The sequence below is a fragment of the Molothrus ater genome, chromosome 2, assembly GCF_012460135.2.
Source record: "Molothrus ater isolate BHLD 08-10-18 breed brown headed cowbird chromosome 2, BPBGC_Mater_1.1, whole genome shotgun sequence".
Classification (NCBI taxonomy): Eukaryota; Metazoa; Chordata; class Aves; order Passeriformes; family Icteridae; genus Molothrus; species Molothrus ater.
In genome coordinates, this window is record NC_050479.2 from 82370477 (window position 1) to 82513518 (window position 143042).

A 143042-nucleotide genomic window follows, 5' to 3' on the forward strand; every position below is an offset into this window, starting at 1 on the left:
GTAATAAATATCTCTCTGGGTAGCTGAAGATGACACAGATGTGCCAGAGTAAAATATATCTGGGTTTTGAGTACTCCGATCTCCCAAGACCCATGAAGATGTCATTTCAGAAGGTGAGCTGGTGGCATGTCAACTTGGGCACCAGTAAGAATCTAGCTGTGACAGCATGGGGTTTCCAAAGATTACAGAAATCTTCCTGGGGAAGCAGCAAGTCTTTAGCACCAGGAACACAAGGAAAAAAGGTGCTGTGGTCAGGCTTTTAGTAGTAGCCCACATAGTTAAAGTCAGTGTAAATAAAGATGTGCTTCACAATAAAGATGTACTGTCACATCTTTGGGTGCTATGTCCACATACCAAATACTGAGTTTGATAATACTGTACAAAATATTTCAGAGATCTTTTAATTGCCATGGTATTTAGTATAGATTGACAAAGACAGGAATACGTAGATTCAAGAGTTTCTTTCCTACCTCTCCTTAGTCTTTGATCTTGGCTCATTGCTGTTTGAGGTCTGTCTGCCTTCCTGTAAAGATGAACCCATCACACTGAAAATCTTACAGAGATTACAAGCTGCCAGGACTATCTTGCAGACCTTTGAAAGGCAATACAGGCTGGTACATTTGTCTAGACATACTAAACATATTTTTCACTATGTCTGTATTTGAATTTTTCCTAATTATCAGCCCAGCAAATGATCTTTTACTAAATATAGACGTCCTGAGGCTAACATATTAGCAAAGTTACACTACCCAGAATTTTGAAAGTAAAGAAAGGTGGTTCCTTCATCATGCATCTCCAACTCAGCTGTACTCACCAGAAAAGTAAACTGCAACTTTTTGTGCTTCCACAGATGTGTAATTCCAGCATTTCCTACATTTTGACCTTATGAACAAAACTAGGCTCTCCACATTCAGAACAACCCAGGTGCTTAGCTTTAAACAGGAGATAATCCAGTTAGAAAGAGCTTGTGGTTATTCAGATAGAGGTCACCAAGGTACAACTCTAAAGGTGAATAAAAGTGAGGGAGGCTGCCTGACACCTATGTAATCTGGACAAGGAGTAATCTGGCTGGCAGATGACAGGGATTTGGTTTATATTTAAAAGTTTTGCTGATTTAGCAATAGCAGGATGTAACAACCCTCACCAATCAATACAGCTTTGCCAGCAAAAACCCACAGGTGTGGTTTCAACAGCAAAACACCCTTTGCAGCTCTGGTATAAGCAAGAGCTAATTATTAAAGCAACTTAAATTGGATCCTGTCCCTTGGAGGGTTTACCAGGTCTTCTACTGCAGCTACATCGGCAAACTTTCTAGTCAAGGCTGTTCCAGGAATCAGCTGCTGGAGAGTGCGAGGCTGATGACAGCAGAGCTGCTCTGGAAGCTTGAGGAGAGTGTAAAGCTTTGCACCCCCAGGCTCTGGGAAGCCCACCGAGAAACACGAGGGATACGGCCTGCTTCCTTAAGAGATTCTCGGCTGGAGAACAAAGGACTTCAGCTTACACAGGGAGGGGTAATTTGCATCTCATTTAAGCAATATTTAAAAATCGACACTGTGTTTGTTCCTGTAGTGACTGTTTTCCTCTTCCAGACATGTCAAAAAGGATGCATTTTCAATTAGGTTGGTTTGTTTTTTTTTTCACTTTTCCAGAATGAAAAGCAGCAAGAACATTTCTGGATGCCTAGAGATCCTTCCCCTCCCACCCCACCCAATCCTTGCATAGCTATAAAACACTTAAAAGGAATTTTGTAAAACTTCCTAAGAAAATTTATCTCATAACATAAACACAAGCATGACTATTCTCAACTATAAATGTTTTGGAATGTAATACATTCTTAGAAGGTGTTTTACCTTGATATGTTTTTTTTATGTATTACAATAATTTCACGGCTATCCAGCAAACCTTCCTTAATCACCAACTGCTGGTGATTCTCAAGTCATGTGTGCTATATGTGGGTCTAGTTTAGAGGCTTTTTAGCAGGTTTTATGCCAGCAAAACCCATAGCTGCATCTATAAAAAACCCTCAAATGACCCAAATATCCAAACTTTATCTGACAGCTATGTCAACTCTGATAAGAAGCAATGGAATACAGCTGCACCAGAGGCATTTCTAGGTGATGCTTTCAGCAAAGCTCTGCTTTTGATAGGAGGTTCAAGAACACATGTATGAAGGTGCTTTTGTAGGCACAAAGAAACCCACACTGTGCACACACTGCTGGCACAACACAATTCCTGTAATTAACAACACAAATAACACAAATAACAAACAATTCCATAATAATGATCAACTTTTTTTCATTAAAGAGCCCGGGGATAGACTCAGTGGGTATTCCTGTGCCACTCATAATGAGCTGTTTCAGAAATTGCTTAGAGCACGGAGTGTTCCCACGATTCATCGGCACACGGGGGCCTCACGGGCTCTTCTCACCACCGACCTGGTGAGAAGTGGCTTCACGTGAAGACTGGTAAAGGCAACCTTTGTAATTATAAAAGGCAAACTAATATTACACTAAAGCATGAGATCTGCTCAGGCACGTTGGTACTCGCTCTCAGGAAAGCTCTGTGTTCTGGAGGCAGCAAACTGCTCCGCCTGACATCAGGCTCGGTCCTTTCCTCATTAGTGAGCAGCAAACCTGGTTTTCAGGGTGGCCTTGGACCACACGGTATCCTCATCAAGGCTGCTTTGTTTCTATTACTGGTTTTGCTCCTGTAATTAATAGGAGCGAGCATTCTAACTTACAAACACGGGCTTTGGAGGAGGAGCTAGATTTCCCCACCCCCATTTTTCCCCTAGCAGCAGAAGAGCGTGTTCCGGTTTTGCCAAATAAACTGGTATATATTATGGCTTGATTCCTGGTACATAATTAATATTCTTCATAGACAATGTGTCTTCAAACAGCTGGCTAATATTTACTCTGAGAAAAAGGTCTTGTGATCCCAGCTTTGGTCAGCCAGGGACGGAAACTTCAGTTTTATTCTCTTATCTTCTGGTGACACACTGTAAAGGCAAAGTGATGTGTTCAAAGTACAGCGTTTTGAGGCTTCCAGGAACAAACATGAACATGCAATTCAACAGGCAAATAGAAGATGCCGTTTCATTTCCTGTTCCCGCCTTCTCTGGTTTTCATAAAGGGCATACAAACATCATGAACACACAAACTAAATTTTTTTAGCCATATAAAACAACAAGCAGTTCTTGTTAGAAATGTACGAGGCTTATGTTCTTACTATCTTTCTACTATACTTGCAGAATATATTGATGTCTGTATGTATAAATATATACACAATTTGCACTTTAAACACGCTCTCACATGGTGTGTTTTATGCCGTGTATTTTAATGAAGCTTCACCCCTTGCCTGTTTTCACACGCTGTCAGCTCTCCAGTTACCAAGGAATAGGAAGTGTGGGGGGAAGGAATGGCTACATCTGAAAGTGCTTTGCAAACAACTTCACTTCCAAGAGGTACCTTTGGGCAAATCTAATGACCAAGGAAAGGCAGGTTTTGTTACTTTTCTCTCGCTCCCCCTATTCCCAGTTCTCTCCGGCGGCTCCCGGCTCTGTGAAGACCTGGGAACACTGGTGCGAGGGTTGACTGCTTAAAGGGATGGCATCGGAGAAGCACGGGGGGCAGGGCTCTTGCCGAGGCGAACGAGCCACAGAACCACGGGATTGGCAGGGAGCTCTGGAGATCGCCCATTCCAATCCCCGCACCCAGGCTGAGCCATTTGGAGCAGGTGACACAGGAACGCCTCCAGGTGGGTTTGTGGAATCTCCAGAGAAGGAGATTCCACAAACCTCCCAGGGCAGCCTGCCACCCTCAACGTAGAAAAAGTTCTTCCTCGTGCTGAGGTGGAACTTTTTGTGGTTTTATTGATGGCCACTGCTTCTCGCCCAGGCGCTTCCCATACGGCAGGGCAAACCCAGCGCCCAGGGAGCGGCCACTGCCGTGTGGGGGCTGTGGGGGCTGAGCCAACGGCGAGCGGGGCGGGCCGCGGAGGGAGGCGGGGCTGCGCCCAGCACCAATCAGCGCTCGGGGCAGCGCGGGAAGGCGGGAGGAAGCGGCGGGGCGGGACGGGACGGAAGACGTGGCCAATTGCGAGTCGGGACGCGAGTGCGAGAGCGGGACTCGGGCGCAGGAGCCTGTCAGCAGTGAGGAAGGGCGGTGCCAGCCAATCGGGGGCCGCTGTGGTGACGGAGGAGCCAATGGCGAGCCGCGCAGGCGGGGCGCCAGCCAATCAGGGCGCGTCCGGCGAACAAAAGGGCCTCTCCGAAACGCCGGCCCCTCTCCTGAGCACAATTTCACATGACGCAACGGCTGCAGGAAGCGGTTCGCGAGCCGTGCCCGCCGCCGCCATTTTGTGAGCGCGGAGACTGAGCCGGCGGCGGCCCGAGGAGCGGCGGCACCGGCAGCGCAGCCAGCGGGAGCCTCGGCGTAGAGGATGCGGTAGAGGAGCCCAGCGGCAGCGGCGGGGGGGCGGCATCGGCATCGCTCGGCGGCGGCGGCGGGGGATCGCGGGGAGGGGGCTGTCGGTCGGTGGGTCGGGTCCTGGTCGGAGCAGCATGTCGGCCCCGGAGAGCAGCGCTGGCAGCAGCGAGGCTCGGGAGGACGCGTGCCGCGACTACCAGTCGTCGCTGGAGGACCTGACGTTCAACAGCAAACCGCACATCAACATGCTGACCATCCTGGCCGAGGAGAACGTGCCCTTCGCCAAGGACATCGTCTCCCTGATCGAGGCGCAAATCGCCAAGGTTTTTATATTCCACCGACTACTACTCCTACCTATACTGCTGGGGGGACCGGCCGGGGCAGCGGGGTAGGGCGGCCTGGGGGCCCGCAGGACAGGCGCGGGGGGAGCCGAGCGGCGGAGGCGGTTCAGGGGGACACCGCAGGGCCGGGAGACGAGAGGGCCCGAGGGTCGGGAGATGGGGTGAGAGAGAGAGGGGGAGAGGCTCGGGCGGGTGGGCATGGCTGGGCTGGGCTGGGGCGGCGGGGGGGCCTAGGAAGTAGTGCCGGGGGGGGGGGGGGGGGCTCGGGTGTTGGTAGTGAGGGGGCGAACAGAGAGAGTGCGGCTTGGACGGAGTTGGGGGAGGACGGGGGTGTAGGAGGCCGGGGGTCGCCGTGCGGGATACAGGCGGAGGAGGGGAGCGTGTCTCCGGTGGGATCAGGGAGCAACGGGGCGAGGCGGCGGGCGGGGGCTCCTCCTTCCATCGCGAAGCTTAAGGGTGCTGCTGCTGCTTCTACTCCCCCGTGGCATAGGGAGCAGGGGACTCGAGGGAGGGGAGCAGCCCCCACACCAGCCTGTTGGGAGTAGGGAAGGCTTTGGGACTGGCCCCAGGAAGAGCTGAGGGAGGAGGGCAGCGTGGCTGTCGCTGGGAGCCCCGCGTAAATAGCAGGCACAACATGGCGGCCCGGCAGTGACTGGGCAGCTGCACTTCCTCGCCCTTGGAGCCGGGCTTTCCCCCGACACGCAGCCAGGATTCGGTCTCCGAATCTGGTGACTAAACCCTGGCGTTTTAGGGATTTTTACAGTAGGTGGACGCTGCAATTATTAGAGAGGACCTGAGTGGGGAGATCTCGTGGAGAGTTGGGTTTTTCTTTGGGGCGGGTGGTCTAAAGCGAAAATAAGGTTACGTTTTTAGAGCGCAAATTGTCCGCCACTGAAGGGCTAAGTGCAGTGACCTTTAAGTATAAGTTAAAGCTATTTCACCAGTGCGGTCCCTGTGAGAGATTAATTGAGGGGTGGAGGCTCCCTTATATCGTAAAAAAGTTTGTGGGTGAAAGGTGAACATCTCTTTCGGTTAGAGAAGCATGTGTGGTGGTGATGGGGGTTGTTTTGCTCTGCCTCGGTAGAGAAAATTCTGTGGGCTTGGGATAATCTGTTCGGATTTCAGGTGATCTGTGCCCCGAGTAGCACTAGCGTTGTGTGCGTATTTAGTTTATTTTGGCTAGAGAAGTTTATTAGTTGAGGATGTGGTAGAAGAAATACTCCCTGACTGTAGAAACTGCAGCAGCCTGTAGGATCCTAACATGGCGTCTGAAAGGCACATGATATAAAAAGGGAAAGAGGAGGCTCCCTCTGAGCCCAGCCCAGGCAGTTGCTGACATCAGTCAGCCACTGTACATGCATGGGGGTTTGCAGCACCTTTTTAGCGAGCATTTTAGAAGAAAAGGGTTCTTCTTTCAATCCCCCAACCCCCCGTATTCGTGCCAGCCACCCCTCCCCCGTTGTTTCCCTTGCTCCCTCTGATCTCAGGTGTTAAAAGGCTTTTTTTCTTTGGCTTTAATCGTGGTTTATAATGGTGAGAATTGTACTATCTAATGATGGGGGTGGGAAACATCTTTTAAGATACTTAATCTTATCTTTCTATCAATGCAGGATGTCTTTTTAGTGTGCCACAGACCTCTTCCAGTCTAGTTTTAAATGCTGCCAGTGGCTGAGCTTTGCCATTCCTTGGGGAGGTGACCTCATAATCTAATAGCTCTCACCATTATATCTCCTAAAGGGCAGTGGATGTATATAAAATGATTTGTGATGAAATAACAATGCTGTCAATTTTTTTTTCATTTCTGGGTGATTTAGAACCTGCCCTGAAGTGTGGGGGTTTTTTAAAGGATGTCTTAAAACCTGTATCAATGGTTAGTTTTGCCTAGTTACTGTTTATGACTGTAGTTTATTCAAGGCAAATTTTTAGTTGTTTCTGGGAAAGTGATCTCCTTTACTAAGCCACTTTTAAAAAGTGTTGCCTGGAGACAGTTTGTTTAGTGTAAAACTTGAGTGGTCTGCTTTACTATTTAATAAATGGTTCTGAAATGTGTGACTGGTATTATAAAGTTTGTAAATAAAAAGTCTGAAATATGTATTTGTCTTTTTATTTACCATTGTATAGTGCAGAATTTGTTTCCAAGACCTATTTTGTATACAAAGTTGCCTTTTTTTTTCTTTTTTTTTAACAAATTTTTTCACAAGTTTGTGACTTGGGGTTGAATTGCCAGATATATTTTAAACTTGAAATCTTTTAGGAAACTAATAAAAAAGAGCCACACATTTCCAACAATAGCTTTCCTACGTTATTTGAAGGAACAGTGGGAGTTTTGTAAAGAAGTCTTTAATGCTATGCTGAGCTCAGAGTTAGTGTTCTTCTGCGTTCTGGTGGTTATGCGGCGCCTCCCTGCCTTTGGTTAGTGTCGTGCGGGCATCTTTCTTGCTTGGGGGTGCTGCAGAGACCTCCTGGAAACAAAATGCATTCCGGTGTGGGATTCCCTCTTGTGGTTATTGAAATACCTGCTAGATACCTTGACATAATAAACACTTCCAGAAAAGAAGACTTAAATATTCCAGCTGTATTTAAGTCACGTTTTTTAAAATGCGACACCTGAATAGCTTATGTTTGAAGCAGGGTACGCTGCTGAGCTGCTAATTGCGCTCCGTAGGTGGAAGTCGGCTTCCTTACCTAGATGGTGGTGTTTCTGTGTGATTGCTGTAACAGGCTGATGCATGATGAAAGGGACAGTTACACTTCTTTAGTGCTTTTGCTACTAATGCTTCCCCAGCATCTCAAACTTCCAGCTTAGCTGAGTGTAGTGAGCTACTTTCCTGCATTGGTGAAATGGAAGAATTCAACTTGGGGAGTAGCTCTTGGGCATAGGTACTTCTGGGAGAGCTCTTTGTGTGTCTAACACACTGACTAAAAGTCAGAAGTGGTGCACTGTCGTTTTGTTATAAAAGAAGGCACTCAGAACTGGAGTGTTTTTAATGTGCCATTGTGCAGACTGCTTCCAAGAAGAAGCCAGTATTCCACAGACATTTTAAATAGCTGCAGATCCACAGTCTTCTATGTCTGAGACTTAAGTGATGCTTTTTTCTAACACTTGCACATTAGATTGTTTACAGTTCAGTATTACGTCACAGCGTGAAATTGGCTTCTAATGTGCTGCAATTAGTTTTAGCTAATGTAGCTGGTTTTTTGTCTTTTTCTGCACAAAATGCATCACCTGCCTGTTTCTACTTTTTTCCAGTATGTTTGAAGGCAGTGACACCCCCCTACCCTCCCACCCCAACTAACAAGGAGTTCTGCCCTCTTCAATAATAAGTTTCAGGTCATGGCAAATTAGTACGCTTCTAAGAGTGAGGAAGCCCGATTGCCCATGTAAAAATTACTGTTGAGTGAGTGCCCTTCTGTGAACCACCTCAAAGGGGAGGGAATTGCATTTAAAATGGTGAAGCATTAGCACTTCACACACATGTCTGGATAATGGGCCTGCCTGCAAAGTAAGGTGTCGTTAATTAATCTGGTAGCCTATTCTGTTTAAAATGAGCAGTGAGTGAAGTTGTTCTGCTTTTATCCAGAGCTTACCAGATGGTGAATGGAACTTAAAGTATTACAAGTGGATGCTCTTCCCAGGGGTTCATGGTCAACACACACTGCTTGTGTTGTCTTCCATGTCCTCTTCAACAAGTCTTTGTACTTGCTGATGTTTTTTGGAACTTTGCTGTGCCTTCTGCTTTGTGAAAGCTACTGGCAGGCATTAAAATCACTTTTACTAGTCCAGTACTGCTTTCTGTAAATTGGAAGTTGCTGTAGTGGTCCAGGGTCACCACACTTTTATCGCACAAACTTGGTATGAGTTTTGAAAAAGGATTTAAAAAAACCCCAACCAAAACCAAACTAAAAAGCCCCCAAGCCTCCTGTAGCAAAGCTGTCTACAGAGTTTGAAGACAACCTTCTATGAAAATGGTGGTTGCAGTTCCTGAGCTTGTCTGTGCGTTTACCCAGTCGACCAGATGACTTGAGTTTTGACTGGATTTTGAACTCTATTCTGACTGTTTTTGCATGCATTTTGGAAATCAGAACCATCGCCATCTGCAAGTGCCAAGAGAGAATGGGACTCTCGGCTATATCCAGCTGGATTACAGTGAAATAATTGCAACCTTTTCTGCGTGTAATTTATGAAAAACTGTGATAATCAACATATAATTTACAGCTACAGAAGTTCACAGACTTGGGCTGTTTGCCAGAAGTCTAATTTGTGTTCTGTGAAATCCAGAAAAACCCATCCAGGAGGTTTGAATTATAAACAATTTTTAGAAGTTCCTTGAAGTGCAGACGATGGTTTCCTGCTAAGTTGCTTCCTCAAGGGAAAGGTTACACTCAGTACACTAGTGGCAATACTGTCTCGTGGGCTTCGTTTTTCCTCTTTTTTTTTTCCCCCCTTTTTCCAAAGCTTTGATAAACAACAAATTAACCTAAGGTGTTCCCTTTTTTTTTTTTTTTGGTGATAGACCCACTGTATTATACTTTGAACTGAGTATCCATTTTTCAGATTAAGTTTTTGTATAAACAAAAATGCCAAACAAAATCCCGTGGTACTTATAGTGGCAACCAAAAAGAGAGGTCTGTATTTCTGGGATTGGTAATCCCTTTATTTGAAAAAGTTAAAGTATGTTTTTGTTGTACTAAACTTCTCAGTTTCTTCTTATTACTCCAGGCTCCTGCATCAGAGAAGCTACCCGTTATGTACCTAATGGATTCCATTGTCAAGAATGTGGGAAGAGAGTATCTCACAGCATTTACTAAAAACCTAGTTGCAACATTTATTTGTGTATTTGAAAAGGTATATACACTTTCAGAAAAGTACTGTATTCTAAGCAAAATTTGTTCCTGGTAAAATAAGTACGTGGTTTCAGGTTTGGGTTTTCTTGTGTGGTGAACTATACAAATGGATTGGTTTTTATAAATCTCAGTATCTATACTGTAAAAGATTATTCCTTCTGCTATCAAGTATGTTAGCTGAAAGATGTAAAGTATTACTTAATTTGGTGTGTAAACATCAGTAGCTTTCCTGTCCAGGCAAGATTTTACTAACAGGATTTTGACTGTTGATGGCTTAGCTGGATGGACTTTTTGTAATGTATAGACCAATTAATTACGAATCTTTGGTTTATTTTTAAGATATTTAATAGTCCTTATGCCAAGAATAGACTGAGAATTGGTTTTTTTTGTGCATTTCTCAAAGCCTCAGTCTCCTATAGTTAGATTTGTTTGATTTACATAATTCACATTGTGCAGAATGAGTGCTTAAACTCAAGAGGGAGTAGCACTGACACCTGGTTCTCTCTTGGTGGTCTGTCAGCTGAAAAAAGTGCTGTGACTGTGTGAGAGAAGGACCTTAAAATGTGTGACTGTATTATAAATAAGTTTTAATTTCATTCAACGTCAAAAGCTGCTGCCATATCTTTTAATTCTGGCTCTTAATTTTGAAGCCTAGTGAAGTAATTGTGCACACTCCTCTGAGAAAAGCATATCAAAGTCCAGGTTTTGAAAGGCCAGACTTGAATGGGTTTTAAGTTGGATCAGAAAAGAAGGGTTAACTTCTGTGGTTTCCTGTATGTTAGAAGAAAGTGGTGTTCCATAAGAATGAGATGAATTAAGCTTTTGCATATTTATCATTATATATCAGCGAGGATCTGAAATCCCAGTACGCTTTATATATGGTTTTCAGATGTAAAGTGTGTGATGAAGTAAGGAATAGGTTGTGATCATGACTGTAGAGGACTTAAAACTCCTATGTGTAGAGCAGATAGATAGATTTACTTGGTTTTTTGGTGTTAAATTGTGAATGCTCTTCTACTGAGTTGTGTTTAAAGTTGCAGCTGAATGAAGCTCTGGATAACAACTCATCTTCAGAGTTTTATATGTTAACTTGCTAGTAAGCTAACTAGAACTATTTATGTGTACTAGTTAGATGTGTAAGGTGGCAGTCATTTCTAATAGCTTAGTTTGTTAAAAGATGTGAGTAGAATTCCAGCACAGGCGTTGTTACAGATCTGGGTTTTATCAGTAAATGGTCACTAAGGTATCTTTAGACACTTGAAGTCAAACTGTTTGCTTAGTCATTCCTGCACATTTTTGCAGTGAACTTCAGTGAAGCCTCTCATGGAAAATTGTATAGAGGCATCATCCCCCAATTACTCAGTATGAATTACTTTTATTGAAGCTCCTGCTCTTACCCGAAAAGAACCTCCAAACTTTCCAGAATATTCTGTGTCTAGATGTAACATCTGAAAATGGCAGCAAAAATCATCTACATGGGCAATGCTTAATGATTGAATTGGGATTTTGAAATTTGACAGCTGCATATATTTTGTCCTTTAATGTTTTTTATTTATTGTTCAGTTGAGCCATTTAAGTTATGAGATGAACTAAATTTTGCTTTATTGTAAATTTCTAATTTAGCTGCCATGAGATAATCCAATTGTTTGTAAAGAGATAAAATGGGCCTCTGGTCCTACAAGTACATTTGATCTGTGACTCATACATAGATGGGTCTAATTCTGCAGCTGAACTGAAATAGTAATTGACATCATTTTAGCTAATACTCATTTTATTGCATTTGTTGGAAAAAATCCTTCAGTGACTAAACAGCTGAGCAAAACACCTTTTTTTCCATTCAGTTTGTTTTTTCTTGATCTGTTTGTCATTGTTATGCTCCGGCACAAACACTTGAATGATGTATTGTCTCAGAGGCGGTTGCCTTTCAATACCTTTGTTACTGTATTTTTTTCCACAGAAGTTGGGCCACTAAAATGAGAATTTTGCTAATGGAAAAGTTGAAAGAAAATTCTCAGAGCATGGTAATACAAAATAAAATCTTCAAATGGCCTTGAAACAACAATTGCACATTTGAGCTTCTGTTACTGATCCCATTGATAGAGATGTGTTGTCTGCACTGCTTATAAATTTTGTGTAGCAAGTTCAGTATGTTGAAATGGCAAGATAGAAATAGGAAATGAATGAAGTCTTAAGTTCTACAGAAAAGTTTAAGAAATTGTTCTATATTAACTTAACAAGCCATAGAATTGTTTTATTGTTTTAGGTGGATGAAAATACTAGGAAAAGTTTATTTAAATTACGCTCCACATGGGATGATATTTTTCCTTTGAAGAAACTATATGCACTTGATGTCAGAGTCAACTCATTAGATCCTGCCTGGCCAATTAAACCTCTGCCCCCAAATGTGAATACTTCTAGCATCCATGTGAATCCTAAGTTTTTAAATAAATCGGTAAGTTTTTCTGCCTTCTGGAAGAACAGATGGTAATACATGTAGTTTTCATTGTTTGTGTGCTGCTTTTTGACAATTTCAAATATTAAGAATGAATTATCTGACCTTTGTAAACAGGTAAGAGAAATTTATAAATTCAGAATATTTGAAGGGTTTGTTTTTTTTTTTTTTAATTTACTAATTGAGTTCTAGGCTTTGGAACATTGAGGAATTGATATTAAATTCCACACCCGTCAAAGCAGGCAAATCATAGTGGGGCAATTGCAGTTTATAACTGCTGTATGAACTAAGTCCCAGTACTGGATCATGATAACACTGAAAAGGAGATGGATTTAGTTCATTTTATTAGGATTTTAAATGTAACTTTTCTTTATTTTGTTTTTAGCCAGAGGAATCTAATGCACCTACCTCTGCTGTCACTTCTGGTGCCTCTACTCCTCCAGCTGTTCCTGAAATACAAAAGAATTTGACACAGGAGCAACTGATAAGGCAGCAGTTGCTTGCAAAGCAAAAACAGTTGTTAGAACTGCAGCAAAAAAAACTAGAGCTGGAGCTGGAACAGACTAAAGCACAGTTGGTGAGTAGGATAGTTGATAAAACTTGGGTAGTTGGGGTCTCTCTTTTGGAGAGTACTTGACTGTACTGGTAAGTATAGTTCATTGGTTTTCGCTCATGTTAGGCAAATGTAGCTGTTTTAGGACTACCACAGCAATGCAAGTGGAGCTGGGGTTCCTGAAGAGTTTTTGTTATCTTGAAACCTTAAGTATTAAACTGAAATGTAAACCAAAAAAAAAAAAAGTGGAATTCTTGTGGTTTGGTTTTAATCTCTCTTCAGAATGATACCTGACTGTGATCTTCCATCCTTCACCTCTTGCAGCTGACAGTGAGCTGAGCTATTTCAAATATGTTTGTTCCTAAAGAACAAGGGAGCCCGATCGTTTGTAAGCAAAGTCAGTTCTTTGGTTGGCAGTAGTTGGAAGTCTTGCTGTGTTGATAGTTGACAATACAAAATAAAGCATCTGTGAACTAAAGTGTGAAAATAGGATACTTGGCAGCTGAGTTGCCTAGAGCATGTGGAAAATATAGGAAAGCTAGCACTGTAATTGGAATGTGTGCCAAATTTACATCTTCTGCAGTATTTATGTTATATATTGATCTTGCACTGTGTTTGAATTTGATTTGTAATGGTACTGCATTATTATAGTGCTTATAATTAGCAATTAGTGGGTCAATTTCTGTTGAATGGCTGAAGCTCATAACTCTCAAGACATGGCTATTATAGTTTTGGTTTTGAGACAGAATATTAGCACCTCTGAGTAGGAGTTGTGGCATGCAGATTAATCCTGGATTTTTTTCCAATTTCAGGCTGTATCTCTTAGTGTTCAGCAGGGATCATCTAGTATAGCTTCAGTTCCAGCACCTTCCAAGCAACATATGTCTCCCACACCTCATATGACAGTTAAACCACCTCATCAAACTACTGTGCAATCTGAAAAAAACAAACCATCCCCAAGTCCTCCACTTCATGATATCAAAATAGTGAACAGGGATCCTCGGCTTAATAGAATGGGCCAACATTCTTCTCATACTAAAGATCAGTCTCACAGGAAAGAATTTTCACCGAGTGTGACCAGTCAGTCTGAGACCAAGGGAAACAAAACAGCACAGGCTGAAAAACAGAACTCAACGAAGTCAGAAAAATCAAAAGCAAGTGAAAAAACACAGAAAAAAGAACTTGAACAGTCCAAAGCAAAATCTAAATCACCATCCCCTTTGAAAAATAAGCTGCCCGATACTAAAGACAGCAAAAACCAGGAATGTGAAAGTGCTAAGGTTTCTGACATCAGTAAGCGGGATCCAAGACTGAAAAGACATCTTCAGGATAAGTCAGAGGGGAAGGAAGAGGAGATCAAAGAAAAGAGGAGAAGTACAGAGAAGAAGGAAAAAGAAGAGCATAAGACTTGTGAACATAGACCAGTAGGGAGCAGAAATAAAGTGATTAATGGTGCTGTTCAGAAACAAGATACAACTACAGAGGAGTCAGAAAAACAGGGTGGGAAACAAGGAAGATCAAGTAGTAGAAAACGGTCACGATCACGCTCTCCTAAGGCAAGATCACCATCTACACACTCTCCAAAAAGACGAGAGAGGAGATCACCTAAAAGAAGACTTCGGAGTTTATCTCCTACTTCATCAACTCCTAAAATTGGAAAGATACGTCAAATAGGCCCTAAGCAGTCTCACGTTGAAGAAGGTACACAAGCAGCAAGAGATGAAAGAAATTCTAATAAGAGAAATGTTAAACAAGAGGTGCGTGATCCAAGGAGATTGAAAAAAGCCCAAGAAGAAAGACCCCAAGAGACAGCCACCCAGCATTCTGCAAAAGCTTCTCCAGATCCAAAGGAGAATGCAGAAAACTGGCAGGGATCCAAATCAGGCAAGAGGTGGAAATCTGGTTGGGAAGAAAGTAAAAAGTAAGTTACTATCTCCTAAATAGCTTGTGTGTGAAGTCAGTGGAAATTCTCCTGTTGGCTTCAGTATAGCTGACTTTGAGAGGCAGTGTTTGGATTGTTAAAATTGATAGGTTTAATTTGTTTCTACTAGTGAAATACAGAGGTGATGCATAGTTAGATTATAAGGTGATAGCAATGTTTTGCCATGATCAGTTCTAGTAGGAACCATTACATCCTGAATAATGAATAATCTGTATTTTACATATATTTTTGTTTTCAGCTCACAGCAGAATGATGAACACCAAGCACTGGTTAAATCCCCTCACCAAAGACATCGGGAAAACTGGCCTGCTGGTAAAGGAATTCTATCACCCCGAGCACCAAAGCAGCAGCACCGGTTAAGTGTGGATGCCAATTTACAGATTCCCAAAGAATTGACATCTGCAAGTAAAAGAGAATTACTTAAGAAGGTAATACTAATAAATCTGTCTTCATAGAAATGTCCCAGGTGTGGGGTTTTTTTCTTGTCTTTTTGGAAGTCTAAATTTTAACTTTATCTTACAGGCTAATGACCGCTTGACATCTGGTGAAATAACACAAGATGAGTTTCTCATGGTAGCTCATCAGATCCGACAGCTGTTCCAGTATCAGGAAGGAAAGCACAGATGTAATGTCTGGGATAGCCCTACAGAGGAAAAATGTGGTTTGAAAAAGAAACCTCTTCTATCAGATGCAGAATTAACATATTACGAACATAAAGCTAAACTAAAAAGGACACAAGTTCAGCATTCATTGTCAAGGCTTGATCTGTTGGATCCTGATGATATTTTGGATTATCATATACCTGATGCACTGCTTTCTGGAATAGAATGTGAGCAGGCAAAAGCCAAGCGGGGGGTACAGTTTGACAGAAAAGAGCCATTTGCAGAAAGATCAAGGAGACACTCTCCTGTAAGTGGCACTACAAGACCATTTGCTGAAAACCTGTCACCACTTGAGAGTCGACGAAGACTTGAAGACCAGCGTGCTACTAAAGGAGCAAGAGGTTCTGATCCTTATGACAGCTGGGGAGAATCGGATGAATTTAGAGATGCTCTCAGACAACAAGGGAAAAGCACAGCAGAGTTCCAGAAAACAGATGGAGATGCACTCTGTAGGTTTGATAATCGTGAAGAAAGACAGCTTCTTGGGCAAGCTGGTATGTGATTTTACTTTATTTTGTATCTGTTAAGTAATTGACAGTGTATTAGCGAGTGGTTATATGATTTGTTCTGGTTTTTTTAGGTGTTCGAGAGGAACCAAGGTCACCGTTCACTGAACGTTTCAAAAGAGCTAGGTATGAAGATCCAGAGAAAGCACCATTTCCAGAAAGTCCAGGATCAAGATTTGGAGGTATTGAAGGAAAGCAGAGGATAAGTGCACTGATGGAAGACAGACCTCTGTTTGATGGCTCACCTAGACCAACTGCTGCAAGGGTTGGGGTAGATGGACAAGGCAGTCCTTTTGTTGATGGTCCTGCTGCTGGTTCAAGTTCCAGAATTGATGGGCCAGCTGGACAGGCTGCTATGAGATTTGAGGGGCCTTTGGTGGGGACAGGTGCATCTCAGTTTGATGGACCACTGGCAGGAGCAGGGGGAGCTGGAGCCTTAAGATTTGATGGGCCACCAGGGCAGCTGGCAGGGTCCCTGAGATTTGAAGGACCCTCAGGCCAGGTTGGCGGAGGAGGTCCGCTGCGGTTCGAGGGACCTCTTGGGCCTCTGCGGTTTGAGGGGCCTGCAGGGCAGCCTGTAGGTGGGGCTAGATTTGAAGGTCCTGGAGTTGGTCTCAGGTTTGAGGGTCCTCATGGTCAGCCTTCAGGTGGTCTCAGGTTTGAGGGACCTCATGGTCAACCTATGGGGCCTCGGGGTCAACCAGGGGGTGGTCTCAGGTTTGAGGGACCCCATGGTCAGCCCTTGGGGCCTCATGGTCAACCAGGGGGTAGCCTCAGGTTTGAGGGGCCACATTTACAGCCGTTGGGGCCCCATGGACAACTTGGAGGTGGCCTCAGATTTGAGGGGCCACATGGTCAGCCCATGGGGCCACATGGGCCATCAGGTGGTGGGCTCAGGTTTGAGGGACCACATGGACCATCAGGTGGTGGGCTGAGACTGGACGGACCACGTGGTCAGCCGGGTCTAGGTCCTAGGTTGATTGATGGACCAGTACACCAGGGAGCTGGTGGACTTAGATTTGATGGTCCTCTTGGTCGGGCTGGTCCAAGATTTGATGGCTGTCAGGGAGCTGGATTTGATGGTCAGCCTGGACAGCTGTCTCTCCTGCAAAGATTTGATGGAATTCATGGACAGCCTGGTCCAAGGTTGGCACCTGGCCAACAGACACAAGCAAGATTTGAAACAGCCATACCTCAAAGATTTGATGGACCTCACCAGCCAGCCTCTAGGTTCGACTTGCCCCTCGGCCTTCAGGGTTCACGTTTTGAAAATGTAGCTAACCATCCTGCCTCAAGACTAGAAATGTCACCGTATGGACAAGGTGGTCCGTTTGGTGAACATCCTGGCCAGGGCTACAATGGACCAGCTCATGGAATGCAGTTCCAGAGACCTGATATATTTGATGGTTCGCCCGGACCAAATTTCAATGGGCCAGCTGGCCCAGGAGCACAGAACTTCCCACTGAGAGCAGCTGGACATTACTTCGAAGAAAAAGGTCTCCAGGGTCCTCAATATGGAAATTTCAGTAATATGCCAATGGGAGGTAATCAGGTAAGAGCTGATTGCATCAAATACTTTGCTTGCAGAAGTGTTTCTGTTAGAGAATTAGCAGGATTTCTTCCTGTAAAACTGGATATTTTTCTAAAGCATTGACAGGCTAAGAGTCACTTTAAAAAAGTCACTAGATAACTTAAGAAGGACGTGCATTGCTATGTTTCAAGAATCTTTTTTTAAGTATTAGACAAAATATTAGATCTTTGCAATCACTTCATAGTTCAGAATATGTCTTTGAAATTATTTTCAGCATTAGAACAAAACCAGGTAATTGGAAGCCTTTGGTATTCTCATTAAATTTCAACAAAAGTGAACTCTATATGAAGCATAAAAGATAATGTAAGTGATTACATTATACTTGATTAGTTTTTATAAGAGGTGTGAAGTTAGACAGGACTAAAATAATAATTGTCTTTTTGCAGCTGTTAGTACTGGTTACAAGCCAGTTTTAGAGAGATATCCATAACTTTGGGGAATTGAGGAAGATAGGGCCATTGTTGAACTTTCTTTCTCAACTGCATTGTTGTCTTTTAAATTCTCTTGGCACTGTCTCGCTTTGTCAGTTCAGTTGTCGTTGCTGTTGCCTCTTGGAAATGCTCTCTTCAAAAGGAGTAAATGATACTTTACAGTGGTGAAACTGATGTAATTTCTTGCAGTAGTTTAGAGATTTCTAAATGCATTTTTAATTTTGGGGGTTAAAAAGTGAATGTGAAGAGTTTACTGATTGTACAAAAGCAGGTAATGTGTCCTACAGACCTCTAATGGGGTAAAATCTTAAACAGTGTGTAAATCCAGAAAACAGCCAGTTAGGGAAAAAACCTCCAAACATTTTTATTACAAATGTGTTATAAAGACTTGTTTTTCTACCTACAGCTTACTGTAGCTGATGTGCTAAAAAGTCTTGTTTTCAAGATGCGTGTCTCTACTAAATGCTAGTTCAGGTCCTAATAGGAATTAATTGTGGCATTTTTTAATAGACATCTACGGGTTCTTTGAATTTCTTGATGAGTTCTATTTTGGTGAACATGAGCAATTTAAAAAGAAGTACTATGTTTGGAAAATGTGATTGTTAAGTAGAAGGAAAGGTGTTGAATGTGTTGTGGTAGGGTTTTGTTTGTTTTAATAGTAGGCAAAACAAGGATGTGGTCTGAATTTTCCTAGTGGGAGATTAAAATTAGGGAAAGATCATACAGTTATTTGTGGTCTTCTTCAATACCAAACTGACACGGTTCATTCCTGGAAGGAGTTCACTATATGTGAAATAATTGAGAAACATCTAGAAGTTAATAATAAAATGTGAAAAGTAAGTTTATAGTCACATTGTTATACAAAGATTACATAAATGTTTACTTTCACAGGTTTCTCTCATGTCTGCTCAACCAGGACCTTACGGCCAAGGTCAGCAGTATTTGCCAAATCCTGGAAGTTTTGTCCAGAACCCTGCAGGTGTGTAACAAGAGAATTCCTTTTATTTCTTTTGGATTGTTCATTTGGTGGTGGCCACAAAAATGACATTTTTTAATGTCCTGAATTACTTGGGGTGTGTGGATTAAGGGAAGCCTCCTCAGTGAGGTGGCTTTAGATATGATATCTGTAGCACCTTCATCTCTTAAGGAGGTTTTCTTAAACACTGGAGGCTTTTGTTAGTTTTCATTAACCATGTGGTTTGGGTATCAAGTTGTGCTGAAAAAACAAAAAAAAATGGTTTTGAACTGTTTTTCTGGAAGGCATCAGTCTGTAGGTCTAGCTTGCTGTGCTGGGGTGTGCAGACATTTCCAGTGTATGAGTGGTTAGTAGTGAAAAACTGCAATAACATCATAAAAGGTTAAATTAGGTGATGAAGTATATTGAGTGTGGGGAAATATCTATGAAGTATGAATCCAGGATAATATTGCATTTCAAGTAGAGATCTGTGTATGGGCAACCAGCTTAGATAGCACTCCAGAACACATTATGAAGGAAGGGAAAATCTTGTTAAAAAGATTCCCTGTTTCAAGGGAAAAAATTACCCACTAGATAAAGCAGAGAGTTGGTAAATAATTTGTAACAAAAAATGAAATAAATGGGAGGCAACAGGAAAATTGTGTTGTGAAATACACAGATAAAAGTGAAGTTGATTTCTTATGCTAACCTTTTGCCACCTTGAATGTCTATGTTCTTCCCTAGGAGCCCTTTCCCATTCATATCCTGATAACCACCTTGGACAGGTTGATGTGAATGAGTTGTTTGCTAAACTGCTGAAAACAGGGATCCTCAAATTGTCTAAAACTGATTCCACTTCAGCACGTATGTAGATTTATTATGTTCTAACTATTGAGTTTATCCATAGCTCAAGTGTAAATCTGAGAATGCACACTTCTGTGAACTCCTGTATAGATTTTTTTAAACTGAACTCTATTTTTGGGAAGGAATTTAGTGTATGTGATTGAGTAAATTCTTAGTATCTTGTTTAATTTACATTTTAGCTATCTAGAGCAGTCAGTTTTGTCTTTGGTACTGTGCTTTTGTAACTTGTTCTTGATGATAATTAGGTCTTTTTATCTTCTGAAATATTTCTATATCTGTGAAGACTGAATTTTAATGCCAAACACTGAGGTGAAATACTGTTTTCCTCAATTGAAATTCTGGCTTATTTTCTTTTATGCTTTTTTAAAATGGTGTCAGAAGATAACTGATAGTCTGATTAACTGAAGATAACCATAGTCAGATTGTATTAATAATATTTGAAAAAAAACTTTTAGGAGCACATAATTTCTTTCTGATGATGTACTGAAATTTTGATAAAATAATATCTTCATGGTTTCTAGAAGCGAACGAAACATCGGCCCAGCCGAATGCTGAAGAAGAGGATGATGATCAGAATGAAGATCAGAATGTTCCAGACCTCACTAACTTCGTAGTTGAAGAACTTAGACAGTGCGTATAGTAGCATGGGCTTACAGTAGGAATAACAGCGTGGCAGGAGCTAGATAGTTTATCCAAGACAGTTAAAAGCTTTTAAAAGATTATCTGTCACTTAGTGATTCTGAGGAGCTTAAACCTGCATTGTTTGATGTCAGCCTTGTTGAAGCTGAGAAAGGAAAAAGACAGAAATTGAACATGGGAAAGGTTAGCTTTACACAAAGGTGTGTGTGTTCTTACTTCAGCACTAAGGTTGTGATAGGCAGTGAAGCCCAGGCCTGGGCTGCACCAAAAGCTGTGTGACAAGGTTGTCAAGGGAGGTGAATCTCACCCTCTGTTTTGGTGAGACCCCACCTGCAGTGCTGCTCTGGGGCCCCAACACAAGGAGGACATGTTGAGAGTGACTCCAGAGGAGGCCATAAGGATGATGAGAGGGCTGGAGCATCTCTGCTGTGAATAGGCTGAGGGTTGGGGTGGTTCAGTCTGGAGAGGAAACAGCTCCAGGGAGGCCTTACTGTAGCATTCCAGTACCTAAAGGGGACTACAAGGAAAGCTGGAGAGGGGCTTTTCACAAGGCCATGGAGTGATGGGACAAGGGCAAATGGCCTCAGGCTGAAGAACAGATACGCTGTAGATAGTAGGAAGAAATTCTTTACTTGAGAGGATGATGAGGCACTGGAATAGATTGCCCAGAGGAGCTGTGGATGTCCCAGCCCTGGAAGTGTTTAGGCCAGATTGCCCTGAGCAACTTGGTGGAAGGTATCCCTGCCCATGGCAGGGGAATTGGAACTCTAGATGGTCTTCTAAGATCCATTCCAACCCAAATCATTCTATGATTTTAGTTATACCATTTGGTGGTACCTTGTAAAGCTGGGCCAAATGAAGGCATTGCTATTTGTGCATTATTAGTCAGAAAAGCTAGTAGGAATGAGACACAACACTAGCATGTTTCTCATGAATCGTTAATAAGAGCCCATTGTTTTTTGAAGGTTTAAGTTGATTCTGCTATGAAAATCAGGATGAAATGTAGTCATATTGTGTACTTGGAGCAGATCCATGCTTTTTCCCTACTACTGTAGGCAAGTGAAGCAATTTACTGAGAAACTTTTTACTATCTCTTTTTAAAGAAGTGCTAAGATTTTTCTCTCTTTTTGTAGGCGTTACGATAGTGTTATAAATCGGCTGTACACTGGAATTCAGTGTTACTCCTGTGGAATGAGATTCACTACTTCACAGACAGATGTTTATGCAGATCATTTGGATTGGCATTATCGCCAGAACCGGACGGAGAAAGATGTTAGCAGAAAAATTACACACAGGAGATGGTACTACAGTTTAACAGTAAGTAATGCAGTATTTGTCTGGATAAATTACAGGCTGGATTCTGTGCTTTATTCCTGCATGTGCTGTAGGATTGCAGCTGAAATTTGCATCATTACAGGAGTTGGTTGTGATAAACAAGATACTTCAAGTAGTCCGCAAATGCCTGTCAGAATACAAAAGGCAATTGTGTGATGAACAGTAAACAGTTTAAAGCTGCTTACTGCACTGTTTTCATTCCACTGCGAATGGAATTTGAAGGATAGTGATTTTTTTGGTAAAAGTTTTTGAAGCATTGCATTGTGAGAAAGAGTACACTGTGCTAATGCTGCATGTGGGAAATATTTCAGTTTTAACAAAGTAGCATTTATTAAATATGATCCTTTGGGATGTCTGAGTGAGAATGAACACTTTCCTTAGGACTGGATTGAATTTGAAGAAATAGCAGATCTAGAGGAGCGTGCTAAAAGCCAGTTCTTTGAAAAAGCTCATGAAGAGGTTGTGTTGAAGACGCAGGAAGCTGCCAAAGAGAAGGAGTTTCAGAGTGTCCCAGCTGGACCAGCTGGAGCAGTGGAGGTAAGTTTCAGCTTGCCAGACAGCAAGAATCTAGTCTTTTAAAGGTTTGTACTGTACTCTTGTTACTAAATGTAGACTTTGTACTTGGGCCTTTGTGTAGCCTCTCCGTAGGTTGTGTATTTGTGTATGTAATGGTTGCTTCCCAGGGGCAGGAGTAGTAGAAACCTGTAGTTAAAAAAACACTACAGCCATTGGCATTGTGTAGTTTTAGCAAAATTGAAATGGGCAAAGTGTGTTAATTTGCTAAATGTTTTATGTAGAGAAAATAGTGTAAGCGATTTGTTCTTTGATGATTGCTTGTCATTCAAATAACTACAGGATTTACTGGGGTTTTGGTACTTTCAAACACAAAAATTTCTTTTTTGGTAGCAGATAGGTGTTACAAGAAAGAAATATCACAACTTGAAAGTAACTAATAGAGCTGTATTTTGGTAGATGAATTAGTGTCGTAATCAAATACAAATGTTAGAATTACAGTTTAGTTTTACGTGCTAAGTCTCTAAGAAACTAGTGATGAAACCAGAAAAGCCTTTTTTTAATTTTAAAAAGCACCTGTTGTGCTTTATTCTCTGGGTTGATAATTTTTCACAAAAGTACTAAAAATCTTCTGCTTTGTCTCACTTGAAATTGCAGGTTAAGGGGGAAGAATTAAGATATTGCCAGAAATAAAACTAGTTAAATCGCTGTAATTGATTGTCTTACGTGACAGTAAGAAGGCAGTACACTGTTACAAAATGCTTTGCAGACTTACTAACTAAAGGGGTAAAGTTTACCTTTCTCAAGTGACAAAGAGTATTCAGGGCCAGAGGGTGATCCTTTCTCTGTCTGCAAACCATACTCAATTTTTAATTAAGGTTTACTAATTATTAAAGTGATTTTTAAAGTGTGGGGGAAAGATCATGTTCTAGGCTTAATATACTTAATTTAAAAGAACCTTATTTGACTCCTGCTAGATTCTTGAATTTCATGTGTTGAGCAAATTGCAATAACATGATTTATCTCTGTTATTCCAATAACTTTTCAGAGCTGTGAAATTTGCCAAGAACAATTTGAACAGTATTGGGATGAGGAAGAGGAAGAGTGGCACTTGAAGAATGCTATCAGGGTAGATGAAAAGGTAATCTGATCTTATTTACATGTGATGCTAATTTATAGTATAACCCCTGAAGAATTACAGAAAAAAAAAACCAGGAGGAGGTGTCTAGTGCTCTTTTTCTCTTGAAGGATTCCTATTGTAGTTTTTCTGGCTTCTAAATACATAAATATCCCTGCCTGTGGAAGTGCCTGAAATCCTGGTGTCATTGGTATGGGCTCACTAGCTCTCCCTTACACTGCAGTGCTCAAAGAAAAATGGACGTCTCTGTGTATAGGTGTGGGTATGGGCTCAGTTCTTCCTGCATGCAGCTGTGCACAGATAATTCCCAGCACTCACCAGGCTGCTGTATGATTATATATCCTAAATAAACATCACAAAATCTTGTCTCAGGTATGGCTGACGCCATACTTAGCCTGCTCAGGCCATAGTTTCTCTAGATGAATTATGTGATAATGTGTAATAGACACTGTTCAGTTCATTATCAGTGATTCTGCTGTAATTTATTTTTACATATTTAAATGTATAACAATTTTTTTTTTCAGATTTACCATCCATCTTGTTATGAAGATTACCAGAATGTAAGTGAATCCTTCATATTTTTGGAAGCATTTTGCTTTCGGTTTGTTTGCTTCATCTCTTTGCTTTGCAGGGAGCAGATGTGTTCAGAATGTGCTGCCCATTTCTCTTGCCTAAGACTTGGAGGCCTTGGGCATGGCAAGTTTATAATACAGAATTAACTGAGATGTGTTTCTGGTTGTGAGTACCATGACAGCTTGTGTGCCATAAAGCAAAGCCATGGTTTGATGGATTTATTGTGGAGTAATGTGTAATCTTAGGAATTTTTAACAATGGAGTAGGTGGGTATTGGTGTGACATTTTTAATGCTTTGGAAGTTACAACAGTTCATGGTAATGTGTTAAGCATCTCTGCTTGGTGATACTTTTCAAAGGAATTGGAAAAAAAAGTAATGCTATTAAAAAAATGAATTTGTTTTTTTAAAAGTTTGACAAAGTAGAAGTTTGGATTTTGAGTGCCTGACCACCAACATACTTCCATTTTGAAAAAAGGCAAAAAGAATAAGAGGCTAAAAATGGTTATTTTAGTGTGCTAATGCTACATTGACTTTCACTTTGTAGACATCATCATTTGATTGCACACCATCTCCCAGCAAGACTCCTTCAGAAAATCCACTAAATATAATGTTGGACATTGTTAAACAAGAAACAGAAGAGTCCTGTGACTCACCTAAAATCAAAGAAGAACCTGAAGACACCCCTCCTCCTGCCTGTGCAGAAGAGAGCACACCTGCATCTACAGAAATCAAAACAGAACCTGAGGAGTCTGTTTAAATAAACTGCGGTATGATTTCTTTTTTTTTTTTGTTTTTTTTTTTTGTTTGTTTTTTACAGAGGAGCTGCTGTGTTAATTCTGGAAGACAAATACTTTTTATATGAATAAAATGTCCAATTGAGGCAGGGCCTCAACTACTGTTTGGTTAATAAATACATTTTTGTATTTGAAATTTCTTATTGCCTGCACAGTTTCAGGTGTCATTGTGTGAAAGTTCTGTAGATGCGTGAAAATTTAATGGTATATGTAAAAATGTAAAATTTTCACTTGTTGAAATGTAAATTATAAATAAAAGATATTTTTGCTATGTATGGAGTGTAATGTTTATGCACACCATCAAATAAATACAGTGTTTCTGTACTTTTTTCAGTTTAAAATTGATTAAAATGAATTTTTGCTTAATAAGATTCGGAAAAATGAAAGCAAGACTCTTCCTTCAGTTATCCCATAGGTGGGTTATCAAGGGAAGGAGCTTCTCAGACAGGCCTAGATTCCTTGTCTTTTTAAAGCTATTTGAACAAGCTTACATATCCAGATGCTTAAAAGAACAATTACAACAACAAAATAATAAAAAAATCCGTAGAAAAACTCACAAAAAGACAGTTCTGGGTAGAGGGGGAAAATTTAACAAACCAACCGGAGTGCTTGATTGTGGTGAACACAAGTGCCAACAAAAAAGATTAACAAACCAGGATGCCTGGTAGTTAAGGTGTTTTTAATGATTTTTTTTTCCAGTAGTCAAACACAAATTTAATAAAGCTGAATTTTCTTTACGTTACAGGGGGGAATGAATGTAAGAATGCTCATTTGAAACATAGTTAACATTTTCTTTTTGTTGCTTATGACTGGACTTAGATGGTAAACCAGATATCCTGAGATGTTAATATTTCTTAAATGTTATAAATAAAACTAAGCATATATTTGAGTGTGAGTCTCTTCCTTTCAGTGATGGGTCTGTGTGGCTGGTACGTTTGTGGGAATTGAAATAAAGTTGTGTGTTTCAGTATGCATTTGATGTTCACTCTGCTAGTTGCAGTGTGTATTTTTAACTTGCTGGGAGCAAGACAGAAGCACTAAAACTCAGAAAGCAATGTCGCAGTCCTACCAGGTTATACTGGGAGTCAGAATTCCCCCTTAGTGTGCAAGTGGAAATAATCAGCAGTGCAGGAGACATTGGCTGCAAAAACTTCTTTCCATGTTGACACCCCAGCTTCACGCAGTTTTGAAGGTGCGAGTCATGCTTTGATTCCTCTATTAAGGTTGGAGCTGTAGTTGTAGATAGTTGTTTTATATGTAGTTCTAGTGAGCTTGCCCTGTTCTAGCTATGAGACTTTAAAATGCTGTTTCATTATAGACAGTCCAGAGGCACAAAAATACAATGGATCAGGGTGGTGTCAGTCCACGCAGTGGTGTATGTGGCTGCTGGCTGTGTTGTAAGGGGCTACTCCTATGTTGTTGCAACCTCTTCCTGGAGAAGGGATGTAGCCTGGTCCCCGGGCCCAAATATGATGCTTTGTGTCCTGGAATACCTTGAACTTCTAAATCGCACCAACTGAAGTTCACAGGAGACTGAGCAGAGACGTGGTGTCTTTAAATATTCAGAAGGCTGTTCAGAAAAGGGAACAAATTACTCTGTCTACTAGAGATAGAACAAAAATGAGACCTATAAGTCGCAGAAATAGGCTTTATGACAGCTCTTTAATGACAAGGATAATTAAACCCTAAATGGTTCATTAAGCTCACTTGGTCCATGTAATTACCACTGCACACCTGTAAATCTGACTGGGAAGGGTTCATTCTGCCTGGAAGCAGGATTCTGGAAATACAGCGTCCTTCCCCCCCCATCAAAGGAACCCGGCTTACCCCCAGGGTACCAGCTAGTTTTGACTAAGGGAACTGGGGAGCAGGATCGCGTCGCTGCAGAAAGAAATGAGGGTTAAAGGTTCCCACAGCGTGACCGGAGTCAGATCATCTGGAGCACAAGCTGGTTCAGTACTTGCTCAGAGCATCACTGGCGGGGTTCCGAGATGAGAATTGGTTCTTGTTACATTTCTCGTGGGGATCAATCACCGTGCCGGCTGCAGCCCAGGACCGCCGGAAGGTGCAGAACGGCCCGAACAGCTGCAGCACAACCCGCGCGGCAGGGCCGGGCCGGGCCAGGCCCCTCCCGCCATTTTCCGCCGCGGGAGGGCGAGCCCGGGGCCCATGGCAACGCCGGGGAGGGAGCAGCAGCAGCAGCAGCAGCTGGAGGGAGCGCTCCAGGCGACAGCGGCGAGCCGCCGGCCCTCTCGCAAGGGGCGGCTGTGCCCCGCTCCAGCCGGTGAGACCGCCCCGCCCGCCCCTCCTCCGCCCCTCCTCCGCCTCTCCTCCGCCTGCTCCTTCCCCCGTCCCCTCGCCGCGGGCGGCCCAGTGGCGCGGGGCGGGACGGGCTCTCCCGAACCCCGGGTCTGTGGCAGGGGCTCCGCCGGAATGCATGCACACGCAGCGCTGAGCAGGCTCCATAGCCACCAAAAGCGCAGGGAAAGGCGGTGTTTGGCGCCGGCCGGCCGCGCTCCTCCCCATGCCCCGGGCCTGGCAGCTCCGCCTCCGCCCGGCGGGACGCGCTGGGCCGCGCTGGGCCGCGCTGGGCCGGGCCGGGCCGGCGGCTCCCGCGGCCCTGGGGCTGCTCCCAAAGCCGAGCTCCGAGGGTTGGGTTTGTGTGTTACGGAAACATCGCAACACCTAAATTGTGCCTTTCCCTATTCCGAGCCATATCCTTCTTCACTTAATCTCTTTAACTGGATTTTGGGCAGGTACCGATCTCAAAGTGCTTACTGAATTCTTTCTGCAAAGTTTTGTCCCAGAACATTGAACGAGTGTTTGGTGACAATTTTTGGTAAAAAAAAAAAATTGCGCTAAAATTACTGAGCCTGCCCTTCGCTTTGAACATCAATGTGTCTTCTTACAGAATTGATACTAACAGCTTTTTTCTGAGCTTCAGTGCCAGGCTGCTGCCTTTGTCCTGTGCCCAGAAGCCAGGGCAGCCACCCACCCTTGGCATTCGTCTCCATGCAGTAGGAGGTATCCAGAGCGAGAGGGGAGACAAAATTCTTTCTGCTGGTGGGCCTTGTTGTTTGCTTTTCCTCTGGGTTAAGGGGGGAAAAAAATAAAAGTTGCCTTGAACTTGCTGTACCGAAACATTGTGTTAAACACATTAGAACTTTGCCGAGCAGTGTAATCAGCCAGGCCTGCCTGTGATGTTGTGTAATTTGGCTGAAGTCTGTAACCCTCACTTGGTATAATGAGCAATTTCTTCCTTGGGGGAAAATTATGTCGTGGTGAAACTGTTCTTCAAAATAACCCAAACAACTCAAACCTCAAAACATGAACTAGATGACCTCTTGAGGCCCCTTCCCGCTGGAATTATTCTGTGTTTCTGTGCTGCTGCTGTTTGTTTGTACAGTGTTTTGCAGGATGGAGTCCTGGTTTTGAAGTTTTCTAGGCTTTGTGCAGGGCAGTGATGCAGCCTGCCAAGCTGGGGAGGTAGAGGTGGGGTGAGACAGAGGCACAGGATCTAGCGCTGTGTTACAGCACACACAGGGTGTGTTAATGTCAGGCTGGAGTGCTGGAGCTTCACTCCCCCCCCTCCTCTCTGTGGCAACCCCAAATCTGCCCAAGCTCTACTATCACACTACAGATAACGTGAAAATAGGCACTGGTAAACTGCAGAGGATGTTTTTAATTATATCTAGTGCTTTTTTTCAAATATGACAAACATGTGCAATATCTCTTTTATAGTTTTTATTATTTTTTTACCTTGAATTGTGTAACAGTGTTAACTGCCACTACCATTTCATCTCCACAGGCAGAGGAACTGAGGCACTAATACCTTGAGACCTTCAGTTTTATGCTCTCTTGACTTGCTAAACAGTAGCCCAGTTCTTCAGGACTACCAGCAGTGTGAAATGTAATCAGTGTGTTGGTGCATTTTGGTACTGGAATGATGACTACTGCAGAAGGTGAATACTAATTGGTTTAGGTTCCTTTCATGTTTGGTGATCTGAAGTTAGCCCCCTTGGCCATTAGATCTACTTACATCTCATATTTCTGTTTACAAGTTTTGTCAAGGTACCAAGATGTTGCAAGGGGTTTGGATATGTAATTCTTATTGTTTCCAGTCTTGTAGTTAATCAGTGGAAAGGCCTAAAGGGAGAACACAGGTCATTTGATACCATGGTCTGGTGACAGAAGATTTTTTTTTCTTTTGTACTACTTCTTCTACATTTAGAGTTTGATTCTGTGCCATGAATGTCAAATCTGATATTTTTTTGATTCATCACACATTCTCTATCTCTTAAATGTTGCTGATTTAAGCAGTGGACTAATGCCCTTTCATTACTCCTCACTAGTTGTCAAGAAGAAGGAAAATTACACTAGTGTGCACGAAGCAGTGAAAGCTGGGGATGTAGAACAGCTTGCATCAATGATAAAAAGTGGAGCCAGTATTAATGAGGTGGATGTAGTTCACAAATTCACACCCTTGCAGTGTGCTGCCCACTCGGGAAGTCTGGAGGTAAAGCATTACCTTAGTGTACAGGCATAGCTATAGTTCCTGTTTCCTTCTTTGGGAGAGGCTGAACACAACATTGCTTTGATCAGACTGAATCAATAATCTCTACCTGTTTTTCTTATTAAATATATTCACCAAAGGCAGGAGTACAGGATTTTGGATTTTATTTTTTTCTTTCTGAAGACCCAGGCAATTTACTTAATCAACTTTGCCATATTTTACAAAATCGTTGTGTTTCTTACTCTGAGTAAAATCTGCCTTATAGCCCCCCTTTCAGACTCATGACCTTCTTTTGTCTCTATTGCATTTTCTCCTTCTCTTGAGACACCTAGAAAATCCTGTAGGATGTGTAAAATGTTCTAAAGGTGACTGAAACAGGTGAGAAGTGACATGAAAATATATTTATTCTGTTTACCAGTGCCCCATGCATCATTCTCCATAGAAGTAGTCCTAATACACTTTATTTTAATAAATGAAAATGTTGAATAATGGTAGAGAAATTGGCAAGTGATTGCATCAATATTTTAAACTTCCAGAAGAACTGAACTGCTGTGTTCAGCACAACATTCTCCTTCTTCTTGCAGCCTCCTTGTTCATTGTCCATGGCAGTCTAAACTTGAAGCAGCAAGGCCATTCATGTCCCAAAAGAAAAAGCGTGAAGTTCTTGCTAGACTCAAGAATTGCTAAATGCAGAGCTGCTTCTAGAATGTAGAGACACTGTCATGAAAGTGCTAATGTCAGCCCCAAAGCCAGATTGGTTACCTTCCCTTTCTGCCTCTCTAAGTTCTGCCATTTTTCATTTGACTCTCCTACTTTGCAATCAGTCTGTTAGACTTTATTGAATTATCTGTCATCTGTTTGTCAGTAAGCTCCTTGGCATAAATAGTGGAGGAAGCTGTAAGATGGCCTGAAAGAAGATAATAAATCATAATAATATATAATAAAAAGTTCTAACTGTTCCTCTAGCTGTCTTTGAATAGTTCATAAAGCTTTCTATTGCAAGCAATGATATCTGCTGGAAAAAGATGAATAAAACAAAACTAGGACATGGAAGGATGAGAAGAGATATGGGATTACATATGCCTAAAAAGCCTAATAAATTAAATGAGGCTTTAAATTTAGTATGTGATCTTTTTCCTGCCAGTAATTTTAGCTGGAATTCACGTGAGCATGTTTGCATTGTTTTTTCCAATGCTTTTACCTCATGCCATAAGAATACTCTCACAGATTACATTTTAAATCTGGAAGAGTAAAATGATAAAGTCATATTGTAATATTGATGCTAGGATCTGAATTTGTTGGTTATTTGCACATTTTGTACCCTTGGGTGAAACCTGGAAAGTATAACTTACCCATAACTTCCTAATTCACAAATACCTGTTTAAGGCATGCTCTGGGATCTCCTATTTCCATAAAGAAGTATTCCAGCACGGTTTTGAAATGTAACTGTGATGGATGGATGGATGGATGGATTCTAGTTGAAACGTGCCTCAGAGTCACGATGGGAACAGTTAAACAAGAAGCCTTTGGTTTTGTTGAGCAGTGCCTGCAGTGGCTGCTCTGGCATGGAGCTGACACCGCACGCGTGACCGTGAGAGGCTGGACTGCGGCTCACCTGGCGGCCATCCGAGGGCAGGATGCCTGCATGCAGGTACTGCAAATACTCTCAGGCAAAAGTTACTAGGGCAGACCTTAACACTGGACAAATTCATTATGAAGATCAGCTGAGGGAGCTCCTCAGGGACCTATGAGTAGCTCATTTGATGTCCTGACATGTCAAATTAAGTTAGTCATTTTCAGAGTAGAGCACTCATTTGTGCTGTCTGTGCAAACAGATCTGTTTTGTGCAATACCAGACCCCTGAGGTCAGCCCAGAGTTATCCTGCTGGTCATCATGCACCATCCTTCTAGGAAATGTTTGCTTTTTCAGCTTGTGAAATGCACGTGTGCTTTGCATTTCTTTCAGGCCCTGTTACAGAGCGGAGCGGACGCAGCGGCTCGGGACGAGCGCGGCTGCACGGCCTCGCACCTGGCTGCAGCCCACGGGCACTCGTACACGCTGCAGAGCCTGCTGCGCACGGGGGCGGTGAGACTCCTGCCGGCAGGGCTGCTGCACTGCCAGAGCCCGGCAGCCTCTCCCGAGCTAAACTCTGCCGAGCTTGAACCGAGATTTAGGGCTGGAGATTAATTACTGGGGGGGAATTTATTCCGTGGGTGAATTTCCGGTTTTTTAGATTGTGATATACATTTAGGGACATGATCAAAAAATGTAGAGAGAATCAATAATGTGAGTAAATCACCTTCTGCTGAGGATGTCATTAAATGAGCATCACGTACTGGGGTGATGGTAATTTTTTGCAGCTCTAAAAATCTTCTATAGTAAAGGAGACATAAACTTAAAAAAGGGAAAATTAGCCCAGATGCATATTTAAGGAATAATGACCAATGCAGGTCACTATGATGATAAAAACATATCTAAAAATGCACCTTTTCTAAGTGTATTAAGTAAAAGCAAGAACCTGTGAACAGTACCTGTTGTGAAGCATATAATGCATGAACTTTGAAAAACGTTATCTGGTTTGATTTAAATAATTTAAATTATTTAAACAATGAACAGCGGATTTCCATATATAAAATTTGTCTTGTGTCCTAGGATTCAGAAGTGAAAGAATTAACTTGCTACTTTCATTTTAGGATGTAAATGTTTCAGACAGGAATGACTGGAAACCTGTTCATTATGCTGCTTTTCACGGTCGCTTGGGGTGTTTGCAGCTTCTTGTTCGATGGGGAGCGTGTGTAGATGATGTGGATAACAATGGAAACCTTCCAGGTATATCAGGATAAATCCTATGTTTTTAAACCTTTGGTTTACAGTTGTGAAATGTGATGATTGAGCAAATTATAACTAATGCACAGCAGCAGCATTTGCTATTTGATTCCATGCAATCCACATAGCCCATTTTTTCCAAAGTGTTACTGTTGGTGACAGTATCCCATTCACTTCCTGCTGCTGCTAGCAAGGATGAGAGTTCACAAATGCTGGTATGTGGAGCAGGCTGAGCCTGATTGGGAGCAGGTGAGCAGCATCTCCTGTGTGTGTGATGGAACTTGTGTACCAGTGGAGGTGGCAGGAGAAGGATAGGTGGAGGGGGAGGTAGTTTCAGCTGCTATGTGCTACTCTTGACTTGGTGCCAGTGTGATGAGGTTCTGGTGTGTTTGCATGCGAGTTTTTGTATCCCACTGTTTCTTAACCGATTTTGTGAAACAGTTGTTTTCATTTTCCTGTGATTTCTTCATCTTGATTTCTGGAATACTGCTTTTTCTGGATTATCTTGAATTTATTTTCATAATTATCAGTGCATTCACTTCAGCACAAAAATTTGCCAGTGATTGTTCCTTGCTTTTTGTATTTTCTCCAGTATCCCTCTCCCTAACATACCACTGTCTCAATATCCTCTGTAAGCTCAATGGTATTGTTCCTGTCTTGAATTCTCCTTGCATCCTTTTCATTTTAGCATTTTCCTTCTTATGGTTTGTCGCATTATTTGTTCCAAAGAGCATATGTTTTTCTCTATAACTTGTACAGAGTTATCTTTATAAATCCCTTCTTAAAATCTTTTACCCTCTACTAAGGACTACTTACCTAGGAAACAGATAGCCATGCTGTGTTTTGCAAACCTGGGGCTTGTTAAAGGATGTGAGGCTGCTGCATCCCAGCAGGACAACATCTGGTGCATTAGCAATAAGGGGTCACGATGTGAGGCACCCTGGGGCAGCATGGAAGGCAGCTTTATTTGCATTTGGGAACACTTCCCTGATAACAGACTTCTGTGGAGAGAAAGCAGATGTCAGCACAGTTCTACTTAAATGCTCTGTATAAAATGGTTAGTAGAAAACTGCTTTTGTTGTGTTTTGGCATCTACAGAAGCTTGATCTTCCAACCTTTGATGTGTTTCATTTGATCATATTATCTTCCAAATGAAAGAGGATATTTTGGAACAAGGCTAGTAACTGATTAGTAGAAGTACTGTGCAAACCAGCTTGTTGTCTGCTTGTGTTACAGAAGTGAACTTAAATTATCTTTACATGCTTCAGCTTCAAGATTAGCTGAACTGTGCAATAATTTTTCCTAAGAGAATACTGGAAGAAATTTTTTGAGGTTGCAGTGCCAGGCACCCGAAACTTAGAACCTGGCTGCATCTTTTGTATATGTATGTTACAGCAAGGCGTCTAACTATCTTTGCTACTTTCCTTGTCAATATTTTGGAAGAAAAAAAAAAATCTGTGGCTCATTCAATGTACAGAATGGGCTGTGCTTATTAACTTAGCATTTCAATTTGCTTTCTCTCTATTCATTTTTGGGCCACTTCCATGCTTCTTTTATTGCTCACTAGTTAAACCTATTCTAAATATTTTTCACAGACAATTTCTTGACTGGTGGCTTTGAAAAGAGTGAATATTGTTAGTCTGATTTTATAAAAGATAAGATGAAACACAGAGAAATTTGGATACCAAGAGGTTTTAGGTATCTGAAAACGGATTCGTAAGGGTTGAGTCAGTTTTTCACTACCTGACTTACCTTCAGCATGGTACCCTTCTTTTCCCTTCTCCCTGAGAACCTAACTCACTGCCTAAAATTCAGTCAATGGGAAAAACTGCCCTTATTTCAGTGAAGCTCAGATTTTAAACTGTCATCGGTACAGAGGTATTGTCATCTTGCTGTAAAACCATTGTCCATAGCCTTTTAGAGCAATTATGCTCTGGAGAGCTGTGGATAGTTTGGTTTGCTATAGAGAACTTGTATATGCCAAAAATGAATTGACATGGGTTTTTTGGGTCCTGGGCCCATTGTTTGTTGATTATGAAGATAGTGAGATTCTTATCTGGAGACAAACTAATACTTTTGCCTCTAGAACATCAGCCAGCTGTTACAGAGCAATTTTCATGGAGTGAGAGATCATAATAAGCATTTATTTGGCAAGTTCTTCTCATCAATGGGATTAGAGGATATTACTTATGTCAAATGAGTCAGCATGTGTTTGGTACTTCTTACTTTGTTGTAGGCCCAGCACTGTAGTAATATTAAGTAAGTAAACCTCTGCATAGCTTAAAGGTCAGGTGAGGAATGTACCTTCAAATATTTTGTCCAGTGAAGCACCTATCACTGTCCTCATTTTATGGATGAGGTAACTGAGGGTGTGTTGAACTTTTTTGTGGTGGCACAAAAAAGAGGCTAAAGCAGAAATGGCCTTAGCTCCTAATCAAGGACACTGCTTGCTGTCCCCCCTGTGAGGAGTATCCCTGGGACAGCAGGGTCAGCAGGATCCGTGTTCCTGGGGAGGTGAGGCCCAGCAGTGCACTCTCTGAGCTAGGATTTGGTGCTCTGCTGGGAGTCTCTTCTGTCTCCTGCAGTCAGCTCCACCAGGGAATCATCTTTGCAGATCCCATCCTTGGCAGCTTTACCTCCTTTGCCTAGAGCTGAACTCTGTCCTGGGTGGAGCTGAACATCTGCAGTTCAGCTGGGGCTGCTCTTCCCCTTGTGCAGTGTTGGATGGCTCACGTGCTGCTAGATGAGCCAACTCTAACCAGTGGTGGGAGCATTGCTTTCTCAGTGGGCAGCAGGGCTCAGCTCTAGCACCCTTTGTTTCATTTGTGCTGTAGCACATCTGGCAGCAGTGGAAGGACACTTGCATTGCTTTAAGTTCTTGCTCAGGAAAATGGCCAGTGTCACACACACTCTGAAAGCCAGGAATGACCATGGAGAGACTCCAAGGGACTTGGCTGAACGGTTCTACAAAGATAATATTCTGCAATATATCGATGGTGTGGAAAAAGAGGAGGAACATCCAGAGACACAGGAAGGTGAGTATGGATTAAGATACACTTAAAAAAAGCATTATGTGTAACTCTGCAGAAGTACACAAAGGTGTACTTGTTATTTCAGGTCTGTGAAATTAATCTCTTAACTGTATGAGATGCCTGTAGCCATAACTAAGACATGTTTGGTCAAGTGTCTGGTGAGCGCTGCTGGTTACACAGCTGCATTTCAGCTGATGAAGGAGCATTATCCTTGCTACCTCTGAAGTGTCCATACATAATTTGCTATGAGAGAGAGAGGTGAGCTGTGAGACAAATACCAGCATGTTCAATAGAACTGCTGGCATCTGCTTGGAAACATGTGCCTTTCATTTTCAGTTTTAGCTTTCCCAGCTCATGATGCTGCTTTCAGTGGGGACTTGTTAGTGGTTAGAAGCCTAGTAAGAAGTGGAGTAATCAACATTAATGAGCGAGACGATAAGGGATCCACTCTCCTGCACAAAGGTCAGTAAATATGATCTGTGCTTCAGCTTGTTACTCTTTGTTGCTGATTCATTTACTTTGTTTTTCAAGTGGCTGCTTATTGGATAAACTTAATGAAAAACAGCGTCTTATTTCTTGAGGGCTTGGAAAGGGAGCCTCGAACCCCATATTTTGTAATGTATGTGTGCGTGGGTCACTTTAAAAACAATATAACCAAGCTCAAGTCAAGGAAAAAGAGCTTACAATGAAGAGAAATCAGCATCTAAACTGAAAACCAAATAGCTCTGACATTTATTTACTACTTGTATATCGATATCATGTCAAGTTTGTTGGAATTAATCCTGATTTTCAGTGACAGAGAAAGAAGAGATCAAGCACATGAATTCCAGCTCTGAGTGATAAGCAAGGCTGTATTTTAGATATAAAAGTTTTTAATTTTCACTTAATTTAATGTAACTAAATAGTTTTGATTTTTTTTAATCAGGCAAGATGTGGCTTTTAGAAACATCTGGCTGGCTAAGTATAAGAATGATCTGTACTGTGGCCTAGCCTTTATTTACTGAACACATCAGTACTGTGGGGATATGTTGTAAAAACCACAACAAAGTAATTTGGTAGGATGCTGTGAAGAAAGGTAAACTTCTGGTTGGCACTTTGGTGTGTAGTGGACTGCTGGCATTACAGAAAAAATGGTTCTTTTGTGTTTGGGGTTTCACAGTATTATCTGAAAGAAGAAACAAAAGACAAAAGAAAGAGGGAAGCATTTTTGTAATATGCTTTTAACATATTTCCTACATTTCTTTTTGAGTAGATATATAGTAGAATTTTTAAAAACATAATTGAGGTTCTTATTAAAATAACTGATATGTAGCTATTTTAAAATCCCACTTTCTTTTCTTGGAATTATGCTAACCTACAGTTGTTTCATCCCCAGTGTTTCCATGCTGATGTTGTAACTTCATTTCCTTATCTCAGTAAGAAAACAAATATAAAAAATATCCACTGGGGAGTGCTGTCAAGAAATGGATTTTTTCTTCCTTGAGAAAATCAATGTACAGTTGCATCTAGACTTGCCAAGTACCATCTTCCATAGATGAGACATTGTTCCTGGCACCACGTGGTGGGAGCAGTGGCCATGGCACATCATATGAGTAGGGTTGTGTTAGGATGCTGCTGAGAGGTGCTGCCTTGAGTGTCTGCCCCAAGAAATGCTGTACCTTTAGCTCCAGCACAAAGTCCTGCTTGTCTCTCCTGAGACAGCAGCAGACACCCCAGGCTGGGGCAGCCAGCTGTGTCTGACCCCTGGGAGCCCAAAGCCAGGGAGAGGTGACAGCACCTGGCTGCCAAACTGTGGCATGCAGGCCTTTCTTACTAGGGTACCAGTTATTTGTGTGTCTTGTGCTCTGTACATGAGACTGGGCAAGTTTAGTTTACCTTGTGTTCAGCAAGAGCTGCCAGTGCATTTCTAGAACTAGAAAGAGTCACCAACCACACTGCAGTGCAATGCTCTGCCCCAAAACTCTGTACCCAAGTGATTGTCAGCATCTTGACACAGAGGCTCCTCTTGAAATAGTATCTCCCTTGTGGTGTCTTAGTGAACCCAATCTCTGACTTGCCAAATAATGACAAGAGGAGGACATTTTAGGTTTGAAACACTTCAGTTGTATATAATTGACTTGTGTATGCCTTCCTTCCCTTAGCTGCTGAACAGGGGCATATCCATTGCTTACAGTGGTTGGTTGAAACGGGAGCTGACTGTGACATTACAAATGATGCTGGAGACACTCCAAAGGATGTAGCCAAGAGGTAGCAGTACATATCCTGTAGCTCTGACACTTATTTACTTACTATTTGTGTATCAATATCATATCAGCTTTGTTGGAGTTAATCCTGATTTTCAGTGATGGAGAAAGAACAGATCAAGCCCATGAATTCCAGCTCTGAGTGATAAGCAAGGCTTTATCGTAGCTATAATATTGTAACTATAAAAGGTTTTAATTTTCACTTAATTTAAGTTTCTTTTTAGTGAGGTCAGACACAAAAGAGGAAAACTAGCTTGTGGCCAGATTTCTCTTCACAGAGTAAAGCAAGGCACAACTTCCCAAGGATTTTCTGGGATTCACATTCTCTGAACCTCAGAGAAAGGAAAAACAATTATCATTACTGCTCCTGTGTTTTAGAACAAGTAGAATGCATTGTAGAAAATTTTTCTCCCTTCGTTGGGGGTTGCCTGTCTCCAATACTAGCTCATTTGCCAGAGGACAGTTTTGAGCCCTTATGCTCACTGTTTGCTATACAAAGTAAATGAGAAGTAGCAGAGGCCAGCTGCTTTTTGCATTAATAAAAATAACACAGATTCTGATGAAATTCAATTAAGAAACCCTGCAAAGGAAAGAGATGGCTCTCATGTAGGAGCCATTGCCATAAGATTCCATTGAGGCAGAACTCATGCCATAACAATACTACAAAAAGCAGATAGATAATTTTAGTGTGTGTCTAGTCTTCCTTTAGTTCTGAAACCCCTCTGATAAATGGGAACATGGGCAGTGTGAGAGTTTCTACCACACGTGTTTTTCCAGATTTTAACTGTTCTCTGTGTAGATTTGGCCATCTGGCAGCTGTGGAACTGTTGACACCAAGAACTGGAAACAGTAACTCTAGTGATGAAGAACTAGATGCAAACAACATCAAGTTTTTTGAAACACATGGTGTAGAAGGGAGTACAGATAGCAAAGAAGATTTAACTCTGGATGAAGCAGAGAAAAGGAATGCACGTGGTAAGCACTCTATCTCCATCACTCCTTGTTTACAAAAGTTGTTATCAAGACATTATAGTCCTAACTAGAAGTCCCAGCCAACTGTTCTGATTGATCTTTTTGTTATAAGATGAGATGGTTGACAGGATATCTGTAATACTGAGCATTGAAACAAATTGTGGAATATTAGAAAGCAAGCAGAAGGCAATCAGAAGGCAATCAGATTATAATTGTCACACCATTTTAATTCATGTTGGTGCAACAGTGTTGGATTGCTATTTGTTTTTGACATCTGCTTGCTGTGTGGGTGTCAGGTGTAGCTCAGTGTTTGCTGAGCAGTGTGACTTCTGCTCATTTGCTTGTGAGACTGTTTTCCAGACTATTGGATTTCAGCATGACTGTCTTCTTGCATTTAACCTACCTGGAGAACTGTCTTACAGTAAGGGCCTATCACAAGATTAAAGAACTTCAGAGACTTCTAGAAATTGCCTACAGCAACTACAGACAGCTGGGGGGAATAACTGAAGAGGAGAAGAAGATGAGAAAAGAAGAAAGGAAAGTTGAGAAGTAAGGTCATTCTGCCCTGCTAATGTTTAACTCTGTGAGGCCCATTTTAAATCCTCCTTTAAAGCTGTTTTTGTACACTCAGATTTGCATTTGGCCATTTTGTCTTTTCCACTTACCAACTTCAACCAGGCCAAAATAAATGAACTGCAGCAATTTGTCTGGCCATTTCTAAACTTCTACCACCAGGATCAGCCCCACAACAAAAGTGCTTGATAGGTCCGTGATTCTTGTGTGAGATCATCTGTTCAGTCTTCAGGTTTTTCTGCAGATGTGTGGAGTAGGTCTGATAGTTTCTGGCTGTTTTGTTTCCTCTGAGGATGCCCAAGACATGTATGCCCTTCAGGAAATCTGAAAATAGGCAAAAGTCTTAGCATGGCTTGGATGGAAGAGCACATACAGCAGAGATTATTCAGTGACCTGCTAACCTTTCTGTTCATTGGCAATATGTTTCTGTGCTCAAGAAAGGATTAGCTTGTATCCAGACTACGGGAAAAGACTACCAGCAAACCTGCCCTTGCATGTAAAGCATTGTTCATAAGATATAATTCTCAATGTCTCCATTAAATCCAATGGTTCTGTTAGGTTGGTCAGGTGATTTGATGGACAGACTGTCTACATTTCAAAGAAAAGTCTATCAAAGATTTAGAGACTTAACAATACTGCAGCCTCCAAAGACAGGCCTGTCTTGACCTCTGCCTGTCAAATATTTGGCTACCCTTTGTTCTCAGTCTCTGTAGATAACCACCCCCATCATGTGTTTGGGCCAACCCAAACCACTGTCTTTATTTGGTCACTGTCTGGGGGGCTTATACGCCATCAAGAAGACAACAGACTTAGCGGTTGATCTGGAGCAGACAATAGGTGTCACAGATTGCAATTAAGTACTTTGTTTTACAGCCATATCTGAGCCAGGAAACTGAGGTCAGGATTTCTTCTGGTTCCAGGTCACTCTTTGACTCAGCTTATGCTGAAAGTCCATCTTGCTTAACTTGATATGTATACAATAGGTAACAGACACCTCTGGCTGAGTTAGTTATCATGAACTCCTTTTTCAACTTCTTGGAGAGGTGTAGGCACTTCTAGGGCATAATTAGACATGTACTTCAGGATGAGACTGATCACTTCTAGAAGTGTCTCTCCTGGTTTTAGAGGAGGGTGACAAGCTTAGGTGTTGATGCCCACATTGAAAGGTCAGAGCAATCTGGTTTCAATGATGTCAGTAGTCACTGTTGACTACTGACAGACAGGAAAGTTCATTTTGGATAGAGCAGCTGCTCAAAAACTAACAATGTTTATTAGAAGGCTCTGCTGGCACTCTTTAAGGGGTGTTGCTTTCTCTGGCATGTACGGCTAAATTAGAAAAATTGTGAGGTTCTCTGAAGGGTTTCTCCCACCTGTGAAGGCTAGAAAGCACCCCTAGACCCAAACTATTCTTTTGAAAAGAAATGGGGCTTGTCGAATACCTGCCTACCCTTCTCAGAGTACCTATCTGTAGATAAACCCCAAGGTGCTTGTATCATAGGCCAGAAAACCTCATTATTGATAAAATACTTAATGACAACACCATTTTGCTAGATGAAAAGCAGGAGTTTCCACTTGGGAAGGCCACTGTAGCAGATTTTGAAGATTTCTGCTTTAGTCCAGGTTTTTTGGCTGTAGGAGGCCTGGTGTGAATCACTTCACAGTGCTTTAACCAGGGTTCGTTGCAGGAAAGTGTCACCATGAGTGTGCCACAGTTTGGGAGCTGTGTCTCTTTAATTGGAAGCATGGAAGAAGTCAGCTGTCCCCTGAGCACAGGCCATTCTTGCAGTGGCAGTAAGGCTGATTGGTAGCTCAAAAGACCTGAGTCAGGAATTCGCACTCTGGGAAACAGGGAAACATGGTAGGTCTTGCTGAGAGCTTTCCTCCTGTGCTGTTTGAATGCATAGGGCAGATATCTCCCCTTTCCTTTTACTGATCTTCCATCCTTGTAGCTGGGATAATTCATCCTGATATATGAGAGAGCCAGCTCAACTCGAGAGACTCAGTTTATGTGTGAATTACGTGTCAGCTAAACAGTTCCAGGAATCTCAAATAATTTAGGAGCCCTTGAGGGTGTAACCAGTGAGATCTTGTGCAACTGTGTATAAGCCAGTCATGCAAGCTTTCATCTGAGTATTTCTCATCCGTGCCTATGCCAATCAATAGGAAGGGTGTAGAAGCACCAGATGTGATTGAGAAAGCTGCCCCTGACCTTTCCAGAATGCTGCCGGCTTTGTGCTTTTTCTCTGTTTCATAATAACTTCGTGGCTGCTTGGGCACTTCTCCCTTCTCCCTCCCCCGCAGCTGGGGCTTGGCCGGGTCGCAGGCAGCGCGGCCCGGGCTCGGTGTGCGGGCAGACGGCTCCATCTCGTGGTGCCATGGCGCTGAGCACCGCTGGCAGCCGAGGAAGGACAGCTGCTGCTCAGCGCTGTCCCCAAGGCTCCGGAGCCTGAGCGCAGCCGGCGTGAGGCGTGCCGCGCTGCTTTCTGCGTGTCTGACCTGGTCCCTGGCAAAGGCACTGCGCCACGTGGAGCAGCCGGGGCAGGGCTGGATGTACTTCATGCTCTGCTTGTCTCCTTCGCTTTTGGCAGGGCTGTGAGGGAGCTGGAGGCGCAGCTGGAGTATGAGCGAGTCAGGCGGGAGAAGCTGGAGAGCCAGCTGGATGATTACCGTGCTGAGATAAACCAGCTCCGAGAGGGCCGCGGGAAAACCCGCACCGCCTCTGCCGCCTCCGTGGTGAGTGCCACACCAGCTCCCCGGGCGGGGCACAGAGGCCCCTGCCTGCTGCTTCTGTGTGTTTGTTCCCTCTATTAGAGGGCACAGTCTAGAGAAAATGTGCTAAAGCTTTCACCTCGGGACGCTGAAGTGAGCAGAGTGACCCTTGTCTGGCCTTGACAGTGTCTCTGCTGTGAAAGGGTATCAGTTTCTTTCTGTACCCTGGCAGAGAAGCACTGCTATTCTTCATCGTAATGTTCACCTAAGGAGTGGGCTGATCCCCAGTGCTTCTCTACTGCATAGCCAGTGACTGGCAGTTCCCCTTGGCTCAGTCAGACCTGGTGTCTGGGACTCTAATGGTGCTTCAGGAGAGGTGTCACCACCTAAAGGGCTGCCCCGCCTGCACGGCTGTAAAGATTGCTACCATGGGTCCCCAGAGTGGGACAAATTCAATAACAGGGACTTCCATGTCACAGTGTCTGGAGTCAGTCAGGCATACTGAATAAGAGCCCAAGATCTCATGGAAAATTTATGGAGAGAATTCAGTCTGTTTGGGAAAGGAACAGTACGTGCAGCACTAGAGTTCTCAGACAGAGGTTCTATTTTGAATTAAAAATTAAGCTCTTTTTATATGTTAGAGACCTAAGAGGAAAGAGGACACCAACACTGCAAGCAGCCAGTAGGTGATGATACTTATTTTTTACTTTTCACCTGTACAATAGATGGCAATAGATGATGGTGCTTCTATTCTTTCAGAGCATTTTTTATTTCCCAGACTATTTTCCACCTTTTCAGTCAATTGCCTCTGCAGTCCTTTGTTTTTGTGCTTCTTGGTGGAATCTCAGGCTCTGAATACTAGGTGCCACAGCTGTATTTCAGAGAGGCCAGCTGCACTTTTTCAAGGATGTTTCTACTTCTCAGCCTTGTGATTGCCAGGCTGGTAAACATTTCTCTGTCAATATTTTTCATTAGGCAGTTTTTGGTTTTGGTAATTTTCCACTTCTAACCAAGAAGCCTTTCTATCTGAGTGACTGCTACAGCCAAGAGAACTTCAAGTCCACACTGCTGTGCTGCCATCCCATGCCCCAGGACTGTGCTCTGCCCTCAGCTTCAATCTGAACACAGTATTCTGTGGTTACTCCCAGATGTGGATTTTCACATCCTTCCAGTGGTTCCTGTTTAATGGCTGCAGTATTCTTTGTTTCAGGAAGCTGAGACAATGGCCAAGTCTTGCAAAGATGAAAATAAAGAAGCAGTCAGCCTGCAGCCCAGGAGGAGTGCGACTACACTGAGGAACGAACCTCAAAGGAGGGGCAGCAGACTGGAGGTACAAAAGCAATATTCCAGATAATGCAAAGTGTTTGCACAGCCCAGCTCTACAGATGAGCTGTGGGTCTCTACTTTTTAAAAACACTGAACTGGTTTTAGTTCTCTGGCCTAACAACAGGAAAGTGACAGGCCCTCATAATTCTGAGGGAAGTATCTCCATTCACTGGTCTATTTTGTACTGCCACCTCAGGATGGCAAAAGTGCACATTATGTCCTAGCATATTCAGTGTGGAAGCTGAATAGTGGATGAGTGAATTACTCCTCAGCTGTAGAGAAGTGCCAGGCCCCTTGATTTCCATCTTTGGTCACTCCTAAAGAAGGGAGGAAGCCACTCCTTTGTGAGGTTTCAGCTGACCTGCAGCAGTCGGTCTCTGGGCCTGACTCAGGGCTGAAGGGTTTACTAAGTTATGGGGTAGCTTGTGGTTAGAAATTGCAACCCCGACCTCTCCTCCATACCTAAAAACCATTAAATGACTACACATATAAAAGCTTTTCTGTCAGCTGTATGCTACTGTGAAATTATTTTCCCTCTGGAACCCTCATTTTGAGACTTAGAAGAGAATTATTTTAGTATGTCAGTCTTGATCCATCCTCTCCTTAGTACCAAAGAAAACTGCATCTCTGAGAATTTCAAAGATACTGAAAAATAAAAATCCATGGTTTTGTGTACACCATGAAGGAGAGGCATGCTGACTTAACAGCCTTGCATCAAGAGCCTGTTTCTTGGTGTGTGAAATGATGGTGGTGACAAGCTGCAATAGATGAGCTATTTCCTGCATCACCATTGGTGCTAAACTTTCATGCAGAAATTGTCAGCCTGACAGCAAATATAAGAAATTAATTTTATTTTCTTGAATGAAGATGATAAATAATTTAATGCGGAGAATGTAAGAATTGGCAGAATACCAGCAAGTTCAACTGTAAACAGAATAAAACAGCAATGAAAAAAAATTGCCAGTACTCAGTACTACAACAGTCCTTAGCCCATAAAAGGCCTATTTTTACTTCAAAGTTAATCCAGAAAGACTTAAAAAATTATTATTATACTGAAAGAATCAAACCAAGCATATGCATTTGTACTCAACAAAATGGAACTGCTTCACTTTTGGAAGGCATCCACTTGTGTTGTAACCGCAACAGGAACGGTCAAGTCCTTGCAGAAGGCAGAGTGGTCACGAGGGTCAGTGTGTCCCATGGGATTGCAAAAACGCCTGAAGGAGGGGGGAGGAGGATCACCACCACCACCCTGGCACCACTGAGATTCTGGGTATTTCCGTATTAAAAGCCAGATGCTATGCCCAGAAAACATGGGCAGGTTTCTTGGAAATTCTCTGCAGTACTTGAGGGGGGAAGTTAAGAGCATTTATCTGCCCCAGGGCTGCACACAGCTGCTGGGAGTGGAGGCATTTCCCCTTGGAAAGGCAAAGACAGAGAAGTTTTCCCATTCTTTGGACCTCTGGGCATACAGAAATTGCAGGAGATACTAACAAAAATCTATAGAGATATTTTATACATGAGATTTTGAATTAATTTAAATCAGTTTTCAAGGAAAAAAAAAAGTTTCTTTAGTAAAGGCCCTGGAGTGTGTTTTTACATATGTAGATTAAAAAACCAAAGGGACAAGCTTCAATTCATCAAAAAAGTGAGGAACAGACTGGAGGCAAAATCCTGAACCTATGTTAAAGAATAATTTACTTGGATCAGATTAGGTAGTTTGAAGTCTGATATTAGCATCCCCATACTGAGAACTCCAATTTGGGAATTGTATTCCCATTTCTACAGTATATAAAATGTTTAATATTTCCATTGTCAAAGGAGCTGAGAGTGAGAATTTTCCAGAAAGAAAACAAATTCAATTCTAAAAGATATTAGGAAACTTTCTGGTATAGCATAAGAAATACTCTGAAATAAATACAGTATTGAATAGGAGGCAAGGAAATATTACTATTTGGCTACTTCCCTCCAATTATTTTGATCTTTAGTGTTACATATTCAGAAAATATTTCTATTGTACAGTAAGAATATCAAAACCAAAAGGTGCCATGTTATTGTCAAAGTGCTGTTGCCTGGGTGGCCTTTTCTGTCTGTATTTAGTGCAGTCATTCCATGTAGATCTATTTCCAGAACCTGTAAAACCCCAGTGCTATTGCTAGGCAAGTGAACACTGAGGCTGTTAAAAAACAAAACAACACAAAACAAAAAAAAAGAGATAATTAGCTGAATGCTGTTGTACCACTTTATCCATAGAAGAAATCAGCTGCAAACAGATGGAGGAATTAACAACTGTAGAGCAGAGCCTCCTAAACCTCCCAGATTGCTGCAGGTGTGACAGAACAATTCCAGAAGCCAATGGCTGGACTCAGGTGCCGTACCCTGCACAGCAGCAGCAGTGCTGAGATGGGAGGCCCAATGCAGCAGCCTGAGGAGCCACGTTTCCAGGAACACATCCCAACAACTATGCTGGATGCCTCAGGGCACCACAGGCTACAGGGGCTTGTACTACTGTCACCCAGCTACTGGAAACTGCACTGCAGGAGAGCTGCCTGCACAAGGCTCACGTTAGACACCCCAGATTTCCCATGGAACCAAAATGACAATGAATTTGAAAATGAGCTGTCAAACACGACAGCACTCCTGAAACCTGACAAGTTGTCTTTTGGATTTGTTACACTGCTGTTTCAATTAGTGTTAGAATAAAGCTAATTACATTTGCCTTTGAACTTATTCTCACGTCCAAATACAATGCATTACTCTTTTTATCCAGCTCCTACACAATAAAAACTTCACTGGTTATGTACATATTGAGAAGACTAATCTCAAATTATGTTTTTGAACAAGCAGAAATTTGTTCTGCTTGGCAGGGGAAAAATACAAGTCCTGCCACACAGAAACTGTGTGTCCGTGAAGTTTCCTTGGGAGGCAGAACTGGTCACTCTCAGACCAGTCCTGAATGACAGAAAACCTTCAGGTAAATGACTTCACCAAAACTTCTGTAGCAACTCCATCACATCAATAGCTGCTGCAGCAAGCAGAGGTACTGTCAAACTGGGTAAGGTATTTAGACTTTTAATTTTTTTTTAACCATGTCTATATTCGTCCTAATCCCAGTTCTGGGCACAATCCTAGTCCCATGGTGGCATGCTCCCAGCTCTTCTGTGTTCTCTGTCACATTTCTTCCAGCTGGAGGAGGAAAGGGAGAGCTCCTCCACCCAATCCCAGTTGCCTACTGCTACAGCTACCCTCATTTAGCATATACTCCTGAACAGAATTTTATACAGCCACAACCCAGTACCAGTACTCACCTCCTTGCCTGTCACATACCTGCCAAATAGCGAATGGTATCAAGTTTATTTGATTCCATGAGTGTTTTTAAGGAAGCTATTTCAGTGTCAATTTTATTACTGATTTCTGAGATAATACTGTTGGTATTTGCATCCTGAAATATTAAAAGACAGCATATATTTGACAATGGTCTCTAGCCCCTTCAGCTTTCCAAAGCTGAACTAAAATACCATGCTACCAGAAACAAGAATATTTCCAACCTATCACTGCTAGGAGACATTAGAAGACAGAGCAACTGGCTTCATACAATCTGGAAAGATTGCTGAAGGGATAGAGACAGTGAAAGAGAAAACTTCAATGATCATATAGAATCACAGACTGGCTAGGGTTGGAAGGGACCTTAAAGAGCATCTCATTCCAACCCCCCTGCCATGGGCAGGGACACCTTCCACTAGACCAGGTTACTCAGAGCCCCTTCCAGTCTGGCCTTGAACATTGCATGGATGGGGAGTCCACAACCTCTCTGGGAACCTGTGCCACTGTCTTGCCACCCTCATGACAGAGTTTTGTCTCTGATGTGCCACTGCCTCCTGAAGGAGACACTGGCACATCAGAGCCAAAGAACAGTATCAGAGCACACAGAACAGTATTCCTGCATTTTTGAAAAACAAAGGTTTAAGCATTCACAAGGCATATAGCAAAAATGGAAGATATGCTCAAGATGGGACATGGTCCCTCTTCAGCCCCTTAGACTCTGGTGTCCTCCAGCAGCTTCAGGACTTCCAGCCCTTGAATTGCTTGGCTGTAGGCACCTGCACCATCCCTGTGATACAGCTCATCAGTTAACACTGGGAAAAAGGAAGCATGACAGCTCACATCCCAGCTGTGTCAGCCTGCGACAGTACTTGGGAAGTGAGGGACAAGGCTGGAATGCCTCCCTCTGCTGACTGGAGTTTAGTGTGAATCCCAAAGGCAAGAAACACCTGCAATAGCCCTGAGTGATAGAGCCTGGCCTTTTGCTTTACCATACCCACAAACCTATTAGCTTTCACCAAAGTTTGGGGTTTACAGAACATGCAATGCATAACTATATCCTGCTTTGCTCAATACTTACTTTTTTATGAAACTCTGTAGTTGCTTCCATCAGTTTCCTCTCCTGATCTGTAAACTGTGGATAAAAGATAACATCACAGCTATAGCAACAGAAGCACAACACAAAGCTAATAAGGGCATCTCACAGATCAACTCACCATATCTGTCACCCTGCTCCTCTCCAGGTTTATGTCTAGCTTGCTGTCAGCTCGGATTTTGCTGGTTTCAGTCTTTAAAACAAATTAAGATTATGAAAATAGCTACTTATTCTCCCTAATGGGAGTGTGTAGGTAATTGCTGTTTACTTACCATTAGCTGCTGTTTAACTTGATCTAATTCAATTTTCATTTTCTAAGGGCAGAGGAGAAAAAAAAAAAAGATTTTTAAAAATTCAGGAAACTTAAGCAAATTAATCAGTGATGTAAGTGTTATCACTGCATCCATCCAATTATTCTTTCTCCATTTTTCCTCCCAATGGGGCAATTTGTTCTTGATTAAATATCCTAGCTAATGTATAATGTAGGCATATATAATCTGCTGGGAATTTTGTTCAAAAGAAAGGATTTATTTTGTAACAATGATGATCTTGTTATTCTGAGTCTAAAGACAGCAGAAAAATACCAAAATACCATGAAGTAAAAGGAAAATATGTCTCAATCACCAAATTAATTAAATTGTTGCAAAACAATGGCTGACTCCTCTACCTGCACTATATGGTTAATGGCCAGAAGCTAGCAGTTACCCTTAAATAAAAGTACAGAAGCTGAAAAAATGTACACATCTTAGAATCCTTTACAGAAGATCTGAGCACGTCATAGCAGGTGAAATATATTTTTATGTGATCTCTGAAGTTGTAACATACAGACTCTTCAATTCCAATTACAGAATTACTTTTACATTTGTATTTTGTTCCACAAAACTGTACATCAGGTAAAACACAACAAATACTGCAATTAAAATGCTTAATGAAAATATATATTAGTACCTCATTCTCTGCTCTCAAGTTTGCAAATTCACTTTTCTCCAGGATGACCATATCTTTTCGAATGGAGTCCAAATGTGCCATTACTTGCTGTAAAGTTATTTCCTTTGAGAAATAAAACATGCCATTGATTAAGGTGCACTCTTTCTGACAAGTAAAGAAAAATGCTTAGGTCTGAAACGATGAAATTAGCTACTGCAAAGCCCAAAAGTGGGGAGTCTCTCTAACAAGAATGTGACAGAAACAGACAATTTAATACCAGCAATTTATTTGAAAGACTCAAGAGTTTTGTGCTTTTTCTGTTGCTTTAATTCACCAAGTCTGAACTTAGGCAAAAAGGCCAGAGGAGTCAGTCCAAGAAGCAATAAAATGAAATAGACCTGAAACTACAAGTCCCTCCTGCAGTCTCTTCCACTTTCAATGAACATTCAGTAGCCTCAGAAGCATTAATTGTACATCTGAATGCAGCTCTTACTAAGCACTTCCATTTCTTGCCTACAAACTCATTGAAAGCCAAAGACTTAATGAGGATCATACTGCCAGCTTCCAAGTCTGATGGACAGAACTGAAACACTGCTAGAAAGCACTGAGAAAAGCCTTCTCGGGGTTTGAACTAACAAGTTCAGAATTCAACCATTACATATAAACGCAGGAAGAAACCCAAACCAGAAAATAAAAGAAGAAACTCAGAATTTTAAAATGCTGAAAGCAATACTCCTTCACCCAGCATATGGAAGTTACCCTACTATTTAGCATGGAAAAAGACACATTGCTGTGCGATTCTCTGATGCACAGTGATGGTTTTGATCATTGCTCCAGAAGGTTGTGCAAGCTGAAATTATGTGCTATTCTTCTTTAATTACTTAATGTAATTAAGCATTCATTGCTATTTTATTTCAACTCCTGAGCCTTTCTTCTAACAGTAGATTTTTATCTTACTGGCATTTACGTGTAATAAAAGTTGTCTAACTTTTTTTTCCCCTTCTAAATCTCAGAAGAAAACAAGAACTTCTGTCTCTGTAATTTTCTTTCATCAAAATGAAAACTTTTCTTTTTGGAAATCCTATTACATGCAAAACATTCCTAAACAGAATTTTCATGGAATTGCATTAGGCAGAAACACTTTTTTAGAGTGTAGTCAGTATTGATAATGAATATTTTAAGATGGTACGAGGCATATTATCTCCTCAGTGTAAATGCAACCAAAGTTTTCCCAAGAATTGTAAAAACTTCATTGTGTTCAATGAAGTAGTCAGACTTCAGTGGAAGCTGGTCAGGGCCTATAACCTTCTGTTAAAATCCCGAGTGAAACTTAGGAAAACCTGGCACAGTGAAGCGTTTATAGTACTAGAGAGAGCTGCTCACTTGTGTTTTAAAGATGCACACGTGAGCCTTTGTAGCACAGAGGAGTTTTTACCTGCTGGGCCTGCGTAACCATGTCCTTGTAGACGGTGTCTAAGCTGACATTGGACAGGGTTATCAACGCTGACACGATGGTCTGTGCCTGCTCCTTCCCAAAGCCTAGGGGACAATTGAAGGATGACAAGTGAAGGTGGTATTAAAAATCTGGATAAGGAGCAAGAGACACTCAAGTGTCACAGCAAACCACAGCGACACATTCACACAATGACTGGGAACTGAGAGCCAGGAGCCAGGCACTGCGACTCCAGCTAGAAAAAACAAACTTAATGCTGCAAAAATCTGAAGCACGGCACCTTTTAATATACTGGAAGTCTAGACACGCAGCTGAAAGAAAGACCAAATTTCTTCATACAAGATCCAGCCATTCATGCATTATAAAAATAATTTAGCAAAACTTTACTTCATAATGAACTTTCAGAAATTCTGTTAAAACCAAACTTACCTTGAGCTACAAAGCATGCACTCTATAGAATAATAACAAATAATTCTGCATATATTGGAACTGTCCTGCAGAGATAGGAACATATGCAAGACTGATTTTTAAACTGCTGCATCCATTGCCTGCAGAATGAACTCAAACTGGGATTTTTGCTTTCTGATGATAAAAAGTACATTTTGTCTGTAGCTTGGTGTAAATTTGAAATGTTACAGATGATGTGTAGTGAATAATGGGGAAGAAAAATTGCTCTCACTTTAGCTGGATCTGTTCAAGTGCTGAGAGCTTTTGCCTTAGAAATTTATTTCCAGCAATCTGACTGATATGTTGTGTTTCAACTACCCCATTTTATAAAGTGGGCTAAATTAACATTGAAAAATGCTTTCTAGGCACATTATTTAGAGGACTATGCCACTGCACCCTTCTAAAACACTGGTACTGTCCAGGTGCACCACTGGTTTACATGTCTAAAAAAGCTACACATGCTTTATGACAGCTTCCTTCCACTACAAAGTGTGATAGTATTGCTTCAGTTTCTCTGAATTTTCAGGGTTACTTAAGCTCTTGCCAATTCCTTATGTTGCTCTTCCTCCACAGCAAGAAATGACTTTGTTTTGTGAAAGTTCAGAAAATGAAGAAAAATATATATATAAGCAAGAGATTGAAGCCTGAAAACTGCCTAAAGCTTGGGAAAAACTAAAATGGCTCTCTTACTTTTGTGGTTTTACCTATACAGACCTGTCACTGTGGTAGAAGCATTTGTAGAAGTTATAGAACAAATTAAACTGAATAACAACTGGCACCAGACTTCACCCCACAAGCTCTAAAGGAACTTGAAGAAGAAATAGCTGAATCAGTTCCTGGGACAAGTCACATTTCACAGCCTACTGTGGTTTCCCATGGACTGGAAAATAATAGTGCCAGTTTTAAAAAACAGTTCTAGGGAGATGTAGGGAAGTACAGGCTGTTGAGTCTGACAAGCATGAAAAAAACCCCTCATAGTTAGCAGACTACTGTAAGTCTTTTAACTACTAACACATTATTATTATTGGACCCAAATAGCGGAAACAATCCCAACCTCTGACTGTAAAAGTTTCTACTGTCACTTGGGATTTTAAAAGATAGTTGCTAGCTATCAGCTCAAAGCTCAGCAGGGATGAATAAAGCAAACCAAACCCTTTGAATTACTAGGAAAAAGAACAGAGAACATTACAGATGCAACATTTACTATGCAAATCCATAGGACATTCAATTGTCAAGTAATGCCAGCACTGTTCCTGAAAACATGAAATGGAATGTAATGTGACAGAAGCAGACAATATTAACAGAAGGGCATCGTGAATAATCAAAAATATGGAAAATCTACTGCTTCAGGAAAAATGCAACAAGCTAGGATTCTTCTCTTCGGAAAATAATGGGGCAATATGACAGAAGTTTGCATAATCATGAGTGACATGAGAGATTAAATGTTCACTCCTTCCTACAGAAGAGCTGAGTGGGCATCAAATTCACATCACAGATGCCAGATTCTGCATAAACAGAACATGCAGATGTCTGAAGTTCCATAAGGAAGGATGTTCTGGATAATAATCAGTTTATAGTGGCTCAGGGACTGCATAAACTTGTGAGAAGATTTGCATTGAAGGTTACTAAAACTCTCAACTGATTTAAAATACCTCCAGGGTGACAAACTGGAAACTTGGAAAGTACAAGGGGATGTGTGACATACATCTGCCCTGCTGAAACACTGCTCTGCCTCGAGAGTTATGCCAGGGCTGGACAGAGCCTTTATCTGACTTCAGCCAGTCTCACTCACTACAGAAGAGTGGGCATTGAGAATGTATCACAGCACCGTGCTGCTGAAAATATTCCTCATTGGGAAAAAATCCTTCAGTTATTCTTAGCAGGCCAGTGGAAGGAATTTTTTGAAAAGCTTCATTTTTGCTATAGAAGTCTTTAACTGTTAATTCACATTTGTTACCTGTGTTGTGTTCCTCAGCTGGAAGACACCACAGGAACCTGCCTACAGCTACAGATGAGATAAATCTAATGTCCCAGCTGCTTGTATGGCACACCATCAGATGGCTGTCCCTCAGCAGCCTCCTCAAGAGGCTGCCAAGACATTTTACAGCACCGGGTACTGGCACTCTGGGGAAACTGGCAGCACTCAAAGTTACACTACTTAATATTAAAAGTTTTCCTTTGAATTACTTATCTGGTATCACTTACCATGGGCTTCCAGATCCTGCACTAAAGCATGGGTATCAAAGGTCACCTTCCTCTGCTCCAGGGGAGTGATATCAACTCTTCTGACATCATATGACTTCCTAACGAACGTGGCAGCAAAACCTGGAAATAACCAAACATGCCTTAATCTTAATTGATTGGCTTCTCATACAGTACACTAATTTTAATTTCTTTCATCACAGAAAAGCTGCATGGATGTTGCAACAAAAAGCTGGGTTACAGCACACACCAGAAACCATCGGCACTTTTCCACAGAGAATTTACACTAAACAGGACTTACAGATCTGTCTGAAGTGTGTTCATGTAGCCGTGCAACAGACAAGCATCCTGATACAGCACAAATAACCCCGACAGCCAACTGGTCTATAATATTTGGGAAACATCACTTAAATAATTTTCATACTTGTAGCACACTGAATGACTTTATGCAGTTAAGCATTCGTTGGTGTTTTATTTAAATTGCTGAGCCTTAACTCCAACAGCTTTTTATTTTATCACAGAACGGTTTGGTTTGGAAGGGACCTTAAAGATCAACTAGTTCCAACCCCCTGCCATGATCAGGGACACCTTCCACCAGATCAAGATGGTCAAAGCCCCATCCAGCCTGGCCTTGAACACTTCCAGGGATGGGGCATCCACAGCTTCTCTGGGCAGCCTGTGCCAGAGCCTCAGCACCTTCACAGTAAAGAATTTCTTCTTTATATCTAATCCAAATACCTCATTTTCAGTGGCTTCTGTGAACGTAAAGCTACAATTTAAAAAAAAGATATATGCAAGTCTTATTTTCATGATGAATCAATTTCTTGGTTCACCAGAAAAGTAACTGGGCAGTACAGGGATACGATGTTTGTATCTAATACCTCAGAGATGAGGAATACCTAATCTCTAAAGAGGCATTAGTTAAACTCAGGTATTAGTTAAAGATCCACTTTATTTATGAGGTGCCCTCCCACAAGCAGGTTTCACTACTTCTCATACTTTTATTTCAAGCATATGTTTCTCTTCACCTGATGTTTGTGTGGCTTCACATATTACAGATTCTGCTCTGATTAATTCTTTGTTATCTAAGCAGCCCTGTTACTTCTTAATCTGTTTATTTGAAACTATATGCATTGCTGGCTCTCTGCCTTAACCAAATTGTTCTGTGTCTTATCCAGATCTTTACTCAAAAGCTTTATAACATTTAAAGAACAGGGAATTTATAATTTTGTGCTGCTACCAGATAAATCAAGTTATGTGCTATCCTACAAATACTATAAAGATCTGGCTATAACTAAACCAGGCACAGCACGGTATTATAAATGACAATATTAGTAAGATGCACCAAATGCTACATACAAATAATGAAAACCAACTGAAGAACATCGTTTTTATGGAGCTGTCCCACCTTTTAAACGCACAGCTCTTGTCTTCTAAACGCATAGGTGGATTTTTTCATTGGGTTGAACAACTACACTGCACAGACACTGTCTCAAAAAGCTGATATTACAGTTCTGGCTGCTCGCTACGCTGCTCTTGGCCCCACTGCTCTACACCTACAGTCTCGACTGGATGCTCGTATTCCAGCCGGGAGCTGCGGAAACCACTCCCCAGACCCGTACCCCAGACATCTGTAGGTGACGCCCTCCGCACCCCGGTAACTCCTCCTGCCCCGAGCACCCCCGTCAGCCCCGTACACGCCTCTCCCGCCCGCGGAACTCACCCCTTGCTCCAGCCCCGAGGGAAGGCGCTCAGCGCTCCCTCACACAGCGCCTCAGGGTCGGGCCCCGCGGCCGCCCCTACACCGAGTCCGGCCACCGCCCTGCGCAGCCCCAGCGCCGCTCACACACACGGCCCGGGCTCACCCGACACCGGCAGCCAGTCACCCACCCCGAGGGGCCGCAGCACGGCGCTGCGGCGCCTCTCACCTCTGTGAGGAGCCGGGGGCAGCCGAGCCGGCATCGGGAGCAGGAGCGGGCCGGCCCAGGCGCGGAGGGCACCGCTGCTCCCGGCGCCCCTCATGGCGCCCCGGCCCTCCGCTTCCGCTCGCTCACTGCCGCTTCCGGGCGGCCCGCGGGGCATGCTGGGTACTGTAGTCCGCGGCCGCACGGCAGGGCTCGGCCGGAGGCGGCGGCGCAGCGCCCCCGTGAGGATGGGAGGAGCGCAGCGCTCTGGCCGCCATGGCCATCCATGTCAGCCCTCAGCCGGTGCCGCACCCGGGGGCTGCTCCGCTCTGTGACCCCAGGGAAACGAGCATGAAAATCATCTAGTTCCAAACCTCTGCCGTGGGCAGAGACACCTTCCACAGCACCAGCTTGCTCAAAGCCCTGTCCCTGGCCTCGAACGCTTCCAGGGATGGGCAGGGATGGGGCATCTACAGCTTCTCTGGGCAACATGTGCCAGTGCCTCACCACCCTCTCAGTAAAGAATTTCTTCCTTATATCTAATCCAAATCTCAATGGATTGTGTGAACATAAAGCTACCTTTTTTTTTTTTTTAATACATACAAGTCTATTATTCATGATGAATTAACTTCTTGGTTCACCAGGAAAGTAACTGGACAGTACAGGGATATGATGTTTGTATCTAATACCTCAGAGTTATCTCCTCCGACCCATGCCAATGACTCACACCCCTCACAGTAAAAATTTTCTTCTTAATATCTCATCTAAACCTGTCCTCTTTTAGTTTAAAACCCTTGCCTCATGTCCTGTCACTGTTGGCTCATTTAAAAAGTCTCTGTCTTCTCACAAGCCCCCTCAAGGTGCTGGAAGGCCGCAGTGAGATTTCCCTTTAAGCCTTCTCCTGGCTGAACGTGCCCAACTCTCTCAGCCTTTGTAGGAGAGGTGCTCCAGCCCTTTGATCATCTTTGTGGCCTCACCTGGACTTGCTCCAACAGTTCCACATCCTTCTTCTTGTGTTGAGGTCCCAAGAGCTGGACACAGCACTCCAGCTGGTATATCACAAGAGCAGAGCAGAGGGGCAGAATTCCTTCCCTCACCCTGCTGCCTATGCTGCTTTTCTGTAGCTCAGGACAAATTGGCTTTCTGGGCTGTGAGCACACGCTGCCAGCTTGTGTTCAGCTTTCTATACATGAGAGCCCCCAGGTCATTCTCCTCAGAGCTGCTCTCAGTAAGTTCCTCTTCCAGTCTGTGCTCATATATAGGATTGCCCCACCAGATGCAGCCCCCTGCACTTGTTGAACTTCATGAGGTTCTCATGGGCCCACGAATCAACAGCTCCTGTGCTGCTGAGATACAGACATTAGAAACAAACCCCAGCAACAGCAACAAAGAGCTGTCACTAAGGGAGAGGAGCCGCAGATCGGCGCCTTCTCTGCAGGGATGTTTTTGTTAAGCACTAACAGTGTCACACACAGGCTCAGGATAGCAAACGCTCCTTCAGCAGCACACAGTTCTTTCCATCCGCAAAAGCTTCCCTGGTGGTGCAGAAAGGCTGAGTGCCCCAGGGTGCTGATTTTCTACTTCAGACAAACAGCGAGATGGCAAACTCGGTGTTTGGAAGCTGTGATTTCTGCCAGCCGGAACCAGCAGCTGAACTCAGTAGGTTTCAGCAAGACAGGGAGCTGCTCATCAGGAATTCTGTCCCGGTTTGCCGTAGGAGGGCAGCAGCCTACAGCCGGATCGGCTGGCGATGGGACTGTCTGTTCTGATCAGTTCCCCCTTCTGCTCTGTTGTTTTCTCATTTGTACATATTCAGTGCAGGACAGCCATCCCTATGCTCTCAGCTGGCTATTCTACAGCTTTTTGCACGCACACAACCCACACATCTCAATGTTATCAGTCCATTTGTCTGGGTGAGGGTCTGCAGGGATTACTTTCGTGCTGCCATACTCTGCAAGGATGCTGTAGGGTAGAAGGGTCTCCTCTGAAACACATGAAAATAGGGAAGGCAAGTGGATGTGAACCACCAAGAGAAAAGTGTTGAAACCAGTGAGATGGTTGGAAAGAGGGGAAATAACATGACACATCCTCTGCCTGGTGTTGGGACCATCCATCTATCATCCCTGCATCAGCATCCATGAGCACACCCCCTCACAGCTCTGTTCTGCTTCACCTCTGGGGATAAGGGGAGTATTGCTGGGAAGCAGAACTGGCTCTGATCCCTCTCTTACCCCGCTGGTGAGACAAAGCCAAAGTGCAAGATACAGCTTGAGAGGCAAAGGTGAGCGAGATTCAACAGCCTGGAGTGGGACAGAAGATAGCTTGCATCTAGAAGATGCTATTAATCATAATTTTGTCCTCAAATTGTTTCAGCACTGGCTGGTATTGTATATATTTAGGAACATGAGACCTCCACAGTGTCTCTTACTCAGGTCAGTGTGCTCTGACTCTTCTGCATTACAAAGCCAGGCCATGCCACTGCTGGCTACTCAGTGGGGTCTTGTGCTTCAGCATCGTGCTAGCAAACATCTCTAAGGATTTCACTCTCATTTGCTACTTGCAGGTAGGAGGTTGTTACCCAGCAGCTCTCCAGAGTTGCTTAAGCTCTTTATGGGAAACCCAGAGAGAAGGGCTGGTGCATTCTACCCAGTTTTGAACTGACTGGAGCTTAGGAGCTTAGCTGTGCTTCACGAACATACGGAGACAAAGAGCGGGGAGCAGGTGAATAATGCCAGTGCAGATCAACAACAACAGTACAACAGATTCTGTATTCCCCATACAAAAGAATTCACTGAGGCATGCATCCTGGAAAGCTTTCTTCCTCTTAAGATACCTAGTTTGCTTTCCATCTAGATAAGCACATTTGCAGCAAATTAGATTACCTTCCAAATAAACATGCAGGATGGGGTATGGGAGCCTGGGGTACCATAGGTCAGTGCTCTGCATTATTAATTTACTTACATCAGGCTCAGATAAATCTTACTAAATAAATTTAGATGGAGTATGGGCTGTGGACAGGCAGACTTTGAAGCTGTAGTTGACATGATGTTGATTTTCCTCCTTGTCAGTGTCTTGAATAACACTGACACCCCAGTGGGAAGGAATAATAGGAGAGTGATTGCAGATGTATTTGATTAAGTTTTGTCTAAGTCAGTGAGGTGGCTGCAGTCGATGGAACCATGCTGACTTCTATCAGCAGAGGCTACTGCTTGTTCTTTGTAATCTTGTAGTACTGAGAAGCCCAAGCCCTGCATCAGCATCTCACCATTGTGAAATCTCAGTATGTAGCTCCTGCATGCAGTCAATACAACTCTAGTGTGGAAATTAGAGTTGTATTGAGTTAGGGAAAAAAAGCTTTGGTGCTTGTTGCTTGATGCTCCTCTTGCCCATCTTTCTGAATTACCCTCTCCCTGCCCTTCATAGAACTTCCATCTACCACCTGTGTGATACTTTGGTGGTCAGGTGCACCCCTCAAGCACCCCTCAAGCCCATCCACATATTGCATCTTTCCCAAGATGTTGTGATGTTTCATGGGCTCACTAAGCTATGGATAACTGACCCTGACATTCCCAGTCTAGGTCACTCCAGACATCCAGGTGGATTCTGCTCCCTTGTAATCAGATGATGTTAGGGTACACTGTGCAGCAGTTTCCAACAAAGCCTTCCGCTTCTGTGGATCACATGCCAGGCCATCAAACCAGCGTTCTTGGATGGGTGCTTTGTGGCAGTGGTTTTCCTTGTAGTCCATGCATACAGGCTTCTAGATTTGATGTGGGCACATTGTTCCACTTCTTCATGCTCCTGATTGAGCAGAGGAACCATAGGCTGGCATGGCATGCCCTGGATCCCCCTTTCCCTCTGGCAGGACAGAGACAACTCTGTGGGGCATCTCTGGCAGCTGAGACCTAGACCTTTGGTCAGGGGGAGGAGGGAAAGTTCTCTTTGAATCCTGGGAGCCATTGGAACTGTCACTCTGCAGTTAGTGCTTCGGGGTCTGTCCAGTGCATCAGCCCCACGGTGTTGGCATACAGCACTGGTGAGTTATGTGCACCTTCTGCACATGGACTGGGTGCATCTCTACTTCCCTCAGGCATTGGATGCCTTTTACAGTGGTGGTTCACTTGCCCAGGCATTGTACCAAGTCATCCTTGAGGGAGTAACCGACTTTCATTGTCAACAGGAATTATGTCCAAAGGCTTCCCTTTGTCAGTCCCGGTGTCTCTCCTTAGGGATCCCAGCTGTTGGCTAACTCCTGACAGTAGACCCCAGTATCCTGACATTGGAGTGACCAGGCAGCAATCTGCTCACCTGGCTTGTGGCTGTAATTTTTCCACAGATCTTGCAGCTCCTTTAAAACTTGGGGTTTATGGCTTGAGTGATTTCCACCTCCTTGGTCTCTTTGTCACTCCCTCATCCTGCCTCCTCTGATGGTGCTGGGCTGAGGCTCAGGCCAAGCCCAAAAACATTGCCAAAATTCGCTGGGTCTCATTGGGTTAGGCAAGGCACCTTCCTTCAAGTGGTGAGCCAGTTCAACAGGTTTATGTGCCTGTTCAAGTGTAAAATCTCAGGCTATTGAAGGTGATAACTGCTCTAGGCACCGGCTCTTCCCAAACCCTCCCACAAAGCTTGCCAGCACCAACTGGCCATCTTGGTGCACATTTCTTTGTCATCTCACCAACAATGCTTTATGCTTTATGCTTTGTTTACTCTTGTGCCAGGACCAAGCCAGGTTCTGCAGCCCCAACAGCAATCCAACAATGCTTGAGAACATAATCAAAGAGCATGCACGATCACCTACAGGGAACTTGGAAGCCCATGCAAAAAAGCTGGACACATCCACCCCAGAGGAGCAGAGGATCCATCCCAGGGGAGCAGAGGGAGGTGTAATCCCTAATGCTTCCCACAAGGGAGCTCACACAGCACCAGAGGAGCATCAATGCCAGGGCCGTACGCCAGCCCTGGCACACAGCCTTTTCCAAAGGCCATTGCCTTTTTCCAAAGGTGTCCAGGCACATGAAGTAAAGCAGTAAGCACCACAGCAAACAGCAAAAACAGCCTTGGACCGTATATACAGTAAAGAACATAAGCTGCATGGCCAGCACAGGACCTGCCAGTTAACAACTCAAACTGCTGATAGAATGCTCAAATGGAACCCTTTATCTCAGGCCCCATTCTGCTCTTGAAACAGACTGTTGTGGGTTGACTCTGGCTAACAGACACCTACCTAGCTGCTCACTGACTCCCCTCCCTCATGGGATGGGGAGAAAACAGAAAGAAGTTGAGAAGATTTGTGGTTTGAGCTAGTGATAGTTTAATGGGGAGAGCAAAAGCTGCATGCACAGGCAAAGCAGGAGAAAAAAAAGGAATTTATTAGTACTTCCCACTGGCAGGCAAATGTTTTGCTACTTCTTGGCAAGGAGGACCTCAGCTTTAGTTGAGAAGACAAATGCCATAACCCCAAACATAGCTTCACAGAATCACAGAATCACAGACTGGCTTGGGTTGGGAGGGACCTTAAAGACCATCCAGTTCCAGACCCCTACCATGGGCAGGGACACCTTCCACTAGAGCAGGTTGCTCAGAGCCCCATCAAGCCTGGCCTTGAACACTTCCAGGGATGAGGCAACCTGTTCCAGTGCCTCACCACCTCCACAGTGAAGAATTTCTTCTTAATATGCTCTGTTCTTCCTCCTTCCTCTGAGCTTTTACTGCTAAGCATGATGTCATATGGCATGGAATATCCCTTTTGTCAGCTTGAATCAACTGTCCTGGCTGGGTCCCCTTTCAACCCTTTGCCAACCCCCAGCCAACTTGTTGGGTGAGATGGGCAGAGGAGGAAAGAGAGAAAACCACAGATGCTTTGTAAGCCTCTGTGCACCAACAGCCAAAGCACTCTTGTGTTACCAACACCATTTCAGCCACAGCTTCAAAGCATCACTCCACACAGGCTGTCAGGAAAAAAAGGTAACTCCATCCTAGCCAGGCCCAGTACACTTGTCTAACAAAGATCCTGAAGGACAAAGTTGTACTGGAGAAGCTGGCATAACTTCATAAACATAAAAGTCACTGTGATCTTATTTACAAGTTATTATGGAAATGGCTGACAGCTCCCAGAGAGAGTTTTTCACATCTCCTGATGTTGCGCAGAAATTCTGATGAGTCCAAAATGCTTTGACTAAGATTGCACAGTGGTGTTTTAGTGTTTTGAGACCACACAGACATTGATGCATTGCCATGTAGGCACGAACAGCACCCACTCAACCCCAGTGCTCTGTATCATGGGAACAGCTTGCAGACCATTGTTTTCAGAGATCTTCTTGCTTGAATAGGTTATACAAGAACTAAGAGCTTTTCACAAAGTGATCAAGTGTTTATGAGCCAGGAAACAGAGCAAATATATTTCTTTGCAGGTTAATGTAAATCCAGCTGGGATCTTAAAAAATTTAAGAGATGAGCTTCAGAAAGGTACACTGCTTGCTTCAAGACAAGTAGAGACATGGCAACATCCCCACTTAGAGCTCCCTCACACGCAGAGGGTACCATCATCCTGGCTTGGCAAGGTTGTGTCAAGGGAGATGTGTCACTGTAGCAGCTGCTCATTTCTAGATGCTCATTTCATCCATCTGCCCTGCAACCCGTTGTGCTGTTAACTGCATTTGCCTGTAAGGATATTTGTCTTCTCAGCAATTCTGTAATGGTTAGACATGCTACAGACTGCTAAATGCCACAGACCATCAGAAATGAATGCAGAGTCATATGGGCTGTTGCATAATGGAGTCAGATGAGGTCATTGTGCTCCCCTGTTCCAGGTACTGCAGTTTGCACTGAGGAGCTCTGTCATCTCACCCAAAAGTTAATTAAACAGGAAGTGTCTAAATTGCCAGAGTAAGAGAGCCCACGCCTGACCTTCAGTCCCCAGGAGGCACTTTTGCTTAGTAGATAGCTGAATGACAGAGTTTCTGAGTTTACAAAACACACACACACACCACACACACACACACACTTAGGTAAATTCAGTTCCCATTAGCGTGGCTATAAATTAGGAGTGGTTTACTGCAACACTGTCAGAATCGTTTGGCACTAACCTCCAAAAAGCTTTATGCTAGTTGAAATTTTGTTGAAATCAAATCTCTGCTGATGTCATTCAAGTTCTGATTGTTTTCCCCGACGAGAAATTTGTCCCCTCTGTTGATACCATGCATGAATAAAAGTTCTTTTGTTCCTGGCCACAAGCTCACAAACCAGGTGAACAAAGGCTTTCTGAACTGCTGACCTCCAGCTTGGTTTGCTACAGAGATTGTAAATGGGGAGGAATAAACAAATGCTAAAGATTTGGATTTTATTCTACTAAAGGAGCAGAAATTCCTCACTCCAATGTTATGCTGATTTCTCAACAATCAATCCAGTTTAAGGCTATAATGCTCCTTTTCAATAGTTTTACTGACTTTAGGTAACAGGGAATTAATTTACTTGAGAAGGTTGTTATGCTGTTTGTCACACTAAGGGCAATAGATTTGTCTCAACAAAGGATAAGATTTATAGAGGGAAGTTATAATTATTTTTAGTAACCAGGTTTTGGCTATTTCATCTTCCCTGTCCAGGCCAAATGGAAGTCTGGGTATTAGAAATTCAAATGTACAGTCATCTGCCCTTTCTGGTTTGCAATCTCAACTCCTTCTAAAATGAAAAAAAAATACAGGTTTTGGAGTTGTGGAAGAGCTTGAAGCTATGAAGCACCTAGGAACTGCTGTTTCAATTTACAGGATACATGAAGAAGCTATTCTGAGAGAGGTGCACAACAAATTCCTATCAACACCACCTATGTATGGCCAAAGACATGAGGAACACATCCAGCCATGAAGAAATGGCCTCTCAGCCACCAGTTCATGGTCAGAGCTGCATCAGAGTTTCAGACTCTGTTTTTCCCAAAATGAAATTATTATCAGTATCTGCAAGTAATGTGCAAAACTGAAATATCTCTACCTCAGTAGACAAATCTAATTAAGACTTACCTAAGATGTTCAAGGTGTTCATCGTTGGAAATAATGGAGTTGAGGCTGGATGGGGCTTTGAGCTACCTGGTCTAATGAAAGGTGTCCCTGCCCATGGCAGAGGATTTGGACCAGGTGGTCTGTAAAGGTCTCTTTCAACTGAAATAATTTTGTGGTTTAATGATAAACCTCTCAGGTTTGATGTGCCAAGAGGATTACTTCTAAATAAATGTTTTGTAGATCATCAGTTCTAGTGTATGAGAAGGAGTGTGATGCTCAAGATCAAAAGTGAAAAAAATTGTATAAGGGGATGCCAAGAGAAAGGCTGATTTGGGGCAGCCTTGAGGTGGAGTTCAGACTCCTTTGCATAAAACCAGAGTTTTTGGCATGACTCTGTGAAATAGATGAGGTCTACTGTCAGGAGTGGAATGGAAATGCTGCCTGCTTGTACCATTCACAGAGAGAACAACTGAGGAAACAAGGGTACAACTCTGCCCAGAGCTCTGTAGTTGCTCTGTGGCAAAGATGAGAGTAGCACAGAGGCATTCTGGGTCCTGTGCCAGAGTGTAGTCATTTCATGGTATAACATCTTTTTCCTTACTACAGTTTAATCTTTTGGGCTGAAGTATTCCAAGTTGGAAATCTGTTCATGGCTGAATTTGAAAACTTAAGGCAGAATGGTTCAGATCTTTCTGAGCAGGCAGCTCTGGTACTCCCACACCTTGAAACAACATAGGGATTTTGGCAGGGCATTTACTTGGGTCAAATCCTTTGCTTTCACCTTCAGATTTTATAACAAGGAATTTAGAAGAATCTACAAGTTCATTGCAGTTCTGCAAGTGGAGGGGTGAACCCACACTTCTGTGAACCACAGAGATATAGATCTAAGCACTGAATGACCACAGATCTTTAGGAAAATACCATGTGATCTTGTTGTTTGGAGCTGACTCATAACACATGCACAGCATGAGCAGGGTAACCTTAAATCTGACATTATTGTACTTGCATGTGTTTGGATTTTCAGGTTTAATAGCCTGTGTGTAATATATATTTATCTGTCTGTGTCTACTATGCTATATATGTGTTTAGGCTTTGCTATGGAAAAACAGCCAACCTCTGTTTCAGTAGCAATTGGGAATTACACAGAACAGTGAAATAAAGCTGTGGAAAGGATTGTTTTGATCTGAGATGTTATTTCTGTTCTGATTTCTCTTTCCTTTTCTTCCTTTGCCTTAATCAAAACTATGAAACCAAGATCATACCTCAGAGCTAAAGCAAGCCCATAGGGAATTTCTGAAATGTTCAAAAGGAGTGAAAATAAGCAATTTTGCTTTATTTGCAATGATTGTAGATGTTCTGTGCCGGATCTGGTCCCTCCTGTAGGCTCAGAAAAATTACTTAAACAGTCCTAATTGATGAACACCAATTAACAGGCATAGGTAAACTAGCATTAGTGTGCCAATCTCTCCATGCATGAGATGAATCACCCCCTGGAACAGACCCAACCTAGAAATTGTGCTGCTCTGAGAGTTGTAATAAAATTATTTGAGTTTCCACATTCTAAAGTAACTCTTCATCTCAGTGCTGATATGTGGACATGGCTAGCAGCAACAATCCTGGTTGTAATAGGATTAAAGAGTAATAGGATTAAGCTAAGGAATGGAAAATGAAGTTTCCATAATAAATTTCCTGATGATGAGACTCCACCTGACAAGTAAAGCTTATCACCTGACACTGAATCACTTAGGAAATATACAGTGCAGAAATTTGATAAGAGAAGGGATTAAATCTAATGCCCCTTCTCCATCTCAGAGTTTTAATGATTTCTATCTTCTTTGCAGGCTCGTGTAATTTAGCATGAAGAAAACAAGTAAAAAGAACAAAAACTTTTGCGAGGCTACTTTTATAAATCACCTCCCTGGAGAAAAGGTGGCCCTCTCCTGTTGTTGACTCTTAACAAAATGATCATGAGTTGAATGAGAGGTTGCACTCTTTTAACTTCAGTGATTCACATGGACTCCAAATGTTCATGTGAATCACTTACATTTGCAAAGGAAGAGATCCTAGACACCTGAGTATTTCAGGCTATTCTGTAAAGCTGCTTTCAACACAGGCAAATCCTTTTAAATTATTTTAAATGCCTTTGGAATACCTTTAGTTATTTGTGTGTTGCTTCCTAGAAAACCAGAAAAGGATGATGGGTGTGGATGATTCAGCTGAAAAAAAAAAGTCTCTTAAAGACTTTAAAACTGGCTGTTCTCATATTCCTGAGAGACAGGAATGAATTTCCATGACAGAAGTTCCTATAGTTGACAAAATACTTAGGAAAAGGTTAATCTGGGTCTAGGATTGTGAGTCCTAAATCAGAATTGTACCCAGCTGGCAGTACATGGGATATTTCCTTCCTGTCTGCCAACTTTATCCATAGAGGAGCTAAAGACTAGGCTTGCAGACTTCCTTTTGTCCTCAGAAATGCCTGGAGAGCAAGATAAAATACAGGGTACATCCTCACTTACTCACTCACCACACTGTCTGCTTTGCACATGGATAGGTTGGCAGCCTGCAACTCACATAAAGCCTGGGGCACCTAAATGATGAGGAAGGATGACCATGGGCCTTGGTGCATAAGTAGACCAGGATAAGCTTTTTATTTCTTTTCATAACTGAGAGTGAATTTCACGTTGAAACAATTTGGATTTGAGGAGAGCATGTGCTGAGGTGATCAGTAAGGCTCAGTTCTTAAAACCTGTGCCAGTATCTTACCCAGATATCCTATTTCCCCCTTGAATAAGTGGGATTTTATTCACCAGGGCCAAGAATCACTTTATTCAATGGTAGGTGTATGAGTTGAAGCTGCTATAGTTTTTATTAGCTTAAAACAATGATTTTTTGTTTCCTTTAAACTGGGTTGGTGATGCAAAGGAGCATAGAATAAAAACAGTTATAGCTTCCTTCTTCTCTAGTTTTTCTCTCTTTTTGTGAGGAAATGAAGAGCCTCTCCTTTTGTAGGCTGAAATTATCATCTGCCTTCCTCAGGAAGCCTTTTCACACCGGGCACACTAGGACAAGCATGTGGACATTGTTGTCTCTAGGAATGCATTTGTGAGGCTGAACATGATGGCCACTGCCTTGTCCTTGGGCACATCAGCCACACAGACAGGTCAGTTCTGACTGGGATCAGCAGCAGCAAGGAGGCAGCTCTGGGAGACAGTGAGCAGTTCAAAAGGGTGTGATGAACTTCCTGCTGCTCTTGTAGAGTCAAACATTTCTTCACCTGCTCCTGTGTTAGGCAGAGATAATAGGTTTGAAGAGTAGATGTAACATGGGCAAAACTGGTTAAAAATTTCCAGTTTCCCATGAATCTGTCTGAAAAAAAATCAGAAGTATTCCTAGCCAAGGATTTCCTGGTACCTTCTGGCCTCTAAGAGTACATCAGCAGAGCCCTGTCTGCTTGACCAACAGATCTGATGTTATTTGAATTTATATCAACCAAAAAACAATTATGAGTGTTCTGGCTTGGCAGATATGAAGTCCAGGTAGGTAACAGGCTTGAACTGGAGGACTTTAGGCGTTGCATCATAAAACAATTTCCTAAGTCACCGATAGCAAATAAATTTGAGCAGCTTCTTTATGCTGCCAAGCAAATCCAGGAAGGTAACATGGCAAGCCAGTGGAGCGAGAGAAAAATCAATTTTCATTTAACTCTGGTGGAAGTTAACTGGAGTGTTAAAATTTGGTGGTCAATTCCTGCTATAGAAGGAAACTGTTCTCATTGTCCTGAGGGGCAGAACTGTGGAAACAGCTATTTTTCTGTATTCACGGCCTAAGTGAAAAATCACTAAAATTAATTTATTTGGGTTTGATCGAGAGCAAAAAGACAAACAACAACCTAACAGTAAAACCAAATAGCTTTCATATCAATTGGAACAGTTAAATATTTTTTTAACAGTTGAGGAAATACATTTAGGAAGGGGCTAAGAAACTTTGTTTCTGTAAAAAAAATTCCAAGTGTTCCATTAAAAAATTGTGGAAACAGGATTTGACACTTTTAGTTGCTGAGAGCATCTGAATTTGTGACAAACTGTCTGATCAAAACATTTCATGCCACTTTGCATGAATTCAAGAAAGTCTGTAGTGGAGCTACAAGCTGCACAGGGACAGGATTCTGTGTCAGAGCAGGGACTGCTAAACAATCCTTCCACCTCAAACGACGAAAAAGAACATTTCCATGAAAGTGGAAGCAGCAGTACAGAGGAGACAGGCCCATAAAAGATGAATGAGCTCTGGCAACCTGGTGTTTTCCTTGTGACGTGGGTAGTCATGAAGAGCAAGTCTGTCCCAGGGTTGTCAGGTTCTACCTGTGTGTTTAAAGTGAGCTGATGTGGATGGAGGGGCTCTCCTGGGTGTGGAGAGCTATGACTTGTGCTGTGCTGCACCTTCAGCATGTGTGGTGCTGCATGAACCCCTGCCATCAGCCAGGTGACTGCAGTGGAGGGGTCTACCAGTTCTCTGCCTGTGTGGTTGACAAGGCTCTTCCTTCCAACAGGCAGGACTTTGCTGAATTTCAGGAGGTTCCTGTTGTGCCTTCCTCCAGCCTGTCTAGGTCCCTCAGAACAGCAGTCCTTCATTTTGATTTTGTTCCCACTGTGGTGGAAAGAGAAGGCAGATGAAGAAATAGAGATGTTGTTTCTGCTTCTCCCTTTTGTTCCTTGACCTGCAAAGAGGTTTCTTTTGGGGATAAAATCAAGAAGCATTTACTAGCTAATTTTAACAGCCTAACACAAGCATGCAATTGCTCTTCTTTGAAGATATCCTGGTGCCTACTAATCATCTCATTCTTGGGATGTCTGAACTCAGGCAGCTGCTGCTCCAAAGTGGCTGTGAAATGGGTGGTGTCTAGAACGAATGGAACTCAGTCACAGTTGATGAGATAAACTATGGCATAACAATTTTCTGCTCCTAAAATGGGAAACACTGGCATTTTGCAGTAGGGAATGGGTTGCATCTTTTTTTCAATGCCATCACTCTGTGACAAGTGAGTCCAGACTTGGTGAGAATCAGTAATGTCCATTCACAAAGAGTTCCAATCCAGGTACATATGAGAGGAGAAATACCATGCTCCTTGAACAGAAGATCTACTTCTTTCCATTGGAACAAAGTGTTACCAAACAAGAGCTCTTCCCTATTCCCATGAGCTCAGACCTACTTTTATCAAGATAAATAACCAAATTAAAATTCTTAGAATTCCAAAGGGACAGGCAGGCTCAGGTATTTCGAATATTTGGTGGCTTAGAATTATTTCTGAATAGAGCTGGAAATAGTAAACCATACCTTTTAACGTAGAATTAATCTGCTCAGAAGACTTGAGCACAGGAGTAGTGTGTCTGGCTCAGAAAGTACAGCCAGACTATCCTCACATCCCAGCACAGCAGCCTGGCTACTTTTGCACATTTGTGCTCCCTGCATTCCCTCCAAAGGTTTAGCTATTTGGAGCTACTGGGTGCTGTGATTTATAGGCATTTTCAGCTTTCAGCAAATTAACTGGGTGCTTGTCTGGTCCACAATTGTAGGATTACAAAAAAGAAATTTATACCATTTTCATGGTATGGCCTCAGATGAAGGTGGAGATTGAGCCTGGAGGCTCCCTCTGCCTCCTTTGATCCTGTGGAGTTGAAGTGACAACACACATACTTTCTGCTTATTGACTGTAGGTGCAGCTTGTGGCCATCAGCACAGCTGGATGATGCAGGGGGAAGCACAGCTTAAAACTATGTACTGATTGCATCAAGGGCTTTCAAGGAGCAGCTCTTTAGATCAGCTGATTTCCTCATTAGCTTGCCCAGTGGTTTTCATCAGGAGCAGCTCAGCAGCCTTTGTAAGCCTTGACAGGAATATTTCTTCCTCCTTGCAGGGAAGATTGTAAAATAATGTGTTATCATTCAATATAGAAACTAGGTTTCTTCCCCATCACATTATGAAGCTGTGAGTGTGATGTGATTTAAGTCAGCCTTAAATGCAAATAAAGAAGAGAAGGATATATTCCTATACATATATATATTCCTATATATTCCCCTACTTGCAGGTGTTGCTAATATAGTTTATGCAGGGAATTCCAATGCAAGAGTAACTATGGTTCATCTACCATCCATAACTTTTAATTGTGGTTCTAACTATTCCCTTGCAAATGTGTATATTGCTCATAAACTGGAAGCATCAACGCTAAAGACCACTAAATTGATGAGTTGATATGCCCACACAAGAGATTCAAATTATAATTGCTGCATAATTGAAATACCTATACAAATACTGAGCTAGGCATAATAGCATATAGTGCATTTATTTTGTAAATAACCATTGTATTTCTATTCAAATTATTCCTTGACTCTTGGTAAAGTTTATAGACATGAAACAAATTTGCCTCACTAAATGGTTGGTATTATATACTCAGTTTGAAACTGGGGTGGAAGAAGATGGGGTGGGAAAAGAAAAGGATTTTTAAAAAGTCCAGGAACAACAACTAGAATCATTATGGTTGGAAAAGACATCTAAGATAGTTGAGTCCAACCATGAACTTTTTTGCAGGGATGGTGATGCCACCACTTTCCCTGATGAGCCTATTCCAGTGCCTGACCACTCTTTCAATAAAGAAAATTTTCCTAAAATCCAATCCAAACCTTCTTCCCTGGTGCATTTTTTTTTTTTTTGAGAGAGAGCAGCACATTCCTGCAGCCAGGCCTATGGGGCTGAAGCCTACCCAGTGTACAAGAAAGGTGAAGTGCTTCAAGCAGGCATTTTGTGGACATGCTATAGTGACAGAAAGAACTCAGCATTCCTCCCCTTCCACAGAAGCCAACCCTGCTGCCTTCTAGTCCTTCTCTAGTCAGCCATGCCATCCCAGGCCTCTGGCAACTCCCCCCCTCCATACTCCCCTCCTTCCCACACCAGTGCATGTGTGGCCACTTGGCAGGGCTCCAAGCTCATCCTTCAAGGGGCAGGATTTAGAATTTGTGATTTAAAAGAAAAAAAAAACAAAAAAAAATTAAGGTTCTTATGTTCTTTCTAAGCTTTTAAGAATAATGTTTTTTCACTGAACCACACACTTTCCATATAAGTTTGCAGATTACAGGCAATAGTTATATACTGTACTGTATGGTGTAGTCTGTTTTCTGTTTAGTATATTACAATAGCTATTAGTACACTTACATTCATCCTTTTTTACAATCCATAGCACCAGTCACCAGAGCAAGTAGTTCTAAGATTTACTGGCTGTGAGCAAATTTTAGCTAAAATACTCTTGTGATTTATTACAGAGATACTTTAAACCTTAATGTATTAATGTTTACAGTAATGCTGTTTTAATGCTAATAGCCCTATTATTCAATTAAGGAAAATATATGTTTTCTCATTCTGCCCTTATGTTCAAGGTCTTATATTTATTTCTATTCTGCTGAAGTTTTGTGCACACGATGTATCCCCCCCATAATCAGCAGTAGGAAAAGAACAAGTCTTTTTATAGAGGAGATAGTGACAATTGCTTTTAGCACAGATAAAGGGTTAATGAGCATGTAGTAGGTCTGTATTCAGGTCAGCCAAAAGGATTCAAAAACATAACATACCCCATGAGAGAATGGTTTTCACAGCCTAATCAAGACAGGCATTTTGGAATCTCTCACCCAGTACAATACCAGGAGGCTGCAATGTAAGATGTGATACACTGATCTAGGCACACACAATTTGTGGTAATTGGGAGTGGGGCTGCAACCAAGCCTCATCCCCATGGGCTACAGCTGTGAAAAGCAGGAGAACAGCATTGGAGGTAATGAGACCTGGAATGCCCAGGGCACTGAGACTCATCCCCTACACTGAGCCTCATCCCCAGTGGGAACAGCTGTGCAGGGCAGGTGAGCAGCATTGAAAGCAGTGAGACCTGGAGTGCCCAGGGCACTGAGCCTCATCCCCAATGGGTGCAGCTGTGCAGGGCAGGTGAACAGCATGGAGGTAACAAGACCTGGTGCACTGACCAATCACAAAGGGAACAGAGGGCACACAGGTGCAATGCATGAACAATAAGGGGTATAAAAGGTTGGAATAAAGAACAGGAAGGGCAGATGCTTGCAGCCTTCTGATGTGATGGTGCTCTGTATGAGGTGATGCCTGAAGCCTTTTGATGAGGTGTGGTGTTACTCTGTATGGCTTGAAGCCTTCTGAAATTCTGTGATGGCCCTCTCAGCTGTGGCGTATGCTGGGACACACTAATAGGTCTCTCTTTCTGGCTGTGTTTTAAGTACTTATACCTGTATTTTGTGAGTAGGCTTTTGGCCTGTTAGGTACTCTGTAAGAGTATGTGCTGACCTGATCAGGCCTCTCAGGGGTCTGTGTGCTTCTTTGCTTATTTTTTGTGTCTGGCTTGAGTAAAAATAGGTGCCACTGTAATGAGAGGGGGAAATGTGTAGAATTCTGTGCAGCTGGGGAACTTTGCAATCCAAACAGACCAGGTGAGCTGCACCTCTCCAATTCAGCTATAACAAGAGCTGCCCTGTTGGGAGTTGCGTGATAATTTGTGGATAAGCCAGTGCTAAGGCTGGTTGTAAACTGTTTCTCACTTTAGCTTTACAGTGGGGATAGTTCCTGTGCAGTATTGCTGACTGCAGAAACACTGGCATTTGCATTTATGAAATTTAACTGGAATGTTCTTTGTTTGGGAGACATCTAAATGCCTCTAGGACCATAACTCTGAAGGGTGAACCAGAGAGCAAGAACATGTTTACTGTCTAGTAGTTGATGGAAAAAGGTATGGCTTGGTCTCCTCTGAACATTTTGAGGGTTGTCAAGAGCAATCCTGAGAAAGGAAAACATCCCTACTGTTACACTGTGCTCCAGATGCCTGTTAAAGATTGTAACCCTTTGTGTTACACAAAGGGTTTTCCTTGGGGTGGCTCTGGTGATAGGGAGCTCCCAAATCCAGCTCCTAGGGGTTGTCTGGTAATACAGCATGCATTCAGAGGATATGAGGGTTGTTTTGACACACGTTTGTATGAACTGGAGTCAGTCAGATGTCCAGGATCCCATGGCATTATGGTCTTCAGAGTGATTTATAGAACCTTAAGGGAGTCTGGTATGATGGATGGGAATGGACGCTCCAAAACTATTCTTCAAACGAAAATATCTTCTCACTGCTGTGCACGGCCCATAAATCATCACAGCTTTCTCCAGCTATTAATTTCCTGAAGATGGCCACTTACTTTTAGGGGAAATGCTGCTAAAGGGATGTTCTACACCAGTGGCCAGGCCTTAGCTGGGTACCTTCTAAATATGACAAATGTGTTGTCTCCTATGTGCTCCCTTTCTAAGATGAATTCCAAAGTGATTTGTCTTCTATGAAGTGATCAAGAAACTGCATGAGAACACCTCTTAGCCATGGTCAAAAGCAAGCCTGGAGCTGTGCCAACATGTGCAGGTGGTGTCATTGCACTGCCCACAGCCTGTGTGATTTCCCCTATGTAGAAGACCTAAAGATGAGCAGAATTGTCTTGACAATTCTGTGGTCCCTGACTCTGGGACCACACCAGAGCTCACACAAAACTGAGTAACCCTGCCAGGGTAGCCAAGTTGTCTGAACGTCACAGGGGTGCTTCCACCACAGTTTGCCTGAGGTGAAAGCAAAAATAGCTCCCACTTTTGGAGTAAGGGCACCTTTTCCATTTTGCAGCATGTGCAATGAAAGCTCTTGTTGCTCCCATTAAAGGTTTTTGCTGACTCAAGCAGTTCTTTGTACCTACAAAGGTTAAGAGTGGTACTGGTTGCCAGGTCTAATAGTAAGGGCAAGATGACATATTTTACAGAATTACAGGATAAATCAGTGCAGCTATCCAATTTTCACTGAGAGTGAGAGCTGTAGGGATTTACAGCTTGATCTGTGAAAATTATTTCCTTAATTGTTGGCTGAATTTATTTTTCAGGCATTCACAATATTTTAACTAAAATGCAAAATTGTTATTTGCACAATAGTTGATACAATAATTAAATTTGCAATTATTCATTTTAGTGCAGTTATGGATAGAGAAACCCTAGCTCACACCCTTGCTGACTCAACTGATCTGCCTACCTATACTGACATAATTTAAATTGGTAAAGCAGCTCCTGAAGTTTAATTCTGTTAATATTTGTGGAAAAAATCATATACTACAGGAGAATGCATTGCAATCTATTTTAGCTTTTGTATCACAAAACTATTTTTACTAGTGGATGCTTTGCAAGTCAATAAAACACAACCAACTTGGCTTCCCAATTCTCTGCTGAATATCCTGTCAGTTAGGAATAAGACCAAATCGATTTTACTTGCAAATTGGACAGATTTGATGTGGAGTCATTGATCAAGTACAGAGACTCCAAGACTTGGGCTTTTTAAAAAGAGGAGTTATATTTTAAATTTAATAATGCTTTTAAAGCATGCAGTCATCCTCCCTGTGCTGCAGAAAAACAAGCAGATATAACTACCTGACTATTTCTCCCCTGGATTCTTGGTAAATAAAGGAGGGAAGAAGTGATTTTAAGAAATGCCCAGCACATATTCTGTCTTACAGTCTGGGCAGCATGCAACACAGCTGCTTATTTTCTGCTTTTTAATTTCGAAAGCATTTTTGCTCAAAAAGGACCAAATCTTTGCTGCGACTACATTATCCTGAAATCTGTCTTCTGGGTTGCTGCTGGGTGCAAGCTTCTGTTTGATTCTGTCAGCTGGTGGCTTAAGAGGCTGAGCTTAGTGAAAAACAACAGCACTATCTGAACTGTGGACTCCAGGGGACACTTAACATCAAGGCTTTTGTTGCTGGCAGCACAAAAGGAGCTGCTTTAATGAGCTTTAAGGTCCCATTAGAATGTCATAAAAATCAAAGTTCTCACAGGGTGTACTTAGCAAGGTCTAGACCCATGGTTAAGAAATTCCAAAATTGGTTTCAGGTAAAAAAATATTTTATGGTAAAGTTCCTCTACTAGTTATTTCCATTTTCCAACTACTTGTTCCTGGTGCTCTAATAATGTTGAGCAAAAATTCAAGGGATATGATTTTTCAGTGCACTTTACTGGTTTTAACCAGTGGTGCTGGTTGTTAACCATTTTCTCAGTGTTCATTCAGTATTTAAAATCCATAGATGAGTAATTCCAGAGTGATATTTGGTCTCTAATTAGTTAGCAAAGAGCTCATTGTACCTCCTGGATGTGACTGATGGATGAGTTTAAATAGATGTGTATGGCATGTGGTCGGCTTATTCTTTCATTGGATGCATTTAATAGGATAATTGTGTTCCAGTATAAAAACCTGCATTTAATTTAAAGGTTATGGTGAAGTCCTCTGATTCTTAGCTACAGTGGGAAATACCCATGTCAGTTGGGATGCGTCATCTGTGATCAAAATTGACAATCAAAAGGCTATAGATAAATAGCCCCCTGATTTCACATTTTCTGTTACTTTCCCTTCAGATGGGCTGAGACTTCTTGGTCAGGCTTAAAATTGGCTTTTTGTGAGGTGCAGCTCCAGTCTGGTTAAAGGAAAGAGGTCAACAACAGAGTCTCCCAGAGAGGCTGCCGGGGCTCTGCCCTTCCTGCCTCTTGCACAGGAGGAAGAAGCGGAGGTTGCTGGCAATGGGAGCTGACCTTGCATCCATGCCTTGTGGGCACCAAGGTGTGCTGGGGAAACTGCAGGAAAAGCTTTATTTTAGAAAATGTACTTTAAGACTCCCAAGCTGCCCTATATTATTGCAGTGAGTGCTGAGTGGTGTGCTGGCAGAAATGCCTCCTGGGAGAATACACAGCTTGTGGCTGCTATTTTTGGAACAGTCAAAAACCATTGAGAAAGAAGCTCCTCCTAGCTGCTCTCTGAGCTGTTATTTTGCATCCTTTTGTGCACTGAGAAACCAGCTGAGGAAAGGCTTGTGGACACCTCCAGGGCAGAAGAAATGAACATTTTTGGCTTTTTAAATAATAAAATAGGAAAGATGAGACAACATTTTCAATTCTTTTTAGCGGGCAGGACGTGCCTCCTGTCCAAGCAACTTTGCTGATGTCAGGTTGATGGCATTGCAGGTGGAGTAGAGGCACTTGTTTTCCCTTGAGCTCTTCATAGCATCCCTGCCTCCGTGCCCATTTCCCTCACACGCACTCTTGTGTGCAAATCAACCAATAATACCTGACTTGTAGGCTTGCCAGTTTATTAAAAATAAGAATGCCAGTGCCAAAGCCCAGGACAACATGGAAACTTCAAATTTTATTTTTGGGGTCTTTGTGTGTGGTTTACATGAGCTTCCTCCTGAAGAGCAGACTCAGAATGACAGCATCAGAAACTTGTATCACATAGGACATGAACTGAATCAGCTGTCTCTTGTCCAGGGTCTGTGGCTATCCATGCTTTTAGGTAGCTGCTGGGCGAGCAAAGCAGTGGTAAATGAGAAAGAAGGTCCAAGTGCAAAGATTGGGGCTGCAGAGCCATGCCATGCCATGCACTGTCTGCTTTCCCAGCTCTCTTGCAGATAACATCACGTAGCTGTCATTTCTCCTGCTCTGAATTCCCATTAATCATTGTACCAGCCACAGTGCACCTGATGTCATGAGTGCTGGTAGCCAGCCTGTGCTTCAGTGTACTTCACAGTCTGCTGGTTTCAGGACAGCCCAGTGAATGCCAGACCTTGCAATTTGCTATGTTGAACCTCATGAGGATCCCATGGGTCCATGTCTTGAGCTTTTCCAGCTCCCTCTGGATGATATCTCATCCCTCAGGCATGTTAGCCTCACCACTCAGCTTGGTGTCTGCAGACTTGCTAAGGGTACACTTGATCCCACTGTTAATGTCAATGATGAAGATATTGAAGATGGTCCCATTACAGACCCTTGAGGGACACCACTCATCATTGGTGTCCATTGGGACTCTGAGCTGTTGACCATTACCCTTACCCACCAAACAGTCCTCCCATCAAATCCATGTCCCTCCAATTTAGAGAGGAAGAATGTTGTCAAAGGCCTTACAGAAATCCAGAGCCTTGGGGTCTGTAGCTCTCCTGCTGTCTGCTGCTGTTGTCTCTCCATCAGCCTACAAATGTAGAATCATGTCAAATGGGGCTCTCAACAACCCAGCTCAGTGCTACTGAGTATAGTATGAAGTGTGTCTATCCATCTGTCATTATCTAAATACCTTAAAAACTCATTAACTAATTGAGTTGCCACTATGCGTGTCAGGGATGAATTCAACTCATTGCCGTGAGATAAGTTTTCCTGCTGTTGTTCATGTGGCTGTAAAAATTCAGCTCAATGTGACATCAACTCTCATTTCTCAACAACTCTAGCAGGATTTATGACAGTGTTTCCAGCAGCATGTTTCTTCTGTTGTTAAGGACAGAGGAGATGAACACATCAAAGGCATGTCCTCATCTAGCAAAAGGCAACAACCTTTACATAAAGCAGCACATCATTTTTGTCTTCCATTTGCTGCTGATGTGTTCTGTAATGTGGCAGCAGCTGTGACAGGAGCAGTGAAAAGTGCCTGATCTATGTAACCTCCAGCCAGTGCTGGTAAATGCTGTAGAAATGCTGTGGGATGATGGACATGCAGTCTCTTTAGGCAAAACTTCATGCTCTAGAAAACCTTTCTTACAGGGTTTAATTTGGCCACATAGATGAGGGACTTCCACACAGTTGGCCTACTGCCATGTCTCCTTCCTCTCACTTGTGTGAAGGAGCTTCATTTACTTTGACAATGGTATCTGCTTTGCCAGCATATCTCCCTCATGCTTTTCCTTGTGCTGCCCCACAAAGGTTGCTGATGCTCTCCTTCATTTTACCCTGCCCCAGATAGCTGCAAGTTGAGTGACTTCACTCATGGGTCTTTTCAGCTGTACATGAAATGCAAACCCCCCGTTTCAGATAGGAGATGAGATCGCTGCAGTAGAGAACTAATTTATCCCAAGCTGTGACTACAGATAAGGAGAAAGTATTTAAATCTGGTGTTACAGGAGTCAAAAAATAAGGATGGAGAGAGTTCAGTGCAAACTCAACTCTATCAGTGGAGTTCACAACTAAGTGAAGTCAAAGCAAATGAGGCAGCCAAGCTTATGGCTTGAAGACCATCAAGTTGAGAATATGGCAAATGAGGGACAGGAAGGAGGTGTCTGAAGAGAGAAAATAGAGATCAGAGGGATGTTCAGAGACAGGCTTCACATCTTGCTGAAATGCAATTAGTGTAATTGCTCAGAGGTGAAGAGTGCTGGTCATGATGGGGTTAACACATGATCACAATTTGTTTCTCCCTGTCTTTAAGAAGGCAGCAAGACCTCCTCAGCACAAAGCTGAGGCATTCGTAGGTGTGAGAGAACAATGTCATCTTTTCAATTGAAACTCCTGCTACCACTAGCTAGGTGTCCTGTCCAGCTCCTGGTATGGCTTCGTAGTCAAGGAATGATTTGAGGTACTCATTTGATCAACACTCCACACAGGGCAGAATTGTGGAATTTCCCATTGACTGCTGGGGGTCAAAGGGATCCAAATATATTTATTTTGCACCTCTTTTAGTTATTTTACTTATTAACAGTGTCCTTTAATTAAAGTTGAATAGTTATTTCTGCACATGTGTTGAAAAAAAATCACTATTTTAATGCTTTGTCATCAAGCAACTTTCAGTTTACTGGTTTGGAAATGATGAAAAAGAGACACATCAATTTTCAGCATTAGGTGTGTTATGACAATCAGTCTTTCTTCCGTGTTCACTGTGACAGCTCTTCAGACAAGCATCAATCAACTGATGTTTTCCAACTTCAAAGGCAGTGTTTGGCCTATGACACCACAGACTTGTTCATCAAGCAAGATATTCTCAAGAGACAAGGTAGCATTTAGATGCTGTGACTTCCCTGGTGAATATACTTGTTCAATAAACAATGCAAGTATGTGGCATCATGCTTGGAGCTTCCTAAAAGCCAAAACTATAAATTACTAGTAACCTTTGGCAAAGCTTAATTTATGCATTCCCATTCATGTAACAGTCATGTCTGACTGCATCTGTTTACAAGTGATCTCAGACTAATTTCTTCTTAAATTCCACTGATGCATGCAGTAATAATCTCTATTTTTGCTAGTGAGTGTAGAAGGTGAATCAGCTCCATATTATTCTCAATCTTCCCTCCCACCCTTGGGTTAATTATGCTCTAGAGGGAGATGAAGGTAGGAACTGGGACTGAACAGAAGCATTTTATTTCCAGCCTCCAGTAGGTATATACAGATCTATTCCTTGAAATGCAAATTTATACCACTTTTTCCTCATGAAGTGCAAAAAAATAAAACCGAACCAAAAACTTTAGGTGAAGTAAAGAGCTAATCTCCCATAATACTTATTCCCATGTTGTATTTTCTGAGGAAGAACAATAGTTAGGACATTTTAGAAAGGAAAAATTATTGGAAGTTCCAGACCTCTGCCAAGACAAGCAGTTGGAAATCTTGGTGTCTACCTTCACAGTACCCCAGGAAAAGGGAGATCCAAATGACAGCAAAAACAAAATATGTAAGAACCTTCCATATAGGTAATGCAGGACTTTTCCTGTATAACTCTTCCTATTAGCACAATTTTATTCCATTTTAATCTTTTGAGTAATAGAATAAGATGCCTTCTTTTACCCTAAATCTTATCTGAATAAAACATAGGCACCTGGTTAAGATAAGGGAGGACCATTCCCAGCAAGAGGTGAACATTGTTAGCAAGAGCGGGACTGCTCTGGGTGTGTTGATCTTACCATTCTTTGGGTCTGCTGGATGCTCTTCAACAGCACTGCAAGGGCCAGGCTGTAGGTTGGTGGTCCTATGCCAAACCTGGGGTGAGTTTCCCCTTGTCCTTTCTCATCTCTAGCTCTTAGCTGGGGAGTAGGAAGAAGAGATGAAACTCTGGGATTACTCTGAACATGCCACACTGTGCCATATATTGGAACAGAGAGTGACTACAGAAAATTTCTAATAGTTGTAAGATTTTGTTTGCTGGTGATACAATACCTTTAATTGCTGTTAGTCAAGCTGTGCAAGCCCTTCAGGGAGTGATAATTTATAACTAACACATTATAGAAACCCATTAAAAAAGACCTAAAATAGAATTCCATCTACAATACCCCTTTTTTAATGTCGAAATTTTAGAAAGATTCCATCAGTTCCTTATTGGAGAGGTGAAATCTCATTTACCTAGTTGAGTAGAAACACAAGATGTTAAACCTTTTGTTGTCACGGATACAGGACTTTTTCCTACATCCATTATTTCCAGGTCAATGGAAGGGGTTATTGGGCTGGATGTTTGAGGCTACTCAATAGTTTTATCTGGTGACCATCAAAATCCTGAGAGAGTGTTTCCATATGCATGGAAAGTACCTGAATCTACATGCCCATCACTGACTCTTATCCACTTAGTTACATTTCTGAACTTTTTAGAATTTGTAATTCCATGGCCTTGACTATTCTTGGACAATTCCTGAGCAGAATTGAGGAGGAGGAAACAAACTTCCCTTGCATCTCCTATTAGCATTTTGCCAGCTGTATTTTAGAGGTGAGAAGTGAGATACATAAGCCTGGAGAAATCGAATGATGGGTTGCTGGAACAGACTGCTCAAAACTTCTTGTATTTGTACAGAGAAGAGTTTTGATAGATACACCCTGGTGAAGGACAACTTAGATTGATCCCTATGCTAATGATTTACTCAGTGCTTAGATTCAAACAAGTTTGGTACCATTATTTCCCCACACTCCCTGTTCAAAAATACTTTAAAAAGGTGAGTCTCATCTGACCAAATGGAAACACCTACACATATGATCTCATCTCGTCTACTTTAGTGATCAATGGGAGCGTAATGGGCACTTCAGCTCATGCCAAAACAGATACTGAAAATCTGCCAGGTGTGTCACAACTTACAAGTAAATGTTTCCTCCTGTAGAGTAAAAAGAGAGCAAATGGGGAGTATTTCAGATACAGATATTGATACTATGGATGTTTAAGGCTAGATTAAGATCCTTGGACCTGTTCTGGCAGTGCTCAGCAAGACCTTTGGAACTGAGATTTACTGATTTACTGCTAAGTTTATTATTTTTTTTTTGCTTTGTTATGTGGTCTGAAATTGTGGTCATGAACTTTTCACAAAGGGAGGCAAAAAGTTTAAAATACTTTGAGCACAAAAGTTGCACAATACCACTATACTAATGGCTATAATGGCTTATAATTAACCTCTCCACCATGCATTCCCTGTAATAGCTACTGTATTCATTGTAGTGCTTGAAACTGAGGCTAAATGCCATTGATAGATGTATTTTCTCCACCTTCTTCTCTGTGATTCAGAAGTATTCACAGGACAATATGAGACATGGCAGATGACATTTCTTCATAATTTGTTTGGTGCTAGTATATACACTAAGTAAGGGGTAACAAGAATGGAATTGGAAGAATTATGTCCATACAAACCTGCATGTTCAAGATCAGAATTTGGCTCTTTTTATTTCTTCTGAACAGATAGGCCCCTAAATAAGCAAGTTCTTTTGCAGTAATACTGGTGGGAATAGTATTGAGGATTGGTTAAATTTCTTAGTAGCTTTGTTACCAGCACCCTCATTCTTGGATCTATTGAAAGTAATGTTAATTGATGTAATTTCCTGCTCTTACTGTAATAACCCTTTTATACTAAAAAATTCTTCTTACTCAGAAATGCCAGCAGATAATATTGTCCATGAGTGAGCTGTAGATTTGGAAACTGAAAGAACAGCGTCGCAACACAAGAGAACAGACATGGGACTTTGAATGAAATAATTTTTTTCCTTCCAGCATAATGTTCTGTTTATTATGTAGAGCAGTGAGTGCTTAGAGATCTTTTGCAGACATCCAAACTGAAAAACATCAGAGTGATTCAGACATCAGAGGATGCATAATACAACAGCAAATTCTGATATACTAATTGCTGTGCTGCTCTTGGGTTAATTGAGAAAAAAAAATCTGCCACTATTTATTCCCCTACGACTAATATCTAGCTTACAGGCAAGCTCTATTAGTAGCTGCTTTCAAAATTAATTGGCCATATAACATTATTGAGAAAAAGCTTCATGCAAAAGAGTTGCATGAAATTTTTCATTGTATTTATTTGCAAAACCAACAAGGGTAAGTCACTAAAGGACTCTTAAGGACTTTTCACACTTCAGTTGCATCCCAAATAGAAAGACATGAGAATGCAATAACATTTAATGGAGTGACATGTTCGTATTAATTCTTACACTGCAAACAGCTACAACATTTTATGATCATAAAAATCCTAATCAGACCAGGAACCAGATAGAGGATGCTGGATGATCTGAAGATCCATAGAAAACCAGTGCCTCCATTTGTAATCCTTAGCAGCCAGGTCTGACTTGGTCAGAAGTCTTCCTTTGTAGAAGAAGAACTCCTGACTTGCTTGGATAGATACTGCTTCTTCCATCACCTCCATTCTTAAATGTCTGCTTCACTCATGGCTTGAAGGACCTCTTGAGCCCTGTGGTCTGAAGGCTGAGCCCTTCTGTGCCTGCCGAGCCCTCTGTGATTGAGTGCAGCATCAGACTGCGAGGGCTTTGGGGAAAGAGTTATGCAAACCAGTAAGTTCCATATTCTGGCAAAGATGTGAATTGAAGTGCTAACCTAGCATTGCCTCTGGCTCCAGTGCCTGAGCATTGTGCTTTTTCATAGAGGAATGTGGATTCTCCTGGAACTCAGAGAGCAATGAAAATAAGAAAGTGTGCAGAATCATAACAAACAAAGCTCAGAGGACCACAACAGGAAAGCTGTTAATGCCATCTGTGAATGTTAGTATTCTGCCTCTTGGTCATGGTGTTCTCTCAAATGTGAAGCAAAATAAAAGGCACCCCATTAATTTTGGGTTTACACCAGCACATACACCAGCTTCTGGGAAATTTTCAAAATCGCTTTATTATATCGGTCCCTCCACAAGTAAAAGTCAAGTGTTTGAATTTGTGTATATTTTATCTTTTGGAAATTTTTCTGTGCTTATTTTTCATGTTTAAGAAAGACTTCCAGCAAACTCCTCAAAGATTTGCTTCAGCTCCCTCTGGGGTGCAAACAATATTAGCAACATGTGAATTACAACCAGATTACTGATAGTTCAAGAAATATAAATTGTTATATCAAAAAGAAATTAGCCATCTGGGCAGTTTCAGCTCTGTTAACATTTCTCTAATCTAACCCATAATTGCAATCCCCTAAGAAACTCAATATCATACCAAGCAAACCCAAATGCTTTCAGATCTATCTTGCATATTACACTGTTCCAGTTCCCAGGCAGTTATTCTCATTAACGGAAGTAAAATTATTAATCTGAATGCTTTTCATGTCCTTGTGAGATACCCTTTCTGATATATCCCAGTCTTTGTCGGCAGGAAAGGAAAGAAGAAAAGATTTATTTCCTAATTAAAGTGGCCTGGTCAGAACAGAGTCGATAGCAAAAGTCTAATTAATGGCAAGAGAGGCAATACTGAATTAAGGCTCATTGAGAGACCAATAGATTCAGCAGAAATTCAGGTCATGTTGCCCTCTCATTCCTACAAATCTGTTTTAGAATTTTTCAGTAGTCCTTGTCGTAGAATTCTGTTTGGTATCCAACGAATGGAAGGAAATGGCCTATGTGTTAAAGCAGTACTCCTCTTTTGGAGTCTCCAGGCCCCTTTTTGCTGTCCTTGTTCTGCTTCAGCTTTTCTAGCTTTACTATGGGCATAATATGTAGTCACCTTTCAAGGCTGTTGTGCTTTCCAGAAAGGTGGCCCACAAGATGTGCTGGTGCCTGGGACCATCCCACCCGAGGGACAGGGCTTTGCTTCTTTTTGTTAAACTTTATGAGGTTTCTGTTGTCCCATTTCCCCAGCCTTTCAAGATCCTTCTATAAGTGGCAGTGCAACTGCTGGTGTTAGCAGCAGCTCCTCCCACTTTATCTGCAGTTTGCTCAGGGTGCAGCCTGTCCCATCATCCAGGTCATTGATGAGCATGTTAAACAGCATTATCCCCAGTGTCCATCCCTGGGGTACGCCCCTAGTACCTGCTCTCCAGCTGGGCTTTGTGGTGCTTGTCAGAACCACCTGAGCCCAGTTCAGCTGATTTTCAGCCCACCTCATTGCTCATTTATCTAGCCTGTACTTCACTGGTTTGCCTCTGAAGATGTCATGAGGGTGATTGTTGAAAATCTAACTCAAGTCAAGAGTTAAAGATGAGTCAAGATTAAACAGAGTCACCTTCTTCACCCCATCCACCAAGATAGTAATTTCATCAATTAAGGCTGTCAGATTTGCAAAGCATGACTTATTCTTCCTAAATCCAGGCTGACTACTCCTATAATCACATTTTCATTCACGTGTGTGTTTGGGAGCTGTTTCCAGAAATATGATGCATTTGTTACTATTCTGTCACAAAATTTCTTTATGCATATAAGCATGTATATATACATAAAGGGGAATCCAAACACACAAATCTGCAAAGCCATAGGTTGTAAAAATACTAAATAGTCATGGGAAGAGTTTGAAAGTAGGAATTTGTAAGAGAAAAATTGCTGATGCGCAGGAAGGGCTATAAGGTGCTATATATAGCTACTCTCCTGCTTAAATTTACATGGCTCTATTTGTTCTACTGTTGTATTAGATAAACTCAAGGAGGAGCCTGAAAGTCATCTCCTAACAACTGCTTTCAGTTCTCTGGAGAGGCCCATGGCTAAAAATTACCCTGCTCACGTATCTTGACGCTGAAGTATTTGTACTTAATGGAAAGAATAATAGCTCTAAGGTCTGTCTTTCTTCCTGTCCTCAGCACAAGAAAGGATTCCTTCAGCAGTTTATTCTTTCCCCTTGTCTGATCAATGAACTCCTCTATCTGTTATCTGTGGTCTTTGCCCATTAATCTCTTATCCAGTAAATCAGTTTGATTTTGACATTCTTTGTCTTTTGAACAAATCCTCCAGGGTGGAATCAGATTCTTGCTTTCTAATTCTGGAAATGAGTCAAGTAGAAAGGTTCCTCTAAGTTGTATGACAATTTTGGGACTGTCTGCAAAGAACTTCCTTAATCTTTTGGACGTGGGGGACTTTTTTCCCATGTCTATGGCATACTGCAGAGCTCTACTTGATGCACAGGGCTGTCTGTTGTCCTTATACCTCCTATGCCTATGCTGGGCTGAAGCTCCAAGGAATTGAAATTTGATAATCTCTCTGTCAAGAGACAACAGTTTGGGCTTAATAATGTGGCAACTCAGCAGCATATTCCTTGGTGGATTAAAAATTTAAGTTCATTGGGGTCCAACTGCTTGATGGGATGGTATGTTGCAATTAGGTGTGGCATAGAAAGTACAGTGTGTGATATTTCCTTGCTTTGATGAATACTGACTTTTGACCCTGCAGGTTCTATTGCTACTACAGATTTCTGAGCTGCCATGCAAGCTGGAAGAGCTCCTTTCCTCAGCCTTACCTCTGCACCATACTGGTGCATATTTGTGGGACCACAAAACTTCAGGGGTGGAAGTTCAGCTCAGAAGCTGGTTTTCGCATAACAGCCCATGCTTGGTACATTGCCACAAATGAAGGGGTGTTTTGGGGACATGAATGAGCAGTCAGGGGCAGACTCTGCTTAGAACTGCAATGACTGAGTTAAAAAATGACCTGGGACTGTCTCAAGAAGGCATTGAGAGGAAAACCAAATATCTCATGCTGCATAGCATGTGGGGTTTTAAATCTCACCAGGATACAGCTTGAATTTATGCAACTCCCAAAATAGGAAAAGAAGTCCCAAATAAACAAAATCAAACCAACCCACTTAGTGCAAGGCTGCACTTTAGAAAAATCAATTTGCTCCAGAAATTCACTGAGTCAGAAGAAACAGTGACCTTGTGAGCAAGGCATCAAAGTTAAACACATCAAATCTGGGTCTTCTTATACAATAGCAGACAAGTTGTAGCCTCAGATTCCATCTGTGAAAGATGACCATCCTGTGTCCCAGCTTTTTACATCTGAGTTAATGTGCTCGGACATCTCTGCAGATCATGGAATGATTAACACTTCAAGGAACTCACCTGAAGTGGTATACAGCTAAACAAATCCCCAACTAGATGGAGTCACTCCCCATTGAAATTTGTATTTAGATAAGTGGCTTTCTGGTTTTAAGTGGGTGTCATGAGCTGGTCTCCTCCTGTTTTGGTGTTATCCCAGCTGCAGCAGCCAGAGAGCAGCAGCCCTCCCTCGCTGTCAGAAGTAGCCATGGCTCTGCTTACAGAAATCTTCCACAAGTGGACTCCACCAGTTTCTTACACAGACGAATGATCAATAAATCTTGTGCCATTTTTGATAGCATTTGTAACCAGTGTCACCTGTCCAGGTGTGAAGCTGCTCTGTCCCAAGTGCTGCTTGTGTGGCTGGAGCCCACCCATGGTAGTGATGGAGTGAGCTGGAATATGTGAAGCCACACGCACCAGCCTTTTTTTTTTTGGTTGGGCTTCTGCGATCTCTTTATTTACTGTTCTGACCTTGCCTGTGGCAAGATGGCTTGGGCAAGATTTTTGGAACAGTCCCTGGGAGAGTTCTTTCCTCCTGACTCTTTGTTTCCAGCATTTCTCAGCTATGTGTGCCTGTGTGCAACTGGAGAAACAATGGTGTCTCTACAAATTAACTGCAGAGACAATTATATTTAATCTATTTAATTTTCTAAATTCATATGTTTATAGTTACCTGAGCTGCTGCTGCCCTTGCAGGCTAGTGTGAAGTCAATCACTCCCTGCCACCTTTCATCATGCTGTTTTATCAGTGAATTGCTCCAAATGCACTTATCTTGCAAATTGCACAGCATGAGTTCACTCTTCCTCAAGGGTCATTTTAAAAATAGTTTTAAAGAAGGCTTTTTTTTCTTGTTCAGATTGCTTCTATTCTCTTTAAAATAAAAGAATACTGCCTATAGTGGCTGAGCACAAAATCCTGAATTTAAACATGCTTGTATTTCAGGCTGTTTCAAGTCTGGCTCCAAACTAGCTGGCTAGAGCTTCTTTTATATTTTCCTTCACTCCCTTGAAGATTCATATATTTTCCTGAGGCTTATTTATTGGCAGTGAGCAAAAGAAAAATGTACTCTCATGCAAGGGAGGAAACCTCTTAGTGAGTAATTAATACTTGGAACAATCCAATTATAAGTATTCTTTGAAAAAATAATGAATTCTGAACTACCTTTTTGCACAGCTGGTGACTAACTTTGAAGAAATTGAGAAATGTATGTAACTCATAAATCTGTTCTCTTTTGCAACTGATGCTGAATGGCAGATGTAATTTATTTAAAGACAAACCAGGACAGTATTTTTCTTACCCTTTGCTTGCCCTGTCTCAGAAAGACCAGGTTTAGGGTTTATGGCCAAGGTGGTTGACCTCTAAACATTCATGCACCCTGCATTCCTGGAATCCCTGTGGCACAGGACCCAAGGCTGGTAAGATGGGACTTTTCTGCCTCTGGCAGCCTCTGCTGGTGCAGAGCTGCAGGGGCCAGTGAAGCAGTGCACTTCAGAGGGAGACTCTTTTTTGGCTACCTTTCAGGCACCCAAAATGAAATTCAGCAATTACAAGAAATAAGGAGCTTCTGTGTTTTGTCATTTGATCACAGCTACGCTTGCTTCCTACCAGCTTGTCAAAGCCTAGTGACAGTAGAAGGATCCTGCCAGTCCTGCTGCCAGTTCCTCTGATAAGCAGCTCTAGATAAAGTCTTCCTTATGTTTTCTCCCAAACAGACCTGGATCTGAGCATGTCCAAAGGCAGTAAGAGAGGAGTGTTAGTGGAAATCAGAATTGAGTTCTGCTTGATTCTTGGGTTGGAAGTAGTGTCAAAAAGTAGAGTGAGCCTTCAAGGGACTTTGTGATGTCCAAAACTCAGAGCCAGGTCTGGATCTGCACAGTGTGTCTGAACAGTAACAAAGCACTGGGTGACTGACTTGCTAAGGTTTTACTCATCTGATAAGCTGCAGAAAATATGTATTCTCAGGCCACTGCAAATGTGAAATAAATTCCATTAGCACAAACCTGCTTTTATGTAAGAAAACACTTTCAGAGGGATGGAAACAATCACTTTTAGTATTTTTTTAAGGGGCTGAGAGCCATCCATCAGCCTATGGCTGAGTCACAAGAAGCAAGATCCTTTGACCTCAGTAGCTTGGTTGCTTTTGCTTTAGTGAGTGTTGCTGCTTGCACTTTGATATACCAATAGCTGCATTTGCAATGGCCACATATCAAATGGCACCACAGCTGACTACCCAGCATTGTCTTCCACAGCCAGGTTTGATGGTCTATTTGGATAGTACTAGCCCTGCACATTGTAGTTTCTTCTGGAAGAAAAGTTCTTAAGTTTATCGCTAAAATTTATTATTAGAAAAGATGAAAGTAGTTGCTCAAGGCCCTGATTTCCACCTGATCTTATCATCCTGAGAGACACTTGTACCCTAATTGGTAAGATTTTTTTAATCTCCTGTTTTTATTTTATTACTTATTTTAACTTTTAATTCTATTTAAATAGTTTCTATTTTAAACTTCTAGCCTATTCATAATTTGATATAAGTGTGAGTATTGTGGCTGATGGCATATCAAAAATCCTGATGAGCTGTTTCTCTTGGGATTTTTAGCTTTAACTAATTTTGTTTTGTGCCACTAACAGCCCATTCCTCAGATGTGCTCCACAAATGTCATCAGATATTCCCTTGTTCCAGTTTATGGCACTCTAGAGTTAAATTTACCTGCTGAGGTCTGAGTCATCATTTCAACTACATCATGTTGTACACACACTGTCTTCTCCCTAACCCAGCCATCCCTGTCTTCTCAGCTCTTCCTATGTGCCATTAAATATTTGCATTGCTTATCCCCAATTACTCTGCTTTCCACTGCATTCTTTGCAATAGCAGAACTGGACAAGAGCATAGTGTTTCAAGCGAGGAATGTAAAGGAACCTATATATTTTTCTCCTATTTTTTTTTCTAAGCTGAATAATTTGTTGGCTTTTACTTTTTCCTTTCCTTTCCTTTCCTTTCCTTTCCTTTCCTTTCCTTTCCTTTCCTTTCCTTTCCTTTCCTTTCCTTTCCTTTCCTTTCCTTTCCTTTCCTTTCCTTTCCTTTCCTTTCCTTTCCTTTCCTTTCCTTTCCTTTCCTTTCCTTTCCTTTCCTTTCCTTTCCTTTCCTTTCCTTTCCTTTCCTTTCCTTTCCTTTCCTTTCCTTTCCTTTCCTTTCCTTTCCTTTCCTCTACTCCAAGGTACTAGGCAAAGCAGCTGCAGGTGCTTTAATGTACCTTCAAGTGGAACTGGAGACGTGGCAAAGTAATAACCCCACAGTACGCATTGGCTGGTGAAGGCCCTGACCTTTGTTGGCACTGCACTTTTCCTGTTCTCATCACTCCCTGTCTGTCCATTCAGCAGGGTGTGAAAGACTTGGAGATTTTAAAGTATGGAAAGCTCAATGTGTCCTGGCAAGGTACACTTGCAGTCCATAAAGCCAACTGGGCTGCATCTTAAGCAGTGTGGGCAGCAGGATGAGGGGGGGATTCTGCTCCTCTGCTCTCATGAGACCCACCTGGAGCACTGCATCTACCTCTGGAGCCCTCAGAGCAAGAAAGACATAGACCATAGACTTGCCATGAGTTGGAGTAAATCCAGAGCAGGGCCATAGTGATGATCAGAGGGTTGGAACACATCTTCTATGAAGACAGGCTGAGAGAGCTGGTGCTGTTCAGCCTGGAGAAGAGAAGGCTTCAGAGAGGCCTTAGAGCACCTTCCAGTACCCAAAGAGAGCTGGAGAGAGACTTTCCACAAGGACATGTAGTGATAGGGCAAGGAATAATGGCCTTAAACTGAGAAAGTTTAAAGACATTAGATTGGATATTAGGAAGGAATTCTTGACTAGGAGGGTGATGGGCCAGTGGCACAGGTTGCCCAGAGACCATGTCCCTGGAATTGTTCAAGACTAGGTTGGATGGGGCTCTGAGCAGCCTGGTCTAGTGCAAGGTGTCCCTGCCCATGGCAGGGGGATTGAAACTAGGTAAACTTAAAGATATTTTCTAACTCAAACCATTCTGTGATTCAATGATTCTTTGCTCCTTGGCCTGCTGGTTCCCAAGACTGTCCCCAAGACTGTCCTCCACATCTGGTGGGAGTTTTTGTGCTCTCTGCTTCCTTCTGTATGAACAGTTTGCTGTTCAGCCACCACCCAACGTTGGGTGGAAGAGCTTCATTTCATCCTATTGCAGGCTCATGTCTACAAAACATATGTCCTTTTCTTATAGAAGACTGAAGGTCACCCATAACCATCTGACAGCACCTTCCAGGTTCTCAGCTCATGGCTGTTGCCATGACATTCATCTCCAGTTACATGCAATTTTCTATTAGATCCTCCTTTTTTTCTTGTAATGAGACTATAACATCAAGTCTCATTATCCTTTTGCACAGAAGAAGAAGATTCAGACTCTCTCAAAAGCAAACAATTTATAGCAGTGGGCAGGTGCTCACAGCATCTAATTTACAATTTTTTAACACCAGTAGGCTTTTACTTGGAGGTTATTTCACCTTCCACAGCTACTGCCTCTCTGACAATAACTATTAAAAAAAATCTTGGTTAGGACAATACAATTTCTTTGCCAGAACAGAGAGACTTTATATTTGAGGTTAATAAAATGCAACATTTCATTCCAGAGATCACAGCTTGTGTCTCATGCTGTAATACTCTTTGCTTAGAAACATTTTCCTCTGGGTTGAATAATGGCTGGGTGAAAGCATTAACACAGAAACACTACTTTAGAACTGTCCATGTCTATATTTGTTTTCATGCAGAGCCAAAAAGCAGACTCCTAGACTTAGTAAGCTACAAGCCTCAAGAATTGCAATAAGATAATACAATTGGAAAAAAATGGCAGAAAAATACATCTAGTTTTCAAAAGGTAGCAAAAGAGAGTTCTTTTGACTCATAAAATGTTTCTTCTAGTACAGATAGATTCTGATTTCAGTATAGGGGGAGGTGCTTTGTAGCATCTCCTCTGCTGTGAGCTTTAAGCCATTAACTGAAGGAGTTAATGCTGTCTGAGTCTTTACCTAAAAGACAGAGTGCTCCTTGACTGTACTTAGATGAACACAGAAAATACAGACACGCATAGCTCTTCTGTCCTGCTTGGAGAATGAGAGTGATAGCAATAAAATAAGGTTTTTCTCCCAGCTGAGGAGGAAAATACGGGTGAATATGTGCAGTGGAGACAAGGGCAAGCACATCAGAGATAAAGCCTGGAGATGGATATGGAAGAGACAACTGCTCCTTTTTGACATTACTTACTGCTTTTAGAGTGTGTAAGACAGCTTCATTTAGAGCACAGAAATATGATGGAAGGAAAAAATATATAGGAAGAAAATAAGAATTTTTGACATGAGATGTCTAAAAGTGTAGCATTTGGTGAAGACATCCATGAGAAAGCAGCCAATCAGGAGCAGCAACAGGAAATGCATTTTGAAGTGCTGAAATCAGTACAGCTTCATTATCATCTCACAGTCTCATAAACTCACAGCAGTTTAGCAGCTAATGTTCTCCCTGGTAACCACATACAAGAACAACGTCATACTTTGAGAAAAGAAAAATCTGAATGAACCCTTTGCTCTTCCATGTGACGAATCATAACATTTCTCCTACACACATTGTAAATAGGACTGTTCTTTATGATCTTGTTCAACAAAATCACCCCTTTTTGCTAAGACCCCATTACCTGTCCAGAGGGCTTTGGAGAAGACCCATGCACACAATAGGGACCTGCTGGGGTGCTCGGGTACCCAGATAAAACAGGGGGAACCCAGTGAAGAAAGTGAGATATCCCATAGTAAGACTGCTTTTCTTTCAGTCTGATAACACCTTTTCCATCTCATTCTCTGAGGTTTTCCATAAATCACAGAGTCACAGACTATTCTGAGCTGGAAGGGACCCACAAGGATCATGAAGTCCAGCTCGTAAGTGCATGGCCCATGCAAGGATTGAACCCACAACCTTGGTGTTATTAGGCAGATTATTTCTACAAATCCTATCTTTGCAAACCTCCTCTCCTCAGGCAGCTGGGTTTCTGCATGCCCCCCAAAAGCCATGCAGCTCAAAGTATCTCTCTTCCACAACACTGGTGTAATGCCCTTACTACCTCGTGGAAGGTTCCTCACGTAGGGGAGGAAGGAAGAAGTGGCTGTGGGCTCTGTGGAGTCTCTGATAGAGAAGAGCTTTTCACTGTTGCCATATCAACCCCCCTCTCTGTCTTACTATGAAGCACCATCTATGAATGAAGGCACCTCAGCATTTCTCACCTTAGATGAAAAATCATTGAATTGGGCATCTTTACACTTCAGATCATAATGTAACCCCATACAATCATTCTGCTAGAGACTCAAGGTCAGATCTTGGGCAATTTCCTATTTGAAGGCAGCAATTTCTCTTCTCAGAAAGATGCAGAAGTGAGGCATACATGCAGGCAACACCCTTTGTCATGCCTGTTATGTCCAGGTGCAGTCAGAGGTCTGGATTAATGCTGAATACAATGAAAACTACAGTACAGCCTGTTGGATAGACCCAGCCACATGACTGTCACACTGGGCACAATCTGTAAGATTGACAGTACAACCTTGTTTGGTTCTTGTGGGGTTTAGAGTTTAGATATAAGCCACTGTGAAAACTCAGTCAGGAAGAGCTGGTAACAGGAGAGCTTTGCCTTCTATTTTAGATGGACGAAGATTTTTAAGAGTGGTTGAATAGTTCCAGGTCTGGTCAGCACTGGGGTGGGACAACCAAGAAAAACAGTGGGTTAGCTGGGTGAGACTGTGACTCAGAGTTGTAGGTCCTGCACAGGGCCAGGGCGAAGTCAGGCATTGGCTTTAAAATGTGGCTTAAAAGTGTTGCCCCACCTACCAGTGATTGACTGATCTTTGATATTTTGCATAAAATGATGGGAGCTCACTTCTGCACCTGTGGTCCTGTTAGCCTCCTTGAATTTCCTCTTTCTGGCAGAAAAATTGCTCTTCTCTTCTGGATGCTACAGGAGGGGGCTGGCTCCACCATCCCAAACTCCAAGCAAGCTCTGAGCTCCAGTGAAAGAGTGGGCAGTGGGGGTGGTAGAAGCAAAGGCTTATTTTTGTGGAGTGCCACTCTAAGTGGTGTATTTCAGACAGATAAGGTCTGTTGCTCTGCCAAATGCAAACTTAAGTGTACAGCCCCCACCTTGCAAAATGGTATTTGTATTTTTTTTTCTTTAAAATTACCATAGTCTCCATCTGGTAGCAGGTCTGAGCTGTATTTGTGAGGATATTGGGATCAGATGCAGAGTACAGCCTCTTCTTGCACCTCCTGTTTTAGTTTTTGTTTTGTGTTTGTGCAGTAGAAATAAATGAATTCATGCCATCTGCCCCCACTTCCAAACAAAACACATCTGTGTTAGACAGAGGCAGAGGGATGTGCAGGGCTGCTGAGGTTTCCAAGACAAGACCCTGCAGTGTCAACATGCTGCATCCCTGCACATCCTGAGAATGGCCAGGGCTCTCTGCACTTCCAAAGAGGTGCCAAATGATGGATTTGGAACCCATACTGCGGGCACCAAGTTTGAAAAACCTTGCAGGAATACTGGCACTCATCTCCTAGCCTCGCCTGGATATAACCACCAGTTTTTGTCACAAATCTGCCTACAGATTCCCCCTCTCATTTTCTCTCCTCACTGCATCTCCAGATGAGAGTTTTAGTGCTTCACATTATTACAGGGCTTTTTCTGCCAGCAAGAGGTCTCCTTAACATACAATGCATATATAAATAATACGTGTGGCTTCGGAGGTTTATAAAATTAAGTGGGTCACGTATAATAATTTTCTTCACAAAAAATTGAGTGTGATTTTCTTTGGGAAGATCTCCAGTCCTAGCAAAAGGAAAGGAGACCAGATTGCTGAGTGCTTATACGACCAAGTCTCTTTTCCAGGCTTCCTGAAACACCAGCACTAGAGTTGGTTTTGAGTTTTTCCTAAGAAAGGAGAGCAAAAGCCATGGTGTGCAGTTTAAAATCTGGTTTTGAGATTTTAAGAGTTTCCTCTCTTCTTCAAGTATCTATTTGTCTTTCCTGCTCTCTGCTCCATTTCTGCTGTGACGATTTTTCACATAACCTCTTTGGCAGCTGCAGGGGGAACTTCCTGCAGCTCAGACTGTGTTGGCACTTAGGCCTCTTGAAACATCAACCACTGACTTAATGCATCTGACTTAATGAAGCACATGGAACAAAATGGCAGGAAGCTGTTGGCCAAAAATAGGGGGTTTTTTTGCAAGTGGTTCTGAGTTATATTTAAGCTGTCAGTGCCCAAGAGCACTTCCCTGCTTCGGGGTCCTTGGGTGGTCTTCAAACTGAAAGTCAGGCTAAGACCCAGGGATGCCATCTCTCTTTGCTTTGGAAGAAAACCCTGGTGGATGGAGGAAGTAGGAGGTGCTCTGGTCTGTCCTCAGTTCTCAGAGGGGAGATGGGATATATGGGTGTCCTGGATGTTTGGTTTTCTCAGAGACTTTGTGTCCTCTTTAGACCTAAGCCAGGTGCATTATAGGCACAGAGAGATAGTTACAGGGCAAAAGGAGAAGAGCAGTTCATGGATTAGTGCCTGGTGAGCTGAACTCAGGATCCAGCTCATGTATGGTTAGAGCTTAGGGCTGCTCTCCAGCAAACTTTCTTGTAAGTGAGTTGGGAAGAAAATTGTTCTCTGCTTCCCAGGTGCATTGAGAGATGCCCAAAAACTGAATAAATAGCACTATGTAAGATAGGTCAATGTGGTTTTGGATAGCTTAGTGCAGTAAAAAGTGAAAATAAAGATAAGCACCATATTTCCTTTGTGCATCTTAAGGCCCTTTAGAGGCTCTGAGGTCTGATTTATATAAGAAACAGCCATAAACCTAATAAAGGCATGTTTTTTATAGGAATGAACTTTTTTGTACAGTAGAACAGCTCATGCTGATTTCAGTCAAATTTTTACTAACTCCAATTAAAACCATATAGCCTACTGCTTAGTAAAAAATTAGAACACTGAATTGTTTTTAAATGGCTTTAATGTAAACCATTGCACTTCTCTTGGGGGAGATAAATGTAAAGAACAGGATTTTCAGAAGAGTTGCTCTAAGCAAGCTGTTTTTGGAGTGGCAGCAGGAGATACTCAGAGCCTCCAAAATTGGTTCCTGATTGGTCTCTTCTAACAGAAAAACACATCTGGACAAGACCCTGGGAACTGCTCTGATTCTATCACCAACTAGTAAATATGCATAGGTGATGGCCAGAGAGATACACAGGCACGCATCTCTAGATCACTGTCTTGGTCTGTGCTTCTGAGGACCATTTCATTGTAAAAAAACACTCCCTCAGAGAGGTAAATGATTCAATTGGATGTACACTCGAGGAGAAATGTTTGCACTAAAGCCAAAGAGAAGTTCAGATTTTTAACCACGAGCTACTTGTTTACTCAGTCTTTTACATTTTTGATATAATCCCTTTGCTATTACCAGAATAATTTGCGCATGGACTGTGCATAATATGGGATTTGAGAAACTACTTATCAATGCTGTGAAAATTGAAAATTGAAGTCATGCCTTGTAAGAATACTTACATGTAGAAAATGGGCATGAAGAAATCACAATCTGTTGAAAAAAAAAAAAAAAGCATTTGGATCCAACCTGTCTATCCTGCAAGCTGTCTTGGTCTGTATTAAAAAAATGCGGTGATTGGAACAGGGTTTATTGGTGGGCCTGTCAGAGCTGTATAAGTGGTTGGATTTGATGATCCCAGTGGTCTTTTCCACACTCAATAATTCTATGATTCTATGACTCTATTTAACACTTATTGTTACATTACTGTATGGCAGGGAGAAGAGGCTAACAGCTGCAAGACAGTTCATCAGCTGCGGGCAGTTTCTAGGCTTGGACTAGAATAGGGATCATGATTTAGAGTTGCCTGGGCAGATTAAGGGGTGGGACAGTGGCTGAGATGTGTAGGTCCCAGAAAGAAAGAGTGAGGCTATTATCTTCATAAAAATATCTTGTGCATCTCCATCTTCATTTTCCTTTTTCAGATCTCACAGTCCCATCTAGTGAAATTCACCCTGCTCATTCTTCTTTTCCGAAGCAGTTTTCCCTAAGGATTAAAAAAAATACACCCCTTTGATGCCTAAAGATTTTTGCTTTTTATATATTTTTCATATATTTGAATCTCTGTAGACTACTATCACATAGTTATATAGCTCCTGGTATTTTTCTTATCCTTTTTCTTAGATTTTAGAATAATAAGCTAACCTTCTGACACATTCCTGAAATACTGTTTACTCTTCTTTTCAAGAAGAGAAGCCAGACAAGGACATTTTGCTTTCCAACTGAAATCTGAGGAGATGCAACTAGAAATGGAGCAAAGAAGCCCCTGGAACCACTCCAGTGGGGCAGAACCCAGGGAAAATTACATAACCAACTACTGGTCTAATTGAACAATATTTATTAGATATGCTAATTTGTTAAACTTATAAAAATTGTAGAAATCTGGTGCTGGGCATGCCCATGACCACCAGGACACCTGGGAGATTCCAATAAAGGTCTGCTTTTAGGTTTACTATTTTAACACTGTTGCAAAAGTTTTTGTCTTTTGATGTTAGGCAACACAATGACACATCACATCTTTTATTTGATTATTTATCACTTGATTATTTCATGTGCTACTTGGCCTGAGAATTTAATGTTTTTCAGTTGCAGTCAGGAACGGGTTCTTCATTTGTCTCCCAAAGATGTGTCCCCTCTGTTGTGGGAAGAGCAAGAGCATTGCAGCAAGTCAGGTGTGTTCAGAGAATTGTGGAATATCTTGAGTTGGAAAGGACCCACAAGGATCATCAGAGTGCAGCTCCTGGGCCTGCACAGGACAGCCCCAAGAAGCACACCATGTGCCTGAGAGCACTGAACTCCTTGGGCTGGCAGGCTTAGTGCTGTGACCACTTCCCTGGAGAGCCTCTTCAGCTAGCCCTTGTCACATAGCCAGGTCCAAACCATAGGTTTTCATCTTTTATCATCCAGGGCCTTTGCATTGATACACTAGAAATGCATTTTCTCTAGAGGAACAACACACTGTACTGGTGGTTTACAACTAACACTGTTGTCATCTGCTCTCTGTGCCCACCAAATACAATCCAAACACATAAAGAGCCCAGCATCCTTTACTGAAAGGGGAAGGAAGGAGGCTCCATGCAGAAGCAAAGTCAGGCCACTGAAGCAGCTTTTATTCTGTCCATGAGAACCCTTAGGAGAGGAAAAGCCAGTCCTGGAGCAAAGTAAGGCAGTGGAGAAAGCTTGTGGATACTAGCTGTTGGAGTTTGGATGAAAACAGCTTAATTTTTATAGGTAGAAGATGTACAAGCTGCTTCCTTGGGAGGGATTTAAGTGGCAGAGGTGTGGAGGATAGACAAGAAGATCTGGGAGGTGATTCCAAGCTGTTGATGTAGAAGGATAGGTAGATGAAGTGATAATGGGAAGAAGAGGCAATGAGCTGGTGGTGAGGATAATGTAATTGTCAGGGATGAGGGAAAAGACAGTGACAGAAGGCTGAACAAATTAGAGTGTTTACTCTTAGAGTATTTGCTCTTGCAGATCTGGGCAACTGAATGCATTTGGTGCAGAAAATCTGCCTGTCACTCAAGAACTGTGTTTGTGACTCTTAATAAAGCTGGAAGTGAGACTGGCTGAAATTGTTCTGAATTTCCATACTGTTCATAATTCAGGTGAGCATGAGGGATTTCAGAAAGACCATGTCTCTGTCCTTGCCTGTCCATATGGTATATGCATATGCAAAAAACCACATTCTCTAGAGAATTCACCAATCAGGTAAAAAAAAGAAAAACTGTTGGTTTTGGGTTTTTTCCTTCTCTCACAGTGCTAATTACCATGGTATTCAAATGCCTATTTGCTAGGCCTGCATAAATCAGGGCTTTTCTAACAGCCTCCTGAGGGAAGTTTTGTCTAAGTTATTGGGACTCACACAGAGGGAGTAACACCAGGTGGGCAGGAGCAGGCTGGCAGGCATGGGCTCTGCTCCAGTAGTCCCTGCTGCCCTGGGGAGCATCCCAGCCCAGGGCAGGCTGCAAAGGAAGAGCTGTGAGTGCAGCTGAGGTGGTGAGGGGATGTCCTGCTCTGCAGTGAGGAGAGCTGAGAAGCCCTGCCTGCTCTGTCCTTCCTCCTTGCCTGAGGCACTTCATGGCCCAAGGGTTTTGAGGAAATGTAGCATGATGGGACCAGTTTAGTGCCCATCTCCTGCACACAGCTCCATGGATGAGTGGTGACAAGCAGCACGATAAGGGTGCAAAAGGAGGAAAGGGTATGATGTGGAGGTGGGGATTAGTCCCTTTGAATGCATGGCACAAAGCTTTAATCCTACCCAAATGAAATGTGAGTCTGGCTAGTGGCAAGCATAGCTAGAAACAGCGTTCTTTATCCTCTTATGAAACCACAAGACCAATTTTCCTGTGCTGACTTGATGTCTTACTTTAGCCAGACCCTTCCTCTTGGGTAGATATGGCATATTTTCCTTCCTGTTGTCTTCATTTGTTTGTGTCTTGCAACCTCTCTGTCAGATGGAAGTGCCTTGTGCTGCTCATGCTTGCTCTACTTTTAAATAATTTTCTGAAGTCTGGGAGCAAAATTGTGCTATGTTTAGGGCTACATACGAAGTGTCCAGGTGTCAAGGGATTTAGGGATTTGAAAATATATGGGCTACCTCAAAGGTAATCCTTTGAATATTAAAAGCAGAAAACCTGCCAGGCCACTTTGCATAACGTACTGTATAATCCGGGAAGCAGTTCCAAGGTGCTTGTTACCATGGCACCTCTTGGAGAAGCTTAGCAATATTAGCAGAAAAACAGCAGTGATGGGTTAAAGAGCTGCAGCTCTGGGCTCAGGCACACAGTGGCTGTGCCTCAGCTGGCTGCTTGCTGAAGTGGGCATGGCTGTGATTGTTTTCTTACTTCATCACAAATGCATGTTAAAACCAATCATAAACCTCTTGCACTGTGACTTTAACCTGAACTTGCATCTTAACTAATGCCAGCCCAGCCCAGTTGTGCTGCTTGACTGAGGTCACCATCGTCCATCAAACCTTGGTAACTTCTCTGTGTCTCTGCAGTGGATTTGAATTCATGTTGGATCTCCCTTTGTGGTCTGGGTCACTCCTGAGGGCTGGGATTCAGCTGCCTGCCTGTACTTCTGAGCTGGCTTCCTTCTGTTTATTAAGGATGGAGAGAAATCAGCTCCCCCAGATGCAGTATGTCTCATTCTAAAATAAATCCCTGAAATAGGCCACCTGTTTATATCCTAAACACCAATTTTCCTCCTGGTTATAAAGGAAATCTTGGATCATTAGCTTAGTTAGTACAGGCAACCATATTACTGATATTTCCATGACTCAGCTAACCAAATGGGGGCTGTTAGTGGAAAGTGAGATGCTCGAGGGAGCTGAGACCTCTGCATGGGGTTGGCAGGCCTGACATGGGGCTGGGAGGAGGCACATGTCCTGCAAGAGTGGCAGCTGGAGGCCAGGTTGCAGAGTGTCTCAAATGGCACAAAATGCTGATTGCTAGAAACTGAGTGAGGCCCTTTGGGTGGGGTACAGCTCCAGCTTAAGGCACTTCTGAGTCTTCAGGAGGACTCAGTCTCTAAGCATTCAGGGTGAAGGATTACTGTGTGCAGCTCTGGGATCCACAGTGCAAGGACATGGACTATTGGAGTGCGTGCAGAGGAGGACCAAAAGATGATGAGAGGGATGGAGCAACTCTTCTGTGAAGACAGGCTGAGAGAGCTGGGGTTGTTCAGCCTGTAGAAGAGAAGCCTACCAGGACAATTTTAGAGCAGCTTTCCAGTACCTAAAGTGGGCTACAAGAGGGCTGGAGAGGGACTTTTCACAAGAACATATGACAGAGGGTAATGACTTCAAATTGAAAGAGGCTAGTAGAATAGATACTAGAAATAAACTTTTACTATGAGGGTGAAGAGGCCGTGGAACAAATTTCCCAGAGAAGTGTATGCTCCATCCTTGAAAGTGTTAAAGGCCAGGCTAAAAAGCCTTTAAAGGATTTTGAGCAACCTGATCTTATGGAAGGTGATCCTGCCCATGGCAGGGGAGATTAGAACTAAAGAACCTTTTAAGGTCCCTCTCAACTTGAAGTGTTCTGTGATTGTGTGATAAGAGCTCATTGCAGCAGCTCATCCATAGGTGTGCAGTACCATTTGAGATGTCCCACTGGTTCCCACCTGGCCTCCAGCTGCTGTTCCAAAAATGTGTGAATTCTGCAGCATATTACTACATGTCTCAGACACCCTAGGGTGTATGAAGTAACAGAGGGCATCCTGAAGAATTGAACACTGGCCCTGGTTAACACAGTGAGTGGATCCTAACACAGTCAGTGGACTCCTCCAGGAATCATCTCAAAGCAGATACTTGGTATCTGGTCTTCTGAATCACTCCTCAGGGGCCGTTGGCTTTATGGAATCACTGTTCATTGATTGCCAGGGAATTTAAAGGTCTCAGCTCAGTTGCCCACATGTAGGTACTGCTGGTCTCTGAGGGACTCTAGGGTGTCTGAGACATCTGCATGGAATTGGATAATATGACACAGAGCATATGGAAGCCAGAAGGTGAGGCACCATAACTGACTCTCAAATGACAACTATATGTGAGAAACTGCCACCAAAAGTAGAGCCACCTAAACGGAGATGGGTGAGTGTCCAGTTAAGTCCTTTTCTTTAAGGCAGATGCAACAAATCTCTCTCTTCTTTCCTTATTTCTACTGAGCAGCTTTTAGTGACAAAATTGCTCCTCACTGAGGCCTTTCAGCCTCATCATATCAATGATGGCAAGAGAAGGATGATACCACAGTGGAGGCAGAGTACTTTGATGTCTGTCTGCCAAATTCTCTGCCATGCTTCTCAGTGTGGAGAATGCCTTTCTGAAAGGGCCTAAGCCTGCTGGGCCTCCTCAGCTACCACTAAGGAAGAGTCAATTCACTTCAGATCTCAGTACAGTTACACTCAGAGATGTGCAGCATTTTTATATGAGCAACGAGTGGGCAGGGATTAATTTGATACAGGAACTCTCAGACACACACTTGTTTGTACAACTCAAAAAAAAAAAAGAACGTAAAAAAGCACTATTTTGTTTTTAAACACTTTAGACATATGGAAACCCCATGCCTTAGCTGCTAGAGCCCAAACTTCCTCACATATTTGTATTTCATCCCAAGAGAGAAAACTTTTTGCATATCCTCAGGGCTGTGGTTAAAGCACCACTATTTCCATGGAGTGAGATTCATCCTAGCTGACTTCTGCTGTCTAAAACCAACCTGAGAGCCTGATCAAATTCCCTTACAACCACTGTAGCTGGAAAACATTGTTTGTCCTGCACTCAGCCCTAGTTACTCCCTTGTGGAATGAAAGCAGAAATTTTCACTGTTTTCTCAGAATTATTTACTGTGGTTTGTTCTGTGAATCAAGCCAATAAAGTTTGTAAAAATAAATATGACCCATATACTGTTGTCATGGTTCATGAGAGAGGTTGGAAAGATGCAGTTATTGCCAACTCATTAATATTTTTTGAGATGATTAGTGACAAAAGTTTTGCCAAAATGTATGAAGACAACACCCTTGGATCTGTCAGAGGTAGAGACAATGCATCAAACATTTGCTTGCAGGGGAGTAAAGCTCACTATCTGTGCCATTATCTCCTGTGACCATTTGTGGTTACTGCCTAGTCTTGATTTGCTGCCAATCTGCCAACTTTCTCCCTTCTTTCAGACTCACTCAATTTTATTTCATCACCTTCCAAGGAAAAGTCTGATCATAGTTTGGGTATTGAAAAAGGAAGTGGCTGCCTCAGTCTCCCCTCTACCACATTATCTTTGTAATTTTCCACTCACCCAGGGCATCTCATCCTTTGATGCAGTAATTTTGGTGAAAAATGTACACCTGGCCATAATGTACATTTACCTGCCACAGCCTGCTGCAGTGAAATAGTTTGTTTATGAGTTGTGTTTGAATATTTGTAGCATTTTGACTTGCTTTTGTTTGGTATGGTCCCTCAGGAAATCCCAGCTTTGTTTTCAAGGTTTTATTCAATTGACTACATTATGAATTTGAAATGCAAATAATTTGATATTTTTTATTTGAAATTTTGTTATTGATATCAATATTTGATTATTTAACATTTGCTTTCACTAGTTTTCAACAGATGGAGACTTTCCAGGGGAGAAAAGGTGGTTGTAGAGGGTTTGATTCTGTTGGATCCATGTCCTGGGATGTGCTATTGTGCTCCAGCATGAGCTGAGGCATTGCTGAATTATGAATGTGTTAATCGAGCCCACAGGGTAAATCCGCTGCACTGTCTTTAAGAGATACTGCAGCAGCTCAGGCAGTTAAAGATTTTAAAACTTGTTCAACATTAGTGGTCCCAGGGAGAAAAGAAAATCTCACCAAAAACTTAAGATTATACAGAAACTGATTTTTTTCCTTATCAAAAATATTTTGATGGCAATTCCCTACTGCTCTCCTGAGAAGAAGAGTTACCATGGTGTGGAAACTGCAGACAGTATTGCCATACTAATGATGTGATTCAGAGCCTGTGTGGATCTCACTATAGATATTGCCCTGCCAGACCATTTTTACTACATTTCCCATGGTATAGAGCTTTTGTGACATTTTGTAGTTTTCTGTTAATGAGGAGTCACAAATTTTGCTCTAAGTAGTTGATTTAAATGTCACCTTCCCCCCTGCTCTGCCCCCATGTGGGCATTTAAATTTCTGCCCCAACCTCCTTTAGAAGCTAGGTTCAGCTCAAAGTCTTGTACAGCTCAGATTACTCAGAGGCAAAAGTGTGCTAATAGTGTGTGTGGAAATCTTCATGTTCCCAGAGGAGGTCAAGGACAGTTTCCAGCTCTAACTCTGTTGCACAGGTTGCTGAGACACTGAATTTCAAGTTTTGTTCAAATTGTAAATGAATTTTAGGACATAGAAGAACAGAGAGCTTATAAATCATTATGTAGTAGTGGGGAATATCTGCTGGATGTGCTGGATATCATCAGGAATTTTTTCATGGAACCAGTTGTTAAACATTGAAGTGGACTGTCCAAGGAAGTGGTAGAGTCACCATCCCTTAAGGTGTTGAAGACATGACTGGATGTGATATTTAATCCCATGGTATAGTTGATAAGGTGGTGATTGGCCAAAGGTTGGACTTGGTGATCTCAGGGGTCTTTTCCAACCTTAATGATTCTGTGATCCTGTGATCTGATGGCAGACACAGTCACAATGTGTGAAATCTGGAAAGAAGTGATGAATGAAAGTCTGTTTTATACAGAATGGAAAGATAGTACAATATAAAATGATTCCTCGTGAATCATGTAATTGGCAGTTTGTAAAGCAAAATACCAGGTGTGCTATTTTGTTAACCATGAGTAGAAAGTAATTTTTGCTTTCAAAGTACAGCAACTTACTGCAAATGTCATGGCAGAAGGTTTCATTAGTAGACAAAGGAAACTTCCTTTTCTGCCAGTCAGACTCTTTTTTGCTTCTGAATGATGCAGGTGATGGCAATGCTTTGCTCTGTGCTGCCAGAAAGCATCTCTGCAATCTCTGTTTACAAGAGATAAGGTAAAGTTTTGCATTATCAGGGCAAAATGAGGGCCTATCCCTCAGGAGGTGACACCAGGGATGTCTTCCCTGGTAAGGTTGCATTGTCTTCTTAATTTTTCTTACCTACCAGTACAGAAAAATTCTTGCACTGCTTAACAGCAGTATATGCTGATAAATGAGAGAATACATTTGAATCCTTTACTAGTTCATCAAACCTAGCAGTAAATGATGCTTCTAAATAGTGGAAAATATCCTTAATGTGCCAGCTGTGCAGTGATGAGTGGGAAGAGTTTTTTTTTTTTTTCCTGATTCCAAGACAAATAGCCTGGAGGAAGGGATTTGACTGTCTTTATCTTACCACATGTTAAACATTACTGGTCAGAAAGCTCCCCAGTCCTCTCAAAAATCTGTTTGTGGAAGCAAGCATAAGATAGGACTGGAGCATTTCCCAGAACTGATTCCTGGCCATTATGAATTGAATCTTCTCTTTGCCAGAAGCTGATAAGAAGCTGGAATTTCTATGTAGTCAAGGAGAGTAGCATGTGACAATATTCTGAACCTGCTCTGATCCCTGGAAGGCAAAGGCAACATTTTTTACTATTTTCAGATGGAGTAGTGATAGGGTGTCAGAATCATAATTTTGCTGTTGTTCAGCCCAGTCCTAAATTCCCAAAGTGATATTAAAGGTCTTCTAATTAGATAATTTTAATTGTGATTTACTTATTAATCAGAAATATTCTATAGTAAAATTTTACCAAAGTTGTCTGATTTAGTACCGCTAAGTTACATAATTCCATACACCTGCAAAACTGTGTTCTTGCTGGAACAAGCACTGGGGAATACCCTGACCCATTCTAAGCACTTCCTGAAGGAAGCTAAGCTGCCAGTAACAGATTTCTCCTTATTTAGCTGAACTTTTCATAACAAGAAAATAAAGCAAAGAAGTGTTTGCATAAATAATTTTCACAGTTAATAGGTACAAATCTTCCTCTCATTCTCTTAATTTAGTATTGTGATTGTAATGAACAAGTGCATTTGTGTTTATAAAAGGACTCATTTTCTTCAGTGTGTTTTTGATTTGTTGGAAGTTCAAACTTCATCAATGATTTTTGTCCTTCAGCTGCTCTGGGAGAGGTGACCTCCTTTGACCAAAGCAGCTCAAGTGCACCAAGAGTTCTTTGGATGTTCCAAATGGATGAAGGACCTTGGGTGCTCACTTCTTTCTCTGAGAAGCTGCAGATTTCTGGTGGGAGGTTCCCACTTAGCTGATTAGGTGTCTTCAGGTGCTTAAAGAGTATTGCATTTAGCCGGGGTGCCATTAGATTTTTATGTGCTGTACAAGTCAAAAGGGCTCCAGGCAGCCATTATTTTAAGAAGCGCTCTTGGATTTAGGCAATAAACTCCACCTAAATCTTAGAAACCAATGTAGACAGTCTGGATACCGTTGAGTGTTCCCAGTCGTCGCTTGGATGCCAGAAAAATAAAGGCAGTACAATGGATGGGGATCCAGGTCCATCTCTTATCTGATCCTGTTGCCCACTGCCTAGGAACCAGTCCTACCTAAGTCTCACTCTAAAGCTGATGGCCTTGTTCTGGGTAACCTGAGGCTTTAAAAGTCACAACAAGCAGCTGTGTTGGCTCCTTGAGGTGCACTGGGTGATTCAGGTCCTCATCTGCTGCCAAGCAGAGAGGATCAATTATTGTCTGACAGATATTGTACATTGAGATTGTAGCCCCATTTGCACACTGCATATTACAGAGAGTTTACTTGGGCTCTTCCTTGTTATCTTTCTCTACCTAAAATAGGAGTAATTCAGGGTGGAAATGGATTTCTTCAGACTTTACACAGCAATACAGAATAGAACAGTCCTGTAATGATGTACATAAATAATTGCTAGTGCTCCAATAGAGATTAAGTAGGTGCTTCCACAGTTCATCGCAAAAGGTAGCTAAAAAACTCAAATTTTGAGTTGCAAAACAAGAAACTGAACCTCATGTTGCATTCCTGTAAAAAAAAGTATAAATTGAGCCCATATCTTCAATGTATGTGACTTTAAGGCTCACAGGATCCTGGAATAATTTAGTTGGGAAGGAAGCTCTGGACACCATATGATCTGACCTCCTACTCAGAAAGAGTCCCTGAGGAGCAGGTAGCTTTGTCAAATTCAGTCTTATTTGTGTCCCAGTTACACTGTTTCACCACCCTTGTGTTAAAAAAATTCACATATCTAATTGGAGATTTTTGTGATGCAACTTGTATTCATTGCCTTTTTACATATCATTGTGCATCTTCTGGAAGAGCCTGTCTTAATCTTCCCTACAATTTTATATTAGGTAGCTGGAGATAGCAGTAAGATCTGTAAGAATAGAATTCCTTCTGCTTGCTGAATCAAAAAATATTGGAATTTTCTGCCCTCAAGGCATTTTTCCTTACAGCTTTAGTGTTTTTCAAAAGTGTATTCAAAGAAAAGCGTTCTGCTTTCTGAGGAACCTTTTATTTCCAAAAAGAAATCCTATTTAAGGAAATGTCCTTGTAAAAGGGGTTGACAGGCAATTCTGCTTATCGTCACCTACTCTTCACTTCTCGTACACAAACTGAAGGTTGAGAACTGTAGTTGTCATTCCGAGCTCGTGATAGGAGCAGGAACTTCCTTTACCACCCACACGTGAGAAGCGCTGCAGAGCTGCTTGGGTAAAATCTTTGCAACGCTCCATGACTGTAAGAGGACAAACTCTAATTTACAGGATTTCATTTCAGAGAGAAGTGAAAACTTATGGCCTGGCCATAAGTTTTTTTAACCTCTCTCTTCTCTGGTACCTAAAAGAAAGTAGGATTAGCCTTGGATTAGGAGCCTTCTTCACTCCAGCATTCCTTGGCACCAGTTACAAGTTCTCTGGTTGCACTACTGCAAGCCCCTAATGTGTGTTTGCAGCTGAATGTGTGCCTAAGCAATGTGCCCGAGCTGACTTAAGCTTTAGTTATGTGAATGAGGTCTCATTTCCTCAGTATGGGAAAGACATGGATCTGTTGGAGTGGTTCAGAGCAGGGCCACAGAAGTGATCAGAGATATGGAGCACCTCTTCTCCAAGGAAAGGCTGAGAGGTCTGAGATTGTTCAGCGTGGAGAGTAGGAGGCTCTGAGAAGGAATTTTAGCACCTTGCAGTACCTGAACGGGGCTTAAAAGAAAGATGGAGACAGACTGGTAGGGCCTGTAGTATAGGACATGGGACAGTGGTTTTAAACTAAAAGAGGGTAGATTCAGATTAGGTACAAGATAAATTGTTTACAATAAATGTGGTGAGACATTGCCACAGGTTACTCAGTGAAGCTATGGATGATCCTTCCCTGGAAGCATTCAGGGCCAGGTTGCATGGGGTTCTGAGCAACCTGGTCTGGTTGAAGATCCCTGCCCATGGTAGGAGGACTGGAATGGGTGGCCTTTAAGGGTCTCTTCAAACCAAACTATCCGATGATTCTGTGATCCAACCACCCCCTTCCTCCCAGAGAGGCACTGTAGGATACATCAGAGAACAGGGATCTTGCCTGGCCCTTGTGCTTCTCTGGAGCTGCTACTTGAGTGGGGCTGTCATCAGACGTGCAAAATCACCCCAGTGATTTTGAGCTTATATATTTGTCTTCAGCTGAGGAGCAGCACAGGTCAATTTGCACAGCATTAGTCTGCTTGGAAACCTTTGTTGTCCCTGCTCATGTAGAACAGATTATCAGACTGAAAAGATGACTTAATTTGCATCACTAGACAAAGATATCAGTGTAAGAATACAAATATTTTTGTTTAAAATAGAGTCCAGTTTGGACTCCCCTCACTGTTTTTATGTATATAGCCAAGTGTGAGCAATGATATAAAAAAATGGCATATGGATTCTGAGCAGGTAAAAGAAGTATTCAAGATACATCACCTTTATTCCTGAGCCATTTTAGTTATGCTGGAATTAAATCAGGAACAACTCCATGGCAGTCAGGGAAATCAGAACTAGGTTAATGTGCTGGATGAGGCCAGCAGATACAATCTTATTATTGCTCATGTCACTCTCAGAAACTCTCCCTTTTTCCAGGTTGCCCACTAGGAAGCTTTTATTGTTGGAGTAAAAAGAGATTTCACTGCTTCTTATGCATTCTTCATTCTTAGTCTTCATCTGAAGAAGTGTAGCAACAGTGCTCTACTTAGATAGATAAGAAGATAAGAAAATGAACAGAAAGAGTCAGAGTTCAAGCAAGCTTCATCGTTTCCTTAGTCTATCCTTCAGGAAGAGAATTCTTTTCTGATACATTTTCCGCTACTTTATCCAATCCACTTTTTAAATAAATCAAGCAATTGATCTACAATACTACCCTGGAAATTGAATCTACTCAAAGAAACTCACTATACAACTGAAATTTTCTCTTCCCTGTTATCACCAATTTCCCTGCTTCACAGGAGCACAGCATGGGTTTAATCAGAGATGGACTGGTGAGAATTGCTTTGAGAGGAACAGCTGCCCTAAAAAGCCTTTAGGAATGACAAATGTTGAGGAGATTAGCATAGATGCAGAACTTAGCTTAAGAAGTTAGTGTAATTTACCAGTTACTTCTGCTTGGGTATGTTCCTTTGCCGCTGCATTTATACGAAGCATAGGGGCAGTGCTGCAACATGCAAAGAAAGCAACAATAATTCAGCCAGTTTTCATAAGCCTTTTCTCTCTCAGTAAGAGATAACACCCCCAGAGGCAGTGCATTAACATTATAATTTCTGTAACATCATTTCTGTGCTGCCTCCTGGCCCCAGAAGAGATCAGGGCCGCATCTGCTTAGAGCTACAAACACGTGTTAAAGGTCTATCTCTGTTTCACAGTGTTTGTGCACTTATATAAGAAAACTAAAGAGATGAGGAAAGTCAGTATTGCTGTCATCGTTTTATAGGGAGGAGGTGGAGGAAATAAAGCACAATGTTAGCAAGTGCCCTAAAGCCCCCTTAAACTTTGTCTTGGAAACAAAATACAACCAGGCTGATGGCCACACATAGGTAGGTAGTGGCGAAGAGCAAGACCCAAGGGAAGATAGGCAAATCATGATTTATTTCAAAAATAAAATCAGTGATGTGGAATTAAATGCACAAATTTTACCTGTGTAAGAAAGGTTTTAAAAGTCAGTAAGAACAGTATGAAATCACAGAAATCACATTTTAAAACAAAAATGTCACATTACCTTACTTATAGCATTTTGAGCTTTCACATGTGTAATAAACTAGATGTTGAAACGAGAGCTACAAATAGTGAAAGTATTTCTGTAAAGGATCAGTGTCTCTGGGATGCACAGCAGAATTACAGATAGATGACCCAGCTTACACAAGCCCCCATTTCCTAGTTATAAGTCTTTGCTCATCTTGTGGCTTGCCTTCTGCTAATGTGGTAGCAATCAATAGAAGCACTACAGCACGTAGGAGATTAATATTGGCAAATAGCTGTAACCTTCCTATCAGATACTTCTGGCAAGCATTGATTGCTGCTGATTGTACCCATGTACATGAGCAATAGTCCTGCAAGATTCACATCAGTACCTGAGAAAGCACAAAGGTGCTCAACAGTAATAACAGGTCAGCAGTGAGGCTGTTACTGCCATCTCAGGATACTGTGGGTTATAAAAATCTTAACTTCGTCCTTCTCCCATGGTTGTAAATGGCTTCTGGGATAGCAAGAACTTATCCTCATTGCCTTATCATCCCTGACTGTTGCTGGGTTCAAGGTATCATCATCATCATCATCCTCATCATCAAACAGTTTGGATTGGAAAGGACTTTCAAGGATCCATTTTATGCTCAGAGAGACTGTGGCAGTTTGTGGGGACTTTCTGCCCTAGGCCAGCACAAGTGGAGCCCAGGTATGACCGAGTAGCTCCTCCTTCTCCACTCACTTCAGCCTCTCCAATGCTTTGGACAATGGAAATGAAATTGATTCCTCATGATGGGAAGATAGAATTTTTGGAGGGGGTCTGTCCTCTTCCTTACCATTGTTCCCTTGTCTGTGTCCCATCATCCCGTCTGCAGCCTGCAGCACACTGTGCATACTGGGTATGCTTCTCCAGCATGTTTGCTTCCAAGCCTGGATAAATGAGTATCCTTATGGGAGGTCTCCAACATGATGTGAGAACTGAATGCAGAAAAGGCCTTGGCCACACAGTCACGGACCCTCAAGGGCACCCTGGGAGGAGATGCTGGGAGGCTGCAGAAGCCTCTGAATTGCTCACCCTGCTCAGCAGCCAATAGGAACAGCAATATCCATTGCTCTTCCAAGGCTGGAAGCCATTGCACTTGCATACATAATGTACTCTTGGCTTACCTTAATGCAATGCAGGAAATGGAAAAGAGCACGAGAGCCAAAGTGTGCAATTAGCATGAGCACCCAACTACTACTCAGGTAGAGTAAGAGATCTGAATCATCTGTCAGTCTCAGTGTGCATGACTCTCATGAACTTTTCCATAAGGACTTTGGCAAATAAAGAAAAAAGTCACAGCAGGGCAATATTACACCCTCCCACCTTTCTTTTCTATTTTCCCCCTTTGTGTATTTTCCTTGGGAAAAAAAAGTTTTTTGAGAGAAAGCAGCAGGAAATGTCCAGCTGACTCAGCTTTTGAGAATTTCCCCTAAGATCTCATTTGGTTTTGTTCTGCTCTGCATCCTAAGTATACAGACTGTGTATTTGCTCAGTGTCTGTATCTCTGCAAATTCACTGCTCACTGTGAGTGTTAACGTGTTTAATAATTCATCTTCAATTGCAACAACTATCTGGCTGTTCAAATCAGGTTTTTACTTTCTAAAACCACTCCACAAATTTGCCAAGGTGACTCCTTGTACTCAGACTGATCAGAAGAGTTATCATTGATTAAATAAGCTTGCATATGCTTTTGCTTGTATTTGTTGATGTTTCAAGGACAGAATATTTCAAGGACAAAATTCTCTTATCTTTTTGGATGATGCTGAGATGAAAACAAAATTGTTACATCTGGTGAGAGATAATTATATTTCAAATCTGTTGCAGTTGAGTTGGCTCGGCCAATAAATACTAAATAGAACATGATCAGTGTTTGAAGACTGAGACTATTTTTTTGTGGGAGTTATTTTTGTAAGGTAATGGCTCCATGGAAGGACAAAAGTAAGCTTTTGACAGCCAGTTTTGAAACCCTCTGCTCTGTGCTGGATAAAAACCTGAATAGTACTGAGGCCAAATGCAACTCGGGTTTGTATTCATTCAAGGGTGTTGCACGGGGGCACGTGGTCTGGCACACAGGCCAAGGGAAGGTAAGAAATCACTGTCTGTCCTTACTCAGCGTAATCTCACACAACTGTAAATTTGAAGCTCAGGCTTCCTTCTGAATAAGGCCTGAAATAATTTTTGAATTTGCTTTTGTCTATATCCCGTATCAGTGAGGAACCTGAGACATGGAAATAAGCCAGAATGGAATCAAGGCATTCTGAGTTTCAATTTATCATGTGCCTAAGGAGGTTGAAGGTTTAGCTCCTCTGAGCCTTCAGCAGCACAGGGAGGAGGCAGGCAGGTCAGGCAGAGGGCTTTTTCAATAGCAAGAGAATTCCATGCTGGAAACAACATCAGTTCATTGATGTCCAGAGGCAAGAGAAAAGAAGTGGTTCCCAAAACACCCAAGAAGAGATCCATCATCCTCTGGGTGCTGGGTGAAACAAACAAACAAAAGCAACAACCTGAATGCTTCTGAATACAAGAAGCATTGTGTTAATCCATTTTAAAATTAGCTATATAATCCTAAGAAATCCTTGTTTCTGACCATACTGCTCAGCAGCACACCAATAAAATCCTACCCTGACACATTTTTGGGCACAGTCACGGGTTAGGGTCACCAATACTGAATCTTATCCATCCTCAGGCTGCTTGTTAGTTTTGTGGTGAACCAGTGATGACAGATGACTGCACAGCCAGGGTTGGGCAGGACAGGCCAGCGCTCACCTACTCCTTCACCTTAGACACCTCTGTGGATTTAATATTAAGTGTGGTTTGGTCACTGGATGGTCTATCTGCAGATCAGCTCTACTTCCAAAAAGGTCAATGAGAAAATGCCTATGAATTTTCCAAGGCCAGGGCCTCTGTGAATTAAGAAATAGCAATTGCAACAACTGAGAAAATTTGTATATGAATGTCTTTATGAAGATAATTCTGAAGTCAGTGGGATTCATCAAGATCCATAAAGTGCTTCTGTATTCCTGTTTATTTTCCTAAGTGCCTGTGCTTTTAATTTTGAGTCATCCCTACCAAGGTGTTACCTGATGCATTTCCTGCAGAACACAATCACATCTTTGCTGCAGAAATGGGTTGAAACAGCAGCTTGACTGCAAAGTCAACTAGTCCTTGATATGCCAGAAGCTGTTGAGGCCACTGGGAGATGAAGTTACTGAACATGGTCTTGATCTTGTGAAAACACCCACTAAGTTCCTGTTGCATGAAGAGCCCCACTGGTCGTAGGAAAACAGGTGACCAGGGATGTCTGTTGGCTTGCATGAATGTAAGGGTCTAGAGTTACAGGAGCACTTGAATCAGTGCAAAAGCTGCATGAGAATGTCTTTCAGGATCAGGCTATAGATGCGTACTGTGACCCATTCGTTAATTTCAAATTGTTTTTCTCCCTGTGGAGGTACTAGGTATTAGGTTTTCAGACACTTTAAAAGCAGGCAGCCTTGGCAGGTATAATGTCATTCAATGAGATTTGTGAAGTTAGAGGGAATATTGAAATTTCATGCAAAAACATCAGTAAGTTTCTTTGTATCAGCTGTTTTATGATTGCTGTTGATTTACATAGGTATAATGTCTTTTCCTCATTCTGACTAGATGCTTCCTCTTCTTCCATAATGTTGTGGCCATAAATATAAAAACTTGTAGATGGTGGAGTTTTCACTTCTCTCTTAAATCTTGCACAGGCAGGAAAACACAGGCCTAGTGGGTGTGTGTAATCTTCTGAAGGAAATGGAGGGAAAAGAATATTTATGAGAAGTCAGGTCAACTTCCTTCATCCTTAAATCTCAGACAGAGGGATGTCTTTTCTGCCCAAAATGCAGGATCAGGTACAGCAGATGGGACTCAATTCCCAACTCAGCCCCAAAGAGGATCTTTTGTTAGTCATCTGTACATGAACTGATTTTCCTGGGGTTCAAGAACAGATGGGCCTCTAGGGATAGTTTTATATGTCTTCATACTTTTTGAAGCAGAACAGCAGATTAAATGCTTTTGAGGAGATCCACAAAGTTCTGGGCAGATGTTTTGTTTCTGCAGAAAAGTGAGTTTGGGTGTCTGTCTGGGTTGCAGTGAAGGAAATGAGTCATAAATGTTGGATGCTCAGATTCACTGGGATATCTAAATCTAAAGATAGATCTCCTTGCCGCTTGTAGTTGTCTGAAGACCATATAAGGTCTACCTCAGCTTCTTCTCATGGTGTGAACCATTCTAGAGAGACCTTTCATGTCAAAAATGACACAAAATGGGATTTTCTAGGCAGAAAAAGAAGGGGCTGAGAGAGACAACTGTTTAAGCTGACACTGCTGCCAAAAAGACAGTCCCAGGAGTTTGGTGGCAATCTTCACTATTGGGCAGATGTTTGGAGGAGACACAGGTCACAGCCATTTTTTAGGAATAACCTGTTTTTTTGTTAATAGAATCAAACTGTGATGAGTGATAGCAGATTGTTAATTCACCCTGTGTACTCACCCATGTAGCTATTAGCCCCTCGCTCATAGCTGAGTGCTTGCAGCAGTGTCTGGATGTCCCAAGCCCAGCTGCACATTATCCAGAACCGTGGGGTCAAAGTGGCTCATGTGGCTGCCTGGCAGGTATCTGCAAAACCCCCCTGAGTATATTCTGGTTCTTCAGGGGAGTGTGTATTTCTGCATACAGCAGCTGTCACACTCCTGGATAAAATCTGAACCATGTAACCTCTCATTGCTGCCAGGGGCTCCAGCAGACTCCTGTTCACTGAGTTTATTGATTCTTCTGGACTACACAGCACTGCCAGTGTACAGCGCAAATAAATCCCTGGAAGAGTTTCAGGCACTACCTTTTCACTACATACCTTCCCTCTTGTTTTCTGCTGACAGCATCACCTGAACAGTGTTTTGTGACTTTTTATTAGGACTGGATGTTTTTAAAAGCAAGCAAGAGAGAAACATCAACAGAAAACTTTGAACTGTCCAGCCAGGATAGAGTCTATGATGAATGGCTGGAAAGGTCTTTTTCTTCTGCCCACTGAGTTTGGACATTGCATATCAAACTGGGGCATTTGGATTTTTTGAAGTGGTATTGCCTTTAAACTAATGAGTTACTTAATGAGAAAAAAAATTGATTTCCTGAATTGCTAGCCTGCAACTAGAATTTCAACCATTTTTATTCTTAAGTTTCACTAGTGAACTTAAATAAACTTGAAATATGCCTGCAGCTCTGGCACTAATATGTCACCGATGGGGAGCAGTGACTGACAAAAGACATAACCTGAATGCAGTCAGGACCATGTTTCCTCAGCTAAAAATATGATTGACACTTTTTATTATCAGATGAAAAATTCCACATCTTAAAAATGTGTGATAGGTAAACAACAGTTTTTTGTTGCATTCCCAAGCTGAAAAGGCAGCTTGCCAGGCAATTTTTGGCAGAAAACAACAAAATCTTACTATTACACTTGCAAACCAACTGAGAAACAGCAAAAGTGTACTGGTGTAAGAAAAACACTTGCAGACTAAGCTTCACTTGATCTCTGATGAAAAATGGCACCTTATACTTCAACAGATATTTATTTTTATGATTTTTATGCCTGTCATCCTCAATTTCTTCTTTTTCAAAACATCTTGCTGACATTTTTTGAGAGTTTTTTCAAGCTTCTAAAATCCCATCAGCATCTCTCACCACCTCATAGTCTACAGGGCTTGACTGACCATATCACTATAATGTTGTCTTTTATATTCTTTTAGCAGTCTTTATGTTTGGAAAATTATGAAGTCAAAATTTATGGTATTTCCCCTTGGTATTACCACTTGGATGACCTCAGATGAAAAATTTGAAATTAGATTTTTGAGATGTCTTCTCAATTATTTTTTACTATTTATTATGACTGTAATACAAGAGTAAGAAAAAACAGCCAAGAGAGCATGCCTGGATTTGGTGTGGGAAGGCAAATTTCCTTGTGTTAGTGCTGTTATGCAAATGTGAACCATTTTGCAGTGTAGTTTTCAAGTTATGGGTATTTAAGTCAGAGAGGGGAAATCCCAAGGGTAATCTTTGGTGAACAGGAAGAAACATCTCTCATGTGTAAGGACATTTACTGCTGAATTCAGAGGCAATGGTGGGTGAGGGGGTGTACACTGAGTTTCCTTTCCCAGCAAAAGGCATTTGTATTAAAGACTCTTGAGATGAGTTGTTGGGCCAGAGTCCTTTACAGAGTCACCACTGCTCTGTGGTGGCTACCTGGGTTTGTGCCATGGGACAGGGCAGAGACTGGGCCTGTGGTGGGTGCTTGCTTTGACCATGGACAAAAAAAAAAAAATTCCCTTGATTTAGCTATCTGTGATTAATGCTTAGTGCTAGTGGTCATTGTCAATGATTGAAGTGGTGGGATGAATATTTTGGCATCTATTGCACAGCTCCTTTACCCATTTTGGAAGAAATTTTAGCTTTGGGCTGAATATGCAAATAGTGAATGTTAAATAGGAGGATTAGTAAGAGGCCAGAGGCTTAGCTGGGAAGAGGCAGAAGCAAAACAATGAGATTTGGCTGCTGTAAATATCTTCAAGTGGGTCAGACTGTGGTATCTGCAGCCAGATATTAGGCATACTGCCTGTTGAATTAGGCCTGTGGGAAGGTCTGTTGGATTGCTAAATAGAAAAAAATGGGCAAGTGAAGATTCATAGCTCTGGAACAATTTTTGCGCTGTTTACTAGACAGCAGGGCAGTCAGGTGTGGTGTCCTCTGGAGGTTTTGAAGGCACTGATTGCATTCACAATATACTGAAGGGGAAGAGTGCCAGTCCTCTCAGCCCATCAAGCTTCTGGTTGCCTTTGTCTAGGGGGTTATTCTTCAAAAAGACCCATTTCTAGGCAGCCTCATTCTCTACTCTACTCCTTCCTCTTGTGACTGGGCTGGTTTCTAACAAATTAACCTCCAGTCTTATTTTACAGATTTTGTTTTACTGTTTGTCTCCCCTTAATCTCACTGTTCTTTGCTGTCTCATAATTCATTCTGCATGTCTCACTGTGGCCCATCACCATGAATGGCTGGTTTCTACTAGTCTCTCTGTTTTGTCACCTTAACTTTGTTTTCCTGCAACTTGAAACCTATCCAAACATTTTTATCTGAACTATCTTCATTTCTAGTTCTGCAGGATTTATTGTTTTTCTGGTATAAATATAGATTCTTTGAAAATATACAATTAGTAGAAAAAACCTTCTGTAGGTGTTTGATTTTGGATGCTTAGTATTTCTCAGATATACTTGGTTCCAGCTCACTTGTCTAATAAACATTATTTGAATGTAGTGGTCAAAGTCTGCAGTCCCTGCTATATAACGCATTTTTCATTTATCTCGTTCTGTCGCTGTTGGATGGGAATTGATCTGTTTAAGTGTATGATATGGTCTCTTACTAATGGCTCACAAATCTCTCTCTGTCAAGTGAGTGCCCATATCACATAATAAAATTCATCTCCACTGTGGAAGGCTCTCAGGGGTCTGGGCAAAGCTGGTCACACTGTCTGGAATAAACTTTTTTTCTCCTTAGACACTGGTTTATCTCAGAATATCTTGGCTGGACCAAAGGACTGATATTTTTAAAGCTGTTTTTGCATTAAAAAAGTAACCAGCAGCTAGAATGGGTTTGCTGTGGTCTATCAGTCTGAAATTATCTGTTCTGAGTCCTGAATGTCAAAATACATGATATTTTTGTACTGACATTTTGGAGGCATTATTTCTTCATGGAAAGTTCAAGTACATTCAACTAGCCATCTCTTTTTGTCATGCAGCCAAACCCATGAAATTTCAAACTGAGCAGAAAACCTTTATTTTTGTTGTTATTGCTGCTGTTGTTATTACCATCCTCCTTCTATTTAATTCTGTCTGTGTAATTTACTTCCTACAAATGTCCCAGGACCAGCAGTGTCAGAAGTCAGTAAAGATACAATTCTGTAAGTTATGGGAAAGGTGTGGATTTAGGATAAGTCTCACTGAAGTCTTAATGCTGTTGTCATCTTTTCATAGCCCTACCCCAACCCTTTGACTTTTTGGACTACTTTTCCCCTCCTGCTCTCATCCTGACTGATCAGGACAACTTGAATGTAGCAAGACCCACCGTGCCACTGTAACTGCAAACCTAGGGAAGCAGCCTGAGGTGCCAAGGAGTGAAGAAGGGAGATCTCTTGACAGAGTTAGAGAGAGCAGATGTGCTTAGCACACTGTCATGGCCAAATTCTGGTCTGACTCTAATTTAGTGTATGGTCAAATTCTGGTCTGACTGTTAATGTAGTGCCTGTAAAGCTTTGCTCATGTGAAATGGAGGTTAAATTATTTCCAAAGAACTTTCAGCCTTCCAGCTCAAGAATGCTAGAATGGGCCAAAATCAGGCAAGATGTGTTGGCTCTTTTTCTCTTCTTTTTTCTTCCAGTTTCCATAACATTGTCTGGAATTTGGATACATAACATATAAGGGACTTTTTTTCTCTTCCCTGCCTGGACTTCTTGCACCATTGGCTAAAAAATAACAATAAAGGTGCTGTAGTTTAAATTATTTCTTGCCTACATGGTCCTTGCACAGCAGAGATTATGCAGATAGTGTGTTAGTGTGAGGTGGCCTTATTACTTCCCTGCCCTGTGGGCACACATCATATGAAGAAGAAGAAGAAGAATTCCCTAGTCACAGAATCACAGAATCACTTCAGGTTGGAAGAGACCTTCAAGATCTGTATAACATAAATAGGTAGAAACTGTCACTGAAGGACAGTATAAATTTTTGGGCTATTTTTCTATGAAAATTTGGGAAGACTTAGCTCTAGTTGCTCTAAAGAGAGTTAATTCCTAATAACCCGTACCTCCACAGCACTTCAACAACATTGCTCCAGCCAACAAGGCAGACCCTCCATGAAATGGAGTGTGTGTATGGTCCCCTTTCTGCTCTAAAGCTTTCCAGCCAGGCTGGGCAGGTCAGGGGGACTCTAGCTTCATCTCAAGGCATCTATATAGAAAATCCAATGTATGCATTCCTTGCCCTAGGCTGGACTGTGATGGGTGCCTACTGATCAAGTACTTAAGTGATAGCATTAGAGACCCAATATTGCAGTTTCTGGGCTCTGCACAGGGATTTGAAGGTGGGAATGCAGTGCTTGCAGTCCAGGGAGAGACATAACAGCACTGCTGCCTCAGTGCTTGCCACAGCAGCTCCTCTGATGCTGAGGCACTCAGGCTGCTCAGGTCAGAGATTTGTGTCCCTGGATGCTCTGTCTGAGCCCGTGTGTGTCTGTGTGTGTGGGGAAGAGCAAGTCTGCAGTGTCTGTGGAGCTGGCTTAAGCTGATGGGTTGGGACACGTGTGTGGAGGGGCCCTTCAGAATGCATTTGTGGGCAGTGAGATGATGCCTTGGCTGTGTGGGTCTCTCTCAGGCACTCATTGTTCTGTGGTGCCTCAATTCTTGCTTAAAGGAAGGCAGTTGCTTTATTTATGGCAAAAATGCGTGGCCACTGGGGATTTGTCTCCATGAGCAAAGGCTCAATTAGCAACTGGCTTCTTCTACAGGACTATGAATTAGTGCTTTCCTGGTCCCTAGTGTTTTACTCCAGGTTATCTAATGCATTGAAATTGGTATTTGCCCTGTGCAACTATGCTCAGAGACTTGTTAGTCTCCATCTGTAACTCTGCTGGTTAATGGAGTGAAGCAGGCACTAAACAATGTGAGACCTTCCCACTCCCACACCTCTCCATTAGCTTTGTCTCAGGCCCATGGCCTCACTTACATACCTGCTATAGCTGTCTAAATGACCACCCCTTTTCCACCCCAAATCCAGCCAGCTGAGTAAGGCATGATGCATTTGCCTCACATCTACAGACTGTACCTCTTCCCCAAATCCAGTTTCCCCATGGACTATGCTCAGGCAAACATCTAAGCTCAATTAATTGGAAATGGCTTCTGCTAATCCCCTTGGAGTTGGGGATCAGCAGGGCTTTTCCCTGTTTAGCAGACACAGTCTCAGAATAGTGTTTTCCTTCTCATTTGGTATCTCTAAAATAGGATGATGTGGTGTCTGTTGAGAAAAGAGCTCTGGATATGCTGCCTGTGAGATTTCATTGTAAGCTGATGAACATACTTACCTACAGCAAATGTCAGTGCTGTTAAAGAAGGATTATATGCTTGATGAGGAGTTAATAGCTTAGAAAATATTTGCCTAATATTTTACTGGAGATGTATTGCCATTAATGAGCAACTGACTCCCAGTGAATCACATCCAGGCAAGCAGAGTACAGCCAATAAATACACCATCAGGGGAGGAAAAATGGTGCTTTGGTGACTCCTGTATCCTACAGCTACTGTCCAAAACCTCCATTTCAGATGACAGGAGTGTAAGACAAGCATTTGCCCTCAGACCCTTCAGATTTTTTCTGTGAGTCATCAGGCTGACAGTGTTCAAAACACTGTTTGTTAAAAAATAAGAGAAAGAAATTGATGTTTGACATAGGTTTGATCCTTGCAGTATTTAAATATGGTAATGACTGGTACAATTTTGCCCTGTGCTTTGATTTGAAGGTAATGAACAGCCCCTGATAAGCTTTAACTGCAGATGGCACAGTGGCAACACCCTTTCTTGGGAAAAAGAAAGAAGCAAGAAGACCTTAAAGAAAATGTTTCCTTGGAGTCCAGCATGAGTTTTGCTCAGAACAGTCTTCTGGAGCAGGCAAGTCAGGCAGAGGTCAAACAGGGTTTGGTGGTGCCACTGATGAGTTTCTGCTTCAGACTGGGACTTCATATGACCTGTTAGGAATGGATTTTACTGCAGATTCCCAGAATTTCATACTTCTCTTACATATTTAAAGCCCATCCCAGAGTTTTGCAGCTTAAAGACATCTTCAAATTGCTATTTATAGCTAATGCCCCATTTCATTCCTTTATTTTACTGCAAGGCAAAGCTTTTGGCAGTGTCAGTGAGTCCCTTTCAGAAGGGAAGCCAGAAGAGGCTGCAGTGAAAGCTCTTTGTCCATACATTCCAGAGGAAGCCCTCAGGCTATTTGCCTGCCCTGAGACATTAGTTAATCAGTTGGTATAGTGCAGGGGCCAGCTGTGTATTGGCCTTCTACTGATGCTGTAACAACCCTATCACTGTTACATTATGTTAGACCTAATTAATTTTCCCTGGTTGCCACCACCTGGTTCTGCTTAGATCAAGCACTAATGAGTAGTTGACAGTAGTTAATGAGCTTCTGCAGCAAGCAATTCAATTTTTTCACTGACTAAAATGACTTATTTCTTCTGGGCACCACATTCTCCCTCCCTGAGATATTTGGCACCATCAGCTCTCCATTGGGTCAGGCAGGATCCATCTCCATCAGAAAGAGCCTGCAGCAGCGGGTGCTGTCCAGAGCTGCCCTCCTATGCTGAGCAGGGGAACTGTGCTTTTGTCCACAGCTTTCCACACTGGTCTGCAGACCAGTTCAGCTCTTTTACTGGTGACATGCCCAGCCAGCCAACCCAAGCAGTCCATGCTCTGCAGCCGTGGTATCACCTTCCTTGCAGTGATGGGTTTGTGATGGTGCTTTTGGTGAGTCCTGCTCTGGCAGGGCTACTCTGGTAGGTCTTCCTCAGTTGTCCAGTAGAATCATGGAATGGTTTGGAATGGAAGGGATTTTAATACCATCAGTTCCCATCCCACTGCCATAGGCAGGGACTCCTTCCACTAGCCCAGGTTGTTGAGAGCCCCATCCAACCTGGCCTTGAACACTTTCAGGGATGGAATTTTCGATAATAAAGATTTCGGTATAGATTGCTCATGGGGAAGAGGATCTGCTCTGTGGAACTGTAACACCATTTTCCTGCTTTCCCACAGGTGCTTTAGGTGTCATTGCCTTGCATTGTGCCAGCTATAAAGTGCTCTAATTGAAGTGAAATGAATAACTTGCTTATGCTAGATAGACACCTAAATTCTTCTGAAAATCACAGTGAAGTGACTTCCTTAAGATGGATTTGGCACTTGGAGGTATCTGTACAGCAGAAGTACTGCTCACCTACCTTGTAGCTTTGGTCCCAGATAATTGTCCAAACTGGGAGATAGTGTCTTTCAAACCACAGGTTGTGAATGGACAACTGAGTCCAGATACTTGGCTGTCTGTGTGACGGAACCATTAAAAGGCAGTGGGACAAATGAGAAAATGTGACCATTAGGGACATACTCTATGCCTGGCCAAGGCAAAAGGCTGGCAAAGTTTGCCACCACTGTCTGAATTGATCATCACAACATATCTAGCTTCCTACAATTTTAAGTACTTTCTGTCTCCAATCCACTTTATAAAGATTGTTTTCTAAGTTTCTCTTGTTTCTGTGGAATATAGTCTGGGGAATTGGCTTGGGTTGACCTAGAGAGAGAATGAAGAAGAAAGTACTTTAATAAGAGATCCTGCTCAATGTCAATTGTTTGGATTCTCTCCCTCTTTTGAATCTGCTGGAGAAATCTAAAACATCACAATGAATGTTTAGATGATTAACCATCCCTGTGATCATACATGTAAAACCCTGTGGACAGACTTTTTTCCCTGTAGTCTCAGTTGTGGCTCCCAGAGCCATACGGAGGCTCTGTGGTCCTCTGCAGACTGCAGATAGTACTGTCTGTGTCAAAAGCAGTGTCCCCATACTGTTACTGCCTCTGCTGGGGACTACAGTGTTCACATGGCCTCCCTGGAGCCCACAAACCATCTGCAAAGATATTCCTGGAATGGACAAACCCCAAGGTTCTTGAGCTGTTGGGATCCCATAGCAGGAGTTTATGCTCCACTAAGCTGCTTAGAAGCAGTTATAATGCAATTATTACAGTCCTTTTCCCCATGGCTGTGCAGCAGTGTCATAAACATGGAATGATTATTTAATTATAAAAAATATTCTGGTAATTATTCATCAAGATGCTGATGATTCTGAACTCACAGCAGAACTGTGGTAGGGAGAAACTGGCTGTACTTCACCAGAATTAATCTTCTTGGTGGCAACTTCCACATCAATGTGAAGTAAAAAGGAAATAAAAAGGGCAAGAAGGAAAAAGGTGTCTTATTCTTAGTCATTTGTGAAACCATCCTCCTAATTTGTGTCAGTCTTGTGTGATAGATGTAATATCTCAAGACAAAATAAAAGCATATTTCTCTTTTACTATTCTGCTCCAAGGAAAAAAGACAAATTATGCCTTGTGAAGAAGCAATTTGCTATAAAGTGTAAAAATGCTTTAATATTAATATTTTATAATAAAATTCATGACATATTTATAAACACTCTATCAAGCATTTACAACTCAACCACAGCTGAGAGCTTGGACTGGAATAAATAAGCAAGGACACAGCTAGCATGAAATATACAGCTTAATTTTTATAATTGTGTGTGCTTTATTCTTTACACAAATGGAATGGATGCGCAGAGTATTTACACATAACAGGAGTGTAAGCTGGACAGGGTGTTTTGTAAACTCCAGTTCAGATTCTGAGTACCCCACACTACAGCTGGACTGAGAAACATCCTGCTAAAGAGACACACGCCAGACATTGTGCTGGAGGGAGCAGCATGGTGCATACAGGCTGCTGCACTCAGAAATTCAAACTGGCCAATTCAAATTTAGGAGCACAAAACCAGAAATTAAAAGGCTATCCCACTAAGAGCCAACAGTGTTGCCATTTTTGTTTTTCCTTTTTTTTTTATGCTTTTCCCCCCTACACCAAAGATCTTGCCTAGGATGCTGGCTCCCAAGCCCAGAAATGCTGTTTTACATCAGGGCAAGTAGCCTGTGCTGTAGGGCCAGAAGGTGTAAGCTGCTAATGTGGTGTGAGAGATGATGGATCGCCTCTAGTGCTTTTCACCTTAAAGGCAGGGTCTCAGAAAGGGCCAATGAAGTGGTAGTTCCTATAGCTCTTGGTGAGATGTCAGTGCAGCTGAAGCCTTCTGCAAATCCATTTGGCCCTTAGGGTCTTCTTGTTAGCAATTTCACAGCACTGGCCTCAAAAAGATCTTGGTCCATGACTTGGCCCTCTGGGTGTTACAGTAAAATAAGCAGTAAATAATGATGGAAAGCGCTGAGCCACCTGTTTAATCAGGTGGCCTTGGTGTTTTACAAAGATGCAAAAAAAATCAGTGTGATGAGGAGGGTGGATGTTTAACTTCAGGTGGTATAAATGGGATGGACTCCATCGAAGTCAGAGGAGCGACTGTGATTTCCACCAGCTGAGGATCTAGGCCAGCTATATGCTGGATAGATTTTATATGTTATCTGTTGTTATCTTTGATGCTGATTTGTGTCCTAGAATGGAAACTTTCTTTTTTTAGCATAATAACCTCATCCTTATTCCTGAACCAATTGACAAAATGTCTGATTTTTAATGGGAAAGAAAAAAGTTTATTCCACCAAGGAAGGGGCTTGAATGTAGCTGCACAGTGAACCACATGCATAACATGACAGGCAAAATGTTCAAGAGGGAAAATATTGAGATTAAAAGCTGTGAAGGATAAAAGACCACTTTCTGTGAACACGGCAGATATTATGGCTTTAAATCTGCATCTGAAAAAGGAGGTTGATACTTTTGCCTCAACACAGGAGGATATATATATGTATATCCTACACATGTCCTCATGTGTTTTCACTCACTAAATCCTCTGCTCAGGGATACAATTTGAAAAACAAAAACTAAAATATAAGAAAACCAAAACAAAAATACAATTTGACTGGGCGCTGATGAGCGAGTAACAGTGAAGGTGTAATGCCAACAATTTCTCCATAGAAAACTAATGTAAATAGGTAGGTGGATGTTGTGTACCTAGGACACTGTTGCTGGCTCGTAGTGGTTATTAGCTCAAGTACCACACTGCTCTCCAGGAAGAGGATTTGTAATTTCAGTGCAATGGAGAGATTTCTTATCCTTGACTTTCACCGAGTGGTTCTTAGGACCCTATCCACACCGGAGCATCAAACCATGCTAGCTACAAACACAATCACATCACAGAATATTGATCTAGAAACAGCCTTTACTACCAAAGAAAATTACAAAGCGCTAGCATGGACAGGGTACCTCTGTAGGAAGGGGGATTAAGCAAGAAAGAGGCTCTTCCACTGGTTGATGGTCAGACCATAAGATCAGTAAAGAAGTGCCGTTCCACTGAGCCCTGTTAGCAAGCTCTCAATGAGTCAGTGCGTGGAAGATTTTTTATTTTTTTTGTTTGTGGCAAGGAAAAATAATTAGTTTGTAATATTGCACATCTGCACAAAGCTAGCAAGATGTAATTGTGATCATTCATGGGTGGACAAAAAGCTGTGATAATTTTGATTCTGCTTAGACCCTATGGTGCTACACACTGTGCCAGAACATGAGATATAGCACCAGGGGTGTGATCTGGCACTTTTCCTAAAGGGTCCAGCATTTGCATTGGTCTCATGGTTAGACACTCCCAAGTCTTTAACACGGACAGAAAAGGAATCTGATTATGCTAAGCTGTGTTAGCACCAATATGGAGTCAGGCGCCAATTGCTGTGGGTTGTGAGTTTGGACTTCTTTTTCACCAGATGTAATTTTGCATGAGTCTTATGCTTTTTCTTCCTCCTCCCACTACCACCCAGTATGATCTGAACAGCTGCAATGCAAAAATGGACTGCAGCTCTTAGGATGCTGTGACATGGAACGCAAAACATCAACACACAAAACAAATGGGAGTACAAGTCCTAAGGGAAATAAGACCTCTCACTGATTCTCTTGACGATTTGTTTTTAAATATATGTTTTATTTAAAAAAAAAAAAAAGAAGAAGTGCAATGTCAACTCTAAAATGGAAGCACAAACAACAGACAGGGAAAAATAAATAATGTTACTACAGTAACCAAGGACTGATGGAAAAATTGATTGTACTCAGCCGTAGTGTTACTGTTCACTGTAAAGCACAGCACATGACAAAGCAAAACAGTTACTAGTAGGATAGTACCATAAAAGGCTGCATGCTGAACTAAGAAACAAAGAAGCAGATGTGATTGATTGCTTAAAAACAGAGCTGAAAATTAGAATGAAGTTCCTGCTTTAGGATACTTGGTTTTTCAGGTCTGGTGGGCTATTTCCCAACCTGGGGCAATAGTATTTTGCTAGCATGGAAAAATCCATGGCTTCCAAAGATCTGGGGTCACTCTGTGGACTTCTGCATAATTATCCAAAATCAAAGCATTCATTAATTAATAATAAAAAAACCCAAAACTTTATAGCCCTTCTGGTTACAAAGCTCTTCTGGAGACTTAACTGAAACCCTTGTTTATAAAGCTGCGCTGACCAGGCAGGAAAAATAGTTAAAGAAGTGTGAACTTCTCAGAGTTACCATAGTTGGGCAGTAAGCATGAGAGGCCCGCTCAAGAGCCAGTAAAATGCCCGTGTTTTTAACCCTGTCACTGCTGGTGGCTTTTGCAATCATCCAGCTCGTCGCGCTGCTCGCGGAAGGTGCTGGGAAGCCCTGTCAGCTGGACAGGGCGTACAAGTGTAAGCTTCAGACAGACAAGGGCCAGAGGAGTCTATTTAGCATTTGCCCTTAAGACATCCGTAAGCATTAGGGCTGCTGTAGCCACCAGCTATAAGCAATGCACTCCTGCAGTGCAGCAGAGGCAGGAGTGTGGGTTTTGCAGAGAACATGGTCCAGCAGCAGCAAAGGCAATTCAGTTTTACTGTCATAGCATCTGTTGCAGTTGTCCCCTTTTAAGTCAGTGAGGAATGGCATCACTATACAGAAGAAGGGCAATGTGAAATGAGAAAAAAAATACCTCCTTCTCCCCTTCTGTACTCCCAGACTGCAATTCCACAGACTTTTCCCAAATCCCTCACAAATGTCTATTGCCTCAGTTTTTGCTTTTAAGACCCTTGTTGACTGTGAAATGAATGAAGATACAAGTTAGTTGGTGACCTGCCTGCAAAGAGAGGAAAGATCAAACGCTTTTGTTATTTCCCTGAGGGAAACAGGAAGAGTCATAAAACATTTGGGGATTAAGGGTGCCTCCTTCCTAAGAGAGAAATTATTAGCTGTGTTTAAGCACTGACATTTTGCTTCTGAATAGTTGTCCCTCTCAAAAATACATTATCCTTTTGTGTTCAGAAAATTCCTACAGGGCAGTGAGTTCAAGAGATCTTTCCACAGGAGTTCATCATGATTAAACAGAGGCAAGGGAGAGGATTAAATTGAAAGAAAAAAAATATGACAACTACTCTTTAAGGAATTTTCTTGCTTGTCATTAATAATAGAGAATCTGTTATGGAAGGGCTATAATGCAACTTGATGGTCCTCTTTACATTTGACAGTCGCACAAGGGTGTAAATATTTAATCTTTCAATTAATTAATCTTTACAAAATATCTTCACAAAAACATTTTACCTATAGAAATTAGTTTCTATACATCAATATATTTTTATTTTTATAAATTATTCCATCTTTAAGTGCCTTCTATCAATATAAATGATAAAATAGACAATCAAAAATTTTAAAGCTTTTCCCAGTTGTATCCCTCCTTGTTAACATAGGTGCTGTGAATCCTCATACATGTATCTGTCTGCATGGGAATGTGTTTGAGTGCACATGTGTGTGGTGCGAAATGCTTCCATCCTCTCCCACCCCTAAACACCATCAAAATAAACCATATTGTTGGTAGTTCCTGATGAAATAGTGCTTCCAAAGGGGGAAAAAAAAGTTTGACTTGGTTTCAGAAATCAAAAGATGTGCATAGTTACCAAAGTCGAGGTGTACCAACTACAAATGTGCAATGACAAGCTTGGAACAGGACCCACCTCCCAGTCAGGTCACAGAGTGTCCCAACAGTGACCACAGTAGGAAGTGGACCAAATACTCTGAGCTTGATTTTGCAAGGTGCGTGTGGCCCTGATCTAGCAAAAATGCTTAAGCCTGTGCCTAGCTTTGAGCATGGGAGTAGTCCTACTGAACTGGTGGGACTGAACAGCATAGGGAAGGGTCACGGGTGACTCCAAGTCAACAGGCTACTCATGTGTAGGAATTGGGGTCAAGTGCTGAGCGCCTTGCAGGATCAAGCCCTCTGTGAGGTTCAAGAGCTGGGAACTTCTCTAAAGCAATCAACACACTGAGCTCAGCCATTGAAATTGATCAAAATGTCCGCGTGGGCACAGGAGGTGGCTTAGCTCCCCTTGACAGAGGGTCTCCACGTCAAAAGTTTATACCTACAACTCGTGCTCTGAGCACGCAACAGATTTGCTTTATATGGTAGAAGTCTTTTTGTTCCTACCCTTTGACCCATCAGTGTCCTTCATGGCTTCAAACACTTTGTGTTGTACATTCATCAAAATTCACATTGACTGCAAAGAACATAAATGCAACAAAAAAAGGAAAGCCTCCAAATAGTATATTATAGTTTTCTTCTAAATATTCTCCCGTCGTAATCAGAGGTGCAGTGGCTAATTTATAATTTTTCCTTTGAAGGAATCCAGATGAAAGGCCCAGATTGTTCTTCAATTACAAGTTTGCATTGATTATATATATCTTCTAAGCTATCTCCTTGGACAATAGCTGCAGTAGAGAAAACATATCAATATTTCTTTTAATTGATAGATACAGCATCCAGTGTCAGCAGATCTTCAGCATACTCATAGATACTCATGGAATGAGAAGGAATACTGGCATACTGAGACATTTATGGAAAAGTCATACCCCTGCAGATGACAACTAAGTCCAAATCAATGGCACCTGCCTGTGGCAGAGACCCATCCTGCTGCTCATACTGAGAAGACTGAGCCAGGTTAGTTCAGAGAACTAGCACTTCTGTCCTGGGAGGGCAGCACAAGAGATCCTCCCACTGTTGGAGGTCAAGCTTTACACTTCATTCAATTTAGAACCTACTTCAACAGTGAGCAGCAGCGGGTTTGCAACCTTTCGGATCCAGGTTATAATATAAAATAATATATATAATATCTGGTTATAATATAAAATAATAATATAAAACTCTTGGCTGCTGAGGTTAACAAGATCAGGCCCAAGCTGACAGAAGGTAAAGTAACTGTAACACAAAGCACAGTGGTTGCCCCTAATTTCCCTCTGCATGGATACTCCTTCAGGACATCTAACTTTTGAGGAGTCAGGTGCCTCAGCTGCTCTTGAATTTCAAGGAAACACTACTCTCAAGCCAGAAGTCCTTGCTCTGGGCATACTATACTGACAGGTACTCTAGCTCAAAGATAGGGTTGATCTAGTAGTTTTGAAATAAAAGATTAGATCTTGGGGGAAAAAAATGGTATCAATAAAAGCATACCTGTGAAATATTCTCCAAATTCTTGTTCTAATTTAATTGCTCGATCATAGGTTTTCTTTGCTTGCTCCTCTGTAAGACGTTTATTCATTTCCCTAGAAACATGGAGGAAGTAATCAAAAAGTTTAGATTCTTGCTAGAATGGTTTTCAAAAGGCATGCTCAACTGAATCACAGATGGATTGAGATTGGTAAAAGAATAAAATGGTAAAATTCTTCCAACAGCTCATGGACAGCTTTAATATTTTCAATTTAATTTCATTCTATGTAGTACAAAATTACTTCTTCAGACTATTTCTCATTTCACTTTTCTCCACCAAATTTTTATCTTGGGTTCACTACTCTACATTTTCAAGAAAATACAAGGCCAAGGTCTGGCAGCTGCTAACTGAGATAGACTTGAGACATCAGGAGTCCATAGACTGGTCTGGAATCCTGGATGTCCCGTAGTCTGAGCACTCAGCACTCCTGCCTGAAGCTCTGTCAGGAACCTCTGTGTCTCCAGACTCAGCTGGTGGTCTCAGATGGATAAGGTTGTACTGACCACTTATTGGGTGCTAATAAATATAAAAAAAAGACAGATGGTAATATTCTGGTTTCTTCAGTGTTTTGTTATTTGATGGAGCATTTATGTTTCAACAGAAACACTATTTAATAACTTTAGGAAATGAGTTGTCTTGCCCATGCATGCTCAGGTATTACATGCTCATTCACTGCTTTATACTCATGCCTGTAGATGTCTAAATAGAGTTTGCTTGTTCTAGCATTTTTTCCCAGCGTAGATTAATTTTTTTCTTAAAACATGACAGAAATTTTCTGAGGCAACTAGGAGAGCATAAATCTGATTTTATGCCTTGCACTGAATCATATGATTACGTGGTAATGGACTGTATACAGTATGCCGTGGGTGATGCATGTCGGAAATTATGGACATGATAGTGTGAAAAGAAGAAAGCTCTATGAAGTGCACAACAGTATGAACTTGCTACAGCTAACACCTACTTGACTTCTGAAAAACATCCTGGGAGATGTCCAGGATGCAAAAAGGAGTTTCGAGAAATGACTTAAAGCTGACTACCTATATAAGTAACTGTATACCTGGGAACAATGCTTAGAAAAATCTCTTTGCAAGTACTAATGCCATGGAGAAGGCAGGTTCATAAAATGAAGGCTAAGAAAGATTTATTTTAAAATTTATGTCAGTTATTTGTAGAGTATATAAAAAGGTTTAATATAATCCATGTGTTGTTCTGCTAAATTTGTAATAATACTAATTCTACTTATTGGAAAGATTGCTATCTAATCAAGTGGACTTCACATCCGATACCGCTGCTTTGGGTGACTGAACTAAAACTCTGTCTTGTAGTGGGACATACCACTGCAAATTGTTAGGCAAACTTAACATTTTCATCTTATGGGGACTTAACCAATATTGTAATGCTGACAACATCCTCTTCCTTTCAGATCTGTTTCTGGTAAATTTTTTGAGAAGTCTTTCTCAAGATCTTTGAACAGCAAAAAAGATAATACAAAGAAGTGTTTAAAATAGGAAGTACTTTGAAACACGTAGAAATTTGCATTACACTTTCAGGTTGTAGATTTGCCTGGGGTATAAAACCATGCTAGTTGTATTCCTGACTCTGCCCATTCTGTGCCCTTAGAAGAGAGGATGGAGAAGGGGGGGGACCATGATGTCCATTTTTCATGATGAAATTAAAGTGCTGTCATACTGCAGTCCCTTCTATTTCCTATTTCTTAGCTGGGGACCTGCATAGGTGGTGAATTCAAAATACAGTGCATATTTTCCAGGGCTTTCCTCCTCTCCCAGTGAAGAGCTCACCCAGGCAGGTTCTTTCTTATTCCATTTCTCATTCCCATGATCTCACCACTGTCCTCATTCCTCTAGAGAGAGAGGCTGATTGGAGGGTATGAAAAAGCATGCCTCTGGGAGTAAACCAGATGGAGTCATGTAGGAGAGGGAAGAGAGGAATGGAGGGAGGAATGAAGGGAGGGAGGGAGGGAGGGAGGGAGGGAGGGAGGGAGGGAGGGAGGGAGGGAGGGAGGGAGGGAGGGAGGGAGGGAGGAAGGAAGGAAGGAAGGAAGGAAGGAAGGAAGGAAGGAAGGAAGGAAGGAAGGAAGGAAGGAAGGAAGGAAGGAAGGAAGGAAGGAAGGAAGGAAGGAAGGAAGGAAGGAAGGAAGGAAGGAAGGAAGGAAGGAAGGAAGGAAGGAAGGAAGGAAGGAAGGAAGGAAGGAAGGAAGGAAGGAAGGAAGGAAGGAAGGAAGGAAGGAAGGAAGGAAGGAAGGAAGGAAGGAAGGAAGGAAGGAAGGAAGGAGCAGTTTGTTTACAGCAATGGCCATGTGCTCTTTCAAGTGCAGGTGCAAACTTGATTTATGATCCCTTCACTCTTCTTACCTCCCCTTCAGATGGCTGAAGGGCATCTAATGGGGAGGTAAGAAGAGTGAAGGGACCATAAATGAGCAAATGAGCATATGCATAAATGAGAGACTACAACTTTATGTGCTAATTTTGATGAAAGATAAAGCTTTTGTCTTTGTTTCTCTGCATCTTGTGATTAGAAATTTTTTTGTCTTTTGTGTTTTGGCTTTGCTATTGAAGTAGCTTTTAACTAATTTGTATGAGCAGGAGTAATAGTTATGACAGATTAAGCTCTAATTCTTTTTGTGTTGCAGTACTTAAATACCTAAAAAAGACTGAATCACAGAATCATTAAGCTGAAAAAGACCTCCAAGATCATCAAGTCCAACCTTTGACTGATCACCACCTTGTTAACTAGATCACAGCACTGAGTGCCAAGTCCAGGCATTTCTTGAACAGCCCACTTGTTTTATTGTCCTAAGTGAAGTATTAGCATTGTTTTGGTTCAACAACAGGATGATTGTCGTAATATTTTGCATCTTTATAACACCATTCAGTCTATTCAAGGATTTGCTGTTCTAACATCAAATCAACAAAGCCTTTATGTTATTGCCACTTTTCTGGTTCTGCCTGATGTATTTTTTCAGAGTAAGGGCCACTTTTATTTACTTTGTGGTTTTTTTTAATCACTCCAGAGGCAATGACAGCATTAAACAAATAATGGAAATGTTTTGTGAATAGGAAAACTGTATGTTAAGATCTCTGTTAAAACAATCAGTGCAGAAGGCAGTCTATCAGACTACTCTTCCCCTTCTATACAGTGACAAAATCAGAATATTGAATTGTAGTCTGGAAGAAAAATCAGGAAGTCAGGATGGTGCTGTGCAAGTACCAGATATTGTGCATCATTCCTTGTAATGTGGCTGGACATACAACAAGCTCATTGCCAAAGGCAGGGCCTAGAACAATGCATATTCCAGGGATGGGTCATGTTGGAATTCTCCAGCTCCATGACCAGTGGCTGCAGGTACACTGTTACCATCACTAGACATGCATCTGTCACAGGAGGGGGAGTGCCAATGTTTTAGCTGTCAAACACAAACCCATAGCACTACCTGGCATTTGCAGAGCCAGGGGGAGGGGAATCACAGAATCACAGAATGATGGAATCACTCAGTTGGAAGAGACCTTCAAGATCATCGAGTCCAACCCATTCCCTAGCACCTCAAATAAACCATGGCACCAAGTGCCACATCCAGTCCTTTTTTAAACACACCCAGGAATGGTGACACCACCACCTCCCTGGTCAGGCAGTTCCAGAACTTGATCACTCTCTCCGTAAAAACTTTTTCCTAATATCCAACCTATATATCCCTTGGCCCAACTTGAGGCTGTGTCTTCTCATTCTGTCAGTTGCTGCCTGGAGAAAGAGACCAACCCCACCTGGCTACAGCCACCTTTCAGGCAGTTGTAGGGAGTGATAAGGTCACCCCTGAGCCTCCTTTTCTCCAGGCTAAGCACCCCCAGCTCCCTCAGTTGTTCCTCACAGGGTTTGTGTTCCCAGCCCCTCCCCAGCCTCGTTGCCTCCTCTGGATGTGCTCGAGTGTCTCAAGGTCCTTCCCAAACTGAGGGGCCAGAACTGGACACAGCACTGAAGGTGCTGGGTACAGGGGAAGGGTGACCTCCCTGCTCCTGCTGGCCACACTGTTCCTGAGACAGGCCAGGATGCCCTTGGCCTTCTTGGCCACCAGGGCACACTGCTGGCTCATGTTCAGCCGGCTGTCACCAGTGCCCCCAGGTCCCTTTCTGCCTGGGCACTGTCCAGCCACACTGTCCCCAGCCTGTAACGCTGGAGGGGGTTATTGTGGCCAAAATGCAGGACTCAGCACTTGGATTTATTAAACTTCATCCTATTGGACTCTGCCCATCCATCCAACTATTCCAGGTCTGTCTGCAGAGCCCTCCTACCTTCCAACAGATTGACACACGCTCCCAGCTTAGTGTTGTCTGCAAATTTACTAGTGAAAGACTCAATCCCCTCATCCATGTCATCAGTAAAAATATTGAACAGAACTGGCACAGAGTTCAAAATTTCACCCCTATCACAGCAAATTAAGCTGATAGCTCTTGCATAACTCTAAGTGTACATGGAAAACAACTTGATAACCATATATTTTATCCTGAATTTTAACTCTGGATAAATATCAATTCCATATTTCTTCCTCAGCCTTCTCGCTGTGACACTAGATAATTCCTGCTCCTCCTCTGCCAGCAGGGTGGAACCCAGAATCAGGCCAGCACTCTAGATGAGGCCGCTGGTAAAACAAAATAGCAGTCTATTGTGTCCTTACACAACACTGATATGAATACAGCCCACAGTGGAAAGCTCTTTTTTTTGCAACCACATTACCCATCCATTTGTTTTCTTGTGTGATCCACCTCAACTGCCAGATGCCTTTCTGCAGTGCTATAGCTAAATTATTCCCTGCTTGTACTCATGCCTTTCATTGTCTCTCCTTTGTCTGTGCTGAATTTCATCTTACTGATCTTACATTGAGTTTTGCTCTTATCCCTTTAAGTATGTGCCACCTCAGACAGCCTTGGCAGCGTGGAGCTGGTGCCTTCTCTTTCATTCTTGTGTTATGCTTGCCCTTCTCCAGTCCCATGGCTCCTTGCCTATCCTCTTACAGACCTGCAGGTAAATGAAGGGCTGGTGAAGAGGAAAACACCTCAAGTCTGACACAGGTTTAACCCCTGGTTTGTGCCCTTGGCCAGGCTGTAAACCCCAAGAGCACCTGAGGATGCATGGGACAAGCCAAGCTGTGTGAGTGAGTCCCCAGTGAACTCACCGCACAGGTTGGAGCAAGTACACCAAGCACTGGCAGGGAGTCCTTCGTGGTCCAGCACATAATCCCAAGTGTGCCAGTCTGAAAGGTTCAAAGCTATGGCTTGTTCCTTGAGATAGCAGGATACAGTGGATGACAGGTTTTAAAGGCACTCTTCCTACTTCATCTCATTATAAATAATTTTAGAGAACAAGCCAAATGTAGACTCAAGACCTGTGTGGTGCCACTTGAGGCTGTACCTGAAAATAATAAAATGCTTGAAGAAGTTTATACTCACATCAGAGGCTCCCATGATTTGGGCTTAATGAAGATAGCAATGGGATAGAGTTGTGCAACTTGTAGTCGTTTGATAGCATTTCCTGACACATCAAGTATACAGTGCTTGCCCTGTTGGAAACAGATGAGCATGTGTTTATTTTTGCAGACTTTGCTAAAGATAGGAAGCAAATCTATGACACCGTGCCCTGGAATGGGGCCATTATTGGCACACTAGTGCAGGAGTAGCCCAGGGTACAGGTTCCACTATGCTGTGTTCTTTCCTTTGCTTTGGTGCCAGTATAAATATGCACTGGTGATATGGGAACAAACTTGGGATTTATTTTTTACTAGGGTGAAATTTGCAGGGGCAGGAGGATTTTCTTGAGATGAGGAAAATCAGTTCATAAAAGCAATAGGATGTCTCCATCCTAAGCGATTAATTCAGTTCTTGTTTACGTCAAAGCCTCCCTGTGTCACCTGAAGCAAATAATTTAATATTTCTGTGGTTCGTTCTTTTGCCTCTGTGAAAGTGATTTAGTTTATCTGCTCTTACAGAGAGAAGAATAGAGGCTGTTTTGAGGAGTACTTGAGGCATTGTGTTAGAACCCTTAACTCACAGCACTACATCCAAGTACAGACAGTGCCAAGGATGATGTCATTCAAAGTTGGAGACTCCACTAGTGGACTCATTATAAAACCTATAAATATTAGGATGCCATTTTGCAGCTATTTTATATTTTTGGCAGAGAATCATGTCTGAGACACAATGTGGAAACAAAGTAGATCATGTTGCACCAGCAATAAAACTACTGTCAACCTACCCTTTCTGCCACAAATCTCACAGACTGGACACTAGTTCCATACAAATTATCATTGTACTGCCCAGCTTCTATAAATTTGTGCTCTTGGATATCTTTTTCCATTTGTTCTCTTGAAATGACAAAATGATAATCTCTCCCATCCACTTCATAGTCACGCTTTGGCCGTGTGGTATCTGCATGAAACAAAAGACAGAAGATGAAGAAGTCTGCAAAAACATTTAGTGCAAAAAATGCAGCCATGGTTTGCTCAGTGGAAAATGCTGGGTCTGTTCTACGTGAGGGCACTTCACATCTGAGAGCAGATCTCTGGCTACTACATATTGTTTTTAATGGAGCTATGCCAATAAAGCTGTCTTTTTGTAGTAATACCTTCTGATGTTTACCTCCAATCAATACAGGCTAAATTAAAATCAGGGTTTAGCAGAATTCCACTTTCTTCAGCAGAATCATACATAAATCTCAGATATAAAATGCATTTCGTATTTTAAATGTTATGTTATTACTGTGATAAAATGAATTGTGATCTCATCAACTCAATTTAGCCTTATTTATAAGCCTGATTCTGTTCTCATCTCTAGTAGTTTTAAGTTAGTGTATTGCCAGAGACAACCATTTAAAATGGAGTACAACTGCAATTAGGCCCTCAAATAAACAGCAAGTTCTAATTGTCCAAGATATAAATACTCTCTTTAATTCAGGGTCTAACATTGCTTTCTGATTCAACAGTTTATATCTCACACAAATCACAGATTATTGTGTATATTTATTGGTGGATGCTGTGCAATTGAGTTGAAACTTTTACATTTTACTAGAATTTCAAACTTTTCAGAATTTTTTTCCCAGACATTCACAACCTTTAAAAAATGGTTTTAAATTTATTCGTTCTTTTTGCCTTTTCTGTCTGATGAAAAAATGACTTTTGAGAAACCCAACTGTGCATAATTCATGGATGCTGCTCTTGTAGAAATTTACTTAATGTGTGGCACCAAGGGACAGCATTCACTCAGCTGCAGGACTAGGAGTAGAATCATACTTACGTGGTACACATGAGCCAAACTTATCAGGAAACTCAGATATCAAATCATCGTTGATCCGATCTTTCATAGGACCCAGAATAATAACCGGCCTGGTGTAATTAACTGAAAAACAAAAGGATCACATTTTGATGGTCTTACCACAATAATAAATAAATGCACCCAAATATCACTAACCAGAGTTGATGTCTTTACATATGAAGGGAAAAGTCAGGTGCATATTTTATTGATGAATATTTTATTTCTTGACATGAAAAAGGGGAATGGAATGAGTACCACTGCAGAGCTCTGTGATGGTCCATGCACAAGTCAAATGACTGTTAAGAAGCATTAGATATATTTATTATCACTCAACAAGGCCACTCCAAAATGCTTGCAGATGGACTCTTCCATGAGGCATGGAAATTGGTATATTGTAGCCTTTTTTTCACCTCAAGTTATATGAGTGCATCCTGCATTAAACCAGATGGATGTGCTCCCATTTTAGGTTGCCATTCCATATGTTTGTCTACCCTGGACAGTGGCACATTTCACAATGAGAAGCAAAATAATAAAGGCTTTCCATGTGACAATATTGCAGTAAGTCTAGAAAATCTACATCAGTATTTTGTAGACTGATTAATTTTCTGTACTAGTCCATGAGAATGAACTGGGAAGAAGAGTCCTGGGAATGTTAAGAAGTGCTGGCTTCCAAGGAATACCACAACATCAGGGTTTTTTTCATATGAAAATAGACTGAGTGTCCAAGAAAAGGAAGCCACAGTGAATCTGGGACTGGCAGAGCAAGGCTTACTGCTTTGCTGGCCCCCAAACCCTGAAATGAAACACGTAAGGAAGAGTGATAGAAAAGGAGATGAAACTTACTTTCCTGTCTTGTGACAGGTTCATAAGAAAGGATGCAGTCCTCTTGGCCTCCTGATGAGAGAAGAAAGAGAAGAGATTGAAGCTGATGAGTAACATGTCAGGTGCTTAAGTTTGATAAAATGCTTCACATAGAGACAGACCAGGTTCAACACTTCTATCTTGATAAGCCTCTCACCTGAACCATTCCAAGTCCATTAAAACTTCCAGGTATGGACACAGTTTTTTTCTTCCCCACCCTCCCCTTCCATATGTTTCAATTCTATTTACTGAAGTTGGACTTTTTTATTGATGGGCAACATAGCTTTATTTGTCATTTGATACAAGGCTGTTTATAAGGATAGTGCAGCAATTAAGATGCAATGCTTTTCCTATTGTTAAGGCTCTTAACATACATGTTGCTGCAGAGTAAATCAACAGGTTACCTAAACAGAACAATTTTAATGTACAGAATAGATATATATTTTGGTTGATTGTCCTTCAGTGCATAGCTTCCATAGTCTAGTGTGTTCACAGCCTCACATCTAGCTATGAGCTATTTTCTGATCCTTATCCTTTCCCTTGAACACAAATCACAGACTCACAGAATGGCTGGGGCTAAAAGGGACTTTCAGTTTCTGCAGATCAGCTAGTCCAATCCCCCCCTGCTAAAGCACCTGGAAGAGGTTGTACAGGATCATGTCTAGGCAGGTTTTGAATTCCTTCAGCAAAGGTCTCACAGCATTGTATTGTATAGATTTGTCCTCCCTATGCCCTTTCAGGATAGTGCTGTTTCCTCAAGGTGATATTTAGGGGACCAAAGCAGAGAAATTTGCCATGAGAAACAAGTGGCACTATAGGGTGCAGGTCTGCAGTCCTGATGCACTGCTATTCTCCCATCCAAGGGAGTGAAAGAAGAGAGGGAGGAGGATTCCTCACCTAAAGCATGAATAATTCCTGCTCATTTCTCTTTCTGGGTCACTGTCACATACTTGGTGCCACATGAGAGCTCTGGCAGGTTCTAAATACAAATTAGCAAATTTTAAAATGATGACTTTATTTTTGCTCAGTTCAGGGTTAGTCTCTGAGAAGATCCACAGATGGGTGGAACTGACAGGACTAACTCCTGCCTAGCAATGGTGCTGAAGCAGCAAAGGAGAGAACCTAATTTTTAATAAAAGGAAGAGATTAGAAAGCATTTGAAGATAAGGCCACATAACATATGAGGAGTGTGGACAAGTGATTTTCTTTTCTGTTTGCAAATGTTTGATATTGTAATCACTTTTCTTTGGCTTTTTGCAAAGTTGGAAACCTAGAATTATTATTACACTTGGTTTTATGCATCACATGTATTGGTTTCCCTTAAGGTTCTCAGTAAATTTTAGAGGTGATATAGAACTGGGACATCTCATTTCTCTGGACATGAAAAAATCCACTTTCTAGGGTGGACTGGGATGCTCCTGCACTGTCTGTCCTCTACTCCACAGGAGCCAAGGCTATACTTTTCAACAGCCTGAGAAAGTCAGTCTTAGGATGGGCAATGAAGCCATCACATACCAACCAAAGGAGGGGAGCCTGTTTGTATAAATACCGTCTTAAACTTGATGTTTGTTTCAATAGCAAACAGATCCATAGCAGGAGTTTCATTTCACTAATTTCAGAAACCTGAGGCTTGAGTGCTTATGTCAAGCTAGTCCCTAGATACCTTTTGGAGCCAATGGCTGCCTACAAATAGGCAAGTGCTTATTCTAAGACATGAGTCATCTGACTTATTTTACATGTCTACTTTGTGAGGAGAGAAAAAGTCAGAAGCCTGAATTTATCTCCATTGTCCCCTAACAGCATTTAAGCAGCAAAGCCAGATGCAGACATCTGCAGTGAAACAGCAGAATCTCATGGGAGTGACAGTGTCAATAGCAATTGGAGGCAACTAGACAATAACTCTGAAACTATTGTTCTTTTTTTTTTTTTTTTTTCCTTTCTGTGGACTAATACTTGGCTTTGGCACAGATTTATAACCAACACTGATAAGCCAGCACAGATTTTACTTTCTTTTTTGTCCAGTCTCTGGCAGACATGTTCCCATGCTAAAGCTTTTGGTATATCCACACCCTCTGTAGGGTATGGGCTAGGGAGAAAAATGAGCCTGTTTTACAGATGTCTTTTGAATCTGTGGCCAGATTGAAGGCAAAGAAAATTTCACCAGCCCACTAAAATTGTGCTGAAGTTTAAGCCATTAGAAAGTGTAGCAGTAAGAATGGAGAAACTTTGAGGCTGACTGTGATACACAAGAACTTAAAGATAGACATCTTCCTCAGGTAAGGATTTTCAGCCCTCAGTTCCAGACTCAGCATGGGAGTGTGACTGGGGAAAAGCTGCACCATTTCCACTATTTTTCTTTTCTGGAAAAAGGACTAAGGAAGCTTAAATTTCTAAGTGAATAAACTCCTGCCATGTACTGTCCAGACAAAATCCTGTAGGCCCTCAGAGGCTGTTTTGCATGTTAACTATAGCAGATGGTACTCTTTAATGATCTCCACTCGGTCAGTACTGCAAGTAGTCCATAAAGCGTTAAGTGTAATGAAGAGCTCTAGAGTCAATCAATATTCAGGTTACTATAACCTTGTGATGCTTTGAGGTGTAAGACACAGTGTGAAATCCATCAGGACACAGGCTCTTATCATTTGCCTAAGCCTCATTTAACACCCACATTAACAGCTTAATTAGCACAGGTTAGCTGTATTGATCTGGAAAATCTTTGTGACATTTAACAGATAAAACAAAATGAGAAAAAAAAAGAAAAAGACCTTTCTGTAGGATTTTGGTATGTTCCCCTGTTCTTCAGTAAAATCCCATCAAGTCAAAAAGAGAAGAAAATAAATAAAATAAGGGAATGGAAGAAAAAAGAGCTTATGGGTAAAATTATTGGAGAACTTTCACTTTCTCTGGACCACTCCCTGCTTTCCTTTGCTCTGGGTTTGGTGTTTTCTCATGCTTGGGAATAGAAGAATAACCTGGAGTTTGTTGTAACTCGTAACCTCTATAAACTGGGCAGCGAGATCCTGTGCTGCCAGATAAATTTCATAAGGAGTCTTAATTTAATCTTTTAAAGGGATTTTATAGGGTTTCAGATGGGTAGCTCTGAAATGGACTTAGTGTGATGCCTCTGTTTTTCCTTTTTGATTAGATGGCAGAGAGCCTGTGAAAGTCTCAAACCCAGTTTCATTGCAGACCCACTAGATATCAGGCATTTTTCATGTAACCCATAAAAAGGCCCCATTTCCTACTGCCTTTCCAGAGCATCCAGGGCTTCCACAGGTCTGGTGTACCTGCACCCATTGTGTGGGTAATGGGGTGGGAGAGCTGCTGTGACCTGCCATGGGGCAGCCTCCATGTAAACATCCTCCCTAATCCAGCAACCTATGCAGTGGAAATCGGTAGATTTTGGCATCCTATTAATGCCTGTGAATGAAAAAATCTGAAAAGACATCTAAGTAGATAAATTAAAAAAAAAAGTAGTACTAATGAAGACAGCTAGAAATTATTTATGATTTTTAAAAATCAAAGAGAATTTTTGGTTTCATTTAAATGGTTGGACTACTGGTGGTGGTTACCATCAATACACATGTGGAATTCTTGTAGATGAGCCAAATAATTTAATTTTCAAGCTCTTGTCTAATTTTGTTGCTCACGTGGATTTAAAATCAAAGAAGGCTTATTTTACTGCCACCATCCATTTAGGTTTTGGGATAATGTATGAATTATCTGAACTGTATTTGCAAGGTCTTGGTGAAATCAATTTCTTTTGCACAGGCCACACTGGACAATATCCTAGCCTCTATTTGGTTCAAAATCCCTCTGCTGGGCTCTATTTTTGTGAACATATGATTTTTGGAAATTTATTGATGGATTTTTTTGGAATTTATTTGTGAAAGCCTGGAAATCCAATACGTAAAATGATCATCAGTTGTCTGAGCATGAACCAAAGACTCAAAAGTTGTCTATGGGCAAAGATCAATACAGCTGTGTGGGTATAAAATGAGACTTCAATACTTGTGCCAGTTTGAGTATACCTGAATAATACAGTAATTCTGGGAGCCAATGCAAGTGTCCTTATTAATCAATAACCTATTGTAATAATCAAGACTCCTTTAACCTTGTTATGAATCTTCAAATCTCATTAGAAGAGTGACTTGCTGATTTGCTGACAGAAGGTAAAAGTTTTTTTCCTATCACTTTTCCTTATTTTTAACTTTTAGTTATGTATTGCCTCTCTAGGTAAGTGATGCAATCACAACCAGTTATGCAATTAGACTAAACAGATGCAACAATGTGTGTGTAATTTTGATGACAGCTGTAAAAACCTTTACTGAACTATGTGTATGAGTGTTACAACACATATGCAGGAGAGAGACTTGAAATTCATGCCCATTATGAAAATCATGTCTCACAAAATAAAAACTGATGAGTCCATGGTAAAAAATCTGTCCTTACAAGCTTGATTTGAAAAACAAATCAGAACATTTTAAGTTACAGAGCTCAAAATAAACTTTGAATCATATTTTGATTAACTGGTCCAGGGATAAGTCAAAATTGGCTGTGTGTGTCCTTATCACAAAGAAAGAACAATTTTCTAGACCAGGACTTTATACACCACTCTGCAAACTTGGCTTTACTGCTGAGAACAGGAACAAATAAACCAACACAGACTTCATAAGAGCGTGGCTGTGTGATTCAGCAGCAGCTGTGCAGCAACTCATCCCCTTCAAGATCAAGCCAGCATTTTTTCCTGGCCCCAAAATACTATTATTTATACAGTGTTAGATTCTACTCTCAGATGTGTCTGTGGTTTGCCCTGAAATTAATGGAGCTGAAGGTTATCTGATGGGAAAAAGAATATCCCACTGTTGGCTCCAGCCCTATTTTTTATAACAAACCAAGTGTTAACGGCACTGGCAGAAGAAATCTGGTTTACTTTTTGCCACTTGTTAGTGTCTTAGAAGTGGTCAAAGAATTTTCTCTTCAGACCACATTGGAGGACTTTCAATTATATTTTTGAAGCAAAAAAATATCTGGCTTCTGTTTTTAACCCTGGAGATATAAGCAGTACTTAGCTAAATACTCAAATTTTTAAGAAATGCATTAAAAAAAAAAAATGAACACATCAGAATATCTCCTAGAAAAAACCCAGTTGATTTGTGACCCCCACCCTATTCCTCACTGCCCAGGTCACAGCCTGGACATTTCTCAGAATCCTTCAATATTGCTGGTTTGGAATGGTTCTAGGAATGATCAAGTAGTACAGGTTTTGACACTAGCTACTTTTCACTAAATGGTCATCATGAGAAGCAAAAGTTAGAGAAATATGTTAAAACAATTGCCAGAGACCCAGTAGAAAAAATGCAGAACACCTCACTCTGGACTCCAACTGGCCTGTTTTTATAGGGATATATGAGAAAGTCTGCAGGATAACACCCTGCATTTGCCAGTCATTTCTTGCCCACACCTGTTTTCTTTATTTTGGCCAAGGTGTGAATTGATGATTTCATAGAATCATGGAAGCATAGAATCATTTAGGTTGGAAAAAACAAGTCCTACTCTGCCAAGTCACACTAAACCATGTCATTGAGCATGTCATTTAAATCCCTCTGGGGATGGTGAATTAACCATGTCCATAGGCAGCCTGCTCCATGGGCAGCTCCAATGCCTGATAACATTTTCAGTGGAGAAATTCTAATCTAAATCTTCCCTGCTGCAACTCAAGGCCATTTCCTCTTTCTGTTGCTTGTCACTTGGAAAAAGAAACTAACTCCAACTCACTACAACCTCTTTTCATCTGCTCCTCAATAGACTTCTGCTCCAGACCCTTCCCCAGCTCCTCTTCGCCTTCTCTGGATGCACCCCAGCATCTCAGTGTTTTTTGTTGTAGTGAGGGGCCCAGAACTGAACACAGGATTTGAGGTGAGGCCTCACCAGCGCCCAGTGCAGGGGACAATCCCTGCCCTGCTCCTGCTGGCCACACCATTGCTGATCCAGGCCAGGATGCCACTGGCCTTCTTGGCCACCTGGGCACTGCTGGCTCATGTTCAGCTGCTGTCACCAACACTCCCAGATCCTTTTCCACCAGGCAGCTTTTCACCCAGCCACTCTGCCCCAGCTTGCCACAGCTCAGAAAGCAGTGGGGCAGGCAACCCTTTTCTTCCTGCTAATTTTCTGGGGTAACAGAAAAGGAAGGAGGCACAGGGACAGGATCACAACCCCATGAAAACCCCTTGATTCCTCCAGTGGTTTTCTATTTGCTCCCCATTAATTTTCCAGCTTTACTTTTTTTCTCCTCTGCGTGTCACCAGTATGCTTTATGTCACAAGCGCATAGTTTGAGGGCTAGATGAGTTTCCAAGTCAACAGACATGGTGTCCTTGCAAAATAACTTGCAGTGCCTCACCTTGAACACACAAACTCTCCTCAAAGTGACACTACATCACACTGAGAAACAACTCTGCAACATGGCTGGGTCCAAATGCAGTTAATACAAACTTGGTTCTGTGGCAGTGGCTGATGCTGAGCTCCATTCCCAGCTACCCAGAGGCAAACAAGAATAGCAGAAACAGTAACTGCATGCTGCCTTCTTCTGCCAGGAATGTTACCTTGGGCATGCCTTTTTTTTTTTTCCTTCCATTCCTTAGGAATAAATAAATCAGGATGCAGTGAGGAATACTTAAGGAAATCTTTGAGGGATATGTCTGATAATTATTCTTCCCACATCAGAGATGTTGATAAGCTTTTACAGTGCAGCACCCTTTCTCAACAGTCCCACAAAGTGAGAACTGTAGTGAAAAGAGAACTTCCTTTGACAGGCCTGATTTCTCTCCATCCCTCACCATTTGTTGATTTCACTCTCTGACCACCTGCCTCTCACTCTCATCTGATTTTTCTTTGTTCCTAACACATAATTTGTCTAGGGGAGATTTGCTGTGATGAGCTGTGCAATGGGATGTACTGTCAACACACCAGATCTCAGATCTCTTTGCCAGAAGATTCAAAGGCTAATCATCTGGACTTGGGAGGACTTTAATTCTCCACAGGAGATATGCTGATGTACCATGGCCAGGTGGAAATTGAACACAGTCAGGTTAGACTTCAGGTTCCACCATGGCCATTGGAAACAATAATTTCCATGTGGGAACCACAGCTGCTAATTTGTCAAGGTCATGCCTTCAAATATCATGTTAGCACACTCCAATGAATCCTTAGCAAATGAAATCAGGCCCTTGGGCACCAGGTTCTGTATTTTAAAGCCTCCCTCATTTGGCATAACCTAAGATGGGCTTCCTCTGCTTCTTAATGGCATAGCTATCCTGTGGGCAGAGAAGAAATCCCTGCCAGCATCTTCTCCACCAGGCAGAAGTTGTTGGAAATACCAGTAAAGTGTGGGAAAATCCACCCAACAGGATGCTGCTGGAGTGAGAGCACAGCTTGTGCAGATGGAAACCACTCTAGAAGGAAGGTGACTGCCATGGGCAGCTGTTGCTCCAGCACTACTTTTTCTTCCAAGTATTTGTGTTCCAGCTAAGTTTCCCAAATTGTTTCTATTACCTTTCTTGCACCTTAAAAAACACACTTTATTTTAAGCTATTGCACCGCCAATGAAGGACTGGCTACCTGGCCTGTCTGATGATCAAATTTGGTAACAGGCTTTTGTGGACATGCCCCAAATATTTGGCTACAGCTGAGCACTCCAATTAACGCTGCTGATTGGGGCAGTTCATCAATCTACATTCTCCTCTGGGCTTTTACCCTGAGCTCTCCCTGAAATATTCAGGTCTGGATGAGATTTGACTTGTGCAAACTTTTGAAAATGTAACCCTTTGATTCATTTCTGATTGTAAAGTCAGAGAAAGAGCATCTTAAATCTCAATATAAATATAATCAAAAATAAAGTCTGCCTTTCCTCCCAAGTGGAGGGCACATTAAAAATAAAACAGTTCAGAACTGGATCTTGGCAATTCAAGAGTGCCTACTATTTTCTTGTGACTCTGGCAATTGCTTTCAAGGAAACCTTTTCAATACAAGAGAATACAAACTAATTTACCATTTCTGAATAAGATAAGGTTAGCTGTTTTGCTGAAACAAACCAGTGTTTATCAACAGAGCTCAACTTCTGTGTTATATCAGGACTAGTAAACATGAGGTATGATACCACTGATTACCTGAATGTATGTGGGTGCTTAGCACAAGTGCTGAGTGACTGGTGGAAAACTTGATTTGTTAAGCAAATGGCTTGAATAAATGAAACAACTGGGTGATCTAGCAAGCACTCTGTCATTTTAGTTATCTTTTATTACATTTCTAGTAATTTATTTAGTGCCTTGGTTTTTTTCTGTTTTTCAGAACATCCAAAAAACAGTGATATTTGTTAATTTATGGGCATTACTAAGAGTTACCGAGAACATACAATCTGCCTCTTGGTTATATGGTCACATGGAGTCTGTAAATCCCAGCAAATCAGGCTACAGGGTTTGGGCCACCCACCTACATGGTATCAGTGACATTCAGTGGCAGTGC

The 143042-nt window shown here is 42.0% G+C and overlaps 4 protein-coding genes across 38 annotated transcripts in view; 2 read left to right on the forward strand and 2 right to left on the reverse strand.

Moving 5' to 3' along the window:
- Positions 1-4520: 4520 nt before the first annotated feature.
- PCF11 (PCF11 cleavage and polyadenylation factor subunit) lies at positions 4521-25451 on the forward strand. 3 transcript variants are annotated; one of them, XM_054518010.1, is made up of 17 exons: positions 4521-4750; positions 9489-9614; positions 11877-12065; positions 12451-12642; positions 13431-14539; positions 14799-14988; positions 15083-15716; positions 15803-16408; positions 16490-17280; positions 18642-18729; positions 19450-19569; positions 20091-20199; positions 21342-21525; positions 21925-22080; positions 23105-23197; positions 23719-23754; positions 24313-25451. In XM_054518010.1, exons 1-17 carry the CDS (start codon positions 4562-4564, stop codon positions 24523-24525), a joined length of 5025 nt encoding a protein of 1674 aa, XP_054373985.1. In that variant the 5' UTR covers positions 4521-4561; the 3' UTR covers positions 24526-25451. The 3 variants fall into 3 exon arrangements, with proteins under 3 accessions (XP_054373985.1, XP_036250426.1, XP_054373984.1); XM_036394533.1 differs by having other exon boundaries at positions 15803-17280; XM_054518009.1 differs by having other exon boundaries at positions 15803-17280; positions 20094-20199.
- A 1759-nt stretch (positions 25452-27210) lies between these two features.
- Positions 27211-48254, forward strand: ANKRD42 (ankyrin repeat domain 42). Of its 2 annotated transcripts, XM_036406925.2 has the most exons (14): positions 27211-27625; positions 28371-28524; positions 28915-29078; positions 30619-30726; positions 31042-31161; positions 31770-31905; positions 34737-34937; positions 35271-35396; positions 37076-37181; positions 37977-38152; positions 38572-38698; positions 41311-41455; positions 42642-42761; positions 45011-48254. In XM_036406925.2, exons 2-14 carry the CDS (start codon positions 28506-28508, stop codon positions 45041-45043), a joined length of 1581 nt encoding a protein of 526 aa, XP_036262818.1. In that variant the 5' UTR covers positions 27211-27625; positions 28371-28505; the 3' UTR covers positions 45044-48254. The 2 variants fall into 2 exon arrangements, with proteins under 2 accessions (XP_036262818.1, XP_036262826.1); XM_036406933.2 differs by lacking the exon at positions 28915-29078 and having other exon boundaries at positions 27215-27625; positions 30619-31161.
- Positions 43592-54229, reverse strand: CCDC90B (coiled-coil domain containing 90B). Of its 2 annotated transcripts, none has more exons than XM_036406945.1 (9): positions 54132-54229; positions 52207-52326; positions 49537-49640; positions 48123-48224; positions 47447-47488; positions 47296-47367; positions 47160-47213; positions 46085-46199; positions 43592-44933 (listed from the first exon to the last, which is right to left on the reverse strand). In XM_036406945.1, exons 1-9 carry the CDS (start codon positions 54223-54225, stop codon positions 44878-44880), a joined length of 759 nt encoding a protein of 252 aa, XP_036262838.1. In that variant the 5' UTR covers positions 54226-54229; the 3' UTR covers positions 43592-44877. The 2 variants fall into 2 exon arrangements, with proteins under 2 accessions (XP_036262838.1, XP_036262846.1); XM_036406953.1 differs by lacking the exon at positions 54132-54229 and adding an exon at positions 53927-54098.
- A 66000-nt stretch (positions 54230-120229) lies between these two features.
- Positions 120230-143042, reverse strand: part of DLG2 (discs large MAGUK scaffold protein 2) — a 984854-nt gene continuing 962041 nt past the window's right edge. For all 31 annotated transcript variants that reach the window (XM_036384308.2, XM_036384333.2, XM_036384316.2 and 28 more), the window contains 6 exons: positions 134503-134553; positions 133642-133743; positions 132605-132777; positions 131803-131912; positions 126307-126398; positions 120230-125567 (listed from right to left, as the gene is read on the reverse strand). In XM_036384308.2, the coding sequence (XP_036240201.1) occupies positions 125461-125567; positions 126307-126398; positions 131803-131912; positions 132605-132777; positions 133642-133743; positions 134503-134553 (635 nt within the window). In that variant the 3' untranslated portion in view covers positions 120230-125460. The remainder of the gene's footprint in view (positions 125568-126306; positions 126399-131802; positions 131913-132604; positions 132778-133641; positions 133744-134502; positions 134554-143042) is intronic.

What these genes read in the sequence shown, in the direction of transcription:
- PCF11 (XM_036394533.1), top strand. Translation starts at nt 4,562, where the DNA reads ATGTCGGCCCCGGAGAGCAGCGCTGGCAGCAGCGAGGCTCGGGAGGAC. An exon ending in TCGAGGCGCAAATCGCCAAG is followed by an intron (nt 4,751 to 9,488) that starts GTTTTTATATTC and finishes TTATTACTCCAG; the next exon opens with GCTCCTGCATCAGAGAAGCT. An exon ending in AACTGATTCCACTTCAGCAC is followed by an intron (nt 19,570 to 20,090) that starts GTATGTAGATTT and finishes CATGGTTTCTAG; the next exon opens with AAGCGAACGAAACATCGGCC.
- ANKRD42 (XM_036406925.2), top strand. An exon ending in GAAGAAAGGAAAGTTGAGAA is followed by an intron (nt 38,699 to 41,310) that starts GTAAGGTCATTC and finishes CGCTTTTGGCAG; the next exon opens with GGCTGTGAGGGAGCTGGAGG. An exon ending in CCGCCTCTGCCGCCTCCGTG is followed by an intron (nt 41,456 to 42,641) that starts GTGAGTGCCACA and finishes TCTTTGTTTCAG; the next exon opens with GAAGCTGAGACAATGGCCAA.
- CCDC90B (XM_036406945.1), bottom strand. Translation starts at nt 54,225, where the DNA reads ATGAGGGGCGCCGGGAGCAGCGGTGCCCTCCGCGCCTGGGCCGGCCCG. An exon ending in ACTTGAGAGCAGAGAATGAG is followed by an intron (nt 47,489 to 48,122) that starts GTACTAATATAT and finishes CTCTGCCCTTAG; the next exon opens with AAAATGAAAATTGAATTAGA. An exon ending in AAGTTAAACAGCAGCTAATG is followed by an intron (nt 47,368 to 47,446) that starts GTAAGTAAACAG and finishes TTTGTTTTAAAG; the next exon opens with ACTGAAACCAGCAAAATCCG.